The following is a 144,179-nucleotide window of genomic DNA, read 5'->3' on the forward strand; positions in this document are numbered from 1 at the left end:
GTAAGTCAATCTGGCTTCCCCATTGACTTTGATTGTCAGAAGGTTGCAAAAGACAACGACATGACTCTGGGACACTTCAAACGTCATAAATATGAATCAGCTGCCAAGCACCTGAATTTTGATCACATGACCATGGGAGTGCTGCAATGGTTGTAAGTATGAAATATGGTCGTAAGTCACTTTTTCCTGTGCTGTTGTTAACATTGAATGGTCACTAAATGGACTGTTGTAAGTCGAGGTCTACCTGTTAGCAGTTTTCACTTGGTTACTCAAATGTATTTGTGGAGGGCACTGCCACAGCTAGATAACTGCTGGAACAAGGCAAATCACTCTTGTTGAAGTCACCAAGTAGCTTGATGGTTTTAAAAGGGACAATCTCATCAGACAAATAAACACAACAGCCTTGTGGCACCTTAAAAGGCAAAGCAATGTGCTATTGCATAAGCTTTTATGGATCATAGTCCTCTTTGCATCTGATGTGAACTATGATTCACAAAGATTGGTCTAACAACAAAACATGTTTTGCCTTTAAGATATCACAAAATAATTGAGCATTTTGAAAGAGGTAAACATCATAAAAAGTACTAGTTTTCTATCTTAGAGTAAAGTTGGCAATAGCCTGTTCTACTTTCCAAATGCTCTACAGATACTCCTTGCTTACCACTGGTTAACGACCGTTCAGGGTTACAACTGACGGCCTCAGAAAAGTATTTTAGGGATTGTAAAACACTGTTGGCCATTGTAAAATGTCATGCTGCCCCCCACCCCATCCTATGATCCCATATATGTATTTCATGCACTTGGCAACTAGCTCACATTTACAACTGGTTGCAGTGACACACAACGGCAATTTGCAATTTTTTTTGCTAGTTTCTGGCAAAAACAACGCCCATTTGGGAGAATGATTCAGATTTAAAACTGTGGGATTCTGTGTGAGAATGGATTCTGACTTAACTGTGTGATTCGGTTAACAACTGCCATAAAAATGGTGGTAAAATCATATCTGGTCATGTGAGTGCCTTGATTTATGATTGTCATAACTTAGGGCTGAAGTTCCAGTCCCCATTGTGGTCCTAAGTCAAAGATTACCTGAATTGGGAACAATCCTATTGCCTAATACAAAACAAGAAATGCCTTGTCAAAGCCATAATTTTCTCAGTTTAACAGTTTAACTCTGACAGTGGGACCATCAGAAAAGCTGCAGAAAAGTTGATGCCTTTGAATTGTGAAGAAAATGACTGCAAATACCTTGAACTGCAAGAGCAAACAACTCAATATCAGATGAAGTGAAACCAGGGGTATGATTCTACCAATTCGGACCGTTTCCAGTGAACCGGATGTTAAATTTGCATCTGGTTTGCTGAACCGGTATTTGAACCGACTGGCAAGCCCTGCCCACCCCGCCCAGCCCCTCCCAGGAATCTCCATGTGGCCCTTATTTTTTTTCAGATAAATGCAGGGTCCGCATGGAGGCTCCGGGAGGGGGGAATATGGGCCTTCCGGAAGTACTGGAAGTCTGGAAACTAGCCTGTTTCCGGCTTCCAGAGGGCCTCCAGAGCCCGGGGGAGGCTGTTTTTGCCCTCCCAGAGGCCCAGGGGAAGCCTCCTGACCTTTGGGAAGGCAAAAAGCAGTCCTCCTGGAAGTTCTGGTAGGCCACACCCACCATGGCCACACCAACCCAGAAGCTGGGCAGCGAACCATTGCTGGGATTTTGGAAACCCACCCCTGAGTGAAACCATCCCTGCTTACTGAAAGTTCTAATGATGAAGCTATTTTGGACAACATACAATGGCAACAATGCACAATACACAACGGCAAGGATAAGACCCAATGCTGCAAAAATTAAATACAATTGAAAAAAGAGGCCGACACAAAACAAGGTAGCTAGATGCTATGAGTAATGGCACAAGCAGAAGCTTCAAAGAACCTCCAGAAGCACACACTGACAGACAATCCTCAAATAATGTCCACTTGGTCACATAAAAAATAAAAAAATAAATAACAACTGGACAACAGTTTCCATTTTAAAACCAGAAAGAAATATAGCTGGTCAAAGCAGTAGGAAGAAAAAGATTGAAGGGAAAAAGAATCCTTTGTTTAAATGCTAACTCACCCAGACTCCCCAAATTGTAGTCTTTCCTCACCACAACTGTACAAGAGTTCTGAAAAAAGGCCTGAGACTCCCTAGATCAGGGGTCCCCAAACTTGGCAACTTTAAGACTTGTGGACTTCAACTTCCAGAATTCTGAGAGTTGAAGTCCACAAGTCTTAAAGTTGCCAAGTTTGGAGACCTTCTGCCCTAGAATATGAGTTTGGTTTGGTGCCCATGCTAGAAACAAGAAGGGAGATGAAACTTAAAGAACTGACACATTTGGAAGGTCTCCATGTGCCTCTCAGCATCTCGCCAGAAGATCACCCCACCAGGAATGTGTCTCAGAAACCATTCTTGGCCAACAGGACAAATGCAGGACAATCTAAAGTACGCATTTTCAATACTGTTTCCATTTTATACTGTAGGGAAGAATATCCTTTTGCTCCTTGAGTTTTTTAAAATACATTCCAAATTAAAAAAACAACAACTAAACTCTTTTAAGGAAGACACACAACCTCTCTCTCTCTCTCTCTCTCTCCCTCTCTCTCTTTCTTTCTTTTTCTCTCTTTTGGAGCAGAGGTAGAGAAGACTTCTGTCTTCTGCTATTTCAGAGACATATGTTCTGCTATCCCACTAGTTATGAAGTGATTACCAGAGTGGCACAAACAGATTTTTTTGTTAACAACACAAAGGTGCTATTTTCTCAGGTTCTGTGAGAACACACACACTTATTTTTACCAATTCAATCTGTTATCTAGTAGCTCCATGTCCACAGGGTTTGTGAGGCCATCTTATGTGTTGAAATCCTAGCAACGTACAGAGTGCTACCTGATAGCAGTGTGGAGAAAAGAAGAGTTTTTTTAAGTTTGTGGGAAAATAACTGAAATAAATTCAAAGTTCTCTTTCTCCTCCTTCCCTAGGATTTGTGCCTTAATCAAGACAGAAGCCCTATAAAGTCTACAAATTTGAAGCAACTATTAAAAGGACAGCTCAATCATCTTTTCAATCCTGACTTGTTTCTAATATCTCCAATATTTATTTTATATCTTATTTTTCCTCTAAGGATCTCAGACTGGTGCACAAGATTCTGCCCACACATGGTTTAATAATAGTATCAAAATACATTTTGGTACAGGCAAGAATATATAAAAAAGTTTTGTCCTTTAGAGGGAGATGCATCTTTGGTTGCTTTCATATATCACAATTAAGCTGTTGCATTAACTATAGCTTGTTGAACAAGCCATGGTGGCATGATTTACATTATATACCAACTTGACTAAAACATTCCTGAATTCCCACTACTCACTAGCTTTGATTAGCATTAACTTTAGTTCTTTTTTGACCTATTGTTTAGTCCAAGCTCTAACCCAGAAAATAAGTTAATTCGGTAACCAAATGAGAAGTATTACAACAGATAATAAAGGAGATCATAACATTCAATTTATGGGCCACAATAGGTACATTGATATATTAAGTTAGGACAAAGCCATACAAATCACATAATGGCTTTGCACTATGCAGAGATCAATTTTCTCTTCTTTTCAGAAAAACATGTTCCCATGTTACAAAAAAGAAAGAAAAATTACATCCATCCTCTTTTCCTACATCATGATGCTTGTATAAATTTTGAGCATGTCACTACTTTTATTTTATAGACTAGAGAATAAAGAGACTCGAGGTTATACTCATCATTTAGTACTGCAATACTATGGATGACCATTTGTGCATCTTCACTTCAACTACCCAGATTCACTGCTGGGACTGACACCACACAGCAGCTGCGATCCACCAAACTCTACACCTTGAAGCAGCTTTGCACATCACCCCAAAATGATACTGCATCCCTGTGACTGGCACATCTCCTTTTAATTCCTCCCCAATATTTTGGGATTGTTCTGGAAAAAATCCACCACAGATTTCAGTGAGAATAAATTTGCAAATTGCCAGAAGTAACTGGCCTGCACAGCATTGGTAGCATCTATGAACAGAGTCTACCTACATTTTCTTTCTTAACCAACGATCTAACAGACTCCTCATGACTGATAAGTCTGGAAATGTGTATTTCTTGAAGCTGCACACAAAAGCAGACAGACTTTTTGGGTGGATCTGATTTTTCCTTCTCTGTGTCAGGGAAATCGAAGTAGCAATGAAATGTCATCTGAGAAATACAGAAATACTTGTTGATACAGAAGTGTCTAGTTTATACTATTATGTAAAAGTAAAAAGTTGAGGTCTGATGTTACTATCTTATTTTACTGCACCAAAGGGAGTCGGAGGTCAATGCCTTTCCTTTCTTTTCTAAACACTCCCTCCCCTTTTTTTCGTATTATTTGTTTTTGTATTTTTGCATTATATACTATAAACTAATAAAAAAGAAAAATCAGCATAAAAAAAAAACCTTCTGCACTGTATTTACATCAACAGCTGTGTACATTACTCCAAGTTCCATATGTTAAGGAAAATTCAGAATGAAAACGGAACCAGATTTTTTTTTATTTCAATTTTTTGAAAATCTGAAGAAGAAAAAGTGCAGCTAAGATAAAAAAAAATATTTATTTAGGTTATGTTATTGTGTTTGTATAACATGCAATTAACTAACCAACAACGCACTACCCTTGATTATTTTTAACTTTAGTACTTTGAAGCAGGACAGTGAAGTCGAACATATTTGTTTCAGCATCCCTACAACTAATCCCAATATATCTCTGTTCCAGAGAGATGCCACATCGATGGGACCACTCCAAGAGAATTGAAATGTTGAGTCCCTCCATCAGTTCTGTCCAACTAGATCAGGGGTGTCAAACTCAAGGCTTGGGGGCCAGATCCAGCCTACGGGATGCTTAGATCTGGCCTGTAGGGCTGCCCTGGAAATAGCAAAGGACTGGCCCACAGTGCTTCTGCCAGCAAAAACAGGCTTCCAATCTCCGTTTTCGGCTGGGATGGAGGAGGGCTCCGTTTTCACTGGCAGGAGGCTGTCCCAGCCGAAAACGGAGATTGGGAGTCTGTTTTCACTAGCAGAGCACTCAGGCCACCACCAAGCATCCCTGACACAAGTGATATCACGCTGGCCAAATTGAGTTTGACATCCCTGAACTAGATCAACCACACTGTGTTCATTTAAAGTAAGGCAGATGCAGACATAGCCACCACTAAGAAAGCTAGAAGGCTGTATCTCAGAGTGGGAGGTGATAGTCTGGCTGATCTTAGTCCTGAACTTGTCTTTCATTATTTGGATTTTTTAAAAATATATTAACCCTAAATCCATAGCTTTTCCAATTATCTCTGCAGACTAAATTTGTAAAGGGCATAATGAAACTGGTAGTTTAGTTTACATTCATTAATGGGTGCCTTATTTGTTAGTTGTGAGTTTTTCTCTTTATTTCTCCTCTCTGCTTCCTCAATTATAAGACAAGTAAGACTGTGTCATCTCATCTTATGACTGTTGGGAGCCACATTACACATTACATTAGTCACACGTTAGAAGAAAAGACTTTCTTAATTTTGGCACCTTAAATATGAAGAAGTGATGATCTATGGACTTCCTTTTGTCTGATTTTGAGCCTTACACTGGCTTTTTGCCCAGAGTTATTCCTATCTCTTACCTTTGGGGCAATCAATAGAATTCTGAAGAAACCACTGTCAGCAGTTGAGTAACAAGTATATTGCCATGAACTGCTTTAATTTTTGAAACATGGGAAACGTAAAAAGAAAAATGTTGGAGCACAAGCTGAAAAACCCGTATAATAAAATATTTAATAGCTCAGGTGAAAATATGCTAAGAACTATTTGGTACTGCATTTTGCAGCGATACATTTTAAAAATTATACTTTTTAATCTTGATATAAAGCAGAGATCAAACTAGTTTTTTTTAAAAAAAATAGGCTTCTTTCAGTTGAAGGTGCCCTCTAAGACCATCTGAGGTAGTACAGCATGGATTTACCTGATCTCAGTTACAAAAGCTGGCAGAGCGGCTGTTAGTCTTTTTTGTAATCCAGCTATTAGCATAGTCTACTCATCAGCCAAGTGAATTAAAGCATTCTTTATTAAGGGGCTATGGGAGGTTTAGCAGAGTATTGCTTTAGCTCTAAAATTCTGGCCATGTGGCCATAGCTGAAGCTTATTTGCAAAAATTAAATAGTATAAAATATGTTCCTTAATTTGCTGAGCAGGTTTTTGACCAAACCAAGTGCATGCATTTCCTTAATTGCTAAATTATTATCAACTTTTTCCTGGCATGTTCACTGTTTCCATAACTTTAACCTCAATCTGACAAACAGAAAACTAGCAGGTTGTATTTCTTATCAGATAGGTCTGGCAGGCGCCAAGACAAATTTCACTTGCTTAATTTATTTCACAGATCATTTGAAAGATATAGAAGCAAGTCCAATTAAGACCTTGCAACACTGAATTAAAATGCGTATTTGAGGCAGTTGCAAAGGCTTGTGGTGGGCAAAGGTAATGTAATCACCAAAAACTCCCAAGTAAAGGTTAATAAGCCAATTCCATGGCTTGATTCTTTCAATGTTCAAAAGAATGAGCAATTATTTTTAATAAAGGACAGGAAAATATAAGCCTAATTTAAAAAACAAGATCAATTTCTGTGATAAAACTGAGAACATCTTCAGAATGAAATATTTTAGCTGCCAAAGGAAAAAAGTATTAAACCAACATTTCCAGAAATAGGTTTACACTGAGACAAATATACTTACCACTTCCTAATAAAGAATGTGCAAGAAGCCATTTTTCTCTTCTGTCGAAACACCTCCGCAGATCTTCTTAGAAAATTTAACCACAGCTGCTATCAGCTTCTTAAACTGGGCTTTTTTTTTCTTTTAAACTGTCAACTCAGGAGAACAGTTCTGCAATTTGCCAATCTAATCTAGCAAGCCACTTGAACATTTATTTATATACGTGCTTGAAGGCAGAGGACCCAGTGAGAGCTTATTCTGTACAATTTTAGTATTCTTTAGCCACCAAGATTTGCACAGATGAGCTTCAAGCATACTTATTGGGGAACATGACCCCACAAAGTTGTAAGTTACCATCATGGAGCCATAAGAGGTGCAAGAACAGTGGAGTCCTTACTAAATTGATTTTGCACACAAGAGAGTATATTGCAGGCTCAAATCAGCGCTGTAGCACCCATTCAGGCTAATATGTTTTATTAAAAGGCATAAGCTTTCATGAACTGTGGGCTCACAAAATCCTACATCAGTTTAATGATGCCATTCATCTGATGAAGTGAAAACTTATGCCTTTTTAATAAAATATGTCAGCCTGAAACAGAGTTACTACCCTTCAAGCTTTATATGGCTGAGTTTTTAAAAATTTATGTGCTGGCCTATGTTAATACATTGCATGCACCTTTTCCTTTCTGTTGGCTGCCTTCTTTATTTTGAGCAAGGCACCCTTAAAATGGAGTTCAGACCCCAAAGGCCATATATCTCCTCCCAAGCACTCTGCATTCACAACACTGCATTGCAGAAGCATATCCAAGACCTCCTGTGACCACTAGAATAGCTAGTTAAACTGTTGTTTTTAGAGCTTTCCAAATCTATTCCAGGTATGAATATATCCATAGGACGGCATTTAGTATGAATTTGTGTAATACAATTAGCTCTTGGAACAGGGACAGGGTAAGTGCTATGATGTGTGAGATATGAGGGGTAATACAGGGATAAGGGATGTTTTATCCTCCTCCCCCTCCCCCATCTTGCTCTCAAGGAAAAGTTGGCTGGGATCACCAAGGCAGGATTAGAGGTGGACAAGATAAATATCCCCTTTTGCTCCCCCTCCATATATATACATATATATACAAAATGTATATATGTATAGTGACATAACAATTGATTTCCCTATCATAAACACACACACACACACACACATTTCCCCTGCTCATCCACACAGCCATCCCTTCGCAAGTTTTATCCATTTTCCTATCCAGGTGCTGTTCTCTTCTTAAAAGTGCTATTAAGTTTAATCATGAATGTCATAATTAAGAGAAAAAGTAGCATGCCTTATTTTAAATTGTGGGAGAAGGAGAAGAGTAATTTTACTTCTGGAATTTCTCTCGCCAGACAGTTAACAACATAGAGCAAAATCACTAAATTTCCAACAATGAAATCCTAGACAGGTCTATTCAGAAGCAAGATTCCCACCAGAAGGGGTGTCCCTCTTTGTGCTAGGGCTTTGTAGCTTGATGCTCCGAATCACAGATATTTTAGATCTTCATCACATACCTGCCAAAGTATAAAACTCTAATTGGATAACTATGTGACTACAAGACCATCTTCATCCAGGGCAAAGCCAAAATCGTGGGAGCAATCATCAGCTTTAAAGATGAGACAATGGCAAGGCATAGCTACTGCTACAGTTAGGTTCCTTTCCATGTTGTTCAGTGAATGGCAGAAACCTCAAGACACCTGATGCTCCCCATGCTTGCAATTCCTCTCCCAAGCTGGAGCATGTGGCCTAGTCTTCCTCAGCTTGGCTGCCTACAAATAAATTAGGAAGGCAGATCAGACGTATGTGAAGGATGGGAGGGTCATCATATGGCTGCTCACATTATTAGATAGTAAAAAAAATGAGTAGCATTGTAGCTGTTCCCATATCAGTAACACAATAGGCAATATCCATCTGTAGGGTCCTTGGTGCTCTCTGAGTTTGGTTGTTTTCTTGCAGATGTTTCATTATCCAACTAGGTAACATCTTCAGTGTTAGATAGTAATACTGATACTAGATACTCTAGCACTGAAGATGTAACCTAGTTGGATAATGAAACATCTGCAAGAAAACAACCAAGCTAGAACAGAACCAAGGACTCAAAATTTAACCCTGGGCTACAAATAGTCTCTTCTATTGAATTATCCATCATCAGATAAACTATGGAGATCTACTTGGGATCCAGGAAAAAAAAAAAAAAACCTTGTGGCTGCTATTCAAATTCCCACAATATGGGTCACAATATGAATCTCAATGTGCTGCTAACGGTACATCAATATTTCTCATCCTGTCACCCAGTATTGAAAATAAAAGCCATAGTTCTATATGACATGTTATGTTTTGAAAAACTATTTAAAATCTTACATAGGGTTTAAAACGTCCTATGTTTATGATGCATTTCACAAAGCTAGGCGGTCACTTTTTTCCTAAATCAACAGGATTATGCCCCCCTCCAGATCTATAAAAAGCAGGAATGGGAGGGGGGTGGACTACATTTGTATTTGACTTGAGACCATCTGAGCTGCAAGACCTCTAGTTCTTTACTCTCAAGTGACATTCTGGAACTGATCTGCAAAGCCAAGCTTGCAATTGTTTTTCATAGCCTCAAATGTTATGACAGCTAGCACGTATTTATGCTCAAGGGGAAATTATCATCTATTCTAGATATTGAGAAGGCAGTGGACCAGGCCACAAAACAGGGCAAAATCTTTTACAAGTGACTTGATTATGCAGTGTAATATTAGCCTTGATAACATCAAGGAAATTCAACAGTCCCAATTTGCTAAAATAAATTCCAGGCCATTCCTACTTCACATAAATGATTACTCTGTACAGTCCTTAAAAAGAGCAAGGATTTTTCTTGTGGTCCACAGACAGAATCCAAGAACATATAGCTTGGATTCAGTTGTGGAGTAAATTCAGACTTTGAGGCAAAGGTGGAAAGACAAAGAAGAATTATGCTGTGCACTATTAAAATAATTTGTGGGATGGGAAATCAAATATGAATTTGCAGCCTTAATTTATTTCCCACCATGTTTCCCCTGTGACTTTAGAAATACTGCCACCAAACATTTCTAGCACAAATTAAATCTTAGTGAAATGTGTGCAATAATAATATGGATGCACCTTAAGCAAAGGTAGCAACCTAAGAAATCAAGCTTGCTGTCTCTGAAATCTGTAATAAAGCATCCATTCTCAGGCTCATCATGCTTTGAAACCTGAGAACAGATACACACACTGAACAAGAGCTTGTTAGTAGGAGTCCATCATTCAAATGGGTTCCATCAACAAAATAAAAAAAGACCACTGCTCCATTTGTGCTGACTTAAAAGGAAAAACATATCCCTTTTTCCTTCAACTTGGGCTTTTTCAGTCCTAAATTTGGAAAGAAAAGAAAGAAAATTGCACCATATCCAATATAAAAAAAGTGTGGCAAGAAGCTAAAGTAGAATTCCAATTTTATCTTAGTTCAATAGAGTTGCCTTGTAATACGTGCTACATTGAATCAAAATTATGGGTCATTTTTATTGAATCTTCTGTCTCCGTAGCAGGTTAGCACAGAGAATTCCGTATCATTTCATAATCTTTGCTACTGAAGAAATACATTTCCTTGAGCCATAACACATGCAATGGCTCTTTCCCCTCCCTTTTTTAGGGTTGAGGGCTGTTTGCCACTTTTGTATCCATGGGAGCCACACAAAAGAGGTATATTGGCATTTCAAGGTGATGCGCATGAACAGCAGCAAGAAAATTTCCTCTTCCTGGGCAAAACCCATTTTGTCATCTCTTGTGATATCTCTTCTAAATTTCCAAGGCAGAAACCAGATAAGATCAGATAGCCTTTTGGTTTACTCTGTTGGCACTTGCAACAAGGTGTCAAACTTAAAAGCATGTAACCCTGGTGGAAATGTGAGACATCTGTACATTTTATACAGTAGGGAGAATGGGAGAAAGTTACAGAATTCCCTTCTTGCTTTGGGTCATCGTTGTTCCGATCCACTAAAAGCCAAAATAATTTTTTACCCTGAAATAACGCTGCATTCCAATATAGAGGAGGAGGAGTTGTGGTTTTTTTTTTTTAAATTAAAAATCAACACTTGCTGATCAAAGTTTGGCCTTATGATTTATAAGGTAGGTAAACATCCTTTTTTCTTATAATCCAGGGTAGGTGCAGATGATCATTTATCAAGCCTTTAACCTACCAAATGCCACACTGTGAACCCTAATTAATCATATTTACATTTGTAGGCTTTGGATATAAACAGGATGGTAAAATTATTATAACCTATATAACCTCCAGAAATTGGGGGGGAGAGGAACATTGGAAGGGGCATTTCAGCTGAGGCACACAGAAGAGAAAAGAAAAAAACAATGCAGAAGAAGAAACTGAATTTAAAGCCTGTAAATTTCTTTTTTTCTTTACACCATCTGTGCTGTATAGCTCTTAGGTCTATTACATTGGTCATCCTGGGAACAAAAACTGAAAGCAGATTCCAGCAGTTTTTCCATTCACTATTCATTCAAAGGTTCATCAGCTCCATATGGATTCAGCCAACTGCTGTGTTAAATCAGAGGCCTTTCCCAGAATTGACATGGTAATGAAGGAATGGTTCTGCTCACAGAAAAGGCCTCCATAGGTATTCCACTCATTAATACGCCAGTCCCATCCCCCCACCCCATTCCTCTGAAATGATTTCTAACCTTTGTGGATTAGGTTTTCGCCTCTGGATGAAGACGATTCTTTGCACTGGTTAATAGGACTCCTACGTAAGCAATACTTTTTTTTTTTCTAACACACTTTGTACAAATCAAGTGCACACCGATAATTGCCCTGTTTTCCGGTGATTGGCTTGTGGAAGAATCTATTGCCAGTTGGATTAGTAACTGCCTATGCAAAAGCCATTCATATGAAACAACAACCTGTTTCTATACACAAAAGCAGAAGAAGGCACCCGATGGATGAGAACCAAAATAATTTATTTGGTGAAGGTGGGATTTTGCTTAGAAATCCTTTACAAATTTGAATCACAATTCAGTACAGGACCAGCTCGATGCAGCTGCTTGATGGCATGAAAAGAAGAATCTATGCTGTAATTTCACCGTTACATTATTTCAATGCAAACCCATCAAAAATCAGGCAAATTTTGCCACTGCTCTTTCTCCTTGTCCCAACAAATTTCACCCGATGAGACAGGAACTTCATTCTACCCAATGATGAAACCAGCTTTGCAATGATGGGATTCAAATTTTTTTACTACCGGTTCTGTGGGCGTGGCTTGGTGGGCATGGTGTGGCTTGATGGGTGTGTCGTGGCTTGGTGGGCGTGGCAGGGGAAGGATACTGTAAAATCCCTATTCCCACCCCACTCCAGGGGAAGGTTACTGCAAAATCTCCATTTCCTCCCCACCCCAATAACCTGCTTTCCAGCTCCATTCTCCTGCGCAGGTCAACAAAAGAAGACCCAGCTGATCAGCTGGGACTCGGGAGGCAGAGAATAGAGGGGGTGGGGCCAGTCAGAGGTGGTATCTGCCGGTTCTCCAAGCTACTCAAAATTTCCACTACTGATTCTCCAGAACCTGTCAGAACTGGCTGAATATCTGTAGCTTTGGTTTGTGAAAGTGATATACGTATAAATTGACAAACTACATTCTATTAACCGCAGGTTTTGTTGCATTATTTCCCATTCCACACACAAACATTGCTAATGATGTTAAAAAGAACACTGAAAATGTGCAAAGGATATCTAGAAAACTCAGTTGATTGTAGTGGGATCCAGAGCAATTACTTGGACAAGATGTGGAGACTGATGGTTATCTGTTAATCTCAGTTCTATTTGAAAACTGGAGACAGGAGCAATTAAAAATCATTGTTAAAAAGTGTCTGTGTGAAATTACCCAAGGCTTTTTCTTCCATACATAGGGATCTTATAGAAGAAAGAAAAAAAGAAGAAAGAAAGAAAGAAAGAAAGAAAGAAAGAAAGAAAGAAAGAAAGAAAGAAAGAAAGAAAATATCTATTGTATCTATTGATCTTAATTTGGTTATCTAGCTCATCCTGTAGGAAACATCAAAAAGAAAAATCCAACTAATTGCAAATCATCACGTAAAACCATAACAATCTACATATAACAAATAACAAATATGTAAAGAATGTAAATGTTATGCAAATGTGTTAATTAGCATAGAAAATTCCTTTACCACAATTTATGGAATTGTTGGCTTGAGTTGCTGCGGCACACTCCTTTCTGTACTACAGTAAATTATATTTCTTGAGAAGACTGAAAGTTTTCTATTCAGTATCTTTTAATTCTGAAATGTATACTTGGTATTTCAATGCCAAATTAACATTCCTAAGGCAAATGACTAAGGTATAAATATACAAATACTACAAAACATCTAAAACAACAAAATAATGTGCAAGATACAACTTCAATCTATTAATCAATCAAGCCCCATGAAGGATCATGAAATATTAATCCAAGGAGGGAGGAGCAAATGACAAAGCAAGCAAAAAATGTGACCAATGCATTTAATTCAGAAGTTGAAATATAAGGATGGCATTTAAGTCATAATGTTCCTCCATACTATTATTATGTCCATCCTGTTTGCTGAGGATGGCTATTTATCAGCAAGGTCATTTCACAGGAAGAGTGTCCTTACCAGTGGTAGGATTCAATTTTTTTTACTACCGGTTCTGTGAGAATGTCTTGGGGGCATGGCAGGGGAAGGATACTGTAAAATCTCCAGTCAGAAGTGGTATTTGTCGGTTCTCCAAACTACTCAAAATTTCTGCTACTGGTTCTCCAGAACTGGTCAGAACCTGCTGAATACCACCTCTGGTCCTTACCAAAAAGGTGTTTCTTTGGTCCACCACAAGATCGACATAGATCGATTTTCTCCAGGAAGCGCTGTCCCTAACCTAGTATTTTAAGCCTTCCAATGGTGCAGGCCTTAAGTATTATTTTGCCAGTGTGTGAAATTAAATATATACATGTACATATCCTTAACACTTAGCACTCAGTCAAAGCTATGGTGGACCTCCCCCCCAATAGATACTTATATTCCAAAGTTCCAACAGCCATCACCACCCACCCTCTACAGTCACATAATCGCATTTTGGGTGACCAGCAACCAGCTCACGTTTGTGACCATTTGCAGTAAATGCTGGTTTTCTTCAAAAACATTGCAAATCATGGTCATGTGACTGCATTCAATCAACCGCCATCTGGTTTACTTCACAACCCTGTATTTCACTTAACAACCGTGGTGATTTGTTTCGCAACCATTGTAAAAATGGTCACAAAATCAAGTCAATCCCAACAAAATGCAGTGCAGCAGTGAGAAGAGGAAGGTTTTAGACTTAGGCAAGAAAAAAAAATGCACATGTACAGAATAGGTGATACCTGACACAACAGTCATAACTGTGAGAGGGAACTAGGAGTCCTAGTGAACAACCATTTTAAGTACTGCATGAGTAGCAATGTGTTGCTACTCATGTGCTGCCAAAAAAGCCAATTCAGCCCTAGGCTGCATCAACAGAAAGATAATATCAAGATCACGTGAAACATTGGCACCATTTTATACTGCACTGATAAGGCCACACTTGGAATACTGCATCCAGTTTTGGTCACCACAATACAAAAAAAGATGTTGAGACTCCAGAAAGAGTGCAGAGAAGAGCAACCAAGAGGATTAGGGGACTGGGGGATAAAACATACAATGAACCATTGCAGGAACTGGGCTTGTCTCCAGTCTAATGAAAACAAGGACTAGGAATTAGTTGATAGCAGGCTTCCAATATTTGAAGGGCTGTCACAGAGAGGAGGGAGGTCAGGCTATTCCCCAAATCACCTGAGAGCTAGACAAGAAGTAATGTTTGGAAACTCATCAAGGAGAGATCCAACCTAGAACTAAGGAGAAATTTCCTGACAGAACAACGAATCGGTGGAAAGGCTTGCCCCCAGAAGTTGCGAGTGCTCCATTACTGGAGGTTTTAAATAAAACATTGGACAGCCATTTACTTAGAATGATATTTGGTCTCTTACTTGAGCAGTTGAGTCAGACTAGAAGTCCTCCAAGGTCCATTCTAACTGTTTTATTATTGTTGTTGTTGTTGTTAGCTGACCCATCTAATGACTATAACAACCTATGATAAACATTATGGGCTTCACAATGGTCATGAAGTAGACCTTCTTCTGTTTCTTGATCTTTGGCAGTGTCATCCTTAACAATATCATGCCATTCTAGTTCTAATTCTCTATCAACCAGGTCCAGGACCTCAAAATGATTGCTGATCTTGTCCTTGAAATGGGTGGATATACAGTTTATGCCTAAGATCCTATTGTGGAGAGATGGGTGCTTTCTTCTTCAGCTTTAAGCTGACATGGAACTTATACATGGGTATTCATGATCTGTTCCACAATCAACTCCTAGCTACCTTTTTTTCCTATCATAATTAGAGTTCTTCTTTTTCCTTATACCAATAACACTTGGGAAAGATTGAAGGCAAAAGGAAAAGGAGATGGCAGAGGATGAGATGGTTAGATAGTGTCATTGATACAATGAACATGAATTTGGGTAGACTCCGGGAGACAGTGGAGGGGCTGACATTCATTCTATGGTCCATGGGGTCAGATACAAAAAGTCAGATACAACTTAGTGACTAACAACAACAGCCAATACAGTCAAAATCTGATTTTTATGTGCTCATCTGGTGATATCCATGTATATAGATATTGGTTTAGTTATTGGAAGACTGTGTCAGCAATGAAGAAATCGCTGGACTGGCAGAAACTGGTAAGTCATTCTATTTAATTTTGGTTTCCTAGGCCAAGCAGTCCAACTACATTTTCCTTTTTAATATTTCCAACTTTGGCATTCTGTTCTGCAACATAGACAGGATATCTTACTTACATGTTTTGTTGATTTCAAAGAGGACTTGCCCATAAATTTTATCAAATTCCTTTTCTTCTGCACCAGTGGTTGGAGCATAAACTTGGACAGATGTGGTATTAGCTTTTATACAACAACCTAATGAAATCCAATTGTATTGGTAATCAGGTGATTTGTTCAACTTTCTTATATAGCCCACAGCCCAAGTATTCTGTGGAGGTCTCCCATTCTGGAATGGGGAGAGGGGATAATTAAAGGTGCATGATAATTTCACAGAAACATGAAGACCTATGTCTTCATGTTATCAGACACAATGAGGATGCAAATAAGTACTACTGGTATTTGCATAATACTGCTACACTCACGTATTAACCACTGAACACTATGGTACTCAATTTCCAAGTAATATCAGCTGCCTGAGAAAAAAATTAAACTGGCACAACTTTCCAATCACAAATATATTTTGCAAGAATATTTAAATAATTTCACTAATTTCCCAATATGCCCACCTGTCCCAAAATGTTAAGGATCCCTAGTATAAATTCAGTAACTAAAACCAACATACTGAGTTTGTTGCTGTGTAGTTGTTTTTAAAAAAATTCTAACATTCTGATGTTTCCTAACTTGTATTGCCTTTACAAAGCTCTATTCATGCTTATATAAAACAATAATTTTAATTTTATAATATAATTATTTTAATAGCTTATTCTGCATATATTATCAACTTTTGCAACATGGCTGGATCCAGTCAGCTGAAAAAAGTCACAATGTGCAAAGTTCAGCATATCATGAGGACTTAACTGAAATTGGACTTAAAACATTTGTCATCTATTTCATTTTTAGGATTTATTCTCAACTGAAAATCAGCCTTAGCGTTAAGTAGATTCATCTAAAGCAATATGTTTTTCACAATTAACTAATTAAAATGTATTCTATATCTTTCCTAAATAGTTTTAAATGGCTTATAAGATTTAACAGTGGAAAACCAACATCAAAATATCATGTGTTGCTGTAGTGTAGTGTGTTATTGAAGCTTAACATTTAATAACTCATGTATTATATTTGAAGCAAAGGAACATTACTGTATTTATTTTCTTATTTGTCTATCTGTCATAATCCTTTTTTTTTCTGCTTTCCATTAGAATCGTATTATTATCTAGTCAGAAAAACTAAAGCCATTTAAAATAATGTTGGCTAAATTGACTGATTGCCTGAGATATATTTACTTGGGTGGCAATTGTAGTTAAAGTGTTTTAAGAAACTCAGTGGTTGCTATAGAGTAAAATTCTATAAATATATTGTTTTGATCTTTGATCAAAAGGTGTTGCAGAATTTTGACACAATCCACTTCCCCTCCAAGAAACCCAAAAGTGAACCATGTTAACCAGAAATGACAACAGGATGACACTAAAAGCACAACTCAATCTTTTAACCCACTTTGTTTATGGAAAATAATTTCTTCCCACTAAAGTATTCATTAAATAGCTGACAATGGCTGTGTATTTGTTGCAATAAGTCCACATGCAGTTTAGAAGAAAATTTAAAATTTTGTGCGTGTCAGGATTCTACATACTGAATTTATTTCAGCTTCAGTTGACCTTGTCTGTAAAGTCCAAACACCAAATAAATACATACTGAAAACTGCATTGTTCTATTTCTGTGAATAAGTCACATTTCCAAACCATTAATTATTTCAAATTTGTACTCTTAATTTTAATATTGTTTGACAAATATTTTCCTATCAGCTTATTCCTGAATTGTGCAAATCCATCTGTCATGAGGAGGTCTGAAGAAATTTATAATTATATGGATCACTGTGGGCCCCGATTCATAGTGCATTTTAAATTTACTACATAATAAAAACACCACAGATATTCCCTTAATGCTGGTAATAGCAGTAGTCATTCTGCTTGAAAGCATCTGTTTTATGTTACTCACCATTCCTGACCTGGTGAGTCAAAAGGGAAAGTAAGGCAATACCAGTACAATGAGCTTCCAAAGTCTCTATCCGTTAACTCAGACATAATCTGGACTCTTAAACTGTCCCTAAACCTTTAAATTGTTATGCTACACAACACAAATTGTGTGGCAGTATATCCAATTCTACTGTACATCAATCACCTACCCCCAAGACTCAGTAATAAAGGTCAACTCCCTCTCCATCTCAACAAAGGCACCTGGAAAACATTTTCAGGATATTCCTGCTAATCTGATTTCCTCATTCACCTCCCCAAATCCCTTCAACGCATTTAACATTGCATTCAAATCCTTATTCATTGGAGTCTTCAAAATTCAACATAAGGCTGTGTGTAAGTAGATCAGAAGGGGCCTTTTAAAAGAAACACATTCTTTTCAAGAAAGGTATCCCCCAAAATGTACCATCTTAAAACTCAGTTTAGTTTGTTTGAAATATACATATTGGATTTAGGGCATTTTACAAACCTAAATAAATACACAGAATGATGAAGCTCTCCAGCAGACAGACAGTACAGTACACATACATATCAGTACTTCACTTTTCAAAGATAAGTTTCAGAGATGCCAAGTTCAATGTCCTTGAAATGAAATGACTAAATGATTGTTGATAAGTGACCAACTATTATGCTAAATTTAAGATGGTCAACTTTTATTAATAGGTTCCTGCTCTCCATCACTTCTGAGAGAAATTTGCAGCATTCTGCAACTCCTTTCTCATTCCAACCCTGATAGTGACTTTTTGTGTTATGAACATAAAGAAATCTCCAATCAGATCTATGTGCATAGAATTAGCCATCAGGATCACATAATTAACAAGTTTTGATACTGCCATAATATAAAAATATGATTCTTAAACACAATCCTTTTGATTTTGCATCATTTTATGATAGATCCACACAAAATAAATGTTGACCTGCATATGCTGAAGCAGTTTATTGCCATTTTCTGGCATCACCATTCTATAAAAATGCGGATCCAAGATATGAGCTTTCTGGCTTCACATGATTTTACAATCAAGTCTACATGAAACCATCATCAAACCACAGAGTACAGCTATCTGCATGCAGTGACCAATTACAATCATAGACACAACACTTTTTGATGCTGTTGTGATACAAAAACTTGCTTGATGATATGGATAACATGCTTTTTGCATGGAAGGAAACTACCATAATGATGGAATCATTTTTCACACAACCAAAACACAAAATGAAGAACATGGTTCTTACATAAGGTGACTTTTACATGAGATAATCATAAAACCACCATCAGATGGAATTACCGCTGAGGTTCTATCTGCTTATTATTTAGCTTGCCTGCAACCTCATGTTGTCCATTGTATGCTTCTATAAGAAATGTAGATCTTCATATATGAAAGAAAGTTAGTACAAACAAGGAAGTACTAGGTGAAATATGGGAATGCTGAGGAAATATGTTCCGATCACTCCAGTAAATCAAAGTAGAGTCCACTCGATAATGATGACATTTTTAAAGGAACATCATCACTGCTGTCACTCATTCTAGGCTACTTGTAGTGACCTTTATATTGACAATAATTTTGTCTCACATAAAAAAATACTAGAATCGAATGTATGTTGTGGGGGGGTTTTCCATCACAGGAATGCAGAAAATGACTATGATGGCTCGTTGCTTCCAAATGGATATAAACTATAATACGATAGTTTCCTGTAGATCCCATGAAATAACAATATGGTTTCCTTAGGATCTATGCATCAGATCCCTATTTTTGAACCCAAACAATACAAAAATAGATGAATCTGCAATTGTAATGTCTCATAAATGTACAGTACGTATCATATCTAAAACTTAAGAGAGAATCCTTGGTTTTAAAGAAGGTAGTACTATAATTGTTTGGGCTCAGTGCACATAAACCAATAAATCTGCTGCCTGATGTGAGATTCATGGAGGTATACCACGTTGATGTCCCAAACCTTCATATTCATGACTGTGTCAGCTTACTACATGCTGACAGAAATGATCTCCGATGCTGTGGTGTTCCATTGTAAAAATCATGCAAAACCAAAAGGGTACTTTTGCACTATAAGCACGGATAAAAAAGATGCTAGGGCTCGGTTAATAATGGCTCACTGCTTTGGATCTGATTATTAAAGAAAAAGACTTCAAAATAGGCAGGAACAGCTGTTTTCAGGATGATATAGCTGATGCAGCTGCTTTAATAAATTGATTGATGTTACATATGCACTCCCACATACTCCACAGCACCTTTTTGATCTCATGTCTGGTGCACTCCTTCACTCTAATGCATATGGATATAATGCATACTTTAATGGTGTTTCTGTATTGATCCCAACTGTGGATTTATGACAATCCATGATTTAGATTATTTCTGCTAATAGCAGCTTTAAAACTTGTTAGATTTGTTATTATGATTGCTATTTGCAGGAGGACTGATATGATCTACTTTGTGATGGTTTCGCGCAAATGTTATATAAAATCACGTAAAATTATGAGAGCTAGAAACCAAAACATTGAGTTTTAATCTCACCTTAGGCATGAAAAACTGGCTGGGTAACTTCAGGCCAGTCATTCTATTTTATCAAAATCCAACTGACAGGGTTAGTGTTATGAGGGAAATAGGAGAAAGGAATATTAAATGTTTGTCACCTTGAATTATTTATTTATAAAAATAAAGGTGGGATTAAAAACATCTTAAAAATTATTTTTTTGCAATGTGGCAATACCAAACTGTTCAGATTTATGCTCTTTAGACCAACAGGATTTATTATTTGATGATGACTTCATGTGTGACATCAAGAGAATCTGTGATTGAGAGCCATGCTTTTGCTGTATTGGGGCTATATGTGTCAGTTGCAATTTCAAAATGGATTTGACAGTGCTTCCATGTGGCTCCCATGTAAAAATAACATAAATCAAGAAATCCCATGACTTACATCAATGTTCTTGCAGCATGGCAGTGTCAAAAATGATGGTATCTGTGATGTTTAGATGTGTTCCATACTGACAGACACAGCCTTAGCCTATTATATGAGGTGCTGGTGCTTTCAGATGAGATATGTCCCATATAAATCATATGAAATCAATAGAATTCATGTTTTGATTTCATTGATCCAAGTTTTTTGCCTTTCATCCTTTTTCCTAATGAAAAGAACTGAAATGGACCTGGTCCTGGAAATATATGGGTATCTTAATTTTGATTCAGATACTTGGATGGGGAAGGCACTAACATGGAAAGACTATGACCTGGAACACTTTGAGTTTGAATTTTGACCTAGTGTTCCTTGATAAAGACATATCTGCTGCTATCTATATGGACTTCTGTGTCTTACCACCTATATATGCATCAAAACCGCATGTAATATTCAAAAGGAACGATGTTGTGATCCTTTTTATACCACAAGTCTCTCAAAATTTATGAGAACTTTTATTGGTTTGGTGGTGAGAAATGTGATCTGTCAATTGATGGTAGTTTTGACCCAACCCGGTGAGAAAACTTGTGAGCAATCTATTAAGACCCATGTATTAGGATGTAAACAATTGCTGGCTCCATGATTGCCCTGCATGTGTTAAGAAGTGAATTCCACAATTTTGTAAGTTTCCACAACTTATGACTGTTTTTCATACCATGGCAGCATCTCCAGGATCATGTGATCAAAATTCAGATGCTTGTCAACTGACTCATATTTATGATGGTTGCCGTGTCCTGTGATGATCCTCTTTTTGCCATCTTCTGACGAGTAAAATCAACTGGGAAGCCAGATTCTCTTAACAACTGTGTTACTAATTTAACAATTGCACTGATTCACTTAAGAAACTGTAGCAAAGAAGGTTGTAAAATGGGGCAAAACTCACTTAATAAACGTCTCACTTGGCAACATAAAGTCTGGGCTCAGTCGGGGTCGTAAGCCAAGGACTACCTGTAGCAACTCTAAGGGCCTTGACAAAAAGGTTGCTGCTACGGGCTTTGTTCCCCTCACCTCTCTCTCTCTCTCTCTCTCTGCCTCAGCCTGTCAGGCCTGAGTTCGTCCTTCGGCCGCGTCCCAGTGTCCCCGCGCGGCCTTCGCAGTCCGCGAGAGGCTCTCCCGGCCGGCCGCCTGGCGGGAACTGGACGGGTGGGCCGCTTCTCGGGAAAGCTCCGCCTGCGCTGCTGCCTCCCCCACGCCGTCCCCGTCCTGCAACTGGAAGCCACCGGCAATGTTTACGCACGGCAGCACGCGACAGGCGTGTGGCCGATAGTTTACAACAGCGGCGCCTGGCGTTCTGCAGAAACGGGCGCAGGGGCGGGCACGGAGGGGAATGCAACTGGGGCGGCGGGCTTGTAAGTCGTAGCTGGGCAAGAGTCGAGCAGGAGCGAGGGGGCTTCGGGAGGCGGTTTCTCTGCGCGGTCTGGCTTTTCCTTCTCCCCCCCCCCCGCCCCATTCCTCCCCATAGGTGCACCGTGAGGTGAGGAGTGCACCGTCCAAAAAAAAAAGAAAGGAAATGCGTTTGAAGCATTGCCAAGGTGAACTTCGGGGGGGGTCACGCAGGCAAATTTGCAACTGACAAACCTATATCCTCTTATCAAAGGAGAAATGCCACTTCTTCAGGCTCTGCAGCAGACGTCCTAGAATCACCCCCACACACACATCGCTGCCTGCCTTTAAAACAGCATGTTGACAGGGAAGTTTTGAAAGCCAGCTACCCCCGCTTTTCACTCCATGGCACCCTACCCGCTTTCTATTTTTTTCCCCCTCCCAAGAGAAAGAGCGCACACAATATGTTTCTTGTTATGGGGTCGGACTTTTTTTTCCCCTTTCCTTTTTTTTTTTTTCTGTATGGGTTACATCGAAACATTAAGCTGTGAATTTACTTCTGGACAAACAATCTCTTGTTGCATGTCTGGGATGGGGGGGAGGGGGGGTTAAGTGAATTCCCACAGATGATGTTGCCGAAACAGTGATCGGCTTGTGACTTGATTTCCAGCATCATGGTGTGGTGTGTGGAAAAGGGGGACGGAGGGGGGAGGAGGTCAGTACAGACAAGCGCTTTGAAGGGGAAAGGCTGCCTACAGCAGGATTGTTTCTACAAGCTAATTGTACGGAGTGCAGCTGCACAAAGCTGGATCAACAGTAATAGAAGGCGGCGCAGACTTTCTGACGCCAGCCCTGTAGAGCTCCCACCAACACTGGCAATTCCAGATTGTTTTGCAGACCTTATCTCTCCCTAGTTAATTTCTCTCGCTCGCTGGCTTGCTCTAATTTTGTGACCGGAACAAAAGTAACAGGAAAACCATTTGGGAAAGCAAAAAAGAAAAAAAACCCTGTTTGAGATCAGTGCACTTCACAGATTTCTGTAACACTGTTTCCATATATTGTTTTAACTCCCCCTCCCAAGCTTTCTATAACTTTTTCGGGGGAGCGGGGGAGTGGAAAATCATTCAGTGAACTAGAGAAACGTTCCCACGGCTTTATTGCAAGCCGATTTGTTGGTAGCACCGAAGTATGTTATATTGCAATGAAGTTTACGAAGAAGCCCCATTGAATCCAATTCTGAATTGACCTACGCAGGATTTTGCTATTTAATGACTCGACATAGATCAGAGGACAAATTTACGGCCGTCAATAATCCCACGTTTGAATTCGTGCCTGGGGAAAGCATTCCACAAGGCGTTCGATATATCGAATAAACAAAATTGTCGCGATCTGTTATTTAAACCGAGACAAAATTATAACGTGGGGAAGACTTTGATATCTTTTCAAACAAATGGTTGGTCGCTCTCGTTTTGTTCTCTCGTTACGTCTATCGGTAAACCATGTAGAAATCAGCGGTACTGCTCACCAGATGAAGGGGACAGCAATCTCCAACGTTTATTTTGAAGTGTCTTCAACATCCATCAATCCAAACAGCACTCTTGGAATTGTTGACAAACTTAACTTCATGTATAAAAAACATTAAAGGCCACCGATTAGATAGGATTTATAGGGGGCTGCAAATCGATCTTTTAGCACACCCACACCCCAAGAAATTTCCCACAAGTTTCCCTCCCAACAAAGTAGGCGCAGGATGCCCCCTACCCTTATCTCTCAGGCATTTGCGCAAGTATGGGTTGCACCGGGGAATGTAATCTATTTATCTAGTATGTGTCATCCTGTCGTTTTTCGACTCGACCACAGATACAAATGAAATTCATCAACCCAACCAAATCCTGAGTTGCAGAATCTGGACAGTCAAGGGATAATAGGAAGAAAGACACAGAACGCGGTTTTTGCTGCCACCTCATGGTAGTCCGGATGTTTGCAGCCCAAATCTCCTGCATTTTTTTTCAATTTCATTGTACACATGTTATGCGTTGACAATAAACGTTTGGTTTCATGGTCGGATTCTTCGATGGGAATGGTCTGGTTTGCCAGAATTACATGGAGTAGCGTCAGGACAGTTAATAACAGGCGTCGGTCCATCGCTCTTTCAGTTGGTGCGCTCTTAAAAGTAGTCACCGAAGACAGGCCAGGAGAATCCGGGCTTCGCTCGCCCGCGAACGCCCCCGGCTCCCCGGTTGCCAGAGCTGCCGGGTTCCAGTGCAGGTGCGGCCCGGGAGAAAGGCCCGCCGCCGCCGCCGCTCCCGCCGCCAAGAGGAGCCCTGCAGCAGCCTCCCACAACTCAGGGCCGAGCCCCGGTCTCCATGGCAGCCGCCTGAGAGGCGCCGCCGGCCCGAACCGGGAGGGAAGCGAGGCAGCGGGGGGTGACGTCACGGCACTGGCGCCGAGGAGTCGGGCCCGGCCTCTGGAAAGGGAGGGAAGGAGGGAAGGAGATGGGCGGGGGCGGCCTTGAGCTGGAAAGGGAAGAGGCGCTGGTGCCCTCGCGCTGACTCCGGGAAAGCTTCTCAGGCCTCGGTTCGGGCCAACCAGGTGCAGGAGCCCGGCGCGCGGGAGGCAGGCGTGGGGGAGTGTGCGCGAGCCCGCCGCGGGGCGTGGGACTTCGCTTCCTTTCCCTTCCTGAGCCGGGAAGCCTGCGCGTCCTTGGACGGAGCGAGCGGACGCATCTTTCAGGCGCGAAAGCAAATATACACCTCCCCCCCCCCAGACACACACACACACACAGAGTGGCGGGAGTTGGGAGCATACCTGAAAAGTTATTGCTTCTTCCCAGGTACGGCATCCCTGGACAACCTTCTTCCAGCCACCTTCCTGTAGTAAACAAACGCCTAGGCGTTCCTGTTTAAAAAGGTTAGCCCAGATATTGCCCTCTGCCTGCATCTTTATCCCCCTCTCGAAAAGTTGACAGGATTTGGTATCGGTTGTTGTGTTCCTTAAGGCCGCGTTAGGAAGATTTCCCAAGTCCGCAGTGCACACACGCAGGAGGAAAAAGTGGACGGCATTGCTTTGGGCAAGGGGTGTGAGGGAGACGTTGAGTAAGTTCTCTCCCCCCCCACAACATTTGCAACACGTTTCACCGTGGTTGACTCAGCCCAGTTTTCCGACTTGGTGTATGATCTGCTTGGATCTTACATTAACCATATGGATTGAGTTTTGCACACAATGCGATAAAATGAATGCCATGCCCGCCTTTGCGTCTCTTTAAATACTTGGTTTGGGGCATTAAACTAACGAGTTCTACTTGTCCTTGAAAACTGGAGCCACAAAGACTGTCCCGCCCTATATTGCAGTACTATATAAACTTAATTTGTATTGTAATTTCATCCACCTTATTAGGGTTAGAATAATTGTAACTGCAAAACTAACATTGCTTAGTACTAGTAGAAATGTTAACAAAAGTGTAAAGTTGAAAATGTTCCTACTGCTTTAATTCTGTCCATTATGACTGACTATACATCAAAATAACTCTGTATTCTGGAAGATAGCATGTTATCTATGAACATGTCCAATTCTGATTTAAGATTCACTCACATAGCCTCTGGACATAATTATCACTGCAATTTGTTATTGTATTAGGGTACGCCAAATTAAAAACAATGAAATTACAAGTCTGATTGGAGAGGGTACTAATTCAGAGTCTTAAAAGAACTGCTAGCAGTTGGGCAGTCTTTACGTAATTAAGTAATAGAACAAATAAGGTAAATGTTCAACTCTATGGGAATGAATTTAGGTGTTTATAATCTTATTGTAATGTCATAGTGAAAAATTATTTTGGCAGTAAATGCTTAGCTGCGGTTCTGATCAAGCATCTAAAAAATATTACACAGAAAAGCTCAGTGAACTTCTAAATAAACTCATCTAGGACCATACTATCAGTCTTCAGTTGGATCTTAGCCTTATATTGTACTTTCTTAAACTGCATGCTCTATTATTTGGATATTCCTTGTAATATATGTAAGATTAACAGCTCTAGTGATTACTTTATAAAATACAAGTAAATGGATGAATAAAACATTGTAAATACAAGAACTCTATGTATTTTTTCAAATATTGGTTCTCTTAACTTCCTTTCCCAATGAGATGAACTAGAGAATTTTCATCACAGCCGTTTTTGTATTACTGGGTGAGAATGAAAGTAATATGCATTACCAGCTCCCTAGAACTTCAAAGAGAACAGTGTTTTGTGGCATCCACTAAAAGTTTTACTGTATGTGAACTCTGGGTCTTATTGCACATGGAGTATACTCTCTCACAATATTCCAAACTCTATTTAACTAAGTCATGATTTAACTTGTTCAATCAGTGCTAATGGGTATGTTCTCAAGCCTACATTCAATCCATCTTCACTGAAACAAAGACATACTAGTGGGAAAAAGAATAGTTTTCAGGTTCCATAAACAGAAGCCAACACACTCCCAATTAGTCCCAATCTCTTCAAATCCTCACCTGGGTGATTTTTTTTTTCATTTACACAGTGGAAGAGAAAGCGAATAGCTTCCATTTGCTTAGGTATGTTTATTCAGTAAACTTTAAATTGGTTAAGTTTGCCTACACATTCAACTTCATATTGTAGAAACCATAACATCTGAATTTGCACAACATACAGCAACCAAGCAAATTGATTATCCCCCCCTCCAGTATCTTCATTGGATGAGTATCACTCACTAATGCCTGCCTACTGAAGAAGAAAAAGGTAAGATTTTTATTGGCAGCAGGTGGGTATAAGTCAAAACAATAAAAAGTATATTTTAATGTACGTTGCAATCATTGGGGAGGAAATGACTCAATTGCTGTGCCTGGCCAGATCTCGAATCCAGAGATAGCAAAACGATGAGTACCTTTCTTTTGGTAGAACAGGGAAGGCAACAGGCAAGGAAGGATTGGTAGCATATAAACTGTTGCCAAATACAAGACAGTTCTCAAAGCTAGCAATGTGGTGGAATGCGATTTGCAGGTATTGCAAATAAGCAACTTAATGTTAGAATTTAGTAGGGGACTATTAATGAACTGTCACCTTGTAATTAAATGTCATGAATACATTGGAATGTTCTAATGATCTGTTTAGGGATTGAGTACCTTGAAAAATAAACTTGCATTCTTGTTTGAAATGTTTCTGGCTGTGGTGATTGTAGCATGTTTGCACTGTATGCCTAACTAATGGCTCTACACCTGAAAGAAGCAAGGCGCTGATACCACCATATACATATATGGCGCGCTTTCCCAATTAACCGCACTGCTTCTTTAATATACTTGTGAAATTCAATGACTGCCTGGTCCTGGGAACGGACGGGTCCTTTATTCTGGAGCAGTTCCCAGTTGTCACTCTGCCTGCCTCCGAAGGTGCTAGCTGGCGTTGCAGAATCCGGAGCGCCCATCATTTCATACATGGCAGTGAACAAGATTGACAGTATTGTAAGCAGCCACTGTTCTTTCCTGTCCTGACAATACTTGGTCTGTTGTCGCCTTTCCCTTTTGGCTCACACAGTGCATCGGAAAAGCCATGCCTGCAGATCGAGTCTTTTTAAAAGCAAGATTATTTCAATCCACTCTTTACCCCGGTTATGGTTGGGAAGGATGCCAGCCAGTTGTGCAGAATGCCCAGACCTGGATTTCCCGCGTGGAATTGATTGAATAAATTTGTAAACAAATGACCGCTTCACTCCCTTTCGTTCCTACAGTCCTTTCGAGATTGCCTCGGGTTGAACGGAGGCTCAGCAGAACTCACTCTCTCTCACCCACCCACCCCCCACCGCCGCCGCTGCTTTTCCCGGCGCCAGCGTACTGTATATTTACTCGCCACAGCTGTGCTTTGGCCACGCCTTCTTGGCCAAGGATTGGTTCCAAACGCGGAAGGTCCGGACCGCCTCTTGGGTGATACTTGTACCAATGAGAAGCGCCTCGGCTCTTGACAGACGTGTATCGTTCCCTCCAATAGCAGCGAACGGAACCCGGATTTGTCAGCTGGGAGACGAGGGCTATAAAAGCCGGAGCAGGGGGGCTTAACTTCATTCTGACTGTAGAGTGGGAAGCCACAGGGAGGGAAGAAGGAAAAAGAGAGCGGGGCAGGCAGGCAGGGAGGGCTGAAGGCGACACAATTCTTCTCCGTTCCGGAGTGCGCTGTGGGCTTCAAAGCAAGGCAAAGCCGGCCGGCTCTTCCAGTCTTCTGCAGCATGAAAGCCTTTAGTCCGGTGCGATCCGTCCGGAAAAACAGCCTTTCGGAACACAGCCTGGGGATTTCCCGGAGTAAAACCCCGGTGGATGACCCGATGAGTTTGCTGTACAACATGAACGACTGCTACTCGAAGCTGAAAGAGCTGGTGCCCAGCATTCCTCAGAACAAGAAAGTCAGCAAGATGGAAATCCTGCAGCACGTTATTGACTACATCCTGGACCTGCAGATCGCTCTCGACACGCACCCCAGCATCGTCACCCTCCATCACCAGAGACCGGGACAGAACCCTTCCTCCAGAACTCCTCTGACCACCTTGAACACAGACATCAGCATCTTGTCACTACAGGTGAGCTTCTCTCTACCTCCCCCGCCCGTGCTCGACTCCTTTGCTTATTCCGCCTTTAAACGGGATTAGATTATAACGGCATTGCTCTAAATCTGTTTGCCGGGTTTGATCAGGGGTGCCCTTTCAGGGTCGTGATAGGCCTAAACAAATAATTGGGAATTATGAGGTACCTGGGGCTCCTTGGCAGTGTCATCTTATTTATTAGCAATAATCGCTGTTTGTTGGTCACGTTCGAAATAACCCCGAGTAGTTTGCAAGCTTCCTTGAAATGCTTAGGGTTTTTAACCCCTTCTCTTTCTCTCCCCACCCCTCTTTGCAGGCAGCTGAATTTCCCTCAGAGTTAATGTCAAATGAGAGCAAAGCACTTTGTGGCTAAGTATGTTTGGTAAGTGCTAAAATTCCTGTATTGTTTTTTAAATACTTTGTACATGGCAGCTGAGGCGTTTTGTTGTCTTCTGAGGACTCGACCTAAATCCAGGCGCAGTTCTCTAATATTTTAATCTAAATGAAACTAGTTGTATAGCCCAGGATCACTCATGGGATCAATTGGACAGCTTCCTAATGAAAATTGTTGCTTTTAACTGTTCTGCCGCCTCTCGGGTCCCTCTTAAGTGGAGAGTTTAAGCAAGAGGAGCCACTTTCAGATCGTGTCTCCTCTTGAATAGGCTCATTTCATTGGGGGTGTGTGAAAGGGAGCACGCATTTGCATGCACATGCTGCATCTGGACGCCAGGGTTTGCCCAATCTTTGAGTGTTTGGCTAAATGCTCAAACTGTGGTTTCCTCTCTGGCGCCAGTCTGTCCGGATCTCTGCCCTGTTAGCATTCTTCTAAATATGCTTCTCTTCAATGTTTTGCAGGTGTTTGCTGAATTTTTGCACAAGAAGATACATCCCCCCACGGCAATGCTGTCTGTTTCCCAGCTATATCTGGAGGGGGGGAATCCATATTCAGTTAAATGAACCTTTTAAAGAAAAATTAATGGATATCATCTTCTACTGTTCTTCATCTTGGACTAATCTTAATTATTTATGAAGAGACTTTTAAAAAGCCCTTTCCCTAGCTGGAAAGGCTTCATTTATATGCTACTCCCACAGTAGGGAGCAAAATGCAACTTTTTTTAAAAAAAGCCCTCCTTAAGGAATTTTCCCTTTTAAAGCAGACTTTGCCTTTTTTTCCTCCAAAAGGTGGAGCGTGAGTATTAGAAGATTTGAGTGTTCAGTATTCTGTGAAGTCTTGGTCAAAAATTAGCTTTTTTTTGACATGCGTATAGGACTGAATGCTGTGTACATATTTATATATAAATATGGGAACGAAACTTTGAACTCTTTAATTAGAGTTTTCTTGTATAGTAGCAGAAATGTATATTTCTGCAAAAAAAAAAGTTATGATGTACCTCTAATCATGCTGAACTTTTTATAAAAGTTTAGTTGTAAACTTAACCTTTTTATACAGAATCAAAATAAATTGTGTGTTCATTGAATAGCTTGTTTGCCTTCTTTGTAAGTGCCAGCTGTTTTGTGGCAGAACAGCTGAATTGGCAATATACCAGTTACATTCTATGTAGATTGTCCTGGAAGTTCTTTATTTTCTCTGAGAAATTGAAAGTTGTTAAAAAAAAAATCCAAAGCTTTTTGTGAAGAGACTTTCAAGTTGGTCACTGCCTTGAGAAGTTTGAATTTTAGAAGCAAAAACTTGTTGTGCACAAATAATTCCTTTGCCTGTTTTCACCCTCTGTTGATTGGCTATGTGAACTTCTAAAAGCAACTTCTCCACCTCTGATGAACTTGCTTTTGATTATGCAGAAATTAAGGACAGGGCTGCTAATTTTCCCAACTGTTAACTTCTTGTAAAAACAAAATTTTCATGTAAAAAATATAAAAGCTAATGTTTTAATGTAAGCTAATGATGTATGAATACTGGAAAGTTTATATGGATGTGCAATATTTCATGAAAAGGGTATTAGTTAATAAGTTGCAGCTTTTCTATATGACTAAGCTGCTGAGAAATGAAAGTCATTCTCATGTTATTGATTAAACTCTGGCTGCTTCTAAGCATTCAACCTCTTCTAAAAATTAAATGTCATTTTCTAGTATTGTCTTAAGGTTGCAATGCCAACTATAAGAATAAGATGGACTTCAGGATTTAAATTATAAACATATGCAGAATTGCTGCTCTTCTGTCAATTCTCATCACTACACAACTCCTTTTTTCAATCTTGTCCTACTATAACCCTAATGTCCTAATTATACTGTGTAGCAGTCATCCTGAACTTGCCCTACTGTAAGATAATGGAGATGTGCTCCGTTTCTTTTGCAGCTGGGAATGATATTTTAATTTCCCACTTAAGCCAACCTGCAGGCATACTCAGCAAAAGCAGTTTGAAGCAAGCTAGCAAAATCCATTGCAAATAGAGACTTTGCCAAGCAGTGTGAAACTGGGCACCTGGGTGTGCTTTGGAGACTCTTCTGGGAAAAGGCAGAAGCTCCACCTGAGGCCTGTGTAACATTTGCACCAAAATGAACAGGTGTGTGGGTGGTGCTGTGCAGTTTGGTGCAGCTGTCTTTTTTTTTTTTTGCCCTCAATATCAGGTCTATGCACAGATACTGGAAAAGGGGTGGGAGAGGACGATTGGCCCTATTCTGAACAGAAAAGCTGCTACAAACAATCTGCTATGCAGGTTTTTTTGGAAGGTGTAACCCCGTGCCAACTTGGATGCTTTCCCATTCTTTCGGTTAAATGGAGGTGGATTGGAAAGCTTAAAGTGTGCAGTGAATACAGGTAGTCTTCAACTTCTGACCACAATTAAAATTTATGTTGCTAAGTGAGAAGTGAGTTTTGCCCCAATTTATGACTCGTCTCACCATATTTAAGTGAATCACTTGCAGTTCTTTGTAAAACAGTTAAATGAATCTGGTTTCCCCATTGACTGCTTGTCAAAAGGTCACAAAAGAGAATCATGACTAGGGACACTGCAACCATCATAAATGTGTCAGTTGTCAAGCATCTGAATGTAAATCACATGACCATGGGGATGCTGAAATGGTCATAAGTGAAAAATGGTCATAAGTTACTAGAGTGCTATTGTAACTTTGAACGGTCACTAAATGAATTGTTGTAAATCAAGGACTACCTGTAAATACTCTTTCAAGAGTCTGCTATGCAGCATACTACTTTCAAAAGCAAAATCTTCAAGGCTAAATGAGATGAGTGATCTTTTCTCCATTCTATATACAGTACTTCACCACAGCAACTTCAACAATTTGAGTCACTTGTTTTTTTCAAAGGAAGTTGCATTTCATGTTGCATTTGAATGCATGCTCATTGACAAAGGCAGAATAAACTTTTAGATGATCAAATTTTCACTAATTTTGGATTAGTCATGCCAGTCTAAAACATAATTGCTATTTCAGGTAATAAATTACATTGATTTTTCAGGCTCTTATTAATGGTTGCACTATTAGTTGGGAGAGAGAATGGGAAATTATTTTATACTCTGCCTGGCTAAAATAATTGATAACTTATTTTTACATTCTTGATTTTATTATATCACAATCTAAACACATCAGGATCTCTAGTTGTATTCCATATTAGCAATATTTGAGATTCTCATACAACATTTGGTTATACAATGTATTTTATAATGTGATAAAAGTAATGGACATTGATTTATAAGCATTGGCTTCTAAGAACCTGGATGGGGAAGGAGAAGATAAGATTAACCTCACAATTTTGGTCAGAATTTAGATAATAGTAACTTCATGGAACTGTGTTATATTCAATTTTTTAAATAATTTTTTGAATATCTGATCTGCGAGTACACTCTTAATTTATACAGACAACTCTTAATTGTATGCGGTAATTTAAAAGTACTGTATACTTTTGCATTTAAAAGAAGCAGAGGAATTGTGGAAACCTTCCTTATAAGACACATTGCAACTGCCATGATAAAAAAATATCAAGTATTTTTATGTATCTATTTGTATGCTACCTTAATTACCAAGACAATTAGAAGTACATATTAATACAGTATTTTTAACCTACACTTCGTATATTAGTCTATATTACTACATAATTAAAAGAAGTGATTGCCACTAATTTAGCTTATAAAAGGAATTAAATTCAAAAAGACTTTAGACTCGGCCTCTATTGAAACTCAAGGTATCTATAATTTCTATAGTTGTATGGGAACAACAGCATGAGGAAAACAGAATGTTGTCCTGATCAATCTTTTTGTATATCAAAAAGATTTATCTAAAACACTAAATCAAGCAAATTTATTTAACTTAAAAGTATTAAAAGTGAGCACACCCTACCTAATAATTTATAGTAATCCCTATTCTGAGTATAAAAGTGTGATAAGAATTCATTTAAAGTTTTATTAAGCAATTGTAAGAGCCAACACATATTTGAAAGAACAGTATGCCAATTTTTGGATTCTAGCCTAAGGTAGCCAAATACCAGTAACAATTACATTTTACAGATTCAACAGCAAGCAGAAAGTAGATCTGGATAAAACTGGGAAATGGGTGTTAGCTAAGGTTTGCTGAAAACAATTCCAATCTCATAAATTTTATCTGTATGTTTGAGTGTGAGTTCTAAATTATAAACTCCAACAAAAATTGATGGAACTAGCCAATCATAAAATTTTAGTTATTAAGAATTTGTGAATGCCTTTCAGAAGGGATAACATGAAATCATCTTTATCATTAGGATTCCTACACATAAAATTGAAGAAATAAAATAGTTGCATCTTTGATGTGTATCTGAGAAAATACATGCAAATATTTAGTATTTATATTTTTGAGCAACATTCCATTCATGCCAACCTCTTAAGATCCTGTTAACATCTGTGGAAGATGAGTGCCACCTTCTGGCCTATGCATAGAAAACATTTACTACAAAAAACTATTCATTAAAAATAAGTACGTTTGCATTTTAAAATAATTTTTTGTCATCTTCAAAGTTTAAAAAGGCAAAATTAGTCATTAAAATATACCAATATTTAAAAAATAATTTTGTTTGGTCCTACCCAGACTGTCAATAAACAAAAATTTGAATGCCACTTTGTTTTACTGTCAAATGTCTTTAAATACATTTTAAAATAAATATTTATATTTAAATATTAGTATTAATATTTAAATATTAATGTTTAATATTAATACCGTTTTCAAATGAAAAGGGGGAATTCCTGCATTTAAATAGAATTATGAAATAAAAGTTCTCAGAACTAGAATATATAGGACTACAGAAGATTTGTTGCCTTCTCCCAGGCAAGGCACAGCTAAGTTTCTAATTTAAATTTTTCACTAAACCACTATATAAACAGGCTTGGCTTATGTGTTTCTATCCAACTGTATATCCAGGAAAGATGTGACAATATGTTCGGTTCTTCTCCAAAGTCCGTAAACCATCATTTCAGTAGAATTCTAGAACTATAAAATTTCTACATTTTTTATTTGGTACCCAAGTTTGCTTACTTTCTTTTTATTCATTCTCAGTAAGGTAATGATTTTGATGACAGGTTGAATTATTCCAAATTACTGGAAAGTGCTTAGAACGTGTTCATTAAAACGAAGGGGGAAAATCCAATGCTTTTTCACCTACAAATGGCTTTAGGAGCCCTGACAAAAATTGCATTAAAAGAACAGACTTCTCCAGTTTTTACATAGTTCCAGTCAGCCATGCTTCCAGCCACTTTAGCACTGGCAAAGTGAAAAACTGTGAGGTAAATATTTTTCATTGGCTTTTTAAAAAGTTATTCCTAATTTTTGTAACATTTTTGTCTCAGGCCTAGCCCATGAACGATAATACAGTCCAGCCAAAGTTCAGTTCTTTATTTGCTTAAATCATATAAACAGAACCTTGACAGATTAAACCGATAAGGCTCTTACCCTGATGGATGTACCCTGGAAGATTCTGGGGAGTGGACATCCTAAATTTCTTCCGCCGACTCCAGCTCTGGACTGCTGCCTTTTGTCTTGTGCATTTCTTCCTGGGAACCTGCTCCATTACTGTAGTGTAGTCCATCACATCACCTCTCCTCTCTCCCCATCACAATTTGGGGACTATTTTTTGTTGTTCTATTTCTCACTTGAAAATAAGATTGTGGCATTTGTGCTGCATAAGGATTCATGTTTGGAAAATAGGTTCCATGTTTACATAATAGCAGGGAGAGCAACCTGTCACTCTTAAAGCTGAATCCTTTGACATGCACTTGAAGCGTGCTTCTTCATGAAAAGCTGGGATTTACAGTCTCAGACATTGAAAATGACACACACCTTTCTAGAGAAATGTTGATAATTGTGTTTTTGGCGACTAGCTTTTGGTTAACAAAGTATAAGAAATATATCCTACCCAAACACAGATACATGCAGAAAAGTGGAGCAGACTGCTCTGCTTCACTAACATAATGTCTGGAATGCTCTGGAGACTTTTAAAAGTTAAGTGCATGATGTGAGGGCAGGGTGGAGAGGAGGGTCCAGGATCCAGAATGAGTGGGAATGCTGCAGTGGCCATAACTTCAAAAATTGATCATAAATAGCTTTTCTGCAGTAACTTCAAATATTCGCTAAGTGACTGGTCATAAGTTGAGGGATATCTGTCTTGTGCTCTTCTCAGTTGTGCTTGAAGGACAATATAGGAAGACTCCCTTCTGGAGAAAGAATGCCCATCACTGGACATTTGTACCAACCTCAATTCCCCCATTATTGCATAAATACCCAGGGTGCACAGGATGATTCTATGTTCCTGCTGCTTTCAGATACTAACCCAGATAAATATGCATTTCCAGGTCCAGCAGATGACAGCCTATGCTATAAACACACATCGAAATACTTCATGAGCATCTAGTTTGACATACTGAAATGCTCTGTACCATGACAGCCTGCCACACACTAACTTTTATGGCCCCTACACCCATCTAATATGATCTTTAGATTCCTTTGATTTTTTATTTATACTGTTTCATCTCTTTTAGCTTTTTATAATAGTATTTTTAGATGTAGTCTCTATGTTTATAATTAACAGTACGCTACCTTACTTATGCTTATATTTGACTGTGATAAAGACTTGTCTGACAGCTTTACTGCAAAACAGAACTCTGGAATTTCTCCTATGCTACTTCATTTGGAAATTGCATTTGGACCCTCTCTCAGACTTTTAAGAAATAGATGCATTTCTTTTTCCCTATCTTTTAATTGTTGATTTTGGCACTTTTTCTGCTTAATTTCTTATATTCTATTTTTAAATTAAAATTTTAATTTAGTAGCCAGTAGGGCAGAAATATAATCAATATAAATCAAGTCAATGAATAAATGCAGGATGTTTCCACAAGGAGTGATCTGACAGGAAGAGATCCTCATCCAACCATCCACAGAATGCATTGAATGGACATATAGTAGTGAGGGATGGCATGGTAACTCCATCTCACAACAGAAAACCTGACTTCTAAAATCATTATCATAAAACTAATAGTTAACTATGCATATCTTTGTTGCTCTAAAACCATTGTTAGGATAAGATTAAAACATTCAGGAGGATGGTCAACTAGAATTTTTAACAATAAGGTATCAAAACAGATTTAAAATATTGAGTTCAGAAAAGATTTTATTCAATTCAGTGTAGCATCATTGAAGAAATTTAAGAATCTTGGAAGCCAACGATGACCACCACCACCATTTTTCTTATTAATACTTTGCTTTTTGCTTCTCTGGGAAGATTTCTGTATACCAGTAAGTTCTGAGTGCTTGATCAGACTTTCAGTAGCTCTACCTTTACTTGCTGTTTTATTCTGATTGACCTCAATTTACAGTTAATGCTGGTGTTTCGGTGTTATTAGCTGCCTTAAAGACTCAGAATGAAAACCCAGAATAAGAACATACATACTGTAATGAACAATTCACATGTCACTCTTAAAGGAAAATGTAATTTCAGCAAGTACTCTTACTGCTTTTACTGCTTCTTTCAACTGGAGATAAACAATGCAAGCGGGAGGAAAAGCACCTCATCTATTTGTGTTATTTAGCTCAGTGGTATACATTTGTTTTGTTTGAAAACTAAAAGTCAAATGTCAGCCACTACATTTGTTCATGTAGAATTTGTAATTTGGCTCACATCAGTGAATTTATCCCATCACTACTTAACCTCTGCACCATTGGTGTGTGCTACATCATGTATGTTAAAACCTTCTGAATCTAATAAATGCTTCTGTTGTATCAATTCATGTTTATTAACTCTTAAAACCAATACCATTAGTCCAATGTCATTATTGTATTTGACCAGTTCATATAATCTTGCTAGAGTTTAAATGGCACTGTTTTATTCCAGAGATCTCAATGGAGATCACAGGAGAGTTGAGGGACAAAGAAGGGATCCCTAAAGAAGGCCATGCTTTCTCAGATGCACCCAGCTAGAATAAAGACAGCGTTTCTGTCATCAATTTTCTTCTGGTTCTAAAGTCTTTCCTTTGTTCCACTTCCATATGGAGCCTGTTGTTTTTAATTACCGATAGCAATTTAAGCAAGGGAAGAGCGTTTTTTTTTTTTTCTTACCTCTGAATAAGTGTAGGAATTAGTAGGGTTACAGTGGAAATTTACCTTGAGACACTTATATCCTCAGCAATACCATTCTCAATACCAGAGGCTTACCAAGACAAAAATTTCAGAGTAAATGTGAAAAAGCCAAAAGTCGGAGTAGCTACTCTTCTGCTGAATCAGATTCAGATCAATAGCAACAAAAAACATGCACATATCTATGTAATTTAACAACATTTTTATTGTAAACTTCCTGACACCAAAAAGAGCAGAACCTGAGCAGAGGCTTTTAAATATGTCAGATGCAAGTCTAAGTATAGGTCTGTGAAAGTCTATTATCAAAGCAGAGTTTCTAGAAACTCTATTCAGATAATGGGGTGGTGGTGTATATACAACACAATAAAAGTCTAATCCTTTTTAAAGAAGTAACTAATACAAAAAAGAAAAAAAAACTTGAATTGCTACCAACTATCATCAAGTCCATTTATTTGGCTGTTGGCCTGTGCCTCTACATAGACACAACAGATGCCTATGAATTCGATGCAGAGGAACTAGATTATTCAACCTGAATTTTCTCTTCAGATGAATAGGAGGGGGCTGGTCACAGCTGTTTTATAGAAGAAAACCATTTTCTATCATTCTGTGCTCAACTTGGGCAGATGGGTGCTTTCAGAGCTGGTAAAAATGGAAATATCTATTGCCTCTCTAGTTCAGACTTTTCAGCCCAAGCCAAATTGGGGGAGGGTCTCATTGAAGCAAAATAATGAATCATGCCATCCATAAATGTATGTAAAGCTGAAAATAGAAAGGAACACTAATACCAAAAGAATTTTTGTTCCTCTTTAGCATGAATAACTGCAAAGAGGAAAATCCCAAGACCATGTTTCCTGATAGAGACGGAAGGGAAAGCAATTCAAACCTGGAGAGATTTAATAAAAACCAAAAATTGCTATCCAATAATGCTCTGGGAGCAATGGAACACCTGCCTTATTGGCAAATATGTCACTTAGTCCTCTTAATATTCCAAGAAAGTTTAGATTAACTAATTGTTGTCATAGTGTAATTTCATATATTTCTTTGTTCAAGACTGAAGCTTAGTATACTGTATAGTCAATAAAATGCAGGTTCTATACATGGCTTCAAGAAGTTTCATACATATGCTTTAACAAGCTAATCTTGTTCTAGCTATACAATTTATGGACTGTCTCAACTCATCCTGGAGATCTATCTGCTTTCTAAAACAGCAACTTGATAGCATGTAAATAAATCAAAAAGTTTCAGCAATTATACAGACGTAACACAAAGAACTTAAAGGTACTCATAATTAAAATATTGGAGCTTTTCCAGTTTAGGTCACTGCCCTTGGTGTTCTGAAATCTAATATTTGCAAATTGTAAGCAATTTGCATATGGGAGCCTCCATTAAGTATATGGTAGAAAAGAAAAATAAAAGTATTTGCTCCTCTTTACTACTGTTCTGCTATATTTGATTTAGGGGAAAAGGTGATTAATTTGAGTTCTTATATGGGAACAAGCCAATATCAATTAAAACAAATAGTTTACAAGACCTAACTGGGAATTACAGTTGTTTAAGAGGAAGTAATTGTTCTAGTCTTGTTACCTAATGACACCTAATTGTTCTAGTCTTGTCACAATCTAAAGAGAAGAGGAAAGTACATGGCTTACTGCAGCTTTTTTGGAAGCAGGAAATAAAAAAAGTTATGAGGGTGTTTGTCAACATCTCACTGTTTGAGCTTAGATTTTGAATCCAAATACTGCTATGAATGGAAGCTTACTTCTTAAAACTTAATATATGGACCTAAGGTAAGTAATACTTAGCAGAGATGTGCAAAAACCTGTCCAGGTTAACTTGAGTTTTAAACACCCTTAAACTTAGCATTAAAATTTAATTCCTCTGCTTTATAGTACAAAATTACACAATCAAGTATGAAAATAACCAATTTGTACTCTGTAGCATTTTATATTAGCAATTGGGGATGTGCAAAATCTCACATTCTTTTCCCAAGCATGAAATGAATCATACCAGAAGTGTATCATGTTCTAAATACTTCCCACATCATGATAACATTTCTGATAAGATGGGAATAGCTATTCAAATTCAAAATGTTTTTACACATCACTAGTCCAGATCTATTACTTAGTTTTGGCTTAGCATGTTACATAAATCCAGCTGACTGCAATTTATTTAACAAATCATGATTTAGGATAATGAAGTCCTTTCATGTATGATAAGATTAGATGGTACAATTTTCTTAATAAAACCAAAGTAATTACATTTTCTTATTCATTTTCATTCTTTTTCTACCCAAGCTTTTCTTCTATATGTTTCATGAATTGCACTTGAAGAACAATTCAAATTTGGTTTAGTTTTTTAGCTAGTATCTAAAACTTTTAATAAACAATTTGGAATTAGTTCAGTTTTTTTAGTTTCTATCTGAGGACTCATCCTAGTTTCAAAAGTTAACATGATGAGCTTAAGGACATAATCCTTAATTTAATTAGATATACTGAAATAAATGAGACGTTCCTGAGAATTGCAACATTAAAAATCCCTTCTGCAACTTCCACAGAACTTTCTTAACTTCTGCGTAGCCCTCGACAATTCTCATGGTATTATGAAAAAGTTCCATCACTAGGAAATGTAACAGCCTTTTCAGAATAATATTTTATATATTATATTCATTATCATTTAATACTTTTAAAGGGGAGGGGAAGAAAAAGAAAGGTAAAATATCCATTGTGAGCTATGTCAGACCTGATATCTTTTCTCTTGTGTATTTGGTAGCTCTTTCTCTCTTCAGCCACTGTCTTCTATACTTTCCCCCATTCTCATTATGAGGATATCCTTCCCCTCTCTATTTTTGTATGTATTCTGCCTGTAAATATCAATGAAGACTTTCAATAAAAATATATGTTCTTTTAAAAATATATTGAAACTATAGCAGCAACTATTTGGCATTAAAATATCTCCCACAATACAGAATGTGTAATACAAACTATATATTGAAATGAAAAGCCCCCAGACATGGTAAAGCTTTGTTGGAATTTTGAGCTTTTACATGAAAACAAGTTTAATGCTAAGGGTTTTGATTCAAGAGTCTACCTAATTCAGGACTTGAAGAATTCTGTTATGTACATAGAACTACACAAGCACTCTATTTAAAAAAGGAAATGCTCTAGACAGACTCCATCTAATTTCTTTCCTTTAGCAAACTGGATGGGTTCTATTGTTATTTTCAGCTATTTTCCATATACTTCCAAACAGAAAATAGCTGAATTTCATACTCTGGGAAAACCATATTGCATGTACTGATCTCACATCAACATTCAAGCAGCAGGATAAGATTCTTTAAGCAGTTAGGAAAATAGTAAGTAAGAATAAATGATCTAGCTTCTCACTAAAAAAGTATTTACGCAGCAGAGATGATGAAGAGATCAACAGATGATTTTAGCTCAGAAATACAAAAAAAGATGGTGAATTCAAGCTCTTTACAGAGCCCTTAACAGCTCCCACCAAAGTTAATGGAGACACAGGGATATGATAGGACCATAAGTGCTGAATTCATAATTAGATTAATTCTATCATAATACCTCTTTTTAAGAAGTCGACTGTTTAACCCTATCAAACAACGGAAGAGATGTTCATTAAAATTAAAGAAAACATCCAATACAAAGAAGCATGCCTGTGATTTTATTATTACCTCCATTGTAGTGGAATGTATACAATAGACAAATCCTATTTAAAATCATGCATTTTCATTTGCATATAAAGTACTGATACTTTATTCACAATGCTAAAAACAAAATGGACATAATTAATGCTACATTGCTACATAAGGCAAACATTACATTTTTGCTAAATACTAAGGCCATGAAAGCCACCAATTCTGTTTGCTCTCCACAATCAAGTAAAACACATTAATCAAAGGCCACTATTGTTTAAAATTAGAAATACTTTCAAAAGATTACATCAAAGCATTCCCTCGAAAATAATACTATAGAACACCACAATCACAGGTCACAATTACTTTAGAACTATTCTTATTCTTAAACAAAAAAATCAGGCAATTTATTCTTAAATCTTGAGTACAATTATCATTTCAAACATGCAGTATTCATTCCTCAAATTTGCAATCACAAATATAACATTCCCAAAGACAAAATCATTTAAACCAGCAAAAAATGAGTTTTAATATTTCAATTCCAGCAATTTAAACATCAATACTTTTTAAAGTGTCAGAGGATTGAAAACTGTAAAATCATAGGTATCAAATTTGTAGACCTCTAGACAGTCCCTTTGATAATTAAAAATGTTAAATCAAATTGATACACTGATTCTTACGCAGATGTACGATATTCATTTTTATCTCAGCACCACTTTTCAACATGCAGACCAAAACAGATATCCTCGTCCTAGAAAAATTGAACACCATCTCTACCTGATCAATGGCTGCTCATTTATGCTGGCCATTGTTCAACTATTTTTCAATATATTGTGAATTTTTTCTATTCTAAGCTATAAGATTTCGACTGGATTACAACCCTACGTTTTATGAGAAGAGCAAACATGAGCAGAGGACAGAGAAACAAGCTGTAGATTGGAATGATAAAGAAATGTGTAAATCTGATGAGGAACTAAGAAAAGGAGGTTGTATAAAAAATAAAAATAAATAAGTCAGGTAGATGGAGTCAATATGGTAATAACTTGGATTACTTTCAAAGAATACTCTCTCTCTCTTCTCCAAAGCCTGCAGCATCAGAACCAATAACGGTCAGAAGCTCAGAAGAATCTTTTGAAAGCCTTGAATAACTTGAACGCTGACTACGCTTATGGGTCACGCCTTTAATATTATCATTCTGAACTGCGACTGAATTAGAACTTGATCCAGGACACAAAATGATTTGAGGAGGTTCTACTACGATGCCATCAGACTCCTCAAAATTCTGATTGGGTCTATTGGTTGGCGCGCTGTTATTATTCAGGGTGACTGTGCTAGGTGTTCGATTTAAATTGTAGACTTTTTGACATGCTGGCCAATTCTCTTCCGGACTGCTTGCTATTAAGCTGCTGTCCGAAGGACTTTTCTTATCTTCTGAACAAATTGACATACGTGCGATTGTCGGATCTTGAAGGCCACTCAAGCTATGGGGAATTCCCCTTTTCCCACTGCGGCCATCATCTTCCAGCTCAATGAGATTTGCTTTTTCAAGCTGTGAGTCATCTCCATCATTATGGAGAGAATGATTTGGAGAGCTTTCGTTGGATCTTACTCCAGAGTCAGAGGAATCCTTTTTGTCTAGAAGAGCATCTGTCAAATATTCTTTTGCTTTAATCAAGGTTCTGATGGGCTCAGAGCCATGTTCTGGAGATTTGGACTGTTTCTCTACTTTTCCTTCTATTTTCCGATCTTTACCTTCCTTGAGTAGAGGTGTATTATCAGATTCTTCTGTTCCAGACTCATCTTCATCACTTGGAAGTTTCTGATAACGTAGAGCTACTCCTTTCAACTTCAGATCTGCAGCTTGAAAAATGCTAGTTCTTTCTGAAGATTTCTTCCCAGAAAGAAGCTTGGATCCAGACTGATCTGATTTTTCATCTTCTTCAGTAATGGGATCCAATGGAGAGGCATCATTAGTAGATACCGAACTACTATAATCTACAACATCATTCCGCTTCATCAAGAAGGATTTCCTTCCATCATCTTGTTTCTGTTCAGCATCCTTTCCCTTATCTTGTTCCATATTGGAATGAAGAGAACCTGTGGATGTGCTCTGGCCCATATAAAATGCTGCTGAACTATGTGGTGAAGATCTACCACTCACTGTACTAGAACTTGCACCTCCTTCTAACTGTGACATTTGAGCAATATATTCTCTATATGCATCTCTATATTCTGCTTGTACCTTATCAGTAAGCTTTGAAATTTCAATACTAGAATCTTGAGAATTGAGGCTTGAAAGACTTGGAGTCCGGCGGGCTTGTGACTGTTTAAAGACAAAGAAAACATAATAAAATATTGTCTGGATTTATATCTATAATACATCTAAACAGGCACAAATGAATAAAATTAAACCTGAAAAAGAAGTTACGAATAAAAACTTCTTGATATTTCAGAAAAGGGCACTACATTAATGGTACAATATATAACTAGCATGTGTTGAGATTGGTCCTGTGAGGGTAGGGTTCTGTGAGAATTCAATACAGCAAATTCATTTATCATATAAATGGTTTCATGAAGAGCTGGAAATTTTACATCATTTAGTTTAATTTTCTAACTAACGGCATTTAGACTGAAAGGAACAATTGTATCAATTTTCTGTTAAAACCAAAAGCCTTTCCCAATACAATACGTTTTGTATTAAGAAACGGTAAATTTGTTCAGAAATGTCTATATATAACCTGTGTAAATGAAATGGAACATACAACTGTATAATGAGAATGGTACTTACAAAACTTGAACTAGTAATGTAGTAACTTTTAGTTTTATTGTTATTTCTGATGTGCAACATATGCTCTTTTTAAAACTCTTTTAAGGAGCTTTACTCTTGTATGTGAATAATAGTTATGATTAAAACAGAAGACACTGATAAATTATATCTAATCTGAAGTGAAATTACCTGCCAGCTTAGATTGCTATGACGTGGAGGGGCTTCCTCTAGGCCAATATTGTTCAATTCTTCAAAGCTAAAATTGAGAGCATAAGGAGCTTGACCTGGAAGACCAGTAAGTTCTGTATGGGGTAATTCGTTGTTTAGAGTTGGACGCCGAGTGAGTTCATTATGAGGAACGGTGTTGGCATGCTCAGCCACTGTTCGAGAATCTTCATGGACAGCTTGACTTTCTGCATTTCTCATATCAAGTACCTAACATAAGAAAGATATTAGACTGCAAGTTGAACATAACAGCATAACTAAAACATAGTCTTATTTTAGCAAAGAACTATGAAGCATACTTTCTATGACAACCTCGAGCTTTACATGATTCACTCAGTCTAAAGCAGCATTTCACAACCTTGGAAACTCAGCTCCAGCAATCGCTACACTGATTGGGGAATAATTTAGGCAATTAACTACATATCTAGTTGGCAGTTGTGAAACACTGTTTTAAAGCACATTCAAATGCACTTACAAGGAGTTCTTTGGATCTCATCTTGTATTTGTATACATATTTCACAATGAGGCAAGCTAAAACATGTATTATTTATGCAAGGCTTAACCTTGAATACTTAAATATACCCAAATGGTTTAAATGCATATTTTAATTAATCACATAAACTCCATAATTATTTAATAAATATAAAGTACCCCTTCCTTATCCCCTTCCTCCTATAGAAACCTAATTTTATATTTCTATTGACACTGAAGTAAACAACTGTACAAGGATGCAAGGACTCCAGCCTGATGGACAGCAATGTTTCCAGGCACAGTTCCTGCCACTTTAAATATGAAACTACAAATTGTGTAGAAATTATTAACAAAAATCAGGTAAGGTAAAGTAAACCATTCCTAGAATGAAATCTTATGCAAATATAACATTGAATTTCACTGAAACTAAGTAAAATATGCTTCAAAGTAAATATATGCAGAAAGGTAAATATAAGTTCCATCATCCAGCAGTCTTAATTAATACTAATATTTATGTAATAATAATAGTCTTACTGCACTCCTGAAGAGATGCCAGTCCCCAAAATTCATGTTCATCTCACGTTTTAGTTCATCAATGTTACACTGTGCTAAAACACGACCATTTATATTAGCCTAAACAAATTATAGAAACACAACATAGGTATTACTTATAAACGGTAGTATAAAAGTAAACTTTAATCATTTCAAAAATAATTCATGTATAAGTGCATCCATAATGCATTCAAGGACAGTGAGTGTTATATTTCAAAGGAAAATATTAACATTTAGGATACATTATATAATGTATTTTTATAATAACTTTAGGAAGATTCTGTATTATATATTTATATTATGAGTAATGCCTAGTCTTCATGTGAATCTCTCCAAAACTAGCTTATAAATTGACAGCATAGATACTACAGGTTACCCCACACATATCCCAAAATGTGTCAGATTAAATAAAGGCCAAACTGAATTAAAGTCTTTTCTAGGAGGAACTTGACAGAAGTTTCAGATACAGTATTCAAAATTGCAAATTTCAACCATTTGGGAACTGGGAGAAGGTCTACAGGAGGAAGTACTTATTCCTCTTGCAGTATCCATTTTGTTGGGAAATTGAAACAATTGTGTGATGTATAAATGAGATTGCAGGCTAATTATTGAAAGCTGTATTATGTATTAAGTATTATGCTATCAGTGTTTTTAATCAAGGTTTTATCCACAATCATGGATATTTGATCCAGGATGAATCAGAGTTAACTGTTGGGATGACTTGGGATAGATAAGAAGCCATGGTAAATTTGCTACAAGTTGAAAACTAGAATAGAATAGGATCGGATAGGAATGGGATTCTTTATTGGCCAAATGTGATTGGACACACACAAGGAATTTATCTTTGGTGCATATGCTCTCAGTGTATATAAAAGGGGAAAATACATTCATCAAGAATAAGATACAACAGTGATAGTCATACGTTACTAAATAAGCAATCAAATCATACTAGGAAAGGAATAAAACAATATAAATAATAGAGATACAAGCAACAAGGTTATAGCCATCAGTGGGAGGAGACAGGTAATAGGAAGGATGAGAAGAAGAATAGTAACACAGACTTAGTAAATAGTTTGACAGTGTTGTGGGAATTGTTTAGCAGAGTGATGGCATTCGGGGAAAAACTGTCCTTGTGTCTAGTTGTTCTGGTGTGCAATGCTCGATAATATCATTTTAAGGGTAGAAGTTGAAACAATTTATGTCCAGGATGTGAGGGGTCTGTAGATATTTTCACAGCCCTCTTTTTGACTCGTGCAATATACAGGTCCTCAATGGAAGGCAGGTAATTGTTTTTTCTGTAGTTCTAATTATCTGCTGAATTCTGTGTCTGTCTTGTTTGGTTGCAGAGCCAAACCAGACAGTTATAGATAATATATAATACTGTCATTTGTTAATAGAGGGTTTTGATTTTTTTAGTTTTGTTTTTTGTTTGTTTGCTCTTCTACCTGTTAACTATTTGTCCACTAATATAGGAAACAAATGACAGGTTAATATTTTGTAAGCAGAATTAGAATTTTTTTTGGGGGTGGGGGAAATTGGGGTCTGTTTCGCAAGATGTGGGAAACTAATATGTTGTAATGTATTTATCAGTATTCAACAGGAGGAGGATAATATGTTAATATATCTTTGTGTATTTTTAATACCCTTTTTAATGTTTTGCTCATTTCTTACTGGTGGTTGTTTATTTGCTTCTGTGATTTTTTTTGGAGTTTTTTTTTAATCCTTTTTTGGAGTTTTATATTTTAACATTTGAATAAAATAAAAATCATTTGGGAAAAAACCATTAAATTTAATAATTAAAGTTGCTCATTTCTCATTTAGGAGAACAACACATTTACTGCCCAAACTTGCTTATTTTCAAATACCACAAAGGAAAAAGAAAGCCTTCCCAAAGGGACTGTTATATTAATAACCCGCATCTTTAAAACAAAAAAAAATCTCAGGCCCACTTAACACATGTTTAGTATTTTATTTTAAATATAATTTACCTTTGATCTATCCTTAATTCATTAATGTTATTTTGGCAGTAAAACAAACTTAATATATTCTCTGCATATCCAAGCTACTGAAAGATAATTATTCTCTTTTTTGATTCTCCAACAGTAAATTTTTACAGGCTAAGGACGAGATGCACAATTTATGCACGCAGAAACATACCTTCTTTATGGTTGCAGAATATTGAGCCAGCATAGTCTGATCTAATCCTTCTATTTGTTTCAGCTTCTCACACACAGCATCTACGCTCATTGAGCTCAAAGGAACATGGGATGCTCCTGATCCAGGGACTGTCCCCTATGCAAAGGAGAAGTGCAATAGGCAATATATTTAAAAGTTTATTGTGATTCCTTTGTGAATACAAACAACAGCTAACATGTTTTGCGTCACCATTAAAGTATCAGGAATTGGGAATACTCACATACCATTAGAGGACTCACTGATTGAAGTATACACCATGATATAGTGTCAGAGGCAAGAATTTTCCCTGAAGGGTTTTGTAAGATGGAAAATAATTTTTTAAAGAAATTACTCCTAGCACAAAAATAAGGAAAATCTTGATGGACCTCTCCATTGTTTTCTACTCTTTCAGTACCAAGTTCATTCACAGTAGAACCTAGTGGATGGAGCATACTGCTCAAATGAAAAATAATCATGGCTAGGTTTAAAATATGTAAATTTGTCTCAAAGGCACGTGCCAGTTTTAGAGTATAACAAAAGATGAAGCAGTCCTGGAACCAGACATTTAAGTCAGTTAAAAAGAGGAAGGAGTATCACTTCTGTGTAGACATGCAATATTAGTGATAATGCTGTATAAGAGCTTCTCATATTTTTATTGTGCATGTAATGTCTTTCATGGTGTATGTACAATCATAGCACTAAAGCCTAGCAGGCTGCACTCATTTTCTATATTCCAAATAAAGTTTTTTTTTAAAGAAGAGTAGAAAGTACCTCACTCAATTTGAACAATAATCTCTGACTTAAAAACCAACTTGCTGTTTTCATGAACTCATAAATCCTAATAAAAGCTAATATAGTTAATAAAAAGCTGTAACTGAGAAAGTTGTATTCTCAGTTGCCTCATATTTTCTCTGAATGCATTCCTGTGACTAATATGCAGTTGATTTTCAAGATCAGTTGGAAGATTTGACTAAAAAGAAAAAGTAATTTAAACTAATGTTATGTTACCAAAAACAAGTACCAGAAAAAGTGTGAAGAATGGTGGACAATTCTGCCTGAGTCAAGTCAGAAATAAAGCGGGGTGGGGGGTGGGGGGACACTACTAGAAATGCTTGCTCACTCATATAATTAAATTCAAGATCTCAGAAGCCGAAAGGTATCTTTCTAGTGACAATTAGAAAAAAATGTTGGCTAATATGGCCCACTTTTACATACTCTAGGTTCAAGAATACTGTTCTAAAATAAATTTCTACAAGATGTTGCATTCATCCCCTCAAATTCCAAAGACAGATTAGGATCGTGTATCAATTACTTACAACTGTCTATATAAGTATTTAAAATATCAAATTGATAATTTCATGCATGTTAACATCAATGCAACATTAGCAAAAGGGTTTTTTAATTGTCAAACACCATACATTTTTCACAATCTACTTGTGTTGATAATCTGATCAGATGTAGAAAAAAGATTGAACATGCTACTACATTTTGGAATTAAAACTGAGATTGTTTTAAATGAACAGGCAGCTTTACATTTTAAAAAGTTCAATGGAATAAAAGAAACCATTCTACATACTGTATGTATTAAATAGGGACAGACTGAAGGATTTCTACATGTATTGATCAATATGTAGGAACAGAAATCAAACAGGCCTGTATAATCAATCTACATAGTTCACAATTTCAGGAAGGAGTTTTTGGGGGGTGTTGTTACAAAAGTCAGTATTTGTATAAGATTTTCATAAAGCTAGCTGTATTACCACAAGCACATTAAATTATATCTCTGCTAAGGAATGTATCCAATTTGAACTGTTTCAAATTCAAATTAATCTGCTTCTCATCTAAAAGTGTTGTTTTGAGTTGAAACCAGGCTGTTTCCATCATTTTGGACGTCTGTAAGAGGCAAGCAGCTGTTTCAAACCCATGTTAACTTCAAAATTGTCAAAACATTCAATTTTAAACTTGAAACACTTAAATTTCAAACATTTTGCATACATCTACTGTGTTTTTCAAGCACACTGTATCGAGAATTCTGGTTTTGTGATTTTAACTGCATTCCAACTACACTAATATTTATATCATACACGAAAAAAGAAAAAAAACTCAGTCTAAAAGATAGTACTGATGATAATAATTATTGACAAAAAATAGTTTTTTTCATGCAGTGTAAAATAATCCTGGAAAATTTATATTTAATTCATTCTCCGTGCGAGTGTATTCACACTATGATAAGAGATTCCCTGGAATCCAGCAGTGGAAGTGGATCTTAGAGGTAATATATGAAGATTATAATCATACATTCTTTTCTCAGTTACAGTATTTTTCAAATGTGTTGAAAGAACAAAATTCTGCTACGTTTTTGTCATGCAAAACCTAAGAAGCTGGACATCAAAAGCAAGGCCCAAAAAGTGCATTAGTGTACAGCAAGCATGGCATTCCATCATGATAACAGAAAAACATATGACCATTATTTAGGAAGTTGCTGTACCTGTCTTTGTCTTTTTAACCCAGTTTTACATAGCTTTAAAACAAAAACAAAAGAGAGCACAACTTCACATAATGAGTAAGGCAGCATCTATAAAAAAATAAGCTAGGACAGTTATTTAAATTTCCTCTTTGAAGTGGTAAAAAGCACCTGCTAAAAATAAATGTATTCTAATTAAAATGCCCTGATCCAAGAACTACATATATAACTAGATCCTTATAGACTATGTCCAAGATAATTTGGGGTCCCATACTCTAAGAAAATTGTTGGGTTTTCAAAAAGAGTTTCTCCTGTCTCACTTGATGTTCTGTAGTTCAAAGTAAGGTAAAATCCAACTACAGGGCCATAAGCCCTTTTATGCAGATAAGAACTCAACTACAAATTAATATCTTGCTATCCTAAGTTAATATCCTATTATTTTTCTATAGTATAGTGACTAGCTCAAGTAAAAAGTCTAATGTAATTGGAGGCTATATATAAGTTTACTAAAATATTTCAAAATCTTACTACAGCAGATCCATTTTCTCTACTGATAAGAACAGAAGGAACAATTGAAATCAAAACAATGGGCAGGTTTTAATAATTTAATCACACATGCAAACATGGCTTTAAAAATTTAGGGCTTCCAGCTTGAGCTTCTTCAGCGACAGACCAAAACCTTGTCTCTGCGAGGCTTCAATCCGTACTCGCCACTGGAGCGCTCCAAGCTGGCTACTTTCGGGGCTAAGCCACCCCATAAAGGTGGTGAACAAGCGGGAGACTGCCTGCAGGGTTGAGGAGAGCTGCATCTCTCCTTTCCAGCTGGCCATTACTCCCTTTCCCAAAGGCGGTTGCAGCGGTGGTCAGAAATTGACACCACAAAGAAGAACTCAACCGGAAAAGAATGTGCAGGAGGAAGATAAGAAGAGAAAGTTTTGGTTGACTGGGTCAAACAGCAAAAGCAACAAATAAGATACCCTGGAATTGAAACTATTAAAAAAAAAAACATTGTTCCCTAAGAAGATTTTTAAGGTGTGAAGGAGAGAGAAAAGGGGAAAGATTTGGGTTTTTTTTTCTCCTTTTCCTATACTGACAGCTAAGAGACTTAAGCAAGAAATTGGAAAAAAAATCCACGTTGACATTAATAAGCATTTAATGCTGAAAATAAAAAGTCAAAGGGATAATAAAGATTTCTGGATAATCAAAAGCTTTTGAAAACAGGAAAGGAGAGAAAAAGAATAAAAGGGCAGGATCTGGAAGGGAGGAGACTGCCTGGAATTAAAAAGAACTTACAGCAAAATCTCAATAAGACTTCCAAAAGATACATTCTAACTGAATTATCACAACAAAAACCCCAGGAAGAGAAAGTGGAAAAAGAAATAAGAAGAAATAACTTGGGACTATTTGGATTACTTGATGATTTCTGGATTTTTGGTTATTATATTTGAATGACTAAAATCAATCAGGTGGTTGTTTAAAACTGTTTAAAATGGCTCCACTTTTAGAAGAACTGAAAATGGAACTTAAAAAGTACAAAGAAGATGCACAAGAAGGGAGAGGTTCTTTTGGCTTCGTATTTCAGTTTTTAGAAATGGAGATTTGGAATTATGAGAAACAACAAGAAATGCCTGCAGAACAAGAAGATTGTGACAAAGAAGAAGCCATCTTTAATGAACAAGTAATCTTAGATGGGGGAAGAAAGGAAAGGGGGAAAAGAGAACAGAAAGTTTAAGATTGGGAAGAACAACTCCAAAAAAAAAATAGAGTGAAAAATAAGTATAAAATCAGAAAGCAACAGAAGAGGGAAATGCAAAAGAGAGAATTAGAAGTAGAGAGACAAGGGGGTAAAAAGGGGAGGGAGAAGATGAGAGGGAAGAAAGAAAGGAAAAGAAGTTATAAAGGACAGAAGCAAAATATAGAGAAACAGGGCCTATTTAGAGATAATGGGTGAAAACTTAATGGAAAAAGGGATTCTGCAAAAGTACATAAGATTGTATGGTTGTATTAGAAACAAATAATTTTAGAAAATATTAAACAATGTATGATTAAAATGTTTGATAAAATAGCTATCGTAATTCAGTGGAATGCTTGTCAATAAATAAATGTAACAAAATGAATATCTAATGATTTACAAAACATATGTGAAGAGAAATAAGGGAAAAATTAATTATGGAGATTATATGTGTCTTTAAGGAAGTATGATATTTGATTGAAAAGAAGTGTTAAAGATGTTAAGATTTTAATGATTATTAATGATAGAACTGAATTGGATTGGGATGAGGGTTTATAATTACATATATTTATAATCTTTTTTTTTTAAGAATATAGTGTGTATTATAAGAATGTACCAAGCAGAATTTGATTGGAAGTTATGTATTATGTATTATATTGAAGGTCATAACCTTAAGGTATATATTGAAATTTAAATAAGAGTTGAATGGATGTAATTAAAAGATATAAAGGTGTCATACTCCAATAAGTAACTACAGGAGAAAATTTGTTTAATGAGAAAAGATAATATGAAATTGAAACAAAACAGACAAAAGTATAAATATAATGGTTTGAATTGAGATGAGATAATCAAAATAAAATTGAAAAAATTAAAAGAGGGGAAAAACTATATAGAAAATGTAGAACAGTATAAGATATGGAATAGAACACAAAAACGAGCATGAAATTGAGTTTTGTGTCTGTATAAAGAAGTTCAACCTTATTTTCAAAAAAGATGTTTTATTTGTATTTTGTATGTGTCAAAACCCAAATAAAATTTTATTAAAAAAAAAATTAGGGCTAGTCACTGGTTTGAGAGCAGTCTTTTTAAAGTAATTATCACCCTTTTGTAATGCCAGGTAATGAAATGTGAGAATGACTTGGAAGACAGGGCAAAGAGAGACAACTAAGGGAATAGTCAATAGGCAACTTATCCTGCAGTAATGTGGGAAGTGAGGGGGCAAGTGGCTCACAGAGAGAGGGGACCCTCTTTATAACCCAAGAAAAGGGACTCAGAAAGAGGGAGGAATACATCTATTTTCAGATGTACAAGACTGATGTCAGCCTTGTGAGATAGATCAGGTAGGAAATACGGCCAGATGAGCTAACCTACTTTATTGTAAACATGAACAGAATCTTGCAAGTCTGAAAGTACATCCCCCCCCTCCCTTCCAGCCCAAAAAACTAGACAGGGTTCCTTCTGAGCAGCTTGCCTCACCCATATTCCTGCCGCAGGCTAAGTTGCCTTTTATCTTTCTATTCTCTTGACTGCAGTCTCTTCATCCTGTCTCCCAAATTCATTCCCACATACTACAGGTAGTCTTCAACTTACAACAGTTCACTCAGTGACTGTTCCAAGTTACAATGGCACATGACCATTTTTCATACAAGTGACCGTTGCAGCATCCCCATGGTCATGTGATTTATATTTGGATGCTTGACAACTGACTCATATTTATGACGGTTGCAGTGTCCCGGGGTCACAGGACCTCCTTTCGTGGCTTTCTGACAAGCAAAGTCAATGGGGAATCCAGACTCACTTAACCAACCATGTTACTAACTTAACAACTGCAGTGGTTCACTTAACAAATGTGGAAAGAAAGTTGTAAAATTTCTCACTTAGTAACAGAAATTTTGGGTAAGTGAACGTAAGTGGATTACCAGTAATATCTCTATAAAATAGGTTCCCTCTTCTCATTGCACATTGGCATCCCCTGTGGTACTTTCTCTTACATTACTTTCCCTTCCCTTCCCTTCCCTATGCTAACAAAGGAGAGATAATGCATGTTCCCCTGCCCCTTGGTTTAAGAATGATTGAAATATGAAAAATGAAGAACCAAGTAATTTTATAAATGGGATTATTTTCTTTTACAGGCAACGTGTTTAATGGACAGGTTATTGACTGTAATAAAGAACCTATCTAAAATATATTTAGCAGGCAATTAATTGTAATTTGTAGTTATAGATTCAATTTCATTTTTGCCCTGATCCTGCCCTTTCTTAGAATATGGCTTCTGGGTGATACATACACTCACAGGTACATATGCTTATGCTTAGGCAAACATCTGGGAGATAGGAGACAATTTCTAGGATTGGTTTCTGTTGAAACTCATGTTGAGAAGTTAGGAAGACGGGCAATGTACACAATTTTTACATCTCTTTTGCCTTTTATGAAGGAGGTCATTTTTAAATTTAGTAACTTTCACGTAAATATAAATTCATGGTTCCAAAGTGTTAAACTTTTTATGTTACATATACAGTATATCACAGGAGTACACCCCCTCACATTTTGTAAATACTTAAGTATATCTTTTCATGTGACAACACTGAAGAAATGACACTTTGCTACAATGTAAAGTAGTGTGTATACAGCTTGTATAACAGTGTAAATGTGCTGTCCCCTCAAAATAACGCAACACACAGCCATTAATGGCTAAACTGCTGGCAACAAAAGTGAGTACGCCCCTAAGTGATAATGTCCAAACGGGGCATTTTGAAAAGTTCATGCACAAACTGCATCTTAGGCAAATGAAGACAATAGTGTTCCTAGCAATAGAGCCACAGTGGCACAGTGGTTAGAATGCAGCATTGCAGGCTACTTCTGCTAACTGCAGACTGCCAGCAATTTGGCAGTTCAAATCTCACCAGGCTCAAGGTTGACTCAGCATTCCATCCTTCCAAGGTGAAGGCCTAAATTGATGGGGCCAATATGCTGAATCTGTAAACCACTTAGAGAGGGCTGTAAAGCACTGTAAAGCAGTATACAGGTCTAAGTGCTATTGCTATTGCTAGTGATTCAGCTGCTTATTCCAAACAATTTCTCCAGGACTTATTGTAAAAAAATGTTTTGTGTGTGCTACATGCACAATGAAAATAAGCCAAAAAGATAACACTGTGGCTATTTTTATTGTGCTTCTACTTGAGAAAAATTTACTTTCTAATACAGAATAAATGCTTACTTTCACACAGTGCTAATCTTTTCAGACACTCCTGCCTTCATTTTTGTTTTTCCTCCAGCTATTTTGATAATAAAATTAGATATCAACATCCTTTTTCTAAAGATAAACTATAGGAGAAACATATCTAATAAACCTGATTTATTCCAGTTTACTTTACCAACATTGATAAGCTATTGTCATGCCCCTGTCAGAATCTGATTCAGAGGGGGAAGGCCGATCAGCTGACAGGGAGTGTGGCTCTGTTGGCTGTGGAAGAAATTGGAGAAGGGCAAAGTCCAGCTGGGCAGAGCAGGAGAGAGGTAGAGCAAGGGAAGGGGGGTTTGGAGGAAGACCCAGGCCCACCCTCTTCATCCTAGGGCACGCAGGGAGCAATAGAGAAGGGAGCAACCTGAGTTGCATGGCTTATGGGGGAGGAAAGGGCCGATTCCCTTCATTAGCTGCAGCTGGGAACAGTGTTTAAAAAGGGAAGCTGCGCACAGCAAGTTGTTGGGAGCAAATCATGAATTATCTGGTTTCATCGAGGCTTATCTGTGTTCCTGGCATCTTCCCAACTGTGTGTGTTTTGCTGTGCTTTCAAGTCTGCAATTTCTTCTCCTGCCCTGTCAAGTTAATTACTGCAGCTTGGTTTGTTTGGATTTTTAGTTACAGTTTGTATGTACTTTGTTTTCAGACTGAATTTCCATCACTTAAAAGACTGTTCCTGGGACAGTTTTTCTCCAGCCAAAGGTAACCTGGACATTAGGGGCAAAGCTGGAGATAATAAAAGGACTCTTCTTGCTTATTTGACTATGTTGCCTTTGTGCCATGCTCCAGGTCATCACATCTATATGGTTTTGCAATAACAAAGAAAATTAGCAATAAAGGAGAATATTTGTAGCTCAGGGTTGAAATGAGGAGTCTTTGATGTTCCCTGACCTTGGTGGTTTTCTTGCAGATGTTTCATTATCCAAACTAAGTAATATCATCAGTGCTAGAGTAGCATTGAAGATGTTATATAGTTTGGGTAATGAACATCTGCAAGAAAACAACCAAGGCCAGGGAGCCAGGAGTAGGATTCAATCGGTTTTACTATCAGTTTGGTGACTATGTTTTGCGTGTGCTTGCGTGCTTTGCGCACACATGCACCTGACGCACGCTATGCACACATATAAAAATCCTTAAGTGCTGCTCAGACAGTTGAAAAGCCACTTTTTCCCTGCTTTTTCAACCTCAGCTGTGCCACGCAAAGGAGCTGAGATTGAAAAAGCAGGAAATAAAGAACAGGTAAGAGCCCAGGCGGGTGGGCCAAACAGCAGCAAACACAGAACCAGTTTGGTGTTTGCTGCTCTTCAGAGCTACCAGTTCTATAGAGCCAGGCAGAACTGGTAGCATCCCACCCTTGCAGAAAGCACCAAGGATCCCTCAAAGGAACCTAGGATTTGTTGCCATTAGAAATTGCAAGCACATATTTCAGGTTATTTAAAATTATTTCCTGTACACATTCAAAGCCCATTAATAATACCTTACAAATTTAAAAAAATTCCATGCCTCCTTCAAAGCAGACAAATGAATTTACTCACATTTTGTCAAATTATCACTTGGAACAAAATGCTTACATCAAATGTGTTGATCACTTGGCTTAAAAGAATACAATTAAAGAATACAATTCATAGTACATTTCTTTCAGCATTATGAGTTCATCTAAGAGGTGGGCCTCTTCTCAGCAGAAATGAACTGCCTTACATTAATTACTTAAAGCAATAAGGCTGTATGTCACTGCAGTATACACAGAAATGTGTGTGGTGTCCATCTGTTTAATGCTTGATTATGCAGTAGCATGACCTTCTGTACAGATACAAATCTATTAAACTGAAGTATTATGGTGGATTTCCCCACCTTAAAGCATAATAATCCTATTTTTTTTGTGTGCAGCAGTCTATGAATGATACCAAGCATGTTCCAAGAGGTTAAATCTGCTGTCAAATGAACAGTAGGCGAACCAGGGGATGGTACAGACTGGGATATGTCTTTGAAATATATCGGCATACAATCTAACAGAGACTCATAATCTACATTGCAGTGAGCATAGTAGAGGGGATTATAGCAGGATATAATCATTTTCTCTGAAGTGTTTGCAAAGTTGTAAAAGACTTTCTTTTTATAACAGGAATATTTAACATAGGACTATAAAATCAAAATCATTTTTTTAAAAAACAGACTAAAATCAATAAAAGGATGGTCAATCATTTTTGCAGGTAATGTCAAGCATGTATTTACACACAGCTACAAAGAGCAGATTTCAAATTAATGTTTTTTTAGAAAAGATGGATATATGGGAAGTAAGATTCATGTTTAATATAACCTATGGAAACACTTGTAAACCACAGTGTGACAATAATATAAATATGTGAAGCCAGCCTTCTGTGCAAGCTCAGCAGGAGTATATTCCAACATCACTACTGCCTAAAATCAGCTTTATGGTTTGTCAACTGCAATAACTCCATGGGTGTAACTGAGAAAGCACAGGTTTTATTTGACCAAATTATTTAGAGAAAGCATCAGCTAATCACTTCTACAGAACTGAATAGCCAATACAATGTTACTTTAAAGTATGATGGTGTGTCATGGTAAGTGTAAACTTCCTTGTGTTAGAAGCTCAGCAGTACACAAATTGTTTGACAACGTAAATCTGAATATATCAAATGTGTTTCATGAACAGAAAAAAAAACCCTACTAATGAAGATGTAACACGCTTTATATTACTAAAAATAACTGTTTTTGATAGACTACTGAAAGGAAGCATGGAAAATGTAAATAATATATTCTATAAGCAGGGTATTAGCCAATTCATTCACAAACTATGCTTATTAGTCTTCATCTATACTATTTGTCCATCAAGCCACTGATGCAGAATTAGTGAACGGCAGTTATAATTAAAGCAAATTCATTATTGTTGAGGAAGCAATGAGATGCTACAGTTCCACACCACATGACTACATTTTTACCATTGAGGGCTCTGTGGATATCGGAAGCCACTCATCAATATCCTCCTTGATAATATCCTAACAACAACAACAAATCATTATGACTTGGACAAAATGTTGACACACAAACACACACACAAAAATAAAAATAAACAATGAATGAAGATGTATCAAGGAATGTATCATTCCGTACACAGAATATTTTAAGCCAGGGTTAAAAATGGAACAGCTATATTGATCATTTTATTTGTTTGCATTTTTTCCTCTCTCTTTCCTATATTCATGCCAATTCTCCATTTAACATTTTAGTTTAACAATAAACCACAACTTTCTATTATATCTGAACTGGAGAAAAAATGTTTTGTGCAAATTACTACGTGTCTATAAGTGAAGAAGAAGGGACACATATGATCAAAATGTCACTTCCTTGTTAGGAAGAAAGTATCTTCCCAAACAAATATGTCTGTCACCTGTGGCCATCATGCCTAGAGGTGATTACATCTGATTTTGATTTATTTTAAAACGAAGTATAAAAGTCTCTGTATAATTTCATTCTAAATCCACCATTTTTCCTAATATTTCTTATTTCTTTCTGGAACGTCAATTGCTTCAACATAAATTCCTATGAAGATAATAAAAAATCTCTTCTGAGTCTTACTTGACCTCATGTCTTCCTTGAATTGCAGCTTGTCAATAATATGGGGGGTAACTTGGTACTGTCTTCTTCTGGAAGTTTTTAATCTCTAATGTAGTCTACATTTCTGGGATGCCCTGGGTTTTTTTAATTCAAGTTGTACTATTCAGGCCTGATCTTGCTTAATAATTTCAGAGACTAGCTAGGGACAAGCTGATAAGTTACTGTTAAAAGATTTTAAATGTACCAAAGTACGGTGCAATTATGAAAATGTATGTAAGGCTCAATTTTTAACCTGACATAAAATAAGAATTCTGCTTCAACGAAACTAGAAGTAAACTTCCCTATCTATTTTAAATATAATATACTTTACTCAACTGTTTGTCTTTACAATTACTAATTTACTTACACTAACTTAAAGGTATTTCTTTTCTTATGTTAGAAATGCATCAATTTGAATATAGCAAGTGAAACCTAACATACAAATGTTTTAAAAGTGGAACAAGATACATTGTACTGTCTTAACTAACTTTTATTTTAAGTGTTCCAATAATATTTCTAAAGAAAATATAGTTTAGGTATACATGTGCCACAATTAAACATATTTATTCTTGTATTACTTACTAATCTTATGTAAATTAATATGTTCATTTACTTTACAAGATACTTACTAGACCATTGCTTTGTTCCCTGGACAAATTCGGTTTTAGTGATGGACGGGAGGTGAGATGAGAACTGCCAGGGTAATACCTTGGCATGTAAACATATGGGGCAAAGAATGGCTATGGAAAGAAACATGTAACAAAAAGGGACCATTACAAAAATCAAAAGAACTTAATTCAACAAATGCTAATTTAAAAATGTAAAACATAATGGTTTAGTTCCTTGGGTAATTAGGCAGTCATATCTGGAAATGATCAAAATGTGAAATAACTAAATAGTTACCTACCCCATTTGAAATCAACAGGAAAGTTTCATATAGGTTCGATGACAGACAAACATTAAAATTAAACATTTTTATAATGAATGATAACATGTACATAGCTTCAATAAAAACTTTTAATACGGTTTAGAATTGCTAAAAGGCAGTCTAGCAATGTAAATCACTTCTGTTCCTTTCCAATGGTAGTATTATCCCTAGAAGCAAATCGGACTGAAACCATGGTTAAGAATTTTGGAATCATTTCAGAAGGTCTCTTATAAAAGTGAGAATCCATGCAGTAATTTGCATTTAATTTTTATACCAATTACAGAACTGTATCTCATTCCCTATTGGATAAAAATTCAAGAAACACTGTATACCCCTTTAAAAATTAATCTGTTTTGAAAATTATTATTTGAATCTGGACTGACATAGTAAAATACCTGAATTTAAAAGATATTATTGATATCATCTCTCAGTAGGTCCTACTTGGTCCTGCAAGACTGCAGCTTCAATTTTAGAGTGCATTAGAAGTTGAATTAGATTCCTTTAGAATACAAGCTGATACAAAATGAATTTGCATACATTCACTGCATCTCAGTGTTGAAATGCAAATAAGCATTTTGTCCGTGTATACAACTTTTCAGAGAATAAGCAATCAATCCAGGAAGTCCTTCAATTAATCAAAATGAAATTAAAAACCAGTATTGCATTACTGAAAAAGAAATATATCATCTCATAATTTGAAACTTAATATATGATATGCCCACAAGAGTATTACTGTTAGATAAAACAAAAGTTATAAGACTTCTTAGTCTGACTGTTTACACTTTGAAAAGAGTGAATGGGAAGTTATATGTTTATTAACATTTAGTTCATTTTAATTGAGCAACTGAATTATTCAAAATAATAACTTTGTTCAATCCATTTTTCAAAAATGTTTAATGTATTACACAGACAACACGCTGAACTTTTGAGAAAGCCCATGTCACTTAAACAAGTAAACACGAGTCTATAATTATATACATGGGCAATTTAATAATCATTTTAATCTATGCTTGACTTTAAGATAAAGAGGACTTCTTTTCTGCAGGGCTAATTAAATCTGCAAATCTTAAAACTTTGTTCATTTAACTGCCTATTGATAATATAAAAATATTAATTTCTACACACACTTGCACTATAACACTATTTACAAATACAATCAGCAGATAGCTATCGTTACTGCCTTTCTTCTGCTAAGATATAGGATTTCTAACCAGGTATGACACCCAAACTAAATAAAAGAGTGCAGATGTTAAACTGCTATTGTTTCTTACTCTGTTATAAAATGGATGCTGTGGTCCTGTCATTCCACTGTAGTAGCTGCTATGGGGCTGTGGTGATACAACTCCTCCATTGAAAGGTCCATTAAAAGAATGGGTTGAAGAGCAGGCTGATGATGGCTGACTAAATACTGATGATGCTCTGGGAGCCGCATCTTGTATAGGCATTGCAGGATATGGAATTGCTGCAATATTAATTTGGTCTCTTGCAGCCCGGACATCTGAAATATTCAATGCACCAGTGTAATTGTTAGAGAAGTTATAACTAATCAACTGATAAACACAAAGTGAAAGAATGGATTAATCTGAAATCAAATTTCTTGCATTCTATTTTTAAAATATAAAACTAAAATAAAATGATGGAATACCTGAAAAATTACAGTTAAGTTTGTAGATACATGGTATTTTTTGTTTTATTGCTTAATACCATGCAGATTCTTAAAGAGGAATTTTTTACTTGAGAAAACCCAGAGTCAATTTCTTTACAAAAAAAATTTTCTACATCAATATAGTAACTACTAGGGCTACATAAACTACATGCAAGTATGAGCTCTCAATTGCTTAACTGACGCATCTCTCCAAAGCTAACAGTAATAGAAGCTAAGAGGACAACCAAAATGTAAGATACTTACATCATTAATTATTGAAAGGATAATTGCAAATAATGATTGCATAAAGATTTGCTCTGATATATTTCAGTAAGTTTTGGGGAACTTAGAAAAAGGGTGGTTTTTTTGGTAATAGTAAAATTTATTGTATAATTAATTGGTGATATATTACCTGCAATAATTTCTCGCAGTTTGGGATCAAGATTCACTGTACATGGTAAAAACGTTTTTACATCTCGTGCTATAAGGACTGGAGTTCGTGATGACAAAAAAACTTCAAAATTTCGAATATCACCATCAATTTCTAGTAAAGGTTCAACATCTTTAGTTGTTGGAATATTCTTTGAAATTCTAAAGAAGGCAAAGAAAGTTCCAGATTAGAAAGCCTTGTCTAATACTATTTACACATATATGGTGTGTTTTCAATCTGGCTAGAGAAGTTCATTTTAGAATTCTTGTTTTTCTGTCTTAATTTTTTTAAAATTGTATTTGAAATTATAAACAACTATACACAAGAAACCAAGTTATCTATAAATTGAACCTATAAACAAGAGTTTTTAAAAATCTACATCATCTATGCAATCATGCCTAAAATTAGTACAAATATAATTATATCAGAGAACAAAGAGTTAAATGTGTCAACCATCTGATTTTTGTCAAACAAGACTCCAAAAAGAAAAGGAGCTAAAGACTTTAAATGAAAAACCACAGCTGAGAAGTCACATGAAGCAAATTAGCTGAATTTTAATGCCAGCTCTGCTTAAAACTGAATGTGAATAGTGTTCTGCGTATGTTAAACAATGCTTCTGTTCAGAAGCCAATAGCCTACGGATAGTTTATACATCAAAATCTCTATTCTAACCTTTTGAGCTTAATACATTAAGCTATTCTGCTAAAAGATATTAATGTAATTTATGAACTTTTGTAAAAAGAAAAAAAGAAAATAAAGGCCACTTCTGAAAAAAAAGAGTATTATAATCAACCAAGAGAATACTTATAAAGGAATTTAGAGCTGACCTTGGAAGATATGAGTAAGCTGTTAAGAAAGAAAGGAAATAACTATTAAGGAGGACTTGGAGAGGAGATTACACAGACCAGGCTTGAAGAAAACATGAGAAAGAAACTCAACATAACTCTACTTCAATACAGAGCACAATGAAATCTGAATAAGATTTCAAGAGTCTATTAATATACCTTACAACCTACTTCAACATATCCAACTGGATATGTTGGATCTACCTGAGGAAGAGACTCTGATGAACAAAAAAAAGAAGCTAATTAAAAAGTATACATCCAAATATCACTATCTCAATTTTCAGACAAAGAGTAGAATTTCAACATAACAAATGGGACAGCAAATCAGAGTTTTAAATAAAAGCAGCAAGAGGCCTTCTATTTTTATACATCAGGAGAAAGTAGAACAATGTGACTGATGGCAACAAGCAACAAAGTTGAGGCTTAAACCCCTCAGAAATGCTGCAGCAAGAACTGAAATAAGCAGCTCATGCTAAAAACCTTTACCTATCACTGATTTGATGCAGTTCACCATGGAGGAAGGAATCAAATTTGTGAGAGACTGATCACCAACTGTAAGTATGATTATAGGAGTCAGGAAGTACTTGGCTGCAGTTACTGCAGCTAAAGGTGGTATAAACAGTTAATGAAACTGAGGGATGATTATTTTTCCACACTGGCACGCTGTATGATTGGATTACTTTTTTTGAGATTAAATGAAGCAAGCATCTAACTCAGATCTAACTATTGCAAGAATTCAAAGAAAGCCCTGAAACATTCAATGGCAAAGATATGAAAAATTCAGAAAATGCAAAAGATGAATAGTCTTTCACTGAACTGTACATATAGTTGGAATTATACTATTTTATAAGCTGTAAAGTAACTTGAAGCCAAGAAGCAAAAAAAGAAATAAGATTAAGAAAAAATTTCCCTTGGGATTTATATCCGGTTACACTATATGACACATATGAATAAACTTCATTAAATCTCCCCCCTCCTCAAATAATTGTCCCTGAGATTGAAGGATTTTTCCCAATAGAAAATAAGCAAATAATCAGAAATTCCAACCAGTTTAAGGTTGTGGCCACATTGTTTAAATCATATCAAAATTATTTTAATAAAATTCATGCACTTTCCCATCAATAGTTAAATAGAAAACCAATTAAGTTACCTAAAAAATAAAAAAACCACTACTACCATCTACTGGAAAGCAACTCATGATATACAGTATCTTGCCCACGTTCTCTTTTTTAAAAACAATTTATATAGAATGCATAATTATTACATTTCTAAATACAACACTGCAAAAATAGAGAAACATACTTAAATTTTAATTTCAGCTTTTTCTGTTATGTATACATTAACAACAACAGCAAAAAAAGATCTGGGACAAAAGCTTTTAACTAAACACATAATTGCAGCAAAATTACAATAATTGTCCCAATTAAAGTAACCCTAGATGAACAGTTTGTCATCTTAATGTTCCAATAGTTTATATAAGGATCTACTTAATTAGATTAAATTGCTTTCTAATGTTAGTATCCAGTGTCATTTGCTAAAAGTTGAACAATTTAGAAAATTATTTAACAAAAGCAACTTCACTAAACACCAAGAATTGACATTCTTTCTTACAGATGAATAAGGCACATATATGTAACCTCAAATTACTGTAAAAATAAATGAGGCTTTTTATGGAAAAAGGAACTTTAAATATGGTGGTAAAAATTGTTCTGATTTTGTACTGATTCATATTTAATGAAAATTATATGTTTAAACTATTCTTTATTAGTGCAATCCCTTTTCAAATTATAATAAACCAACAGGATTGATCTGAATTAGAAATATTACAATTTAAAACCTTATTCAATAGCTAACAGCATAAGGAACATATATAAAAACAGCAAATAACTTTTTTTGGTACACATACACAAACTCATACATATTTATCCTGTCTTTCAGGATCAAGCTTTCAGAAGGTCAGTTAAAAATAAAGGAGCAAACCACAAATTAAAACATTTTATATAATCATTTTGTAATGGAAACATTGATAAATATATCAACATGTGCCTGTGAAGTCATTGCATTTTCTTGGTAAATTACATGGCAAACATCATAAGGTTGCACCAAATTTTTTTAATGAATATATTATTATTGTAAAAGCAATGTTTTCAAGAAATCAACAACTCAGAAATCCAATTGTTGCTCACAATGTTCAATCCTGGATTACTTCGAATGGGTGGTTGTTTCAACATCAAGAATAGTGATGTCCTCTAAGGTTTAATTATGTGATATTACTTAAGAAGTCAAGGACAACTTTATGCTCCATATTAAACACAAGTGCAACTCTATCACTGGAGTTGGACAGAACATTTTCAGAGAGCTTCAAGCTTCTTACAAAAAAAAAACACATAGAAATATTCATTTTATAAGGGTCAAAAGGCAGAATCATAAACAGCTACTTCTTCAATTTTTGGCTTAGTCCTAAATTCCTCAAGATGGACTTTTATTATTTCACTGGTACTGATAAAGAGAAAAATAAACAGAAGGTTCCAGTACCAAATTCAGATTGTTACAAATAGAAATAATGCAAATACAAACCTTTAGTTAGCCAGTAACCTGATACTTTCCTGAAGCTCTAGATCCCAAAATATTTTTGTACTTTTTTGTTTTCCAAATATGGTGCTATTGCTACAATATTAGAATAGATCTGTGGAGCTACAATCAAATTCTTAGTCAGCCATGATGCTTATTGGGTGACACTGAGCCAAACTTTTATCTCTCAGCCTAACCACTAACATGTGAATACATTCTACCACAGTTTCTTGGATAAAAGGCAGAACAAAAATAAATAAAATAAAAACCTGTGAAATGAAAACATGAAAACACCAACTGCTTTCAATGCTCAGAATCTCAAAACCTTAAATGTCATGCAGATAAATGTAGATGACATTTAAATGTTTGGTAAATGAAATAGTGTCTCATATATTCCTAGCTGTTCATGAAATATGATGGGTAACAAAAGCCATAGTAATCCAGCAACATAAAATTAATGCATTAGCCATCTGTTAACTAAATCACATGCCTCAAAAGTTATTTCAAAACTGTCAGTTCTTCTAATGTAACCATTGGACATCAGGTAAGCACTCAGTTGGAGTGAGTGCCACAGCCAGCCTGCTGTTCGAATCTAACACAGACAAAGAAAACAGTCCAGAATGCTCCACAAATTATAAATGAACTTAGTTCACCTTTGGCTTAAGATTTTCAATTTGTGGTTTCCTTGAGTTATGATATTGCATCTGCATAAGACATGTCTGACAGCATCAATATTTTTAATCATTCATAAATACTAAACCATAAAGTTAACCCCTACAACAGGGGTTTCAAACTCAATCCCATTGCAGGCCATATCAGGATTTTGTTTGCCCTTGGGGGGGCCTTGTGTCCTGGTCATTGTGGCCAACTGGGTGGGTGTGGCTAAGGTGAGCTGGTGTAGGACAGCATGGGCTGATCCGTCTCCATCTCCAAGACTGGATTCGACCCACGGGCTGCTTGTTTGACACATCTGCTCTACCACAGGGGTGTCAAATTCAATTTCATTGAGGGCCACATTGGGGTTGTGTTTGACCTTGGGGTGGGACGGGGTGTATGGCCGGGGTCATCAGGGCCAGCTCGACGACACTTGTGTTGGAGGCAACTGTGGTGGCCAAGTACTAAGAGAGGACTTCCCTCAGATCTTCCCTCACTCTCATTAAAATCTTCCTTCCTTCCTTCCTTCCTTCCTTCCTTCCTTCCTTCCTTCCTTCCCTCCCTCCCTCTTCATTTTCCTTTCTTCTTCTTTCCCCCTTTCCTTATTTTTAATTCCTTGTTCTCTTCCATTTTTCTTTGTCTTTCCCTTTCTCCTTCCCTGTCCCTTCTTGCATGCTCATTTCCAGGAAGCCCCCACTGGCCAGATCTAAGCACCCCACGGGCCGGATCCAGCCCACAGACCCTGAGTTTGTCACCCCTGCTCTACAACGTCCTTTTGAGAAAATTTATTTGAGGAGGTATCATACCTAAAATCTCTTTCTAAAATTCATTCGTCTATGACAGATAAGAATTTTGATCTTCCAGATTTTCAGAAATATTGCTAGCTTACACTTTAAATTCAACATTTTATTGTAATGATTGTTATATGGGGAGGAAAAGAAATTGCCATTCTTGTATTTAGTTATTTAAATATTTTAAGTTTTAAGTAATGGACTACTGTTTCCAACTTTGCTAGAGGTAACACATATTTGGGCTGTGTTAGGTGATAGGTTTAATTTTCATTCAGAATCTTATTAAGAAATCAGTTTTTATTTAATGATTTTTTTTGAGCTTCTGCAAATATAATTTTCTTTACCATCAATTCATCAATGGAAATAAACCCATGTTTTGATGGGTCAATATGGACCTGATGCTTTAACAGCTTTTAAAATATCTGATACATTATGAATACTGAAGAATTCAATTCAAACCGCTTTTTTCTTCTGTCAAAAAGAGAAATGGTAAAGGAACGGTTTAAAATATCTGTAACAAATATACAAGAAGCTTATAATCAAGAATTGGAAACACCAGTCTTTTCAAGCCAATGGAGTCAAGTTTTGAAGAATATTAAGTTTATGATCTGTAATTTAAAGTTGAAATTAATCCATCTAATTATATTGTTTTTCATATCTACTTGACACCTTCTAGACTGCTTTTGTAAAGAATGGACTGATCATTATTTGTGTTGGTGTTGCAAAAAATGTAAAGGGATTCTAACACATATGTTATGATATGTTCTCCTTTGTACCTCTTGAAAAAATAGTATACAATATGTTCACAGAATTGCTGAGTAAGCTGTTTTTAAAGGTACACATATTGAACTGAATTATACATTAACTTCTGGAGATGGGAAATATTACAATTCCATATGTAAAGGATTGTATTTCAGAGAAGTGATTTAGCAATTTTGAAAAAAATGTATGCTTTCTGTTAATCAGAAAATGTCACATTATTGCTCTCTTTGGGGAAAAAATACACAGGCTTGGGGAACATTGGAAGTTTATTTTTCTATTTTAAAGACTTACAAATCAGGTGAACTTGGGATAGATGTGCAGTTCCAGACTCTACTTTTTATGTTTATGTATTATGCATTTTTCCTTCCTCTTCAGTGACTGTTCATTTCTATTTTATACATTTCTGTTTGAAATGGATTAATAAAACTATTCAAATATTTAAAATAACAAAATTATTTTTTTTAAGTTGGAGATCTGAGATTAACCATACATTTTCTATCAAATTTGTAACAGTATTACATCAGTCTCCTTAATAAAAATATAGCAGTGCCATCTACTGGAAGAAGGAAACTAATTACAGTATTTAAAAGATACATGGGATACTTATTATTCATACTTATTTTAAAGTACAGGTGTAACTCGAAAAATTAGAATATTGTGCAAAAGTTCATTTATTTAGTAATGCCACTTAAAAGATGAAACCAATATAGGAGATAGATTCATTACATGCAAAGCAAGATAGTTCAAGCCGTGATGTGTCATAATTGTGATGATTATGGCTTACAGCTCATGAAACCCCAAATCCACAATCTCAAAAAATTAGAATATTGTGAAAAGATTCAATATTCTAGGCTCAAAGTGTCCCACTCTAATCAGCTAATTAAGCCATAACACCTGCAAAGGGTTCCTGAGCCTTTAAATGGTCTCTCAGTTTCAGTAGGAAGCACAATCATGGGAAAGACTGCTGACCTGACAGTTGTGCAGAAAACCATCAGTGACACCCTCCATGAGAGGGAAAGCCTCAAAAGGTAATTGCAAAAGAAGTTGGATGTTCCCAAAGTGCTGTATCAAAGCACATTAATAGAAAGTTATGTGGAAGGGAAAAGTATGGAAGAAAAAGGTGCACAAGCAGCAGGGTTGACCGCAACCTGGAGAGGATTGTCAGGAAAAGGCCATTCAAAAGTGTTGGGGACTTTCACAGGGAGTGGACTGAGGCTGGAGTCAGTGCATCAAGAGCCACCACACACAGACGGATCCTGGACATGGGCTTCAAATGTCGTATTCCTCTTGTCAAGCCGCTCCTGAACAACAAACGTCAGAAGCGTCTTACCTGGGCTAAAGAACTGGTCTGTTGCTCAGTGGTCCAAAGTCCTCTTTTCTGATGAGAGCAACTTTTGCATCTCATTTGGAAACCAAGGACCCAGAGTCCAGAGGAAGAATGGAGAGGCACACACTGCAAGATGCTTGAAGTCCAGTGTGAAGTTTCCACAGTCTGTGTTGATTTGGGGAGCCATGTCATCTGCTGTGCTTCACTAAGTCTAGGGTCAACGCAGCTGCCTACCAGGAGATTTTGGAGCACTTCATGCTTTCTTCCACAGACAAGCTTTATAGGGATGCTGACTTCATTTTCCAGCAGGACTTGGCACCTGCCCACACTGCCAAAAGCACCAAAACCTGATTCAATGACCATGGGATTACTGTGCTTGATTGGCCAGCAAACTCACCTGACCTGAACCCCATAGAGAATCTATGGGGGATTGCCAAGAGAAAGATGAGAGACATGAGACCGAACAATGCAGAAGAGCTGAAGGCCACCACTGAAGCATCCTGGTCTTCCATAATACCTCAGCAGTGCCACAGGCTGATAGCTTCCATGCCACGCCGCATTGAGGCAGTAATTGCTGCAAAAGGGGCCCAAACCAAGTACTGAGTACATATGCATGCTTCTACTTTTCAGAGGTCCGATATTGTTCTATGTACAATCCTTGTTTTATTGATTTATTGATTGCATGTAATATTCTAATTTTCTGATATTGTGGATTTGAGGTTTTCATGAGCTGTAAGCCATCATCATCACAATTATGACAAATCACAGCTTGAACTATCTTGCTTTGCATGTAATAAGTCTATCTCATATATTAGTTTCACCTTTTAAGTTGCATTACTGAAATAAATGGACTTTTGCACGATATTCTAATTTTTCGAGTTTCACCTGTAAGTTTCTTTCAACTCAATGGAATCTTCCAAACAGATATGAATAGAACTGTATGTATCTGTATTACAAAAAGCCCTAAAGAATGACAGCAATGAAACCAATGTCGGGGATTCATACTGCAAAACAGCAAATACTATTAGTTATATTTTGGAAACCCTGTTTTAATAGCTCTGTAACTGCCACATCTACAACATTATTATTTTCTTAACCTGTCAACAAGTTTTTACCTCTGCTAGAGAAAAGAAACAAGCTCCATCCAAAGATATCGACTTTTGCAGAAAAAGAACTGTTAGCCACCAAAATATACATGATACAGAGAAAGTGAATACATTCTTTCCTATTACATCAGAATCTAGTCAATCGATGAAATAGACTATTGATAACAAAGAAAGAGCTGCAAAAAGCAATAATTAAAAGATTCAATAAGAGCTGCCAATCTGGGCAACATTTTATTGGGTCCAGATATCAGTGACTATCAGCATGATTTTATACATTAATTTCAGTAGCAATATGCTTTTTAATGCCACTTCCTAGCTAATAGAGCCTGGAAGGTTCTCTTGTACCAATGTGAGTTTCTTCTGATAAAATGGACTAAATAAATCTAAGTTTTAACCAGAATGGCTACTTTTTATATTTTTAACACATAACACAAATCAGTCAATCCTAAAGCAAATCAACCCTGACTGTTCTTTGGAAGGAAAGATACTGAAGTTGAAGCTCAAATTCTTTGGCCACTAAATGAGAAGAGACAATTCATTGGACAAGACTCTGAGGCTGGGAAAAATTGAGGGCAAAAGGAGAAGAGGACGGCAGAGGATGGCATTGTTAAATAGTGTCATCAGCACAATGAATATGAATCTGGGAAAACTCTGGGAGACAGTGGAAGACAAGGGGTCTTGGCATGCTATGGTCCATGGCGTCACAAAGAATAGTGTATGACTTAGCGACTGAATAACAACACATAACAAATTTTAAAAGAAATTAAAAATAATTCTGGATCTGAATTATTGGACATTTGTTAAGCAAATTCTAAGACCTGGAAAATTAGTAGGCTAAGGAGCACATTTTGACATGAAACAACTATGTAATACTTTTTTCAGCATGTTTCTGGCCCACTGTCAAGGAGAAAGACCTCTTTCCAAGAGCATTTAAAAAAATAAAATGCGGCTGTTTCATCTTGACAAATTATACATTTGGATTAAATATTAGCTTCAGTTCATTTTTTTAAATATTATTTTAATTCCTTATTTATTACATTATACCATGTTTACCCCCAAAATAAGATCCAATTGGGAAATAAGCCCTAGCATGATTTTTCAAGATGCTTGTAATATAAGCCCTACCTCCCAAAATAAGCCCCAGTTAAGTTTGTCAGCCAGATGGATGTATTTAATACCATATTATCCCAAAAATAAGACCTAACCAGGAAAAAACCCTAATGTGTCTTTTGGAGCAAAAGTTAATATAAGACCTAAGTCTTATTTTTGAGTAAACATGGGTAAGTAACTCAAGTCAGCGAACATTGTTAATACTATTTCCTCCTCCTCATTTTCCCTACAATAACACTGCAAGGTAAGCTTGGCTAAGAGTGAGTGACTGGCCAAAAGTCACCCAGCCAGCATCTGTGCCTAAGAAGGAGCTAGAACTCATAGTCTCTTGGTTACTAGGCCAGTACCTTAACCCTTACACCAAGGTGGATCTCCATATTTGGATTAGCCAGTAGAGACGTCATTAGAAATAGATAGGAAGCCAACATTTAATAACGGATTATACTGTTAAAACAACACTTACCTCTCATAGATTGTTTTTAAAGTTAGTTGATCTGGAACACCTTCTGTTTCTTCCAAATATAATATAAGCCAGGATGTTCTGTATGGCCATTGCTCTGTCAAGTTGATCCAGCTTGCCAGCCTATCCCAATTGAAAGTGATCTGATTAGCTCTCAATAAACGCCCTATAAAATCAAGAGTTATATGCTTAGCAATATAGTTCACATTCCTACAAAATAATATCAGATAGTACAAAATTTCCTAAGAATCACATCTCAGTTTACAAGTCATTATATGCTCTTCTGAATTAACTCTGTATTTTAACATACCAAAGCCACAGTATTTTAATACAAATATGATTGATTGCGTGAGTATCAATAAAGAATTTTATTTTACATTACGCATAACAACTAACAATCTAATTATTGAAATTTCATAATAGAGATTTGTCATCCCAGTTATATCTTTGAACTATAAATCAAATGGATTTGTTTAACAATCCAAACATTTTAAAAATATGGGAATAAATATTTCTGTGTATTGTTTCCAAAGTTTAATGCAATCTCCAAATGTTGCATTTTGTATCTGATACTTTTTAATTCATATCCATACTTCCACTAATGGAATAGTTTCATTGGAAAAGGAAAAGCTGTTTCTTTCTGAACACAAAGCCCCAATTTTCTACTGCAGGCAGATATCTTTTTGAAAGGACAGACGTGCAAGGAGTCCAGAAGAAAGTGACAACTATCTTGCTCTCTCTTTAAATGGAGTTTTTATTTATTCCATAAATAAATTTTCATTTGCAGAAAGGAGAATTTATTATCTAGGTTATTTTCACAATAATTTGAGAGGCTGTTTGTCCAACAAAAAATCCACAACAACTCTGTGTTGTTTTCAGCTGACTTCAGTTTGATAAGAGAAAGCCTGATATTCTTAGCTAAGGAACAATAATACCAATTATACAGTACTCTTTAAACAAAAGTATATTCCGCCACCACAATGCTACCATACTTTAGAACGTTTTTAAGACAGAAGTATTGTTTGCACATTTCTAATTTTAAATTGACACATGAATAGTTCCTAATTCAGTAGTTTTTAATATTGCTTAATTTCATTACAGAATGCAAAAGATTAGAAACAAACTATATGCTTATTACACTGGCAAACTGCTTTCAACATGAAGATCAATATTATAAATGTTTGGCACTGATAAATAAACATTACCTGTTACAGAAACAATATTAAGCAATCGCCTCATTGTCTGTGGGCTAATATCACTGAACCAGTCTTCTGTAACCAGTAGTTTGGTCAGATCAAAAGACATCTGACGTGTAATGGTACGCTGCATTTGCCTTCTTCTGTAGGTATCCTAATTTAAAGAAAAAGTACTTATACTATTTTCATTTACAGTGTGCCAGGCATATGGATATTTTTTTCAAATCTCAGAAGCCCTTTGAAGCTTTTCATTACTTCTCAAATGTTATCAGACTTATTACTGGAGCTCTATATAATTACACCCTGCTTTATTCTGAATGTTTTGACTGAAATTTGCCTTATCAGAAGTTCACCTACAATGCACCATAAAAATGTATTAAATAATATCGCATCAAGTCAGATTAACATCCCAAGGATCACTTTCAAGTAGTAATTTGCATCGGTACAGAAGCCTTTCTTTTTTCTTTTTCTACCCAGCAGGAAGTAAAAATAGTCAATAAAGTTGTAAGAGAGACCATTTCCTCGCTTTCATGCCAAATCTGTAGAAACACTCAGCTTGGAGGGTTTTCATCACATTTAAATTAGATCCAACAAATCCCACATAAATCTATTGGACAACTGTTTGATAGAACATATTCAATGATTTTTCTTCCATGACTGCCAATTTCTTACCCTTCTATTGAGAGCTGTTTTACTTCCAAGCTTAGTCACATCTCCCAGGCTATTCTGTGAAATCCTTCGATCAATGTCTTCATGAAATCCTAAAAATATTTTCTGATTAAAATGCAATTCTAATAAACTATAGGTTATTTGCACCTTTTTTATTCTGCCTTTTTATTCATAAAATACTGAAAGCAATATAAAAATACAGAAAAAATAAAAACTACCTGTGAAAATAAATCTACTGTATATGCACACACATTCTCTTTCTCCCTTTCCCTCCCTCCCTCTCTCCCTCTCTCTGTCTCTCTCTCCAGCTAATACTAATAATCTTATTTCTTATTTATAATTTTGCTACCATACCTGAACTATCTGTATATGGAACATCTCCATTTGTGGTCGCAGCTACCATCATCTTTTTAGCACTACTGAGTCCACGACTATTAAGAAATACAGGTAAATGAACTATATTCCTCATGTAATCATGTCCGTTTATATTTGAGTCTCTTAGTACACTGTTCAGATTCTGATTAATTGCCTTGATAATGATGTGGGGATCACTAGCAAAAATGGCAATAAATGGACCTTTAGAAAAAAGGACTCGGACCTGTGAAAAGGAAAGAAAATTAATTAAACTGAGAGAGGGAGGGAGGGAGGATCACAACTAGTTCAGGGCACAATTATTATGTAGTATTCGGGATGGAAGATGTCCCATTGCTGTTTTCTTCTGATTACATATATTACAGGTAGTATATATCACAACCCATCTATTTTGCCTAGCACTGTAAACATTTAAATATTTCTTAAGATATAAAACATCTGGCAGGCAATATATGTGAAATATAGTTTTCATTATACCCGAGGGATTGCTTGGAGAATGAAACTTTCCTTGAACTAAATGAAATCTCCATACTGTTCCTGAGATGGCTTAAGAAATGGCTCGAAGCACTGTGGCATGGAATGACAAACAGAAGTGCCTCCACTAATCCATGATCACTACATTAATTGAATATCATTTTAAAATTAGCATGTATTTGTGTTTATAATCAATGCTATAAATTTCTACATAGGAATAAGTCCACTGAATCTATTGAGGGGTTTCCAACATACACAGAATTGAGCTGCAAATCTCAGTGAAAGCAGTAAAACAAGTAGCTATAATTTGTTCCACTTATTTCAGAATTTAATTAGCTATATGAATTAAAGCAAATTATTAGAACATTTCCAATGTCTTTCCTCATAGTCACATTTGAAAGGCAAATCAATTAAACACTTACTGTATCAAGCATCTGTAAAACTTTATCCTGTTCACAGGCATCCAATCCATCAATAATTACTACAAGCCTGGTTTGATTCTGAGTAAAGCTATCTATAGTTTTTGCCATTTTTGCCATCAGCTCCACTTCACATTTAAGAACCTACAAAAATAAAAATACAGTCATCTTAACGTCAATCCTATAAACATATTAAAAGAGACAAACTTCGCCGCTGGAGCACCCCAAGCCGGCTGGTTTCGAGGCTAAGCCACCCCGTAGAGGTGGTGAAGAGGGGAGAGACTGCCTGCAGGGTTGAGGAGAGCCACATCTCTCCTCCCCAGCTGGCCATTACTCCCTTTCCCAAAGGCAGTTGCAGCGGTGGTCAGAAATGGCCACCACAAAGAAGAATTCAACCGGAAAAGAATGTGCAGGAGGAAGATAAGAAGAGAAAGTTTTGGTTGACCGGGTCAAACAGCAAAAGCAACAAATAAGGTACCCTGGAATTGAAACTGTTAAAAAACAATAACATTGTTCCCTAAGAAGATTTTTAAGCTGCGAAGGAGAGAGAAAGGGGAAAAAGATTTGGTTTTCTCCTTTTCCTATACTGACAGCTAAGAGACTTAAGCAAGAAATTGGAAAAAAATCCACTCTGACATCGATAGGCATTTAATGCTGAAAATAAAAAGTCAAAGGGATAATAAAGATTTCTGGATAATTAAAAGCTTTCGAAAACAGGAAAGGAAAGAAAAAGAATAAAAGGTCAGGATCTGGAAGAGAGGAGACTGCCTAGAATTAAAAAAGAACCTACAGCAAAATCTCAACAAGACTTCCAAAAGATACATTCTAACTGAAATATCGCAACAAAAACCCCAGGAAGAGAAAGTCGAAAAAGAAATAAGAAGATATAACTTGGGACTATCTGGATTACTTGATGATTTCTGGATTCTTGGTTATTGTTTTGAATGACTAAAATCAATCAGGTGGTTGTTTAAAACTGTTTAAAATGGCTCCACTTTTAGAAGAACTGAAAATGGAACTTAAAAAGTACAAAGAAGATGCACAAGAAGGGAGAGGTTCTTTTGGCTTCGTATTTAAGTTTTTAGAAATGGAGATTTGGAATTATGAGAAACAACAAGAAATGCCTGCAGAACAAGAAGACTGCGACAAAGAAGAAGCCATCTTTAATGAACAAGTAATCTTAGATGGGGGGGGGGAAAGGAAAGTGGGGGAAAGAGAATGGAAAGTTTAAGATTGGGAAGAACAACTCCCAAGAAAATAGAGTGAAAAATAAGTATAAAATCAGAAAGCAACAGAAGAGGGAAATGCAGAAGAGAGAATTAGAAGTAGAGAGACAAGGGGGTAAAAAGGGGAGGGAGATGATGAGAGGGAAGAAAGAAAGGAAAAGAAGTTATAAAGGACAGAAGCAAAATATAGAGAAACAGGGCCAATTTAGAGATAATGGGTGAAAACTTAATGGAAAAAGGGATTCTGCAAAGGTACATAAGATAGTATGGTTATATTAGAAGCAGAAATAATTTTAGAAAATATGAAACAATGTATGATTAAAATGTCTGATAAAATAGCTATCGTAATTCGGTGGAATGTTTATCAATAAATAAATGTAACAAAAGGTATATTTAATAATTTATAAAACATATGTGAAGAGAAATAAGGGAAAAATTAATTATGAAGATTATATGTGTTTTTAAGGAAGTATGATATTTAATTGAAAAGAAGTGTTAAAGATGTTAAGATTTTAATGATTATTAATGATAGAACTGAACTGGAATGGAATGAGGGTTTATAATTACATATACTTACAATCTTTTCTTTTTTTTTAAAGAATATAGTGTGTATTATAAGAATGTACCAAGCAGAATTCGATTGGAAGTTATGTATTATGTATTATATTGAAGGTCGTAAACTTAAGGTATATATTGAAGTTTAAGAGTTGAATGGATGTAATTAAAAGATATAAAGGTGTCATACTCCAATAAGTAACTACAGGAGAAAATTTGTTTAATGAGAAAAGATAATATGAAATTGAAACAGAACAGACAAAAGTATAAATATAATGATTTGAACTGAGATGAGATAATCAAAATAAAATTGAGAAAATTAAAAGAGGGGAAAAACTATATAGAAAATGTAAAATAGTATAAGATATGGAATAGAATACAAAAAGGAGCATGAAATTGAGTTTTGTGTCTGTATAAAGAAGTTCAACCCGGGACCATGCTATTTTCAAAAAAGATGTTTTACTTGTATTTTGTGTGTGAAAACCCAAATAAAACTTTATTAAAAATAAAAAATAAGAGACAAACTTCTAATTTAAATGCCATAAATGTAGCTTTTCCCCCAGTATTTAAAGTAATTTTACTCATAATGTTTAGTTATCTACTTCAGCAGTCCCCAAGTTTTTTGGCGCCAGGGACCAGTTTCATGGAAAACAATTTTTCCACGGACCAGGTGTTGGAGTGGGGCGGGGTAAAGGGAAGGGTTCAGTTTTGCTCAGTCACCTGCTGCTCACCACCAGCCTGATTCCTAACAGGCCAGTAACATGGGCCAGTACTCATCTGTGGCCCGGGGTTGGGTATCTTTGATCTTATTGATAAACTGCTTCATTTTTATGAGGCTTTTTTTTTTACTGCTTCATCTTCATGATCAATTACAAGTTAAACTAAACTCAGAAAGTGCAAAAGTGATTCAGGAACATTCCAAAGAGCCTTAAAATATTCTGTTTTCCTTCCACTGCAGGAAAGCTTGTCAGTTTCCAGAACTGAATCCTCCAAACCAGAAGTGTTCAAAGCATACTGAGAATAGTCTGCCTCTGAAATGGGCCTGTTTCCTTTAGAAAAATATATGCCGAATGCTATAAACCCAGTTTGGGGAATTTACTTCTGGAAAACTCACCTTACTGTCCTCATAACAGCATGATCTAGAGGTAAACCAAATGCCACTCTCTGGAACATTTCATTCCTAAACTGTGTTCTGGAGGTCTTTAAACAAAACTCACATAATTCAAAACTGCTATATTATATAATACGTACTTTCATAAATCCCTCACTCTTCAGTTTGTGTAGTTTTGAAGCAGCACTGTGAAGCCGTTTTCTCTGTGAATTTAAGATGGAGTCCATCACTTGCCACCACGTGCGACAGTTCAAGATAAAGCTCAAACCCACAATGCATAAAAATGAAATCAGAATAGCATTCACTGTCGTGTTTTCAGGATTCACTTTGAAATAAGCTGTAAGAGTGATCCCAGCAACAATGCAGCTCAGAATAAAGAGGAAGATAACAAAAGATGGGAGACAACAAGTTTTCTTCCATTTCTTTTTTCCTAGGAGACAAAGCAGCAATTGATAAATACAATTTATAACTTCAAATACATACATTTTACATCATTTATATTCTGCCTTTTTGCTTACTAGGCACCCAAGTCAACTAACTATTAAAAAAAATAAAAACTCACAAAACAATTGATTATTGTTAATCAAATTAAAAACCATGGCTAAATAGAAAGGTTTAAACCCTTTCCTGAAAACTGAAAGAACAGGGGTTGAATTTTATTCCTGTATTCTGTAAGTTGGACAGAAGAGAAGACCTACTTCTGGTTGCCTAATAAGTGAAGCTCATTAAACTTAGGATAATTTGAAGTGAAACTCTCCTGTTGCCCTTGTAAAAGCCCAAGAAAAGCTATGCATAAATACTCTGAAGTAAACTTCACTGTAATTCTTACTGTCAGATTCTTACTTGAAAGTTTTCTAGAGTCCTGATCTGCATAGAGAGTATCTACACAACAACTTTCTTTTGCTTAAGGGATGTAATGTCTTGTCCCCTTTAAACCATGGAAATTTTCAACTCTGTTTCCCACTTGGCTCTAAGGCGTTTAGGATTTTGAGCAGAATGACCATTATTTATATGTCCTAGTTTTGCATTTTAACGTGAAACAACACTGCGTATCAATATTGTTTCTTAGATTTACGTTCTGCATTTGCTTACAAGAACTCAAGACAATTCACAAAAGAGTTTAGCAGCAGTCCTATGAATCCGGTGACATTGAATGGACCAAAGCCACCAAGTACGTTTCCGTAACCAAGGTTGGCCTTGATCATGGAATTTCCCAATCCTAATCCAATACCTTCATCACTTCACATTGACTGAATCATAAAGAAAAATGTATTGGGGAGGGGAATGTGCCGCTGAAAAACAAAAGAAAAGGTCAATTCAACAACTTCACACATACCTTGAGTTTCTTCAGTTTTGAATACACGAAAAAGACGTGTTGCTAAAAACCCAAATTCTCTCTCACAGGCATCTGAAAGGGTGGCAATCATTTCAGCCATTGAGGTTTCTCCACCTACGCTGGACAATCTATTGTAATCTGTAAAGAGAAACCTTAAACAACAAATAATTGTAGATTGTTACTGATTGGTACAGATTGAGTTTTTCCTTTTATTAGGACATTTTTAAATTGCTGAGCTTTCATTACTAATCTCATGGTTTTAATTTTAATGTATTATTTTATTATTAAATAAATGATAAATTAATTCATTAATTTAATAATTCCCATTATTTATACAACTATTGACAGTATTCTTCATAACTATGAAGACTATATTTAAAACAAAATATAGAAGTATTTTTGGTTACATATTTAATCCAAATGCCTCTTTGTAGAGCTTGAGCAAATAGAGCAAATTCAGTAGTTATTGGTAGTTTTTAAATAACTTGGTAAAAGTTATTTAGAATACATTTCTGCATTAGTTACCAGTAGACTACAATGATAATTTTATTACAAGCAAGACTGACACTGTGATACCAAACAATTTTCTGCATAATTTATTGTGGGCTAATGCCCTTAATGCATTTGTATTTCTCCTTCCTGCAAAGCAGTGTTCAAGGCACCTACCAATAAAATTCAAATAAAGTATTAAGTTTTGATATTGTCTCACAAATAAAATGTGGATTAGACATTTCATCATGTTCCATTATTTTATTATATTTCATTATGTTTCACTGATTTTTAGTGATAATAAAACTCAGGAGCATTTTTCTGCTAGAAATCAGAAGTTAATGCTGACTTCCAGCAAAAACATTTAAAATCATGGTCACATGACTGTGGGACACTGCAAATGGGAGTAAATGCAGACCAGCTGCTGAGTCCCCAATCATTGGTATCAGATACTCTTAATTTTTTGAAAGTATTAAAATGTGCATATTCATATTCAAGAAAGTCTTAGAAACAGACCCATAATGAAAGGTAAGGCTTCCTTTATAAGTTTTTCTTGTGTGTGACATATAATATTCTGAAGATGTTGGGGATTTTATTTTTTGTGAATTGCTGATTGTATTTTACTCTTTTACTGTAGAGAATAAAGTAAGCCAATCAGTCTCTTCAGACTCGAGAGGGATACAAACCTTAATACATAAATGAAATAAATTTAGAACTCAATCCACTTTCTTAGATTTAAAGGGAAAGAGTGAGAAAGATCCTATCAGTGGCACTGAACACCAGGGCAAGCTGCCTCAATATATGTATGCATTAAATGTATGGAAATAAAATAGAATCTTTTTTTATTTTATTTTATTTTATTTTAACAACAAAACATAGACATACCACATAAAACATAAAAATATCATCCTTCTTCATAAATTTACAAGCAGTGCATCGGTTGGTTTACCTTTTTTTTTGTGCATCCATTTCCTAGTCACTAATATAATTATATTACATAATAGCTCATATTATCAATCAATAACTGTATAACCTAATATCATCACTAAAAAAATCATTATCTTTATAAAACATTATCAAGATAGATTTGGTATGATCTTATGATTTATTGCAAAATAAACTAATTTAAACTATAGTTATCTCGTTAAAATATGAATTAACAAAATTATGGAAATAAAATAGAATCTTGAGGGACAAAATAGAACAGGGGTCGCCAACCTTTTGGACCTCAGGGACCACCAAACTCATAATTTTAGATCCCGGTTAGAACCACTAACTGGTTCTGTGGGCGTGGCCTAATTTGTGGGTGTGGTTGGGTCATGTGACTGGCTGGGCATGGCTTGTATGTGAATATTATAAATATTTATATAAATATTGATTTTTTTATTAAAAAAGAGCAACTTTTACCCAAAATCAGGCAAAGCAGGCAGATTGAGTTGCTCACAGAATCACGGATTCATTCAGAGATCTATCTATCTGCCATTGGCTACTCAGTCTGTCACATAAAATTTGCTAGCAAGCAAACTCATAAAATTAACTCACAACACACCATGCATGTAAATATTGATTTTTTTATTTTAAAAAAGAGTAACTTTACCTAAAATCAGGCAAAGCAGATTGAGTTGCTCACAGAATCATTCAGTTATCTATCTATCTATCTGCCATCGGCTAGCTCAGTCTCTCAAATTTGCTTGCTGTGAGTCTGCACTGAATTTGCTTACAAGCAAACCTTCAGTCCTAAGGGAGGTTTGGCTGTCCTTAGCTAGAAAGCAAGAAATCCAACCATTTCCTGCTTCCTAGCTAATCTAAATCTCCTGGCACAGCAGAACAGATGATGGTCGGAAAAAGGAAAAATAGCAATTTAGCAGGCAGGTTTTCTGAGTAAGGAGTGAGTGGGCAGGGAAGGTTCCCACAGCCTTGTGTTTCTGCGCAGCCTGGATTAATTGCTTTGGGGGAGGGTGCTCTGGGGGTGAGATTTCTCTGCAGCCCACCAAAATTTTCTCACGGCCCACCAGTGGGCCGCGGCCCACCAGTTGGCAACCACTGCAATAGATGAATGAAACTATTGAAGTGACCGGTACTTTTGTAAAACAATGCCTCCCAAGAAATCAGTCCAATGTTGATGGACTATTAAATAATATTACTTATTAAAATTTACTTCAGAATGAATAGACCTAACATGGAAAATGACAAATTTTATACATAATGCAGCCATTTATGAATTTTTAAGTAAAGCATCAGAATCCATAGTTAATTCAATATAATCCTTTAACAGAGTATCAGATAATATTCTTTTAAAGATTACAGCTCAGTAATTCTAGCAAATTTGGGCCACAATAAAGGTCTTACAATATTAAACCTTTTAAAAACCATTATCTGTAACAAAACAGTATGATAAATTGTTCTAACCTGACGGGTAAGGCTTTAGTAGTTTGCTCTGGCAACTCAGGTGGGTTCACAAACATGAGTTTAAGAAGTAATTCCATGTAGCCAATATGTCTTGCCAATCTTGTACTAAGCACCCATGCCCAATTCCAATTTTCTCCTTCTCTTCGGCTCCCAAAATATATTACAGCTAAAACAAGATGGTTTAGATATTTTAAATATTAATATCATTTATAGAAAGTATTACAAGATGTTCTATAGTACACTTTAGTACACTGCTATACAAGAAAATCATATATTTTCATTCAGTCCCACAATAATTTTAGGGGGAAAAACAGAAGGAATTTGGTTTATTAAATGTTTTCTTATGATACACATAAATCAACAAATATAGTTTTTAACATATTATAGTTAATTAATAAGACACTTGCAATCTATCCTACATCTAACTTGGTCATCTACACCAACCTGCCTTCCCGTCCTTCCTTTCCGCTTTATTCCTGTTTAAATAGCAGATCAGTCTAGTCACTATATGCATCTGATGAAGTGAATTCCAATTCACCAAAGTTTATGCTTTTTAATACAACGTGTTAATTAGAGTTCCTGCTGGATGATACATCTATCATCCGATGTATTATACAAATGGTTTTGATTGGGGGGGGGGGGAGGTGATACAGATATAATTTCTATGCATACTCTTTTCTAGAAAGGAGTTCCACAAAATTACAGATCTTTCAACTCGCGACATTGGTATAGTTTTCAATGTGATTTGACTTTTGCTTCATTTATGCATTAAAGTATCAGCTTAATTTTAAACATGCAATAAGTTAAAAATTAATTTCACTTAAAAGAAAACTTACTGAAAAATACATATAGCAGTGCCAATAAGCTCAATGCCACTGCTATTCCAAGTTTTTCATCTACGGTAAATGCAAGTAATAAGCCAAGGCTGCCACACAATGAAAGTGAAAGGAACACAATAAGCCAGGAAAATTGGAACAAAGGTTCAATCTGCTGTCCTGCAAATGTTTTCATTTCATCTAAAAAGAGAGAAATAATTTTTAGTGAACATAAAATTACCAAGATAGATACTATTTTCATGAAAAATAAAGGTGATTTCCTTGATACTGTTGTAATCTTTAGCAAATTGAAGTGAATTTTCCATAGAACTATATGGGTAGAAGTGACTTCGGTGTAGAACAACCTTCCATCCTGTACAGGATTCTTCATACCATCCCAGACAAATGGCTGTCCAATCATGTCTTGAAAACCTCCAGTGATTGAATACCCAGACTTCAGGAGACAAGCTGGACTGTTTAATACTTTCACTCAGCCAAAGAGATTTTATGGATAAAAAAATTAAAGTACTAAAAAAAAAAGATACAAATAAATGGTTGGTTTTCACAGTGGAACTGCAGAAGTGTTTGTATTTGGACTCATGCTTTCGTATTTGTTCATCAGTTATCTAGAAATTACCACAGACCACAAGGTGACAAAATTTACTGATGATAATATTTTAAACAAAAGGGAAGTATCTAAAATAATCCCTCTAGATCAGCAAACAGACCATTTAACACAAAATATCAAAACAAATGCACAGCGAAGCAAAAGAATCCCAACCACACATGTACCATTTCACTTGAATTGGGAAATCTATGAGTTGATAAAGTATCATGTACCTCTGATGAATAAAGTAGTAAGAATGTGCAATATACGGCTGTTTTAAAAATCAGATTAAAAGATAAGGAAAAACACAATTGCCAGTTACATTGTACTATAAAAATGTACAATATAACCATACATAATTCTATTTAACACATCTACTAAAAACAAAAAAAAGGAAAAATCATTGTAAGACATAAACAATTCTCTCTGAGGAAAATTTAAAGCTCGTGAATAAGTCAAACATAAAAAGCAAGTTTCTTTAAAAAAAATATTAGTACAAAAGATAGGTTTATCCAATGATTGTGAACAGTTAGAGGAAAAGGGTTTTTTTTCACATAGCAGTTCTGAATTTATGTTAGATATAAAGATTACTCTACAATTTTCATGTTGTTTACTTTGAATCAAATGAACAAGACAGACTCTAGAAAGATATGATTGTAATTTCCTAGTTACTTATTAATGTTTTGGATTCCTATTGAAACTGTTTTATTCTTTGAAATAATTATTTGAAAGTGTTTCTTTTTAATTCATTGTTTGCCACCCACAGTTGCAACATCTGAAATGGATGGCTGTACACATTCTTTAAATAAATACATTTTTAAATAAATAAAAAACAACTTACCTCAAATAGTGAGATAGCCAGCAAATAAACTTAATAGTAATAGTAATAATAATAACCAAGCTATTGTTTAGCATTCAGTAAGTATTCAAATCAAATATTTACCTTCAAGTTTCTTGAGCAAGAAAGATTTGCCACTTCCCCACTGGGCATACAGCCCAACACAAATTGGTGGCTGCATTGTTGGTTCACTAAGAATGTCAGCTAATGCACTGCTGTAGAGATCATAACCCAGCATATCCCCATCTGATTCAGTAGGAGACAAGTGCCCTGCAACACAAATAAACTTGTAAAAATCATCTGTTTTTTTGCCCTGTTCTTCAATTACTAATACCAGATCATAGCCAGCCAGCCAGCATAATTATTCTATAAAGACAAATGCAATAGTTGCATGTTTATTTTCCATTCCCATACCAAGAATAAGAAAACAGATCAAACAGGGGTATCAAACTTGCATTGTCACAGCAGCATCATGTGATGTATCAGGACTTTTTTCCCCTTTGCTAAACTGGGCGGGGGCGGGGCCAGCACGTGACGCATCCATCCCACGAGTTTGACACACCTGATCTAAAAGGCAATTCCTATTGACTTTCATCCTCAATTACTCTACACTGGAAATGGCAAACTGATTGTGCAAAAAATCCCATCAATCCCCACAGCTAGTATGGCTAATAGCAAAGAAATTTGAGAGATATATCCTAAAATATTTAGAGGTCATCAGGCAATCCACCTCTATCTATTCAACCTTTTGGTAATGAATCCTATCTTAGTAGTCAGATTTTTACCTGGTGCTAAAAGGCAGAAAATATTGATTTCAATATTTCAAATTGGTTTAGCTTGATAGGAACAATTTTAGCTTCCTCCATCCAAAAAGCCTGGAAGAGTTTGTAGACTTTTGGATTTACAAACTATTGTTTGGATCTACAAACTATGGATCAAAATTAGAAAGCAGATTAAATTAAAACCTGTTTAAAATTCTCCCACACATATAGGAAGAAAGATATGCACAAGTTTAGGAAGAAGCTAGACTATTCTAACATATTTCTAAAACAGCATTTATCATTATATTTAAAAATAGCTCCCGCTGGGCTGACATTTTTCACTATTTAATCATTAAATGTTTTCTTGGGACCCCAGAAATATATTTTCCAAAGTATCAGAAATATTTATATTTTAAAAAATCCTAAATACTTACTAGCACCAAAGACTTGAGTTAAAATACTTTTCTGATGGCTGCAATCAATGTTGTAAGGGGTTTCACCAGCTTTATTAGGCCTATAAAGTAGCCTGCCATCTTTAGGATTTCGTAAAAGCAGTTCTGCAAGCCTACGGCTCCTGCCACGAATAGCAATATGTAGTGGAGTGTCTCCTTTCTGAAAGAGTTGTTGTAAGTTAATAGATGCATAAGCATATAAGAACTATACAGAGATATAATGGACAAAATGCAATTTGGAGCACAGTGGACATGATGTACACCTGTCAAGAGTATCTTACAGCAATTCTATCTTCTCTACAGCTATTATAGTCTTCATTTTGTTTAAAGTGTTCTTGACAAGTGTCCATGCATGTGCCAATCATAATTTTCTCTTGAATCTGGATTTCTTTCTATAGTTTTAGTTGCATTTCTCAAAAAGTCAAAAACTCAAGTTAAGTCTTCCCCATTCCTTTATTTCTTACAAAAATAATTTAACTTATATTCTTTAAATCATTTGTTTTCTCACATTGTTATATTCTTACCAAATGAGAAAAGTTTAGAAAGTCATTTTTTAAAGCAGATCCATTTTTTGCCTTCATCAAAAGTATTGGGGGTGAGCTCTCCACCAATATTTTACTTTTAACTGTGCTTTTCTCATTGCTCAACAATTAGATTTTACCTTATCTATAGCAGAAACTTTTGCTCCTTTGTCCAGCAGAAGCTCAACTATTTCAATATTTCTCATTTTGGTTGCCTTTATAAGAGGTGTTTCACCGTCCTAAAAGAAAAAAGAAAAAGATATAGCAGACACTTGAGGAACAGATAAAGAACATTTAACTTTTTCTTAAGCCAAATTATATTTCATGACAAAACCCTTTTCTAATAGAATGGTTTGAGATGCATTATAATTTTAGCCACATTATTTTTACTAGCTTTTAATTATATCAACAGCTGTTTAACTATATGTTTTAATCACTGAAAATATGCAAACCAGCTGAAATTAATTATTTGATTATAAGCCATCAACTTAATGTCATCTCTTAGTAAACACTTAGAATTTCTCCAGGATGATGTGTCCTCAAACCAGCCCTTCAAATTTTCTGACAGTGTGCCACTGTAATTGAGTCCATCTACTTAGCTGCTGATCATTCTCTTTTTTAATACCTTTCAAGAATTATGAACTTCTTTAGAGAATTAGTCTTCACATAATATATACAAACTAAGATAATTTGAACCTAGTCATTTTTTGTACCATTAATGGCATTCCTAGATCTGTTCAATGATCCATTTGTTTTCTGAAATTTTTTCCAATACCAAAGTTTAAAAATATTAGAATTCTTTAAACCCTACTCCTTAAAATCCCAACTTTTGCTTCCACAAAGTATTACAAAAAAAATCATTGTCTGTACAATTCTGTTCTCAATAATAAAACTATTTTCTATTTTCATTATCTATAAGCTCTGCCTATACTGTTTTCTTTAAAATTCAACTTCACTATATTTTCATATCTTTCTGTTCTGTATCACCAATATAGTTCTGGTCATATCTTTGCTGTTATAACTGAATGCCATATTCAAATCTAACTGGTATTATTTGATTGCTGACTGTATTATATCCAAATACTATCATTGCTATATCCTTCCTAATTATTTAAGTATAGGCTGACACTGGGAAGCCTAAAAATTACAGAAGACAAAAAAGAAATCATATCAACTCCAAAAAAAACCCGTATGTTGTTAGTAGACCTGACTAACAGCTCTCAAGGTCACACTGAACAGACTTAGTTTTAGTAGTTAAGTCTAAATGCATGCATTCATAAGAAAAATGCATTTTATTTTACTGTCTAGTACTATTCTAAAAAGTAATAAGCAGCAATTGGGAGATATATAATAAAGTTACTGGTATATATAAATTTAATAAATACATATCACACCTAAGAAAATCAGTACAGGTTATTGCTGTGTAAACAGAAATATTATTAAACTTCAAGTTTATTATTAAATAAAGCTTATTAATAAAGCTCAAGGACTATGGTTTTTAAAAATAAAAAACAATAATAATATGCACCAAAATCACATAAAGCTTATTCACGATTAGAAACAATTATATACTTACCTTTGTACATATTTCAGTGTCTGGGTTACACTGCAAAATATCTCTTACCATGGTAGCATTTCCTTTTTCAACAGCCCAATATAAAGCTGTTTTATTATCCTATAAATGAATAACACACATGATAAACATTTTAAAAGCCAGTTGGATTAATTTCATAAACCAAATATACCTTATATGTGCATTATTTAAATATGAATAACTCAGTGGTTTTTTATTCAGGATGGAAATATATACGTAAGTAGTCTGCCTAAAAATGATAATATTGTTATTATTATGCATATACTTATTTTGAACCCAAACTTGCATTCCTGATGTAAGTACAGCATTGTCCTCAACTTACATCCATAATTTAGCCCAAAAGTTTTGTTCCTAAGCAAGACAAGTTAATTTTGCCCCATTTTACAATCTTTCTTGCCACAACTGTTAAGTGAATCACTCCAGTTGTTAAGTTAGTAACACTGTTGTTAAGTAAATCTGATTTTCCCATTGATTTTGCTGTCAGAAGGTCACAAAAGGTGATAACATAACCCCAGGATACTTCAACCATCATAAATATGAGCCAGTTGCCCAGTGTCTAAATTTTGGTCAGGTCACGAAGGTGGATGCTGCAATGGTTGTAAGAGTGAAAAATGATAATGTCACTTTTTTCAGTGCCGTTGTAACTTTGAACAATCACTAAATGAACTGTTTTAAGTCAAGGACTACCTGTAGCTCATAACAGCTAAGTGTCAAAACAATTACAGGTAGTCCTCAACTTATGACCACAATTGTGACCATGATTTCTGTTGCTAAGCAAGATAGTTAAGTTAATGGGACCAATTTTATGACTTTTTTTTTACCACAATTGTTAGGTAAATCTTTGCCACTGTTAATCATATGATCAAGAAGCAAATCTGGTTTACCCAGTTGACTTTGCTTGTCAGAAACAAGCTGGGAACGAAGCAAAAGGTAATCATATAACCCTGGGACGCTACAACCATTATAAATATGAGCCAATTGCCAGACTATTTTGATCACATGATAATGAGGGTGCTGTGACCGCCGTAGCATGCGCACTAGTTGCAAGTCATTTTTTTCAGTGCCACTGTAGCTTCAGTCTCTAAATGAGTGGTTGTAAGTTGACTACTATCTGTATGCTATATATAAAAATGAAACTTTCTGTTCTACATTCTAATGAAGAAACAATGTGCAGTAAAGTTTGAGAAATATATTTGCAAGAGTCAAACGCTAGCATTTAGCATGAGTATTTTTTCCAGAATATAAATATTATCTGATAATATGTCTCCTATCTACAAGGGATGCTTCTACATTCTCTAAATGGCACATTCAGAAGCATACTCTTAAACAGATAATTACTTACCTGACCTCTAATGTCTATATCAGCATATTTTTGAAGCAATGCTCTCACAATTTCAACATGACCACCTCTGACAGCCCCAATCAGCACAGTATCTCCACTCTGAAATTAGCATACAACAGAGTCAATATCTACTTCAAATACTCCCAAATTAGTTTCCCAAACTATTGTGGCACACGCAATTAAGGCAACATTTCTATGCCACGCAAACACATACTCACTCGATCAGGAATATTCACATAGGTTCCTGCATCTAGGAGATCTTGCACAATTTCTATGTGTCCCTCCTTTGAAGCAATCATCAAAGCTGTATTTCCATCTTTATCTGTTAAGTTCACATTTGGATTTCTTTTCAGGATTTCTTTCACTGAATCTGTAAAGCCTCCTTTTACTGCTACAATAAGTGCAGTCATAGAATTCTATAAGAGAATAAAATAAACTTACTAAAATGTATTCATTTCTTCAATACCAAATGTTAATTGCATATTTTTCTGTTGCTTTCATTTTTTTTTTACAAATGCTTTACTTTGACAAGATAACAACAACAAGAAGCTTGTGTTTGACATAAAACCTTCACTATTCAGTTCTTGGCATTTACTTCCCTGGTGTGTTGCATGATGTCTACATTCACTTGGATAACCGAGGGAACTTATAAACTGATACAATTAATAAATATGTTACTTTTGATTAGAAATATATTTTAACTAGTATTTTTTTTAAAAATAAAAGTTATACTCACAGCTCCTTCCTGATCTACATCTGCTCCCATCTGCAACAGATACTTTACACAATCCAGATGTCCTTTTCTTGCTGCCCAGATCAATGGTGTAGTACCATACTGGTAGAAAAACATATCTATTTATTATACCTCTGATAAACTATAGTTTGATTGCTAAAAGCTGCTTCAAATACAGATGGCAAATATTTAAAATTTATATAACTGTTGAGTGGGCATAGATGAGACATTGCTATTAAGAGCAGGATTTTAGAAGGAAGATTAAAATCTTTACATGATGCAAAAATGCAGCATACAATCTCATTACCACCACCATTTTTATAGGAAGCTACAAATCTGACTCTCCTCCAGCATATAGTATATACCTATATTATATATAATCTACATATATAGATAATACATAGAAAATAGATATAGATAGATAGATAGATAGATAGATAGATAGATAGATAGATAGATAGATAGATAGATAGATTCTCCAACAATACAGCCTCCCCCAATAGGAAGTCCCAGCATGTTTTATAGGCATGAAATGAAATTAAGCCCCTCCCCCCAAATTAAGGCCTATATTAAAACATGCGAAATGGGGGGAATGGTGGGAGGGCCTGCTGTTAGGAAGTACTTTTGCTGCACACCCGGATATGGTGCTGCCTGCGTTGACCCCGATACGAAGTGCCCCACCAACGCCAAGGTCAACATACAAGCTGTCACCGCCCACCCAAAGATGCAAGGGGGGGAATTAAGTCACCCCCGAAAAGACGGCCTAGGCATTTTTTCAGGCTCAAAAAAAAAACATAAGACCCGGCCTTATTATATGAGAAACACGATACATAGATAGATAGATAGATAGATAGATAGATAGATAGATAGATAGATAGATAGATAGACGGATGGATGATAGAGTTCCAGTCTTAAGCAAATGCTTTCCATTTTACCTTGTCAGAGCAGTTGACTTTAGCTCCATGTTGCAGCAACAGTTGCACAATACGAGAATGGCCTCGACCTGCTGCCCAAATTATCGGATACACACTATATTGCTAAAAGAAAAACAGTTGAAAACAGTAAGAATAAAATGTTATTGTCTCACCTGTTTTCAGGCTCACTTCAGTTATCAGATATGAGTCTGATTCAATCCAGTATGTTAGAAATAAAATAAAATAAAAAATAAAGTGATTTCTTTTTAATAAAAGTTCAATTAATCTTCATAGTTGATATTAGGAAAACAGTACAGAAATTAATTTCATCAATAATAGCAATTAAAGAGCAATATTCTGTCTCTATTGACAGAACCAAATTAATATAAGTTTTTCAAGCACAGCTACAAAATACAGTTAATCTACATGGAACAAGAACTTTTGAGCATGGAAGCAAGTTCTCTTCTGCTTAACCAACATTTCCTTTAACGTTGAAAGCAGCAAAACATGGCTGAGTGTGCCTTTTTCTATAGTGGAGAATTTCTATTATGAGGGGTCTTCAGTTCTCTATGAGCTTGATTGTTTTCTTGAAGACATTTCTAGACTAGTTAGCACCATCATTTATAAATATTCATTTTATCAGTATTCATTTCTATTATCTTGAATTAATTCTGCAGGTAATTAGTTGCATAATGTTAAATTAAAATTATTGTTTTAAAGTGCAACCAGACATTTTTAAAAGCATTACAGGTAGTCCTTGTTTGGCAATCATTCATATTTACAATGGTGAGAAAAAGGAACTTTATGACCTATCCTTGCATTTTCAACCTTCACAGGCCTGTATATCAAAGGAAAGCTGAAGCAAGATCATAAGCACAGTTGCATTTCACTTAGCCATCACTTTGCTTAATGACTGAGTTGCCAGTCCCAATTGTAGTAATTAAAAAGGACTACCTATATAGTCTTTTATAAGGAAATATTTATTTTACACAAACTAAAAATGGCTAGTGCTAGAGTAATAGCCAACAGAAGAATTTCTACCTCACATTCTGTAATTATCTGAATATTATTATTCAAGATAAACAATTCCAAATGCAAATTAAATAAAGTTAATGTTTGACTGCAAAAAGGGAAAAAATGAACTTACTATACCAGTGATGTTTGGGTTTGCTCCTCTTTCAAGAAGCAGTTCAGCTACTTCAGTAGAGCCTTTGTAACATGCCCACATAAGGGCTGTCCACCCACCCTAAAACCATAAAACAGAAAAGCATAGCATTCCTACAATTAAACAAAAGATTAATCTACATAATTGGTTAATTATCTTCAAGACACCAATATATATTCATTTCCAAAGTGTTATGTTGCAAAAAACCAAAGTCCTAAGGACCTTAAAAATAATAAATGTCTCATTGTGTAAGATTTGGGATCCATTTAATCTGAAGCACAGAGCATTACCCTCACTTATGGTATCTATATAAATACAGCTGCACATATAGACATGAAAATGTGTACAACACTTCCACTCAATCAACCTCAGTCTTGATCTTTCTACACACTATGTGACTTTTTTTTACATATACTGTAGTAAACAAGACAGAAAGGAAATACATGTAACAATGAGGCAAAGGAAAGTGAAATGCAAAAAGTATAGATTTTATTCATATAAAACCTGCTCACCTCATAACAGAATTCTCGGTGGCTTATAACACTAAGTAGTAGATATCACCTTACTGATGGGATTATTTTCTGAATTGTTACACTTACACACACACACACACACACACACACACACACACACACACACATTCTATTATGTAAAGCATCTATATGAACTTCTGGCATTACACTCCAAGAAACAATCACCCAACCCTGTTTATAACACACCCAAATTCAGTTCTAACAACATAATTAAAAGGAGCTAAATAGTATATAGATAGTTCTCAAGTGATGACAACAATTGGGATTGGGACTGCCATTATTAATAGTGCAGTTGGAAAGTGCAATGTCCTGAGTACATCACTTGGCGATAACAATCCCAGCAGTCCTGGCTGTCATAGTAACTTTAAGGGTATTCAGAGGAATGCAGCAGGAATCCCACTAAGAATCATACAAGCGGGGTTGAAGAGGCCAGGGCATGCACTAAGGAGGCTAGTGCATGAGTTCAGGGAAGGGTTGGAAGGAGGCCTGGTGCAGATTTGCACAAGTAACAAATAAAGATACTGGAGAAGTAACCGTTTGATGTTATTATAAAAGTAAAAAATATACCATGTCCCGATGTTCTATATTCACATTGCATGCTAAGAGTTCTGATACAATAGCAATATGCCCCTCTTTAGATGCAGAGATAAGAGCTGTCCAGTTATCCTAAAATAAGGCAATCAAAGAAGGAAAATGTCAGAGTTTTATAAGTATTTAAGAACAGGTTTTTATATTTATTTAATTTATTAAACATTAAACAAATTTATATAGCTGCTCATGTACTAGAAAGAACTTTCAGCTAGTTGTAAACAAAATAAAAATACAACACACCTTTTTTTTTAAAGTAAGGTTGAGGCCTTAATAATAATAAATTATTAAATTTGTATACAACCTGACTGTCAATGGTTCTGGACAGTTCACAACAGGGGTGTCAAACTCATGTTGTCGTCACGTGACTTATCAGGACTTTTTTCCCCTTAGCTAAACCAGGGGTAGGCGTGGCCAGCACGTGACGCATTCAGCCCCTGGGCCATAAGTTTGACACTCCTGGCTCACAACAATCAAAGAAATTACAATAAAATCATATTTTTTTAAAAAAAGTAAAACTCGCATTCATCTATCTGCCTGCCATCTCCATTAATAACTTAGTCACAATGCCTGAGGAAAAAGCCAAGTCCTCATGACTTTTGTCAAGGGCAACAGGGTTGCAATAATCCATATCTCCAAGACAAGGATATTCCTTAAGGCCGGTGCCATGACAGAGAAGGCACACTTCCAAGGACCCATCAAATGACATTATCTCACTGAGGGAACCCAAAGCATTGCTGAATCTATTAGGACAGGCAGAAACCACCAATCAAAAGATTGTTCTATCTGAATTAACTCCCTTAAACTATTAAGCTTTAACAAAGAACGATTTGCTTTATTACTGTAACAACAAACAATAGGATGGAATGGCACAGTTTTATCTGTTGTAGATTTTGTGTTCATGGGTCTGATTTCAAGATACATACAGGCTGATGGCAAATTAAATGTGCTGGAGGAGAGATAAAGTATGAAGCAGAATACGCGTCTTAGTACTTACTGAATCTTCCAAGTTACAGTTGGCGCCTTTTTTTATCAGTTCTTGGACAATTTCTAAATTGCCTTGCTCTGCAGCTAGCATTAAAGGAGTCTGACCATTCTGCAATCATTAAAAAAACATACATACAGGAAAAAGCTAATTAAGAGAATATCTAACAATTCTTATAGCAGAAAGCCATGTAAGTATTCAAGGTTTACTTAGACACTGAAGCATACCTCCTAAAACAGTATTTTAAAAAAACCACACACAACAGGTAGTCCTCATTTAATAACCCTAATTGGGACCAGCAACTTTGCCACTAAGCAAAACATCAAATGGCCCCATTGGCTTACAATGGCTGTTCCAACAGACCTGGTTTTGGCTATTAAGTAAGAGATCAGGTGATTTGTTATTTACAGCCTCCTGCTGGGTTCATCACAACTTTGCTTGTTGGAAGCCGGCAGGTCACAAATGGTGATCATGTGACCACACAATGTTGCACAAAAGTGGTTGAGTGCCTAAATTGTGATTATATGACTGCAAGGATGTCACAACTGTTACTAAGTATGAAGACTGGCCATAAATCACTTTCTTCAGTGCCACTGTGACTTCAAACACTTGCCAAATAAATTATTAAGTGAGAACTGTCTGTTGTCCGGATTCAATAAAACATTAACAAACAATTTTAGGTAATACAATATCTTGTAACAAGGTCATATTTGTGAATCCTAGGATTTGGTTTTGAAATTCAATTTCATCTTATAGAACAGGGCAGCAACTATTTATTGATTGTAAAAATTCTTGTTAAAATGTTTCATAATTTAAACATTAAACAGTTTCAATCCCTTTATATTAAAGCCTTAAAAACAAATACACAATTTCTACCCCATCAAATCAAGAGATTCTGAACAGCTTACAGTAATGTACAAGCAAACAAAAATAAACAAATAATTTATTAAATTAAAATTAAAACATGAATTAAAATAATAAAACTAGAAGAAAGCCAACAGAAGCGTTCAAACCCAAGGAAATAAGGAAGCATTGTGGTCTCTTTTTTAAAGCATAGAGGTGAGGGAACCAGCCACACTTGTTCCATAATACAAGGGTGTCTTCTTCCTCACTTCCATCCCATCCCCTTCATATTTTGGGAGGCAGATGTGATTTCCCCTTTCTTGGCCATTTGCACAGGGCAGACACTGTACATGGATCAGGTAATCAAAAGTAAGTTTGACCCAGACCATTGGGTTTTATAGGTCATACCTAACACTCTGAATTGGACCTTATAATTCTAAGATAGCTCTTGTCCATCAGCAATCACATTAGCAAAGTCAAATTCACTTAATGAATGCATGACTCCCTTATTGACTGTGGTGATTCATTAACCACGCAAAAAGGTTATAAAGTTGGGTGTCTCATTTAATGACTGCCTTGCTTAATAACAGAAGTTCTGGTCAGAATTGTGGTTGTGAGTCAAAGACTATCAGTGTTCATAGTATCGAGAATCCTGCATACATTCTTAGAGCATGCAAGCTGAACCATAAACCTGATTTTCACTGCAGAAAGTTATCCCAACTGTCTTACGTGAATCTTCCCAAATGAAATCCAAAAGTAACTGTAAGTCGCTAGCACTCTAAGTCCCTGTTCATTGTTCATCTATTGAATCCTCAGTAAACCAAGCAACAGACCAGGATTAACTAACATAGAAGGGCTGCCTGGAGATTCCCAGCTAGTCTCGTGGCAGAATTATCTTTCATAAAGCATCAAAGGTTCTCTGCCTCTGCAGAGACTGGCAAAGGGGCTAAACTACAGACTAGCAAAAAGGTAATCTGACCATATCAATGTCCCACATTTAATTAATCACAAATTAATTGCTCTGAAATGGCAAACAGAATGGACATATGCCATGGTCCCACAGGCTCTGAAGACTTCTGGATAGTTTTCAAAGTGTTCACTTCACATTTTACCATACCTCGTCCCTCTCATCCACATCTTTGCACTTCTCAAGAAATGCTTTCAAAGCAGGAACATTTTCTTCTTCCACATAAGTCACCAAACTCTGAGACATCAGATTAGCCATCCTTAGCAGTCAGGTTCCACAATGCCAGTTATCTACATAAACAAAAGGAACCATTTTAATATGTCAATAACATACTGGAAGAGGCAGGTGACAAAATAACTTCATGCCGATCACTACCGGTAGAAAAAAATCATTTCAGTTATATCTGTATACAAATAATGTTCAAGGACTCAGCTTTTTAGTGTCATAATAATAAAGAAATAATTAAAATAAATGAATTGCAAACAAAATGTTGTGTACATTCTAAACTTTTATTTGGTTAATTTAGTTTGATAGAGCAATAGCAATTTCTCTTTAAAATGTCTTACTTTATTTTATACCACAGCTTTATTTTACATCTGATAATAATAAAGAAATTGATGCCAAGTATATAAATACTTCCTTTAACCATATATTTAGCAGCACTGCTGTATTTTGGATTGTCATAGTTCAAAAATATACACTAAAAGAAACCACTTAGAAAGAAGAAATATGTATTTCAAAAAAAGTTCAACTAAGGCCTTGCTCAAAATATGACAATACAACAGAGGTCATCTGTTACTATTTGAAATAACAAATAAACCTATGCATACCACAACTGATGTGCAATGCCCTCATGCTTTTAAGAGTTTGCTTCTAGTCTCTCTGGAAGAATTACAGGCTTTTTACTTCCAGCAATAGGACAGATACGGCTAAGAGATCAAATTTTCATCTTTCCTTTATCTACCCAATTTTGCACAAATGATACGAAGACCATGACCATCACGTAAGCAAAAATTCATATGTATACTTTTGTAATTTGTCATAACTATCTTAGTTTCTTTAGAAAATCAATTTCAGATACTTTAATTGTCTGAAAGAATACATGTTAAAAAGCACATGGGAAAAAGTGATAAAGATGCATAGAGTAATGTAGAAAGAATTAAGTACAGAAAGTTCAGCTGTTGAGGCTGTATTTCATGCAAAGTGGTATATGTAAATATTATAATTACCACCTAATGCAAGTAAACCTCACTGCTTAGTTGAATTAATTTAAGCCTTTATGGGATTTTCATCATGAAGCCTTTATACTCCAACTTTCTCACTGGCATACAAAATTGTTGAGGTAACATATTATATTTATCCTATTTAATTTACAGCTTGCAATTAAACAAGTGATCATTAGTAATCATTTGCTGATGAAAGATTGTGCAAATGTATTACCATGTGCTTATTTAAATAAGGAAACTAGTAGTTTAGTTACAGATAAAACAGAAACTGGAATTCTCTCCTATATTCCAGTTCAGTATACCTTAATATTATTCATCTTGAAGGTAGGAGGTAAAATTTCCATTGCATAAAGATATGCTAATAGATTTTGTAAAAACCAAGGGAAAAGACACATGTGGAAAAGCAATATTCCCTTCATGTTACCTTTCATAACTTGTCATTCCTTCTCAAATAAAATGCATTTCACACTTTACAATGTTGTTTTAACATAAGTGTACTCTGTTGTCACATTTTTTAATAAAAAATCAATATAGAAATTATCCTGATTTGCATACTCTGAGGAAGCAAGTGAATTCTGGGTCTGTTATTATAGAGATTACTTGCAGCAAGACCACCTCACAGAATGTAGACTGAAGTGAGTGGTTTGATCTCCTAGCATTAATAATGAATGCTAATAATAAACTCTTCGAAAAATCAGTGCTGGGTAGAAGTTCAAAATAATAAAAAAGAAGGAACTGAATAAAATATTTCCTGCAGGTCACCAGACAGTACTTCCTAAAAACATGGATGACTACTAAATTTGCAGATACAGCAAATTAATGAAGCTGGAAAAAATACATTCCAATATGTTACTCATATTAATTCAAATAATTCCTATAAGAACTTCCTCAATGATGCTACACAGATGTGTTCATGAAGTCCACAGCAAATTGACTCAATTGAAATGACTATTTTTTTAAAAAAAAATAATGTGTCAGTGTAAAGTAGTGGTTCGGGTCTTGGGAATGACACTAAGGAGATTCAGGTTCCAAAGTGCACCCTTAATAGAGGAAGTTCATTGAGTATCTTTAGACCAGAAATAGTTTCAGTCTAATCCATCTCACAGAGTTGTTGCACAAGAGGGAATACTATATAGTATACACTTTCTTGAGCTCCTGAATGAAAAGGATAATTCTTTATTAAAAAGTCAGTACAGAAACAAAAACTAATTTCCAACCTTTTCTAGAGAAGCCATATTGCAACAAACACAAAAAGCTGAATCCAGAACTCTGATAATTTCACTGTCACTTAAATTGAAACGGGTTGATAGCCATTTTCTAGTTTCACTAAAAAAAAGCTTATTTTATCAGATTTTGAAATATTTTTACATTCTAAAAGTTAAAAAATGGAGTAATATTCAGTGTTTCTGTATGACTTTTAGTGATAAACTTTAAATGGAAATGAAATGCATTCCTGCGTAGACAAAGATTGTTTTTTATTATTTTCCTTGCTTGTCTTTATTTTAATCACTATGCGTGTCATTTTAAACCACAAAATCATGATTATATTTCACCAATATATTCTCAAAAAATTAAAATGTCCACTTCAGATTCTTCCTTTCTTTAAAGGTTGGGAAACCAGAGAAGTACTGTATGGAAAATAGTCTGGATCACTGGCAACAATGCATATCCACCAGTAGGTACCATAAAGATTTACAAAAAGTTACAAAACCTAAACCTACTAGAAAATCAAAGTAAAATTATAAGCAAACAGTAAGGCACATTTGACATCTGTTATAATTATAAACCTCATTTTTTACTCAAGAACTTTTAACATACTGCAAATAACAGATCATAGCTTGTTATTTTGCAAGAAGGTTCTTGTGATCCAACCTATAATTAAGAAAAATGCATAAATCCATTTTTATAGTTTGGTAGCAAGCTGTATCAAGTAATCATATCGCTCTGTAATACTCTATGGATGCCACATCCTGAAGTTTTACAGTCAAAAACAAAAGCTATATATGCTGTAGCATTATTTTACTGATTGATTACCTGTCAGGTGGGACAAAAATACCTGAGGATACACAAGGAAAACCAACTTTTAAACTCCCTGGAAGTGTTAATGAACTGTCTTAGGACAAATATTGAACTGTAGTTTTCATTCTATATTCAAAAGCTAACAACGTATGTTCAGTTCAAGTTTCTAGTAAGACACGTCTTCCCATTCCTGGAAAAAAAGTTAGGAAAATGGCAGGCAAAAAAAGGGAGGGTTTCCACCAATATTCAGTTCTGTTGTTGATCAGTACAGTCTGCCAAGTATTTGAAAGCATGTGGCCTTCACACACACACAAAAATACAGTCCATCTCTACTTTAACCTCAGTGAAAATCTACAATAGGATTAAACATACTTATTTAGCAGGACTCATGGTGAATTCTATACTTCTTAGGATACCTTGGCAAACCTTTTCAGCACTGAGTGCCAAAACAGGAGCGCGCACACGCTTGCAGGGGAGCACCGGAAACCAAAATAGCAGCTCCGTGACACATGCATGTCAGCACCGGAAACCGGAAGAGCAGCTCCCCAGTGCATGCATGCACGCCAGCCACCTATTCTTCCAGTTTTTGGCACACATGTGTGAGTGAAGACTAGCTGGCCAGCACGCATGTGCGCACTGGAAACAGGAAGCTTAGCTTCTGGGTGAGCGCATGTGCACCAGGGGAGCTGCTCTTCCGGTTTCTGGCATTCCTGCAAGTGCAAAAACCAGCTGGCCAGCGTGCATGCACGCACCTGGAAGAACCACAGGCTATGGCTGGCATGCCCAGAGAGATAGCTCTGCATGCCACTTCCGGTACGAGTCATAGATTTGCCATCACGGTCTTAGGATTTACTCAATGTGCACACTTAAAGTGCTATTCTTAGAAATTCAACTTCTGGCTGTAGGAAGTTAGCACCCGTCCCTCTCCTAGAAAATTGAAATATCCTAGGAAATATTAAAAAGGCAGAATATTTCCTCTAAAAAGAGTAGAAACTCAGAAGCAGAAACTCACCTCAGAAGCAGAAACTCACCCCCACCTTTGTTAATGGGTGGGCCATTAAGGCAATACTTTACATAACAAAGATCTCCAGGTAAAGCTATAGCAATTGCCAAAAGCCCTTTTCACTGCATCATCATCCAGCAAGGCTCAACCAAGCCTAGAACTCAGGACAGCCTACAGAGTTGCCCCTGCATAGTCTCATGGGAGACTGACAACCAATCAGAATACAAGCTCCAATTCAAATCCCAATAAAGATTATAAAACCCAGGCACTGTCAGTGCCTCAGACCCTTTTTTGGTCTCTTCCTTCACCTCGAAGCATGTGATCATCCTTCCTTTTCACTCTGGAGCTCCAGGCCATGTGGTCTTGTCCACCATTAAACCTTCCAAACAGCCTCCATGTTTCCAGTGTCTTTTTCCCCCCTTGGAACTGAACCCAGAAGGATAATTCTTCCAACATGGCCAAGACAAAGCTCATGATTTTCCTTATCATTGCTTGATAACATAAAGTCTGAATATCATTTGATGGCTACTGTCATACACTATTTTCTTCTCAATTTGGGTTTTTCCATACTTGAAGCTCAGCTCCACCACACATGCGTGTGCACCTCTCACCGGCCAACTGGTCTTCAGGTCCCTGCTGCACATGTGTGCATGTGCGGGGGTCATGCACGCATGCACAGGGTTGCTCATGTTGCATTTGAGGGGTTCACGCACGCGCTTTGGGCACTTGAGAGCCGAAAAAGGTTAGCCATCTCTGACTTATAGACTCAAGAGGTAAAGGTGCTTTTATATGACAAAATTTACTGCCTAGTGAGACTTTAAGCCTACAGAATGTTAAATAAGAAAAAATCCATAGAGTAGACTACATATATTGGCTGTACTTTAGTACAGTGCACCAAAAACTCACTCCTGAGTTTATTTTAATAATTGTCACTTTTCAAGGTGTTCGTTATTGTTTTTTCTACAGTGTATAAGCATTACCTACCTTCAGGAAATGGGGGATAAAGCTCCCAAAGAGAAATGGAATGTATTCCTATGTAGACAATTTTAGTAACACAGCAGTTTTAAATAAGAATGCTTAAGATTAGAGCAACTCTATCCATATATCCCAAGAAAAGCAATGGCTCTGACAACATATACAGTACTGTCCCACAGCTGCTATCCAGAACTCTTTCATCTGAAACAATGGCTTAAAAAGCAATTTGCACTCTTTTGCCATAGTAAAGATTTTATCCTTTCTAATTTATTTTTTAATATTCAGAATTAATTTTGTTTAAGTCTGTTAGATCAGGTTTTGAGCTCAACATGTTTTTTTAATATTCTCACAAAATAATTTATATAAGAGAATCATTTGTCTTTTGTATTCATTTTAATTTTTTACAGATAAAATGCTGTGAAGCCAATGTTATCCAGTAATACAGCTACAATTACAAAAAAATCTGTATTACCAACCTTTGACTTTTCTGCAAACAAGTGGAAAGACTCTTATCAAAAATATAGAATTTTACTATATTTAAACAACACTTCGTTTACCACTTAGACAAGTTCAATAATTAACATTTGTTTATCACACAGAACCACTAAGTAGGCTAGAAAAATATCTACTCAGAGTCTGATTATTTACACAACATACTCATTCATGGGTTCCTTAATTTTTGTTTGATTACAAGACACAATGACCCATAAGCATCACTGAGTTCACAAACAACATATAGTTGTGGTTCTAATGTGTTCTGTAAAAATAAAGACATCACTAAATCCAGGTAAATTGACTCTAAAATTGCCCACATCTGGAGGCCCCCAGATTGGTTAAATACTGAACTACTTTATCTGGAAAGCAGCTCTAAGGGTATCTCTCTCTTTCTCTAGCTGCAAATACTAACTCTTCCAAACAATTTTTTAAATATCAAAAATAATTTTAACAAAATATCTTTGGATAGCGAGTGCGCCAATGTTAAGTAGCCAAACTCTTCAATTTCCTCATTGTTTCAACTTCTTTGCTTCATTTGAACTCAAATTTCAAATCCTTTCAAATATCCCTCAGCCACCTTGCAAAATAAAGGGAGCCACATATATTCTTGCCAGGTTTCATCTACAGTATGTCATTCTTAATATGGGTAGTGTGCATTTATCACTTAAGTGCTTTGCAAGACTAGAAATTACACTGGCCTATATAGCTATTTCAGATTTTAATTAAAATACTGACAGCTTTATTGGTTATTATATTGCAAAAGAGATGCCAAAATTTAATGACAAACTTTACAAACTGCAAAATCCATAGAAATGAAGAAGCCTAGGCCAAATGATGGAATACCTACACTAAGTACAATTCCACCTAAATCCCTGCTTCAGAAGGTTGGATCAAACCTCAAAAAAGTCTGGGCAAACCCAAATATGCTGCATTTTATTTTTATATATAAGTCAAGACAGGAAACACACCCAAGGCTCATTCCTCATCCTACTGCCCCTCCACCAACAATCACCCTGTGATTGGATTGAGCTGAGAGCAAGCGGTTGGCCCAAGGTCACCTTAATCAGTTTGCATGCCTAAGGAGGGACTTGAACTCAGGATTTTCCAGGTTATAACCTTATTTCTTAATAAACCCTAGACTCCGAGAGTCTTAAGTTAAACTGGCTCTCTCTTGTATGCTCGTTTTCAACTACCAAAATGCTAAACTGATGAACATTAAGCATTCCGCTCTCGTCCCTTTGGGTATCAAACAAACCGAGCCATTTCCCCAGGTCTTTCGGTGTTCTTGCCTTAAAGCCAAAACTCATTGAGCGCCTTTCTCCGGCAACCAGCTCGCGGAAGGACCGGCGGAATCCAAGATAACGGCCAGGGACAGGCATTTTCTTTCTTTTTCTTTTTTTTTTCCTATTCGCCTCTACGCCATTAGCTAAATGAGCAGGTTCCTCAGCTCCCCCCCGGATCCGCCTAATCCAAAGCGTCTACCCATTTCAAACGTACGGGAATGCAGGGTGGGGGGGAAGGTTCGGCAGAGAGGCGACCCACCTGTTCCTAGGTCGCTCGGGCAGCGGCTTCAACCCTTCTTCACCCACCCAGCCCAATTCTCTAGCACGCCAAATCCCCACCCAGTTCACAACCGCCTGCGTTAGGCTAAAACAGCCCCCGCGAAAGCTCGGGAATGAAGCCCGGGAAACGAAGGCGGCTGGGAAGCGCCGCTCCCTTTGTCTGACAGCCCGCGACCACCGCCCTCCCCAACCCGCAACTCGCCGTTTACTTCGCTTTGCACGCCCTTTACCAGCGAAAGGGAGCGGCCGAGGACGAGCGTTTGGAGGAAGACGGCGCTGCTACTGCTGTTGTCGTGGTGGCGGTACGGTAGAAGTAGCGGCGGTGGTTGGGAAGGCGGTTGAGGAGCGCCCCGTATCCTTCAACCCGAAGACACGGTGGCCATCTTCGCTAGCTGCCGGCCAGGTCACGTGAGGCACGGGCGCGCGTGCCCGCCCGAGTTGCTCCCCCGCCCTCGAAGGAGGCCAAGGTTTTGGAGCACGCGCCGAGCTGGATTCCGCCCGGCACCCCCACGACCTCCTATTCGCTCTTATAGGCCGCGCTCACGACCGCGGCGAGAGCCGAACGCTTTAAAAAAAAGGTGGGGGGGGAAACAGGGTTCGAACGGCTCCGCGCGACCCAATTGGCTAATGAGCTCCTGCCGTTAATTGACCTGCCACGGCCCAACGGCGGTATGGAAAGCCGTTGAGAAGTCCCGCAGCAACGGGAAGGCGACTGAGGGGGAAGGAGACGGAGATGTTTACTGTTGCCTAAAATCCTGCTCAGCTCCGTCGGGCGTTTCCCCTTGCGGATGTTATTTATAGGTGTGCACGGATACACAAACACGGAGGGCATTGTAGACAGTGGAGCCGAAACAAAGGTGGAAAGCAATAAAATCTGTTTCAAAATCTGTTTCAAATAGGTGCCAAAAGGTGCTTTTTCCAAAAGGCAAGTGGTCTTTCTTGGAAAACTTAAAAAAAAAAGTAAAGTCCTACACTTAGGCAAGAAAAACCAAAAGGACACGTACAGACTGGGTGCATGGCCCTCAGGAAATGATAGGATTACCCATCTGGGAAGATTGCATTAGCCAGCACTCAGGTGAAGCCATGTGGTCCAGACAAAGTCTACAAAGTTAGCTAAGACCCCCGCCCCTGGGAGTCTGACAGCCATTTCTTACACAGGAACAGGAAACACTAAGGTGGGGCCCAACAGAGGGTGTAAAACCAAGGGATTCTCGGCATCTCTGCCCTTTTCACCCAGGAGCTCCAAGCCATGTGGTCCACTATTAAACCATCTTCCCAAACAGCCTCCATGTTTCCAGTGTCTTTTTCCCCACTTGGAATGGAACCCAGAAGGATATTGCTTCCAACAGTAGCATCTAATTCATCTTTTATATGTTAATTTTCAGAAGAATATGTACACTCAGTTCAAACTTTGAAGAGGGAGGATCAATTACCTTGCTAACTTGCCTGTCCTGATGGGTACGGTTCCTAACGCAACTTTAGATAAGTTTTCATGCTGCTTTTCCACACAATGGCCTTACTTTATCAAATGTCATTGGCTCCAAATGACATTCATATCCATTTTGTCTCCTCTTCTGGAATAACTGCTGATATAGTCCAGTTGCTGAGATCAATATTCTGGTAATTGTCCAATATACCATAGTCAGGTGTGTCCAACTCATTAACTACTGTATAGTATATATTTTATCCACTCATGGCCCAGACAAGCCAAAAGACTGGACAATCATGGTCTACAACAACGGTCGCCAACCAGTGGGCCATGAGAAAATTTTAGTGGGCCGCAGAGAAATCTCACCCCAGATCACTCCCCCCAAAGCAATTAATCCAGGCTGCGCAGAAACACAAGGCTGCGCAGCCGACATGGCCCGTGGGAACCCTTCCCGCCCACTCACTCCTTACCCAGCAAACTTGCCTGCTAAATTGCTATTTTTCCTTTTTCCAACCATCATCTGTTCTTCTGTGCCGGGAGGTTTAGATTAGCTAGGAAGCAGGAAATGGTTGGATTTCTTGCTTTCTAGTTAGTCTTTAGATATTCAGCTCTGCTTTTAAGCACAGCCGAATCTCCCTTAGGACTGAAGGTTCTATTGTTCAGTGCAGACTCACGGCAAGCAAATTTTATGTGACAGACTGAGCTAGCTGATGGCAGATAGATCTCTGAATGAATCTGTGATTCTGTGAGCAACTCAATCTACCTGCCTGCTTTGCCTCATTTGGGGTAAATGTTGCTCTTTTTTAAATTAAAAAATCAATATTTATATAAATATTTATAATATTTACATACAAGCCATGCCCAGCCAGTCACATTATCACCAAGCCACACCCACAAATTAGGCCATGCCCACAGAAACGGTTAGTGATCCCTGGGATTTAAAATTATGAGTTTGGTGGTCCCTGAGGTCTAAAAAGTTGGCAACCCCTGGTCTACAGTAGGCCTGTCAAACTGGTGGCCCAAGGGGTGAATATGGCCAGTGGAGGCCACACCCACCCCAGCTTCGCAAAAGCAAAAAGCATCGCAATACATCATGATCCAGCCCGCTATGGGATCAAGTTTGACACCCCTGTTCTACAGTATGTCACTTGCCTCAACATGAGCATCAATAAAATTAACAAGCATATCGTAAGAATTTATTTCTTAAATTTTTTTCTTCAAAACACTAATCATCGTTTTGCCCAACAGTATCAGAACTCACATGAGATTCAACATCCAGATCCAGGAAAGGTGTATGTGTATGCCTTTGAGTCAGTTTTTGACTCCAGTTGACTGCCTGGATTAGTCCCTGCAGCCTTTTGTCAAAATTTTTCAGAAGTGGTCTGTCCTTGCCTGCTTCCTAGGCCTGAGAGGAATTTACTAGCCCAAGATCACCTACCTACCTTTGTGCCTAGGTGGGGACTAGAACTCAGTGTCTCCCAATTTCTACCCTTAACCACCAGACCAAATTGGATCCATCTAGGAAAGAATTATTATTTTGAAAAGCCTATCTGGCCTTTAGATAAAGGAGCTGAGTTCATAACTTTAAGCACTAAATGCAGGTTAACACAAGACATTAGCATGCTTTGCCCAAACATCATAGTATGATTGAACGTGATGGTTCTCCTAGCATGGCTGAATTCCCACAACAGGCTGAGATACAAGATATTTAATTCATTGAACTGCACTGTATTTGAGCCTAATCTGAGAGCAGCCAGTGAAGTTGCATTTATTGAATACTGATACTGTTTCCTGCAGTTGATGGATTTAGCCAAGGATTCTGGATTTCTGGTTTTGTACAGTGTACAAAGATGTTGATGTTGATGATGTTATCCATTCAGCCATGTCTGACTCTTGGCGATTCTATGCGCCAGGTCTCTCCCCATCAATGTACACAGAACACTACAGCAATTGGGTTATAGGGCACACTGAGGCAAGCTAGTTTGTAGCTTGTTGTGGAAGAATAGAATGATTATAAAAGAGATCACTGCTGCTAAATCTTCCTTTTTTTCTGGTTGTTCTATATCCTGTGGGCACATAAAGTATGAACAAAAAATCATTGCAAGATTTTAAATTGTATAAACATTACAATAAAGGATCATAAAAATTGAGAGCCAACTATAGCCATTACCCCTTAGGAAATCTGAAATGGCACTTGGTTTGCAGGATCACTTAACCCAGGCAACTAAATATTTAACATGGTTTTTATCAGATGTGATTAAGCATGTCCTATAAATATTTTATCTGATAACTTCCTGAAATACTTCTGTTGTATAAAGGACTACACATCCAGATGGAGATGGAACAAAGCATTTTTTTAAGCCGGAACTCTATTATCCATAAAATTTTACTTACCTGATTTCAAAAAGCTAAGCAGAGTCAAACTTGGTTAGTAGTTCAGTGGATGATTACAAAGAAATCGCAAGACTGTAGCTTAGTCTGCAAAGTTGAAACAGGTCCCCCAAATAGGCAGGTTGAATTATTTCTATATTTCCTATGCTGTTGCCAAGAAGCTTACATGGGTGTGTTCGTTAAGTTCCCAGGAGGTGAACTCACCTTGAAGGAGACTTGACTTTATAAACAAGTTTTTAAAAGGGTACGGTTAACTGCTACCATCTCAAGCTGACTGCAGGACTAAGAGTATATGTCACTTACATAGTCCCAGTGAGTCATCTGAAATGCTAACTATAAAACCATGACTTAGTATTACTTCATTTTTATATACAGTCAAATATACAAACATCTAATTTAAACTCTAGGAGTGAAAAAAAATCTTTTGAGGCTAGATTCAAATCCTATAAAAAACAGTCAGTTTGGTCTAAGACTTAAGACTAGAAAACAAAAAACTTTGAAGTCCTGTATTTGCCATGAAAGTCAGTTGGGTAACTTTGGGCCAGTCCCTCTCTCTCAGCCCAACACTCCTCACAGGGTTGTTGGAAAGTAGGAGAAGCCTTGTAAAAACAATAAAGGTGGGATATAAATAAATCATACAACAGACTATTACTAGCAAACAATACCATTAGGCAGGGGTGTCACTCACAGCCCATGGACCAGAAGTGTCACACACTGGCCAAGCCCACCCACCTTTTAGCGAAGGGGGAAAAGTGATATGCCACATGATGACAACGTGATGACGCAAGTTTGACACCCCTGCCATTAGGTATTTTGACTCAGCATTATTTAAACCATGGTTCAATAAACTCTAAACAAGCCTGTTATATGAGTACACCACAAGCTTCTCTCATTCTTCCTCTAGAGAAAGTAGATTTTTGTTCTTAAATGGCATCCGAATTTTATATACATCTGAATGAATCCGACTTCTAAATCAAATCAGTGATGCTAAATTACACAAGTCAAACTCCTCTAACACTAATTTTATTAGCTATTTTATGGTAATAGGAAAATACTTAAGACAGGTTAATTAGCTCCCTTGCTTTTCTTATATTGGTATTAGTGAAGATGACAGAAAGTTTGACTAGTTGATATTAATCTCCTTCTCAAGGGTTTTGCAAAATCTCCATAAACATGCGTTTTAGAGGAATTGATGCTGATTGACACAAACTATTTGCCAAATAGCTAGCAATCATTTGCCATAGCTAACTAAGAATTCAAACTACCTGCATAGCTAAAGTTTCAGGCAAGCAAACACAATAAAGCAGGGGTGTCCAACCTTTCACCTTCCCTGGGCCACATTAGAAGATGAAAATTTGGTTTGGGCCGCACATAAAATAAAATAACAGTAACGATACCTGATCATCCAAAAAAACCATAGAAAACATAGTTAACATATTAAATTTATTTGGAAATGAAGTTAGTGAGATGTTTGACATTGTTTCTCAGCTACCAATGCAGAATTCCACAGCCAATTTTGTGTCAAAATCCGTTGTGTGAACCCAGCCTTAGTCTCCTGACTACCAGAAAATGGCACAGGCTGCAAGATGGCGGAGCTAATATAAGATGGCGGAGCTAATACAATGGATGGAACGCAGGGTTGCCAGATCGCAGTTTGGCTCTGCGGCCAAACTCAAGCCAAAATACGGCCAAATTATTTTTATTATTTATTATTAATTATTAAAATTTATTTATTTTTTATTAAGGGTTTTTTATCACAGTTTATTTTCCAGCCAAATTTTGTGGGGAGTGGGGGGAAGAAAGCTCACCTGCCTTGTGCCTACCTCTCCTCCTGCAAATGGCCCGGCTGGATGAGGCAGGACTGGAAGGCAGAAGCAGCAGCAGCGGCGGCGGCGGGGGCAGAAGCAGTGGCGGCGGCGGCAACGGCAACAGCAGGAGGTGGCGCTCTGAGGGTGCCTGCCTTTTCTGTTGCTGCTTGGCGTGGTGCTCGCCTCGCCCCGCCTCGCGCCTGCCTCTCCTCCTCCTCCTTGCTGGCTCTGGCATGAAGGTTGGGGTGGACACTGGGCCGCATTACGAGGCGACCTGGGCCGCATGCGGCCCGTGGGCCGCGGGTTGGACAAGCCTGCAATAAAGTATTACAGGATTTTTTGAGCCATGTTTGTTGAGGTTTTAAAATAGATGAATATACCACAGTTCAGGAGGTTTCAATAGAGATGGGGCACCTTTAAAACAAAAGGGCAGCCAAAACAAAAATTTGAGACAATTTTGAAAGTGACTAAAGTATCTGCCTTTTAATCATACAGAATATGTACATGCAACACAACTAACAAGAACTTTAAATTACATTGCACTGCATGAGACCTTTATTTAGAGATAAGGATATATGTAAATAAACAAGGAAAGTATGCAGGAATGCAAGGAAGTGAAAAGTATAGCTTGCATGTGACAATTTGGACCCTGTTTATGGCCCCAATGGCATCTCCTGAGTGGACAAAAAAATGCTGTTTTGTTTGGAAGAGGATTGTGAAGAAGGTTAAGTAAGTAGAGAAGCTTAACGTGTTCATTTCAGTCCTTAACCTAGAATCACCAAGTAATCTGAATCTACAGTAGGCTCTGCATATTGTATAAAATCCTTAAAACAACTTCAGCATCCTTGCTGTAATATGATTTAATTCCCAATTGTCATACACAATGTTTTTAAGGACTACTGAAATAGAAATTTCCAAATTACTGTCTGTAAAACATTAGCATATTCTAAGAAAATGTTCTCAACTCAGAGGGTGAACTCTCCAGCAAACGTAGTTATGGCCAGTCAATCAAACCCTTAGATCCATTTCTCTCAATGACTTATTAAAGAGTAAGCAAGAGCACGGTAAGAGGAAAGAGGAAATAGCAAGCCAATCCCTTCCCAGTAATGCTTAGGATGATTATGGGAAGGCAAATTTCTCCTTCACTGAAATTCAATTTGCCAATCTTTTAGAATCTAGATGATGTCTGACAAGGTTGGTTGGAGGATTAAGAAAGCTGGTTAACTTCTTTTTCACTGTAACCAATTTGCTTACCAGGGCTGATTAATTAATCTGTGCTTACAACTTTCTATTTTTAAGAACTTCTTTTGCAAAACAAAACTTTTCAACTGTCTCTAAAATCTAATTTTTCCACAGAATCTGCAAATATGCTTCCAGAGTCATCAAATTCTGCCCCCCAAAATCATTATGGGCATTTTTCATTAAACAATCACAGTTTAAAGGATGCTAGTTCCAAACTTGTATTTCTAAAATATGAAACTTGTGATCCCTTCAAAACTGTCTTATTCTAAACATTGAATCTCATTTTATTGAGAAAAGAAATGTTACATCTTTGTTGTTCCTGTATTATGCAATAGTACAACTCTAATCTCAAATTGAGCTCTGAACCAAAGCAGGTTTTTTAAAAAGAAATGAGTTGAAGTGAGCTATTTTCAAAGTAACAAAATGATCCCTAAACTAAATCTTATGGCCAGTATGTACACCAGTTGTAGGAATGGTGAAGGAGAGCCATGCTTAGCATCTAAAATGCCTTTTATAGTCCCATCAGGCAGAGAGAGGCATGGCAGAATTATGAGACATTCATTGCTGCCCCAAAGGAAAGAAAAATTGCAGGTGTATATCCTATTTTTAGAGTACAAATGCAAAATCTTCTTATTTTCAAGCTCACAAGTTTCAAATTAATGAAAGCTTCTTCCCTTACAAGTTTAAGATTAAGCTAAGATGTATTATATACAGGTAGTCTTTGACTTACAGCTACAACTGAGTCCAAAATTTCTGTTGCTGAGTGTAACATTCGTTGAGTTTTGACCCATTTTATGACTTTTCTTGCCAAAGTTATGTGAATCTAGATTTCCCATTGACTTTGCTTGTCAGAAGATTGCAACAGGTAATCACATGACCCTGGGATGTTGCAACCATCGTAAATATGAGTCAGTTACCAAGCGGCTGAATTTTGACCACAGGGATGCTGCAAAGATCATCTGAAAAAATAGTCATAAGAATCTTTTTTTCAGTTGCTGTTAACTTCGTATGGTCACTAAATGAACTGTTTTAAATCAAGGACTAACCTGTACTGTAACCAGCCATGTGAATTTCCCTACTTTTTTACTGCTTTGGGGGGAATCAAGATTGAGAAGAAAACTGTTTGTAGTATGTATTTTAGAAGATTGTCCATCCCTAGACTAGCCATACAGTTTTGGGTCAACATCTGATACACATATATCACCTTTCTGCCTCCCCTTTTTTCCTGTCTCTCCCTTTCAACAAAGGTCATGAACATTTCCATAGGCCAGAGTGTGTGGAAAATGCTTGCAATCTCATAATGCTCAGTACCCCCCACAATCCTGCTTGCTGACCAATGGGGAGTACAGAAAACTGCATCCAACCATCGCTTTCGCTGATCCTCGTCCTTGCCTCCCTATTTGCACAAGAAAAAGGTTAATAACAAAATAAGAGTTGGAAAAGATTGTGGAGTTCTTCTACTCCAAGCTGCTTGGTCAAACAGGAAACCCTGTACCATTCCAGGCAAATGGTTGTCCAATCTCTTCTTTAAAATCTCTAGTGATGGAGCACCCACAAATTCTGGAGGAAAGCCATTCCACTGGTTAATTGTTCTTTCAGGAAATTTCTCCTTATTTCTAAGCTGGATCTCTCCTTGATAGGTTTCCATCTTCTTATCCTGCCCTCAGGTGTTTTGGAGAAGTCCAGTGAACAGATAATAAGGCACAATGATGTGTTCATTTCAGCAACTTAATAATCCAGATGAAACATTAGCAAGATGCCCCAAATCTTTCTCCATTTTGCAATTTAGTTGTACAACTAAATGCAAGCTAAGCGGAGAGTTGCAAACCGTCTAAAATCAACCCATGGTGTCATAGCTAAGAATGGGAATACTGGGTTATCACAGCTTCCCTAATTTTAACATAGGTGTAGAAGAACATCCCAAGGAGCACCCCCCTCCCCCCGTTATCTGGGTCTCCTTCAGAAATTGCAGCTGGGGCTTTTATCTCTACCACTTATTTTGTGGAAAGAGTACGTGCCAACAGCATTAAAATGGGATCTACACATCATAAATATCAAGGTTGTAGGTTCAACCATCAAGTGCATACCCAATGATGCTGACCTCATAAAAACAAATCACCATGCATTACTTTGTAATCTTTATCCAGAGAAATATGTGTATATTTCTTTGCATTAAAAGTGTTTGAGCCAAGTTTTCAGTTTTCCACCCTATTTTTTAAATGATTTCACCGAAACATCTTGAATATCTGTTGTGCAGCTTTGTTATTTGCTATAATCAAGCATAAGATTACCACCCCTTCCCATTTGGATTATTTTGGAAAGAGACCATTAAATGTGAAAGGATAATTTGTATGGAAACACCATCAGGCTTAAATGCTAATCTTTTTCACAATATATTCTTTTTCATCCACAGATCAGGATATAATACTTAGAACTATAAATCTGGTGTCTCAGTTGGAACCAGACCAATGTATTATTTATTAAATCCCAAATGTAAATTATCAATTTGTATTTCACAACTATTTTTATGGAAATCACATCTCAAAATTTTTATTTGGGGGGCACCATTCACTACATACAGGTAATCCTTGATCTATGACCGCAATTGAGCCCAAACTTTCTGTTAAGTGACACAATTGTTAAGTCCTTTTTTTACCTTTCTTGCCTCAGTTGTTAAGTGAATCACTGCAGTTGATACGTTAGTCCAATTTTAAGTGAATCTGGCTGTCAGGATTGACACTGGCTTTCCCATCACAAAAAGTGATAACATGACCCTAGGACACAGCAACAATCATAAATATGAACCAGTTGCTAAGCATCTGAATTTTGATCACATGATCTCTGGGGATGCTGCAAAGGTCACCTGTATTTCTGCAATATAGAAATTAAGAGATTTCTTTCTATTTTCTAGTGACTTATCAGTTAGACATTGTAGCTTATTTGTAAGGCGTTATATTTAAATTAACATAACAATTAACAATTATGATAGAAAAAACAAGACCTTTTTTGCTATTGTTTAATCAGATTTGAAATTTGAAAATTAGAAAAACATTTATAGGTAAGTTAAAAACATAGCAGTATGCCACATAATTGTAGCATTTCCAAGACAAAACTAGAAATAAGTAATTATTAAAATATCACATCACAGTGTAAACTAACACAGTGGTATCTTAAATTATCATACATCAAGACCTAATTGTATGGATCTGTTGAAAAATAACATTTTTTAAAAAATATAGAGAGATTGGAATAATAAAAATGAAATCCATGGATAAGATCGATATATTTTGAATTGGAGAAGGCAATTTGAGGAAATACTGCAACTATCCACTTCTGAAGCATGTTTTCCTCTTAAAAAGCAAATACTGGAGGGGAAAATACATAACTGTTTCATTCAACTAAGAAAAGTCCCTTTAATGTGTATCCAAATGTGAACTGAATTTCACAATCATATTTTTACACTGATTTAACATTTATTACAACTTTAGTGATTGTGTTATGTCCATGGTGTTACTAGTTTCCATTCAGTACCTGTAGAATATTTTTGCAGAGCTAGCAAACCTATTTGAGGCTTGGTTTTAATAGTATTTTTATATACTATTGAATCTTTTTGCCATTGTTAAGATCATAGGTAGCAGAAAACTAGACAGAATCAACAATCATGAAAAGCAAAAGGACATTAAATAATATATAACAGGACAAACCGAAAAGAAAAACAAATGTAGTGAAATGGTTCTCTTACAAAACCTGATGAGTTTGAATGCAATTATGATATGCACTGTTCTAAACAATGTTTGAGACTTCTGCCATAGAGGGACAGATTTTACAAGTATGTGCAATGGAAACAGAAAAGCCAACATGAATGAAGCTGCCCATCAAATTGATACAGTGAACTAGACAATGAGTCCCAGGGACTTAACTTGAATCAATGCCCAAGAAAAAAATATTTTAAAAAAGAAGAAAACTGGTGTAACAATAAGATTGAAACCTGTTAAAAACGAAGGGCAATACAAGTTTCTAGTATTTTCAAGTTGGCCCAGAATGGAAATTACATACTATAGAAAAATAATTATTACATTACAAATATCCAGGTTTATGAAAATTTGCACACCCAGGACTTCCTTGCTTGCTACTCTACATCCCAGGCCCTTTAGATTGGTTTCTTAGCAGAGGTTTTCAGGAACACATAGGAATTACTATAGGAGGATACAAACATATTTTATAATTGAACTTTGGCTAAAATAAAATGTTTTGCCTTGCAAAATTCTCATTTTTTCCTTTCACACAGCAGGTTGTTCTGATATGTGTGTTGAACACTAGGTGAACCAGTATCCATAATGATTTTTTTCTAAAGTCAAGGGTTAGATATTTTTCTGCATTGGAGTCTTCTAACTGGAAGATCAAAGCGAAAATGTTATTTCCATTTAATATTCACTAACAAAATCATGTTGTTAATTTTTAATTGCAAACTGCACTGCTGAATATCAGCCATTATGCCACAGAATTTGGTGGTAGAACCTCAAGGAACTAAGAGAGGATTTTCATAGGCTGGCCTCCAGTTCATGTAAAACACTTTATGCTATAGTTAAGGTTGAGCATTTAAACTACTGACTTCAAAGCATGACTTCAAAGGCTACTAAAGCAGCCACATAGCTTCCTTGGGAGTCCCAGTGGATGTGTCTTGTCTCTGTCCGTCTGTTTCTCTGTCTGTCTGTGTCCACCCCTCCCCATGGAAACAACTGGGGACAGCTTTCAAAGCAGCTGTGTGAACTTTGTAAAGGACACAGCTCCTCTTATGCACCATCAAAAGGTGTTCCATTCCATCATAATATGTTCGGTAGTGCATAGCTCTAATAATAAGTTTCCAAAACATGAGTCTGGAAAAAAAGGAATTTCCCTTGTGGCCAAGAATAAAAACTCAAATATATGTAGTCCTTGACTTACAACCACAATTGAGCCTAAAATTTATGTTGCTATGTGAGACATTTGAGTTTTGCTCCATTTTATGACTTTTCTTGTCACAACTGTTATATGAATCATTGTAGTTGGTAATTTAGTAACCCAGTTAAGTGAATCTGGTTTTCCCATCGAGTTGGCTTGTCAGAAAGTTGAAAAGGTAATGACATGACTCACGGACACTGCAACCGTCATAAATATGAACCAGTTGCCAAACATTCAAATTTTGATCATGTGATCACGGGATGCTACAACCCTCATAAGTGTGAAAAACAGTCATAAGTCACTTTTTTCAATGCTGTTGTAACTTTGATAAGTCACTAAGTAAACTGTTGTATGTTGAGGATTACTGTACTTAAGTTCTCAAATAATAAATATTGAAAGATAAATATCTTTTGGGAAAATAACCAGTACCTTTCAAGAAACTTCGAAGTATCAGATTTCTAAAATGTGTCAAAACTTACAAAAATTAATTTTATCAGTTTCTTTGGGAGCTGAGAGCTTACTGTGAAGTTTATCAAGTTCATTTTATTTACAAAGAACTCTCTATTTGGAATTAACTTAAAAACTAAAAAAAACCCATGTTTTTTGTCCTCTACTCCCTGGTTTCAAGCCTACAAAAATAAGTTTGTGTCATTTCATCCCATAGTTTTGCTTGTTACAACTTTAGTTGGATTAAGATCCTCGGTACTGATTGGATATATTCTAACTATATTTCCAGGAAATTTGGTCTAACTATGTTTTGCTGGTCTATGACAGTAAGAAAGATTTAACTACCAGTACGTTCATCTTCTATCACAGAGGAAAAAATAAGTCTATTTTGACTATTTAGTCTGAAGTAAATCAGATTATATTCAGTTACCTGCTTCCATGTAACTATGCACAAAGTTACAAATAATTAAGTTAATAAGTGAGTTTAATTGTTTGTGCCAGAGGAAAGAATTTGGCAAAATATTTAGACTGTACTCTGATAAGGGAATGTTAAATAGAGCATAGGTTGCAAATTCTATTAATGTAAACATTATACAAGTATGAAGCGCATACGTTGCATTAATCTAAATACTAATATTATAGTCAATTGATAGGCGGGAGAAACTGCAGGGCTTGAGTTTAGATGGCTGCTTTGCAAGAGCAGGCTAGGACTTGCTTTTGTTTATTAACAGATAAGCCAGAAAATGAAAAGAACTCTTGACCCTTCATCTTCACTATCCCTGTGGAACTTATTTATTCCCAAAAGATTAAATGTAACTAGACATATAAGGGCAGGTAAAAAGTGGTCAAAGCAGGTTTTTCAAGTTTTCAGTGGTTTACACTGATTTCCAGGAGTAAAATCAATAGCTGCTTCTTCATACACCAAAAATGAGTTTCCTTGTAAATTCTGAAACTGAATATGTATGTGAGAGACAAGGAGGGAGGGAGGAAGATGCTATTCATCTGGTACCTAAGAAATAGCTTTTCTTGAAACAGCATTGAGCAAGGCTGTAGATAGGGAAAACTAATCTTCAGTAAATAGGAGCTACCTCTACTAATGTTGACATTTTTTGTACAGATAACAGATATAACATTGCAGAGAATGCACCAAAATATATTTATATCTTCCTCTTTACCATGAATAGCCATAGATATCATTAATATAATGTTAACTGAAAAACTGGGCAGCCAGGTTCAGCCATTATAGAAAGTATTATAGCAAGGCTATATTATCCAGCTTCATTGTATGTACCCAACATAGTTTCTTCCTGATGCTCATACGGTGCAGTTTTCTGCATAAAGAAGACTTCATATATTCAGCTTGAGTTTCCATTATATATCTGAATTTGAGGGGGAGGGAGAAGTAATTTGGCACAAATAAAACCACGATAAACCTATTTGCATGTTGCTCCACCATGTTCTGCGATAAACTAAAGGAGTGTTTATGTTTACATCAGGAGATTCAGTAAGCCTATTTCTCCTAATGATAATGTTTATTTTCATGAAAGCCCTTTTTAATATTCAATTGCCTGCTCTCCATTTGCTAGGGAAATTATTTGTTTCCTCCCACAAAATACATCTGTTTGTAGTTCTCTCTAGAATGAAGAGTTAAACTGAATGAACACCCCAAACAAGAAATATAGCCTACTCTTATTTGTCATTGAAAGACAAGATTGGGAAAAAGATTGTACACCAATACTTGAGAATTTGTATAAAAGAGAAGAGGCAGATGAAGAACAGATAAGGAAATACTTGAGAGAGGTATTGATAGCAGAAGATTTGAAGGAAAATTTAACTAAAGATATAATGATAGTAGAATTAAATTAGGCAATTAGAAATCAGAAAAATAATAAAACATGTGGGCCAGACGGGTCTCCCAGGGGAGTTCTATAAAATGGAAGACTTATTAGAACCACTGATGCTCGAGGTTTTGATAGAAACCAAGATACTGGATATATGGAGGGATGCACTTATCTCGCTAATCCCGAAGGAGGGCAGGATACAAGACTAATCCAAAATTATAGACCAATATCATTATTAAATGCCGATTATAAAATATTTACAATCATTATAGCAAATAGATTGAATGAATATATTCACTCAGACCAAAATGGATTTCTGCCAGGCAGACAAATTAGGAATAATTTGAGGATAGTAATAGATATTTTAGAATATTATGATGTCCACCCGGAGAAACAAGTATCACTTGTCTTTTTGGATGTACATAAATCATTTGATAACCTGAATTGGCAATTCATGATACAACAAATTTATAATATGAATTTAGGAACCAAATTTGAGCACATAATAACAATATATTCCAATCAGAAGGCAAATATTATAGCGAATGGTGAAATTACCCAGAGTTTTGAAATAAGCAGTTAGACAAGGTTGTCCACTTTCTCCTCTGCTTTTTATATTATCACTCGAGACCTTACTTAGATGAATTAGGCAAAATCCGGAAATAAAAGGACCAAAAGTTAGGAAAGAAGAATACAAATTGCAAAGCTTTCGCGGATGATATGGTCCTTTTTATTGAAGATCCAATAGAAACAGGAAAGGAGGTAATTAGTTAATTAGAAAGATATGGGGAAATGGTAGGTCTTAAAATTAATAGACAGAAAATGAAACTCATCTAAAAATTTAACAGAATTACAAAAAATAGAATTATAAAGGGCAATGGGATTACAAACAATAAAGAAAAATAAATATTTAGGTATATGGCTGACCACGCAATGTAAAACAATAAAGGAGAATAATTATGATAAATTATTACAACAAACCAAAAAAGATTTGGAACTATGGGCTAAATTGCAATTATCTTTACTGGGAAGAGTAGCAACTATAAAAATGTCAATTTTACCCAAACTTTTATATTTATTTCAAATGATCCCTATCAGACTAAAGAAATCCTTTTTTAATGAACTCAATAAAATTACGCTGAAATTTATCTGGTTAGGTAAAAAACCCAGAATAAAGATAAAATCTTTACAGGATATAAATAGCAGAGGAGGATTTGGACTACCAAGTTGGGAGCTATATTATAGCGCAGCAGCACTAATCTGGATGAAAGATTGAATCAATTTAACCAATAAAAGAATATTAAGTCTGGAAGGCCATGACCTGCAAAGAGGATGGCACACCTTTTTGTGGGAAACAGGAACTAGGAAACAACAGTATTTTCATAGACATTTAATTAGGGACTCCTTTTTACAAAATTGGGCTAAAATTTAAAAAAAAGGTCATTATCAGATACCAATTTTTACAACTGAGGCCATTATTCACCCAAACAATCTAGATTTAGCTAAGATGATAAAATATAAAGATGTACTAGATGCAGAAGGAAATTTGAAATTGATGCAAGACTTCCAAAAGCAAGGGATACATATTGACTGGTGGGCATTTCTTCAGCTACAAAGTAGGTACAGAAACGATATTAAGGATTTTGAAATATATTTGAATCCACAACACTTAGATAAAATTTTATTAGGCCCAGACCAAAAAAAATTACATAAAATTATAAGTACTTGTTGGAGGTGGAATTAGAGGAAGAGATTGTGAAGGGATGCATGATAGCTTGGGCTCAAAACATTGGGCATAACATCAACTTGACAGAATGGCAAAGCATGTGGAATCGAAACTATAAGTTAACAAAATCCGCTGCATATAAAGAGAATGCTTACAAGATGTTTTATAGATGGTATTTGCCTCCTTCGAGATTGACAAAGATGTATCCTAATATGAATCCGACATGTTGGAAGTGCAAGAAGAAAAAAGGTACATTCTATCATACGTGGTGGTCATGCCCGGAAACTCAAAAATATTGGCTAAAAATTAAAAAATGGTTGCAAGAGATTACTAAAGTACAAATAGAATTAGAACTGGAATTATTTTTATATTTAAGATACTTTTACTTTTTGCTTGTTGTTTTTTAAAGTTTAATAAAGATTAATAAAGTTTAAAAAAAAGAAAGACAAGATTGGAAGATCAAATTTGTAATAGCTTGACATTTCTACTGAAATGTCTGTATCATTTCTTTCCTAGGTTCCTGACAATAGCCAGATGCCATTTCTCTCATTCTGGGTTCATTAAATATTTGGACATAACATTGATGTTTCAAAACAAAACAGGAATGAAAAGTCAGCTTATTTTAATAATAACCAAATGCCATTTTTCATTTCTTACCATGGGTCCCTTTCTGTGTATTTTAAAGATAACATCTTTTCCATTCAGTAAAAAAATCTAACAGATGCATAAGCAAGCAAATGAAAGTTATAGCCCTTTAGCACATCATTTCTTTACCAATTGTTAACTTCTCATCGGCAAGTAATTAATAATTTATCAATTCCCTTGATATATTTCCAAGGTAAAATTATGAAACAAAAGAATTGGTTGGGAAAGTTTTATCAAATATTACATTATGATCCCCTTATGTTACATCCCGTTTTAATCTTTTTCTAAACCACAGGTACTCTGGTGTTGCAGAGTTTACGGTGTTCAACTAGACAGTACCAATTTAACAATTTCACTCTTTGTTTAATATAAACTGAATTATTAACCATAAGATAAAGTGGCCATCTTCCGCCAACGCGGAGGCCGAGCTGGAGAGGCAGCTGGTCCAGGTGGAGCAGGAGGATCAGGATTCTTTACCTGCTCAGCCAAATCCAGCAAAAGGAGGAAGCTGAAAAAGGGCTGGAAACCTCAACCTTCCGAACGGAAGCAGCAGCTTTTGGAACACCTCTGATTCCAGGACAAAGAGCTCCAAAAGCTGAAAGAGGCGCTGGAGAGGAATCAGGAACACTACAAAGAGCTGGAAGCCCTCAAGCAGGTCCTGGAAGACAAAATAGAGCCGAAGCCTTGGCAGCCCCCAGGGCAGCATCCCAGCTCATTCCCGCCCCCGGGACCCTCAGGGGGAGCCCGAGACATCCAGCCCACCCTGAAGAAACGTCAGAAGTGAAGTTTCTTCTCCAGCTGCACCCCAATCAAAGAGGACTTGATGGAAGGGAAGGGAAGCCCCACACACACACCTGTTTCCTTCTTTTTAAAAAAATATGTAAAAATACTTTTTGTATGTATTTAATAAAGGTTAATAAAGGTTATGTATAGATTCATAATTAAAGGTTTGTTTAATAATAAAAAAAAGATAAAGTGGCCATCTTAAGCACCTTTTCACATTAATTCTATATCTGATCCATCCTTACTAGTGCACTTCCCGGGTGAGTGAGTTCTATAGGAATAGAAGGAGAATTGTCATTGGAAAGTTGCAGCTTTAATGCATATTTTGTGAAGGTTGCTTGCAAAGATTACTCATCCAAAGAGCAAAATTAAATTCAAAATATCTGGCTCTAGAAAGGATGACTTTTCATATTTTAAAAAAAGTTTTCAGAGGGCTTTCCTTTAACCACTGTTTTTAATCAGAGAAACCAACTATGGTTTAGCATTAACAATGCTTTCCATTCTCTCCTGGACAAACCTGATATACTAAGAAAACTCTCCAGATAGTGAGGTGCTTATTGCTGTTCTTTCTTCTTTTCACTTCAGGTAGTGGGATTTTCTGTTTCCATTTCTCATTATGTCCCTCAGAATCCAAAGCTTACTTTTGAATTATACTTTAAATATATTATACTAAACATGAAAATACTATTTAGAAACATTACTTTTCAGTAGATAGAGGGTTTAAGGCAATGCAAGATTTTTTTCCTTCTGGCATTCCAGATTGACAACGGTTTCCCACCCCCATAGTGCCTCGGGATTTACAATGTACATTCAGCATAGGGGGCACGCCGATGACAAACGCTGTTGATCCTGAGTGCCCACTGAAATAATTGTAATATTTCCATATAAGGCGTGATCCATAGGAACATGGCACGGGAGTGGTTAATTAGCTTTGCTTTCATCTTACTAGTATATTCCCTAGAGATATAGCATTCTTTTCTTACTAACCATCTTTTCAGACAAATACAACCCCCTTTTAAAAGGTGCTATAAATGGTCTTGAAAATATAAAATATAGCATCTATAGCATCTGTAATCATTGTTTTGTTGCTGTATTTCTGGATGTGATGTCTCTTCTTTCATTGAAGCTATTTGCCACAGAATAACTATTATGTCCTGTAATTCTTTTTTCTTTTCCTTCTTCTTGCTGTTTGGACCATGAAGGCTGGATGCTTTCTTGCTCTGTATTTCCTTTTTGAGTTCTTTTCACTGGAAACATCAGCACTAAAATGCAGGCAATATGGAGGGAGAAATACCAGGAACTAAGCAAAGAGACAGAAATAGAGAGTTTTGATCATTACATGATATTTACTTGTCAGAAAACCAGCGGTACAATGCAGCGCCTCTGCATCTCTCTCTCTCTCTCTTTCTGTGTGTGTGTGTGTGTGTGTGTGTGTGTGTGTGTGTATGTAAAACTATATGAAATTATTTGGCTATCTCAGATTATAGAAAATAAATAGCTTATTATCCTTCTCCTCTGTCAATTTTCTCATTCTGAGAAAGCCTGGCCATTTTCTCATGCCAGAAACACCATCATGTGGTTAAAATATACAAATGGAACAGTTGGAAAATATGTGATTGAGAGGACTGAATCTGCCGACTGGAAACTCCTTATAGACTTTTGGAAAGTTCTTATTCCTCTAATGTTTTTTCTGTTTTTGCACAGTCCTCCGCTACCATGATGAACAAAACATTTTCTTTGTGCATTCGTTTTATTTAAAGGAAATCTATGATTCTGTGCTAATTTCCTAAATCTCAATCAGGCACCAAACATCACATAACATTTTCTAGAAACTGAAAAATGGATTACAGGATTGCTTTCTCAACTGTCAGCACATTAAATAACTTCCTTTCCATTTAAAGTCGCATTTTTTAAAAAGGATAAAGGATCAGCTTACCTATAAAATACGTAGGAGGGTTTTATAGAGAGAAGTACAAATGGCACAACTGTGTAACTTATTGCTATTTGAGTTGTGATCCATGTCATGATATCGTAACATAATTTAATGGCTGGAGAATCAAGAAAATAATTTCTAATATTCTTTCTAATCTAAATTTAAAGAGAGATACATTTAATTAGTAAGTAAACATCTTAATAGAACAAGTAATATCTATATAGATCTTAGAAAAAGGTTTATCTAAATTTGGTTGGGAAATTGTTTATTTATTATTACCATCATATTTGCAAACAGTCTCTTCTTTGTTGTTATGCCTGCCCTGTATATCCTTCTAAATCCAGATAGTCCCAATCTATGTGTAAGATATTAAAGATCTTTTTTTATCTCGAGGCATGAACTCATTATTAAGGAATTAATCAGATAGATGTGTAACGAGAGCTTTAGGCACAAAGTGTTGCTAGTTTGTTTGATATCTTTGTTTAACTTGATATTAACTGTCTAGACTCAAGTTACATCTGTGACATCCATATAAATTGAATCTGTAAATAATCAAATACAGGTAGTCTTCAACTCACAACAGTTCATTTAGGGACCATTCAAAGTTATAATGGTACTGAAAAAAGTGAACTGTTTTTCACACTTATGACTTCTGTAACATCCCTATGATCATGCGATCAAAATTCAGATGCTTGGCAATTGACTCATACTTATGACTCTCAAGATCATGTTGTGATTTTTTGCAATCTTTTGACAAGCAAAGCCATAGGGAAGCCAGATTCACTTAACAACTATATTACTAATTTATCAATTGTGATTGTGATTCAATTAACAATTGTAGCAAGAAAGGTCGTAAAATGGGGCAAAACTCACTTAATAAATATCTCAATAAAAACTTTGGGCTCAATTGTGGTCATAGGCCCAGGACTACCTGTAATGCCATAAAGCAATTCAATGATTAAAAAGGAAGTGATTATAAAGCAAGGCTTCTTACTGTTTTTATAAACAACTAATCTAAATTTTAAAAATAAACACTAAGTAAGTTTTGAATTCAAACATCCAATTCAAAAAAAAGAGCACAGCTACACTTTAACTGAAATATAAGGTATACTTACTGTTCGTGCTGCAAGTGTCATTAGTACCCCTGTTAAAAAAGTTAAATAATATCCAGGATATACCCCATGCCAAATGGCTGATAAGATAAAGGTTTGTATTGTTGGACTGAAAGAGGCTCGCTCATAGCATACTCTGAAAGTAAAAAAAAAAAAAAAAAAGCCAGATAAAGCATCGTGTAGAAAGGCAAGGAGTGCATTTTTGGAATACCAAGGCCTGCCAGAAATAACATTTACAAAAAAAAATCCTTGAAAGTTCCAAGCAGTATGCAAAGACAATCAATCCTATCAAATTTACAAATTATTTAAAAAAACAGACTGAGTTATTATTCTAATTATAAAATCACTTTTAAGAAGTTATTTTCCATAACAGAAAAATTATTGGAAATATTTGAAGTTAACTAGACAATCCATGCCCCAATGTGTCATCTTCCAAGAAATATTTGCGTATCTAAACAGAGAAACAGAATGACCGTGAGTGGGCAAAAAAGTAGTGGGAGTGGAAGCAGCCATTGCCTTCCTCCCAGCTTCCCCATTGAGTTTCCTTGTGAGAAGCTGACAAGGAGCATCAGAAATCTTCCTTCCTTCCTTCCTTCCTTCCTTTCCTTCCTTTCCTTCCTTCCTTCCTCCCTCCCTCCCTCCAATTCCTGCCCCCCTCTCCATTTACTGTGCTTGTGGGAAGCTTGCAGGGAGAAAGTCATCAGAAACGTGGAAGGCCAAAAGGGAATGGGGTGGAGCAGGGCGCAAAAGAGTGTGCAGGTGTGTGGGGGGGGAATGGTATAGAGTGTGCGCAAGAGGTACTTGGGATGTATGTGTGGGTGTATGTAGACATGCTGCTTGGGGGAGGGTCTTTGGTAATGGCATTGCTTAATAGGTGCTGCACAGTTTGGGGGGGTCACGGAGTAGGAACAGTGCATGGGAATGTTCAAGAGGTGCAGAGCAGCACTGAAGCAGCCATGACATCTCCAAATTTCACTCTCGGAACCACTGGTCCCAGATTTTATATATAGATAATTTATATCCCACCTTTACTATTTTTACAAAAACTCAGGGCAGCAAACATACCCAACACTCCTCCTCCTATTCTGAACACATCCTGTAAGATTCACCCTTGGTTCAGAAATTGGTGTCCTGTAATGCACTGTTTTGCCTAGTTAAAGCCCATAATTATAGTCGTATGTAGCTATAATACTAAGAGAATAATGATCGGCAGTAAACTGTATCACCATGACTAAACAATGTCCTAGATGATAAGGTAAGCAAAATTCAGAATTTATCCCCGTTTGTCTCTTGTGCACTCCCAAAATGCCACCCTAGAAACTCAAACGGTTTGATGATCAAGATAGAATGAGATGCTGAGACTGCTGGGAGGAGACTTGTCCCAATCAAACTCATGTATCTACCCAACATTGTTAGGAAGGTTCCTTAACCACTAATAGATTCTTGAGTACAAAAAACTGCAGAATGCTGGAAGGAAAATAAAATATTTCTACTACATTTAGGGTCTAAGACGATTATTCCAATGCAGAACTTTCAAAGCCAAGGAATCTGGAAAAATATGCTTCTTGAAAATGGTAGACTGTTACACCCATTATAGCAACTATGTCATTAGGGAACTGGCACCCAAGGGGAGTTAGATTCTGAGAGATTTCAACTCTGATTTATAACCATATAACAGCCTCTGAAATTAGTCTTCCTGAAGCAAAGGAAAAGGACAATGGATAAGCAAACAGAATAGATTCAGGCTAAGCCTTTATTATTAGCAACATGATAATCTCAAAATCTTTGGGACAGCTTTGTAATACTAAATGATCAACAAGAGAATAATATATAACCTTCTGAGAATAATTCTGATTACAATGGGATGTACATCAATCAATCAATCAATATACCTTTTGAGCCAAAGTGCTGTCTGTATATTCCAGTTATCAAGAAACATCTTGAAACTTGTTGAAAACTGTAACATGAATAGAACATTATATTATTTCAGAAAAGCAAATATAAACTCTATATTGCAGTGAAATGGGCAGCATAATAGTTTAATAAATAAATAAATAAATATTTCAGGGTCTTTGGCAGCTGCTTTAAATCAGTTTTTTAAAACAATATTCTTATGAAGTAAAAAGACTTGGTAACAAAAATTTCAACAACTGGACATTTCCCATTCTAAATCAAGTTATCCCCATTTATTATGGCAGAGAATTTTTTTTAGTTATTTCTTTCTAACAACTCTCCAGTGTTCCAGGGAGGATGCAGTAATAACAAAGGAGGTTATCTCTATAGCTATCTACATAGCATTTTATATCTTTATCAGGCTATGAAGCAAACATGTATTGCATTCTTTCCAATAAAAGAGGTCACGTTCAAATAGTATGTTGTATACTCTATGATATATCTATATAAATTATATAATATAGTTTGTCATTATAGGTAATATATTAGGTCTGAAATCTTGCCTAGTGTAGAACAGTGGAATATACAGTTGAGAAAACAAAAAAGGCTAGAGAAGTTGACTGGTGGTAGGGCACAAATGGACCATTAATAAGTGGATGTACTTATGTAGGTCAGGTTCGGTGGTTTCATACTAGAGTGAAAAATCAAATAAATATTTTCAAGAGGCTATAGGCGTTTTAGTTTTTAAATTTTTTATTTGTAAATAATCACAAGGCCTTTAAATGTTTCTTTTTTAAAAAAGAAAATAAACCACACATTATTTTGAAAAGTGTACTTCTGAAGTACTGAAGTACATAGCCTGATTTCTATATGAGATTTTGCTTTTATGAGGTTCTGTTATTGGAGGGAGCAAATTTGCTTTTTCAAGTCATATAATTCTGGCGAAAACACTGATTATACAGGTCTTTTGTAGCATAAATTCTTCTGAGGAGTCTACATTAATCATAAAATCCGTCTCCAACAGATTAGAAGCAGCTTGTCATAGGGAAGGGGGTTTCTTGTCTTCTACAAAAACAATAACAGTGTGCACATATAGTAAAGGGAGAGTTTTCTTTTCTCCATTAATTTCAGTGCTTAATATGGTGCTTGCTGTATTCTTGTTGAGCAAGTGAAATTTAAAACCACATTGAATTGGCCATACATTTTTTTTTAAAAAAAAGAAAACAAAGCAAAATGTAGTCAGTTTTAATTTGCCAGAAAACTGCAATTTTGTTGGAACAGATTAATGCAACTGTGCCTTTATATAGAGATATTCTGTATATAAATGTTACTCATTCTATTCATAAGACAAAGGAAAAGTAAGAAAAGTCAACTTCCTCTACTGGAGAAAAATAAGAAGTATTATTTGTATTATTTATTTCTATATGTATACAACCCACAGTCCCTCTGTAAAGAGAATGGATAGTATCTAAATCAAGGGAGGGTGGGAGGGAGGGAGGGAGGGAAGGAAGGAAGGAAGGAAGGAGGGAAGGAAGGAAGGAAGGAAAGGAAAGGAAAGGAAAGGAAAGGAAAGGAAAGGAAAGGAAAGGAAAGGAAGGAGGGAGTTGATGACAAGGAGATATAATGACTTTCTGGTCTTTTTTTTAATATGGATAATCCTTGAATTAGGATCACAATTGAGCTTAAAATGTAAAAGAGCTGAACTGGCTCAAACCAAAGGCCTATCTAAGTTTATTTTTATTTTAATAGTGTCCAGATGCTTATGAGAAACCAGTAACACAACTTTAATATAATAAGATCCTTCTGCTTATATTTTCTAGCATCCGTGTTAAGAGGCATATTGAGACTCTATCAGAGTATATTGATGAACTGGAATAGAGCTGAGTAACAAGGTTAGCCAAGAGAAGCTGAATTGAGGGCTGAAACTAAAAGAGAGAACCTGGGCATAGTTTATCTCTGTTCTGCGCTCAGCTCTAAAGTGAAAGAGAAACTTGCTTGCTTGCTTGTCTGCTGAAGTCAAGTTGCTGCTCTGCTCTGAACCTGTAACATGTCTGCTTCTGTTTGAGTTTGCTCCATGTTGGAGAAATCTACAACTGGTATTGTAAAATTCACTTTATCTGTTTATAAAGAAGTTAAATGAAGCCTCAGTCATCGGTGTTTTCTTTTCTGGCACTGAATTTACGCTGCAATACTCTGAACAGACTCCCATTTGGGAGTGGAAATAACACAGGTAGTCATTGATTTAAGACCATAATTGAAAAATTTTAATGAAACAGTTACGTGAATTTTGCCCCATTTTATTACCTCTCCTGCCACCATTGGTAAGTGAATCATTGCAGTTAAGCTAATAACATGCTTGCTAAGTGAATTCGACTTCCCCATTGACTTTGCTTGTCAGAAGGTCGCAAAAGGGGATCACATGACCCCGGGACGTTGCAACCATCATAAATATGAGTTTTGTTCACGTGAGCATGGGGATGCTACAATAGTTATAACTGTGAAAAATGGTCACACCTCTTTTTTCAGTGCTGCTGTCATTTGAATCATCACTAAACGAACTGTTGTAAGTCAAGGACTATCTACAGTCTACATTATTGCAATAACGATAATGAAATTCTTACTCATATTAAGTTCATTTCATCACTGTAACACATTGCAACAAAGTAGTACTATACACATTATGTAAATAATATCCCCATTTGGAAAGTCTTGAACTAACCTCTATGTGTAGAATTCGTAGATTTGAAATCAAATCCCAGTGTGGGACTCCATTTTTATCATAACCTCTAAAGCCAAATCCAGCTGCATTATTAATTGCTTCTGCTGCAGGGAAAAATAAGGAATTGTAGAAAGCTATAAAAATATTATAAATGGTAGCACTGCTTTACACAAAGAACTTTAAAGAAGTATATTTTGCAACTACTGCTGAAGCTATCACTAAACACCAAATATTAGCATAACTACATTTCTCCCTATTTCTATAATATGTAACACAAATTATGAAAAAATACATTTCAAATTGAATGTTTTAAAAACAATGTAACTGTTTCTTTTCCTAAATCTGAAGCCAGATTAGTATTCACACTTACATATTTTATAGGCTTCTCAGTACATTCTGGATGTTGGCAATATTTCATATTAAAAATAAATTGTGAAACTATTAAAGGAATTCTTTTCCTAGAAGTTACGATAAATGAAAGTGTTAAATCACATGATTCATATGACCACTGGATTTTTAAAAAGAAAAAAAGACCCTTTAATTTTTTGAATAATCATCAATGTTTACCCAATAGTAGAGTAGAGTAGCTTTTTTGTTTCTTTCTGTTTTCTATGTTTCCATGTTTCGGTATCAAATTAAGGTACAGATAACTGAGAAAAACAGCAGGATTATTACTATTACCAGTGCTGAAATTAACTATAATCCATTATAGCCTTTGATTCATTTGCCATTCCACAAATTGGATTTAAATTTAATTAAAAATGGATTTTAAAGTCAGATATGAAGAATTTCCTGCAATCTATTTAAAGGGCATATAAATTAAGATGATCAAAACAATCTGGGATAAATTTAAACAAAACAAATACAACTTTTAATATTTCATTAACAATTAATAATTGGCTTACACCTTGATTAAGATGGAAATCATCATTCCATCTAAGGCTCCCATGCAATTCAAATAAAGAATGAATGAAATTGCATATTATGAGCAATCTTTCCTAAGACATTCTTAGCTACCACACTCGCTTATCATACTTTTATGTTTAAATCTGAGCTAAAAACACCTAATAAAACACTTTATAATTAGCCATTAAAAAAAAACAGTGCTTCTAAAAGAATTCCTTTGAACATAGTTCTTCCTTTGCCCACAAGAGGGCACTCTATTAAACATATTCTTTCAGCATTCTGTTATAAAACTTGTAAAATGAACACTCTTCCCCTTCCTTCCCTCCAAACTTCTTACCCAAAGTCCATGCAAAATAATACTTCGGCCTGGCAGCCATTAGTGACAGGTATAGGTAGATAATCTTTGTAGGAAATGATGCTGTTGCTCTGAATTGGTCATCAATGTTGTATTCTACAGGGAAAGTTTTGCTAACAGTCATATGAAATAATAAGGATAGTCCACACACTACAAGTTTCTGCGCCACAGCTATCTGAAACATGCAAGATATAAGACATTGTAAGCATCTTTTATGCAGAAACCTTTTAAACAGAATTGTTTATGACTGATTTAATATATCAAGCATATTGCTCTTGCATGATTAAAATAAAATAGACTTTCAGGGATGGGGAACGATGGCCCTTTTATGACTTGTGGACTTCAACTCCCAGAATTCCTGAGTCAGCAACAGTCCACAAATCTTAAAGGGGCCTTCATTTCCCACCTCTGCTTTAAACCCTACCTTTCCAATACCAAATTAAGACAGGGAGGGTGGACTAATTGGCTAAAAAGGAAAGAACATCTTTTGCCTAGCAAGAATGTCAAAGGAAAGAGACCAGAAGAAACGAAGGCCTGATCCTTCTGAAGACATGGCACTCAAGTGTGTGTGCCAATAGAAATAATACAGCTTTCTTAGCTCTCTTCTAAATAAGCTCATATATAAAAACCCAGCTACCAAACAAAATGGAAATAAATATAATCTTTAGGATCCTAACTGCCATGAAGGGTTGTTTGAGGATTTTTTATTATTACTACCAGTATTATTTCTAATCTTAATATAGGAGTCTCTGTTTTAAAAGGCCATTTGGGATTTCTTGTACATATTAGGGATACATAGCACTCACCTATTAGGGAATGGGGCATTTTGTTATTGAATTGATTAGTTTTGCATATTCCTTAATCATATCACAAAACATACAGCTATGTAACATGCAACCAGAGATTATACTCTTCAACCTTTTAACACTATTTCATACCTTTAAAAAAAGTTCTGAGCTACACATGCGATATGAAAATATTTTATAGCCCACTATTTCTCAGCAATAGATAATCATTTTAACACATTTAATTTGGAATTGTGTGGCCATAAATTAGCATTCAGTCAGTATAACCATGGAATAAAATTTAAAAAACAAGAATGGCCTATAGATGCAGTACATCAATCTACATGATATGCAACTTGGTAAATGTAATAGTGATTTTAAAAAATATTTCTTACAACTAAATGTAAGTATGCTAAAACTATAACTTTTACTCCAATATGCAGGTGATGTGTTTCTGGAATTTTATTAGCATCCTGACCCTGGTTCTTTATTGTTATTATTTTTTCTCTTGCTACACTAATTCATTTTACTATTGTTGATATTTCTGCATACCCATGTAGGTTGTGATTTGGTTAATTACTGTGTATGATTTTATCTCCTTGTCTTGTGCAAACATCAGGATGTAAGTTTATGCATGTCTTGTCAAAAATGAATCTCAATTGCTTGGTCTGGTTTCATGCTAAACATGTACACATGAAATTGCAATCTTAATATGGTTTAATTAGCAGCTTGCAATATGCTGTCAGACTCTATGTATTTGAAATATATTAAAAGAAGTTTATGTGGCTTGGCTATATAACTGCAAAGAAAGCAATTTAAGGAAGAAACAAAACAACAAATCCCAAGGGGGGGAATCAAAACCTGAAAATGGTATTTATTGAAATAATGAGAATCCTTAGTCTAAGAAGCCAAATAAACTTCAGTAGAGAATCTTTTTCAGAGGCAGTATATAATAAAACATAGTTTGGAAAGAAAACCTCACTTCTCTGTCTCTGAAAAAATGTTTTCATCAAAATGCATTAGACTTCTTTTTAAAGAAATAGCTTTATGACAAGATAAAGCTTTGCTTTTCTCACTCTTAAAAATTAACCCACAGATGTCATTTCTCATTTCCTACATTTGCTTCTTTCAAACTTTCACACAATAACACCTAATACAAAGTATAGGAAGACAATAACAACAACAGAAAGGGCATCCATTAAGATATCATACCTAAAATTACTAGTCACAGAGGGCAATGAAATAGTATTTTAGAGTTTTAATACATTTAAGCTAAATAGGATGTCAAATAGTACTATATACATCAGCATTTAAATTCTATGCTATTAAATCATTGTTTACCCTCTCACCCCCATTTAAACTGTAAGGGATATTAATAAAAAAAAAACCTTTATTTTGTTATTAAGGATTTTTATATCTAGGTCTAAAGCATAAAGAATTGCAGTGTTTAAACAGAAACAATTTTTAAATATGCTATTCCATATTCACTGGTAAATCCAGCAAAGAAAATAAAAGTTCCAACTGCAAATATACAAATGAATATGTAACTGAAAGGATTTATAAATAGGTAATCAAATTTAATAGCTTCCATAGAAAGAAAATTTTAAGAAGAAAAATTTATTTGGAGGAGTTAACAATATATTTTGAACAAAAGTTGTTTTAATAATTAATTAATAATTGATCCCAGAAGATACTTTATGAGTTAATTTATTAGAAGTTGGGATTGTGTGCCTTAGGTTATGACACAGTAACTCATGGCAACAAAAATGCAAGAAGCATTTAAGGTAATTCCACAATGGGATACAATTTTAAAATGAAGCAAGGTTCATGTAGAAGATAAGTTTCATTAGCAGGCTGTATAGAATTTATATTTTGATATGTTTAATGAAGTAAAGCCATTCTGTAATTCCTCCACTGTAATTTTTGATGGCAATAACATCACACAGACCTCAAATTCTAAATACCCTGTTTCTCCAACAATATGCCCCCCCAATAGGAAGACCCTATGTTTTCTAGGCATAAAATGAAATTAAGCCCCTCCCCCCAAATTTAGGCCTATTTTAAAACATGTGAAATTGGGGGGCGGAAGACGGGGGGAACTTGCCATTAGGAGCGCCCTGCAGGTAGCTACACCTCGCCATCAGCCACTCCTAACAGCCGATCATGGCGGAGCACAGAGGGCTCCCTACCCCAACCAAGCGCCTTTGCTGCAGACCCTGGTCAGCAGACAGGTGGCATCAGCATGGATGTCCGCCAGCAGCGTTTCAGCCGCTTCTCAGGCCTCCATAGCTTCCATGGTTCCTGCCAGTGCTGGCACCTCTGTCACCAGCACTGTCTCCAACAACAGCATCTGAGTCGCTCCCGCTTTTCCCCCATTCCCCGTAACAACAGGAAAAACACATTTTGAGGTACCTGGGAGCACTGCGCGCTGCGTTTTGGTTTAATCCCGAGCGGCTGGGTGGGCGTGAGAAGAGCCGAGTGAGAGTCTCTGCTGCTGCTACCCTTGGTGCTCCAGCCTCAAGCTCTGCAAGTTTCCAAAAGTCCTGGTGCACAGCCCTTTCCTACATTCCAAGCGCTCCCAGGCTGAGCTGCAGCTCTCCCTCCCTCGCCAGAGCTGTCTCCAATAGTGGCAGCAGCAGTGGGAACTGTGGAAGCATTTCAGCTGCTTCTCGGGTGGGGGAGCCACCTCCGTAACTTCCACGGTTCCCGCCACTGCTGCCGCTGTTGTTGGAGATGGCACTGGTGAGAGAGGGACAGCTGCAGCTCAGCCTGGGCACACTTGGAATGCAGGAATGGGCTGTGTGCTGGGACTTTTGGAAACTTGCAGAACTCGAGGCTGGAGCACCAAGGGTAGCAGTAGCAGAGACACTCGCTTGGCTCTTCTCACGCCCACCCAGCCACTCAGGATTAAACCAAAATGCAGTGCACGGCGCTCCCAGGTACCTCAAAATGTTTTTTTTTCCTGTTACAGGGATGGGGGAAAAGTGGGAGCGACTCAGATGCTGTTGTTGGAGACGGCGCTGGCGAGAGAGGAGTCAGCCCCGGCAGGAACTGTGGAAGCTATGGAAGCCTGAGAAGCAGCTGAAACACTGCCGGCAGACATCCCCGCCGCTCGCCCGCTGACTCAGGTCTGCAGCAAAGGCGCTTGGTGGGAGTAGGGAGCCCTCCATGCTCCGCCATGATTGGCCATTAGGAGTGGCTGGTGGTGAGGCATAGCTGCCCGCAGGGCGCCCTAGGCGAGGATGCGCAGGGGAGAGAAAGAAATTAATTAATTCATCCCCGAGAAGACATCCTGGCCATTTTTGGGGGGCTCAAAAAAAAAAAAAAGACCCAGCCTTATTATATGAGAAACACGGTATATATTCCTCTTCAAGAAGTTCCTGTCGCTATACAAAGTTAATAGATCCAATATCTTTTGCTCAACTAAAATATTAGAACAGCAAACAGCTACAAATAATAACTATACCAGTACAGTATGTGCCCATGTATATAATCCTCATACCCATATACAATAAATAATTTTGGCAGATTACATTGTTGAATCACTATGCCAAACAATTTGTTAGAAATTTTAAATTATTATAGAAAATGTATCATATTGAGTACGCTGTATCATATCATATATAAAATATACACTTGTCTGCTCCTAAAGGACATTTGCTTCCTGGTGGAGATAAATTAGAAGAGTAGCGTCATAAAATGATAAAAGGTTGTCTACAATGGTTCAATTTAAGAACAATTGTTCACAGAAAAACTCCTTACTGAAGGGAAAATAGCTTACTTTTCTTAACTCTGCTCTGCTTAACTCAGAGCTGATATCCATTAATCTTTTCATTCATTGAATTTACATTCTGTTCCAGAAAAGAGAGCTCTAGATAGACTTTCCATATTACCCTTTTAAAATATGGAAGTAGTTCACCTTCTGGTAGAATTAATATGTCCAATTTGCTCATTTTAGTTAGGATGCTGAGAGTTCCCAACCAAGAAATGTGTTTTTCTGTGGGGGTCCTCATATTGTGAAATAAGCTCCTTTGGGGGGGGGGGGGACTTGGATCACCAGTAAAAGTTACAGCTAGCACAAAATATACAATCATACTTCTAACACGATACTCCTGACATGTGAGAATAATCCATATCTTTAAAATGCTGCGTTGGCTGCTAGATTTCCAGACCCAACTAAAAGGGTCCTTTAAGCCACCGCTTTGGGTTGTATTTATCAGACTTAAATCTGCCTGTCCTTAAACCTGGTCTTTTATACAGGGGGTCTTGTTGCAAATCTCTTCTGTGAGGCACCTGAGATATGGACTGGTACACACTTTTCTCTGTAGTGGCTCCCATTCTGTGGAATACTCTTCCCTAAGAGAGATGGATGTTCCCAACACTACCACCATTTCCCAAACAAGCCCAAAGAGTTTGTTCCAGCATCCATTTGGCTCTGCAGCAGATTTATTTATGGGCAACTGTGATCAGGTTTCTGTGCTGATGCCATTATTTTAATTGATTGTGATGTGTCTTATATTTTCATTTTGTCATTATATTTTCATTTTGACTTTCTTGTACCCTACCAAGAACTTAGTGGAGCGGACCATTAAATAGTGTAAAATAAATAAATATTGTATATTTGCAGTTGGCTTGTTTTTATTTTTAATTCAATGTAAGAGGTCTATTTTTCTTTTCTGTGTCAAGTACTATTACCTTAAGATAAGAAAAATGAAGGGTATATACAGTATATTTGACAACAGGATACAAGAAACCTGTTTTTAGTCTCTGCTGAACTTATCCAAAAGGTCCTGGGCAAGTAGTTATTTCATTTAATTTAGAAATAAGATGAATAATAGTGATGAACATGATAATAACTGTATCAAATACCTCTGATATACCATTATTTCAACTAGGTGTGTCAATATTTAGTAATAATCTATTTGTTTTTTTTCCTCTTGTTTAGTGTTGAAAGTAAATTCATGACTGAGTTCTTAAGTATTGCCTAATTCTAATTCATGAACTTCCACTTAAGTTGTTAGCTCCTATCATATAAGTGAAGCAATAACATTATTATTTATGGTAAAACCAGCCATTCCCAATGTAATGCACTCTCCACATATGTTGACTATAATCCTCATAATTCATTTTCCTAGTTTGGGATTGTAGGGGTTGCAAGTTCAATAGATCTGAAGGGCACCAAGTTGGGGAAGGCTATTGTACCATGTGGTATCGGCTTTACAATTTTCATCTTCTAGAAATTAGTGAAGTGCTTTACATGAGGTGCCTAAATTTTGTATCTCACTGAAATCAGCTGAAATACGGTAACTAACTCACAGCACACTGGACTTTAACTCGGGCTCTTAATGACTGAATTAATTAAATAATGTTTTAATTAAACCATTTCAATGATTGGTTGTCTCCTCAGAAAATGTCATTAGTTCAGTAAAATCTTCCAAGTGTAATAAAGTTTGTTGTGCTGGGGATTAATTAAATACTGATGATTAAACTGCAAGGATCAAGAGTCAAAAATATTTATATGAAGCCAGAAGCAGAAGGGATTTGTTCCAAAGGAACATGGGAATGTAAGAGTAGCTGAAAGCTGTAAAGAAGAAGAAACTTACGAAGATAGACAATAATTTCAGACAGTTGACACCAACTTTGAGCACCAACAAATGATAGCTTGTAAAAAGGTATAATAGGAGTGAGATATTAAATAACACTTTAAAATGTTGGCTAGTGTTCAGTTAACATGCAATTAGCAAATAGACAATGTTATTTTAAACTTTGTATCATGCACCTAACAAATGGAAAAGGGACATTCATTAATATTATGTTACAGAAATGAAATTCAAACAAAAACAAGGAAGCTTATTAGATTAGGCAGAACACCATTCTTTCAACTAGAGCTTCCCATTTGCTGATCCTCATGGTGCAGGAAATTTAAACTTAATCTAAAAATGTCTTCATGTATTCTTTGTTTTTTAAACAAGTATGAGAATTCAGCAAAAAAAAAAATTAAACAAGCATTTCAGCAACACAAACCAGTAGTGAAACTTTTATATAACCATATAAAACTGCAAGTTGCGAAGGGAAAATGCAGAAAGTCAAGAGCCGCACCATTCAAAGGGTTTCCCCAAAGGACAGCCAGGTTTCTCTTAACACCATTGGCAATAGGTGAAGTGTCAAGAGCACACACAGTTTTGGTTGATGTCAGAAAGCTAAAGTGGCATAAACCATAAAATATGTTAAGCAGATAAGCAATACAGTGGGGGGAAAAACTTACCTGTCCTGAGTAATTAAATCACATTTTGAAGTAGTGTTACATATAAATCCTCACAGATAGATGTGCTTATTTATACATCAGCATTTTCTAATAAGTCTTTATAGAGAGGAAGTAAACACCACCCACTTATCATTATTTGTTTATATTAGGAATCAAAATCTATTTTGTATCTGCAGTTGGAACTGGGAATGACATTCTAAAATTCCTACGTTTTTGGCTTCTGTGGTTGGAAACTGGTATTTCCAAATCAGTAAAACCAACATACCATCATCTTCACTTTTAATACAAGTAAGAAAGCAGCCAACCAATTTGTTTGAATATTGGCTGTAGGAAAGGTAGAAATAGAGTCTTAATGCCACTAGAAGATAGTGAACAATTATCTATGGATAGTCTGGTGCACAGCAGAGTATAGTGACATTTTGTGACTCAACATCCATGGGATGCATTAGTTACATCAGTTTGGAAAATTCTTGTTGTTGTTGTTTAAATCCTCTCTCTGTTGGGAAAGATGCAAATTTTCCCAAGGAATGAAGGGAAGAGGAGAGGATTTTTTTATTGCCCCAAATCAAAATCAACCAAATGGGAGAGGAATTTCAAGTAAAAAAAAAAGAAGCATTTAAAAATTTTCAATGTTTTATCAGAAAAAATCTTTGAATGTATGAAGAAAAATAGAACCCTATGAAATAAAAAATGAAAATCCTATCTAAACTTTAATAAAACAACATGCAGAAAAAATCCAAAACATTTTGGCTTTTGTTGTTTTATCTATCATTATTTTGCATCCATATCTTAAATTCTATCAGCCATTCTATTCTATAAGTGTTTAAGAAAAGGGTGGTTGTACCAATTAATTAAAATAAAATAGTGCTTCATTCTGCAACTGCAGAATATTGCAATTCTGTGCATCCTTTAATTGGAATAAGTGTACTGATCATTCAGTGTTGAGTTATTTAATTACAAGTAAATCTGATTGCATCAGAACATGAAAATTGCAACTTTGGGGTGGTGAGAATAAGTTTCCTTTATCATTCAAGTCAGGTACCAGAAGATTTGTGCAGTTACCCCCATTATGCTACAATAAACTGTTATCTGCTTCAAAATATAAATTAATTTTTATTGTAATACAGGTAGTCTTCGACTTGCAACAGTTCATTTAATGACCGTTCAATGGCACTGAAATAAGTGACTTACAACCATTGCATCATCCCCATGAACTCATGAGATAAAAATTCAGACACCTGGCAACTGACTCATATTTATGATGGATGCAGTGTCCCGGGTCAGGTGATCAACTTTTGCGATCTTCTGTCAAGCAAAAGTCAATAGAGAATCCAGATTCACTTAACAACTGTTACTAACTTAACTGTAATGATTCATTTAGCAACTGTGGTAAGAAAGATTGTAAAATGGGGCAAAACTCACTTAACAACTGTGTTGCTTAGAAACATAAATTTTGGGCTCAGTTATGGTTGTAAGTCAAGGACTGCCTGTACTTAAATACATCATAAATAAATCATCTTTTTCATTATCTTTTCTGACTCAAAATATAAAATATACCAGAACAGTATAATAAAGAGAAAACATACTTAATTTTACATTTATTAATGTAATACATGTATTAATGGCAACAAGAATTGTGTTTGCAAAATGAAGAGATTCCTACAGATGAAAGTGTTATAAAAAATACTAGAATGTGCTGAGATGGATAGATTAACACTTAAAAGAAAAAGAAGAAACTGAATCTATTTTAACATGGGACTTGTTTTACTAATGGTTAACTAACAGAACAGAGGTTAAAACCTAAAAAGACCAAAAAGAAAAAAAAAATATTGAAATTTTTACAAGATGGACAAACTAATTGTATTACTATTTTGTGATTAATATTGATATGGCTATTATGATTACTATTGTGATTAATGTTGTATAACTACTTAAAACTGATCAAACAACATGCTGTTCAGACAGATATGGGATTTTTTATTTGTATTAAAAATATATCAATAATATATATATATATATATATATATATATATATATATATACAACTAATATATATATATATATATATATATATATATATATATATATATATATATATATATATATATATATATATATATATTGCTTCACAAAGAGCATTCTGGCAAACCAACCATAGCTGCACGAATAATTTTTTCATTGAACACTTAAATGATAATATATATATATATATATATATGCTAAAATGAGATTACAATTTTTATGCCATAAGAATCTTAACATGGATTGTTTTATTTTAACTACAAATGTCTGTTTATTTTTCCATTGAAATCTAAACTAAGAATGCATTTTATGACAATTATTAGAGAGCATTATGAAAAATAATGATGCTTGCTTTCAAATACTATAAGTATATGATAGCTCTTGGGGAATGAGAATGCAAAGTAGAATTGCATCATTTTCCTTTCATTACAAAGTGCAGTGCCACATATTTCATTAAGTATTTTTTTTTAATTATAAGTAATTGTTAAAATAAAGCTTTCTTAAAATAGCAGAGACTGGGTTGGATTTAACATTATAAGGGCTTGCAACACGGTAAACTTAATGTCTCGGACATAAGTCCCGGAATTACAAGATTGTAGGTTTTAAGACATTACAAACAATATTTATTTCCCCACATTTATACTACATATCCACATGCATAAAACGTTTGTTTAAAATGAAATGCTGCTATATAAAACTACTTTTGATTAATTGCTGTTCCTTGAGAAAATACATTTTTGTTTAATGTACAGAGATATTCAGTGTCATGATTAGTGATTTGTTCTATAAAATGGTTGTATACTTCAGCTTAAAGCAACGATGCATAGGTGCCTGTAACTATTTCAAACCTTACAGCGTATGAGGCAGTGTTTACAATAACTAATAATAGATATATTGCAGAACGTTTATAGCTAATTGCAGAACGTTTAGCAGTTTATGGTTCTGAAAATTAATACAATTGGCATTTATACTTCTCTCAACGATTTCTAAACCAATATAAATGTGGGGAAATAAATATTGTTTGCACATCACTATAAAACAACTTCTCTTCATCCTTGACTAAAAAAATAACAGAAGGGAGAATCCCTTAATGTTGCTGATATAACTAACCGAAGTATGCAGCTAACAGAAAATAAATAGGCTGGACTCGTTTCAGAAATGGCCAATAGTGGGTAGAAAAGAATCTGAGAAAAAGAAAAAAGGGGGAATTCTAGAAAGGACACATGTGGACTTGAATGAAGTTGCACACCACTACGAGAACCTAGAAAGAGGAGGGGCAAAAAGAAGGGGATGAAAGGATGCTTGTTTTATTTTATTTTTTTTATACTATATCTAAAGAAGAAGTCATGCTCTCCTCTTGTAAGGAAGCATCCAAGGCTAAATTCAGAATCTTCGGCATGGTTCTTTCTTCTCAGAGAGAAATCCTAATTGAAGGTAGGCATTAAAGCAAAGCTGAGCAAAGGCTTCGGCTAAGAAAAACTAAGTCGAATTTATAAATACTAATTGGAGGAGGGGGGAGTTAGAGGAGACAAACTTTTGATTTAAATACAGATAGTCCTCGATTTACAATCATAACTGAGCCTGGAATTTACACAATTTATAAGTTGTGCTGATTGTTAACGGAGTCATCACGAGACTCACCCGATTTCATCATATTTCTTTGTGGTGGTTATTAAGTGAATCAGTGGTCATTCTGCAAATCCACAGTTGTTAAATGAGCCCACTGTCTGCAGTGGGCTTTTTGGGGGTGGGGGACAGAAACCGGAAGTAAACAGCAGTTTCAAGGAAGAACCATCATAAACTGTGGTCACGGGATCACAGGATGTTCTAAACGGCCTTAAATGCAGGTCAATGGCCAACTGCCCAAAATGTGATCACATGACCACAAGGGATTCCTTCCATCAGAACTTTGAATCCAGGATATTAGTACCTTTTGGAGGGTCCATCTATCACAACTTTAAATGGTCGCTAAGTGACTAGACATAGGTTGAGGTGTACCTGTATATATTTAATTAAACATCTGGTTAACTAGGGTTTCAGATTTCAAGAGAAAAGTGTGATTTGGAGTACATAGGATATTTCAAATGATGAAAACAATTCAAGATCTTGTCTTTTCTGGGTAGCTGAAGAAGGCGAGCCATCTGAGCCCAGAAAAAAAAAATTCAAGATCTTGAAGAAGCTCCTGGCAGATGCTACATAAGCATCCATGTGCAGTTCAAATTACATTTCTGCCTTTGAATCTGAAATGCTGTGCAGCCTGTTTAATTAATAATTAAATGAAGAACAAATAAGCAAGACACCTTTTATTTATATTTTATATCCGAGAATGATTTTTTTAAGTATCTTTTGGTTCTTGTTTGAAAATTTAGTTACAGTTCAGTGGGATATCCAAGATGTTTTAGAAAGTCTTGGAAAGACTACCAGGAAAGAAAAGTCTATGAAGTTAGTTAAAGCAGTGCTTATTGTATGGAAATCCAATACCAGCAAAAGTTAGAGTAATAAAAGCAATCTGCATTGCTTTTTTTACTGATGGTTTTGATAGCAGTACATGGGATGAATTAAACATATGTCCCAAGCTTTCCACAGCCCATAAGATCCAAAATTAACTATCTATGGAGAATATTGACCTTTAGATGAACTCAGTGCTTGATTATTGAAGAAAGAACTATGTCATTTATGAAAATGATCCAGATACAGTTTGAGTTATGTCTGTGAAAAATGCAGAATGCAAACTAGACTTCCCATGCAGCCACAACAGCACCATCGCAATAATAATAGATCTTACATTTGGGGAGGGATCTGTTTGTTCATATTTTATTTCTTCTTTCCCATTTGCTTCCGACTGTGTCAGCTGATATGATCTGCCTTCAATGAAAGTAATATAGTCTTTATAAGAGCATAATGGGCCTGCCAGGATACCCATGAAATTACAGTTGTAACTTAAATATTCCAGTAGACTTGGCATGCGTCTGTAATTCAAAGACAAGCAACTGGTGAAATTTTATTTCTATCTTAGTAACAAGAAATCTAGTACAAAATAATTAATATAATGTAATATAATATACCAATATTAATACCACACAGTGATTGGTTTTAGATTAACTGTCTAGCTGACAGTAAACTTCATAGATAAAAAAATTGGGATTCAAAACTAGTTGACTATTAAGGTCTACTAAGACTATATGGTCTATTAAGGATCCTGTACTAGTCAAAAGATCAAGCAGGAATGGGAAATTTGTGGCCCTAATAAAGATTGCTGAATTAATCTCGATCAATTAATCTCAATCAATTTTAGCCAATGGCACCCTGTTTCTCCAACAATACGGCCTCCCCCAATAGGAAGTCCCAGCATGTTTTCTTGGCATGAAATGAAATTAAGCCCCCCCCCCCCCCCCAAATTAAGGCTTATATTAAAACAGGCGAAATGGGGGGGAATGGCGGGGGGGCTTGCAGCGGTGTTTGGAGCAACGCTGCGGTATTTAGCGCAGCTACACGGCATTTGGCGCAGCCACGCGCAGCCAGCCAGGGCTCCTCCCTGCAACCGGAGCCTGGTGGAGACACTCGGCTTCAGGTGCTGCTTCCCTGGCTGGCAGGTCCAGCGGAAAGTGCCCTCACCCAGCCCGTCCCTGTCCCCACGCATCTCCAAACTCACCGGCAGCTCCAAACGCTGCAGCGGCATGGGCATTGGGCAGAGGCGCTCAGCTCGGAGGACGTGGCGCGGGCTGTCACCTTGCCTCCCTGTCCACGGATGGGTGAGCGCTATCACTGCCTCGGGCGGCCTCTCCCAGTGGCCCCTTCTGGGTCGGGCTGGAGGGACTTGGGAAGGAAGCCAAGCTCGAGTCAGCCCAGTTCTTTCGCTTGGCAGGTGAGTGCGCACCAGTGGCTTGCTTTCCTGGATCTGCCAACCCCGCCCGCCTCCGGAGTGGCCCTGGCAGGATGAGTGGATTGTCCGGTGGGGAGGCGCTCACTGCTTTGGCCAGAGCTCCACCACCGGGCAGGAGGGCCTGCCTGTCAGCTGCGCTGGGCACCCCAGGCGAAGTTCTTCGCGCTCTGCCTGGCACCAGGCAGGGATAGCAGCTGGGCGCTTCTCCTGGGATGGGCTGATCCTGCACTGTGGCCCCAGGAGATTCGCCTCCTCATGTGGGGTTGGGCTGCCCTCTTGGGCAGGGCAGGCTTTGTTATACCGGTAGTAGGGTGTCATTTTTAAAAGAATGGGCTTTTCCTTGGAACGATGCCCGGGAAGGCGGTGACAGGAGCGCCTGAAGTCGAGTGTCTCCGCTGGGTTCCATTTGCAGGAAGGACCCCTGGCGCCAAATGCTGCATGGCTGCGCCAAACACCACAGCGTTGCTCTAAATGTCGCGGCAGCACAGGGAGAAGGGAAAGCAACAGTCACGGAAGGTCTCCTGATACAAAGTGCCCCACCAACGCCGAGGTCAACATCCAAGCCGTCACTGCCCGCCTGCCCAAGGATACAAGGGGGGCAATTAAGTCACCCCCGAAAAGACGGCCTAGCCGGCTCAAAAAAAAAAAGCCAACCTTATTATATTAGAAACATGGTAGTTATGGGCCTACAGTCCTTCCTCCTTAACAGGCACAGCATGATATGTGATTCATTAGGCAGGGGTGTTAAACTCATGGCCCACACGCCTGATTTCCAGCCTGTGGGGTGCTTAAATCTGGCTCACGGGGCCGGCCTGGAAATAGCAAAGGACTGCCTCTGCGGTGCTTCTGGCAGCCAAAATGATGAGCTGCCTGCTCCCATTTTGGCTGGCAGGGTACTGCAGATCGTCCAGGCCGAAAACAGGGCCCCTGCACCCTGTTTTGGCCAGCAGGGTGCTGCAAGAGGCCTCTGTCCCGTCTCCCCCGCAACCGGCCCATGGAGAACTACTATGCTGATCAAAGAAATCCAGTCTGACACCCTTGCATTAAGCAATCTGATTTCTCCTTAATAGAGAAAATCCAGGAAGCCAGACTAAGTCAGTAGCATGCTACTAGAAATTTACTTCAATAAAACAAGGACATGGGAGTCACACTCCAACAATTAAATGCAAATTGATCTTTCTTCGGTGTTAATACAGGTAGTCCTCGACTTACAGCCATTGGTTTAGTGAGCTTTTGAAGTTACAGCAGCCTGAAGAAAGTGATTTACAATTGGTCCTTGCTCTTAGAACTGTCACATGATCAAAATGGCATGTATGTGCGATGCTTGCTGTCATTGAATTTTGCAACCTTCCCAGCCCTGCTCACAATAAGCAGAGTCTAGGGAAACCAGATTTGCTTAACAACCATGTGATTCACTTAACAAAGGCAGCAATCAGCTTAACAACTGCCTTGCTTAACAACGAAAATACTCAGTTGTGGATGTAAGTCGACAATTACTTGTAGCACCCCAGTTTATTTAGTTTGTCTTTATGCTGCTTTGTTTAGTTTGGCACAAAGCGCTTACAATGGCTTTCTTCATGTTATTGTAAAAAAGATGGAAAATACCCAAATGCACAGAATCCAAATGTATCTGTTCCCTGCAAAGCTGCTAAAAGGCTGACTTACATGGGATCTGAGGCAGCCGCTGACATTAAAACAGAGAAGCACTTACCTCACAGCTAAGCAACGCTGTGATGGCGACAGTTCCTCCTCCTTTCGGAACATTCCTGCACATGAGCAAGAAAGAAAATGGTAAACCATTGGGGCTGCTGAAAGAACCACAGACACATTTGTGCTGGAACAATTCGTATTCATTCTCTCTCTCTCTCTCTCTCTCTCTCTCTCTCTCTCTCTCTCTCTCTCGATAGTCATGAAGAGAAGTAATTGCAATCTGAGGCCATATAATAAGAGCAACTGATGCTAGGAGGGATTTGAGAGGACACTTTGCCAGCATTCTAATCCTCTCTGTGATTAAACTAGGATGGGCACAGATTGGAACAGAGTTATCAGTCCAGATTTCCTAATCAGTTTATTACATCCAGATGATTGAGATGGTTCAAAATTTTGGTCCACTTTATGAGGAAAAGGCCGTTCTGTGCATGGGCAGAAGCCACTGAATCATCAGGTTATTTTCTTCAAGGTCTAAATGCTATTTAATTAAAAGATTGCCATTATTCCTTGTTCTCATGTTCAGTTCAAGCAAGCTAATCAAAACATGCCACAACTACAATCATAGCGAAGACGCAGGCTTAACCATGATTGCTTCCATGATCTGTTTTCAGATGGCGAGCTAGGCCAAATCAAAACATTTTAGCATATCATGCAAAAGTGCTATTTCTTGTACCTTTGGATCAGAAAGACCATGATTTAATCTTAAATAATTAAATAAAACAAAACAAAGTCAAACTCCTAATGTACGTTTCTGTCCCACCTCAACTCATCATATGTAATTTTAAGCATGTTGTAATATAGCTTGACAGCCAGTTTGGTGTAGTGATTTAAGGCCTCAAGTTAGAAAGGGAGGCTGAGTCCTAGTCCCACTTTAAGCAAAGCCAGCTGGGTGGACTTGGGCCAGTCACTTTCTCTCTGCCCTAGAAAAGAGGCAGTGGCAAGCCACTTTAAAAAATCTTGCCAAGAAAAATACAGGGACTTGTCCAGGCAGTTTCCAAGAATAAGACACAATGGAACAGAAGGGGAAAGAAAGCAAAGAACTGAAAATGTAAACTGAAATTGATTTAAAACAGTGAGTAGAGCCAACGTACATGGCTCCATATAATCAGATGATTACTAACTGGGAGCAAAGAGTTATGAAAATCCTAATTCTCTGTTACTATCTAATGATTGTCCAGATTTTTGCAATAATGGACAGCTTTAAGTAGCAAGAGACTACATTATTATAGGGCTGTGGATAACTGAAAAATTATTTGAATGAAATGATTCAGATTTCATGAGAGCACAGCAACTTCCTGCTGTTCATTAAAGACTCCCAAATTCTTAATGCTTTTTCATGAGCTAAAAACACACTTATTATAAGAAATTATATACACCTATTATTAGGTATTATATTATATACACCTATTATAAGAAATTTGCTAAGTTAATGTTAATGCAACTTGGAAGAATGCCCACTGCTGCCTCTAATATTTCAGAGAGGGAGGGAGGGAGGATGTAAGCATGAGGCTTAC

The 144,179-nt window shown here is 36.4% G+C and overlaps 3 protein-coding genes across 5 annotated transcripts in view; 1 reads left to right on the plus strand and 2 right to left on the minus strand.

Moving 5' to 3' along the window:
• Positions 1–27,925: 27,925 nt before the first annotated feature.
• ID2 (inhibitor of DNA binding 2) lies at positions 27,926–30,031 on the plus strand. The gene is made up of 3 exons (XM_026695259.2): positions 27,926–28,550; positions 28,870–28,935; positions 29,409–30,031. The coding sequence occupies exons 1-2, from the start codon at positions 28,203–28,205 to the stop codon at positions 28,924–28,926; spliced, it is 405 nt and encodes a 134-aa protein (XP_026551044.1). The 5' UTR covers positions 27,926–28,202; the 3' UTR covers positions 28,927–28,935; positions 29,409–30,031.
• Positions 30,032–40,777: 10,746 nt separating this feature from the next.
• KIDINS220 (kinase D interacting substrate 220) lies at positions 40,778–102,596 on the minus strand. Of its 3 annotated transcripts, XM_087916896.1 has the most exons (30): positions 102,060–102,596; positions 94,700–94,839; positions 92,752–92,850; positions 91,734–91,832; positions 90,616–90,714; positions 89,490–89,591; positions 88,558–88,656; positions 88,040–88,237; positions 87,822–87,920; positions 86,462–86,560; positions 85,026–85,124; positions 84,347–84,524; positions 83,257–83,421; positions 81,728–81,907; positions 80,892–81,057; positions 77,994–78,145; positions 76,798–77,087; positions 73,769–73,909; positions 72,855–73,098; positions 72,504–72,592; positions 71,841–71,985; positions 70,639–70,801; positions 60,992–61,170; positions 60,206–60,432; positions 58,636–58,746; positions 57,352–57,408; positions 46,937–47,071; positions 44,762–44,860; positions 43,721–43,966; positions 40,778–43,087 (listed from the first exon to the last, which is right to left on the minus strand). In XM_087916896.1, the coding sequence occupies exons 2-30, from the start codon at positions 94,805–94,807 to the stop codon at positions 41,819–41,821; spliced, it is 5,337 nt and encodes a 1,778-aa protein (XP_087773022.1). In that variant the 5' UTR covers positions 94,808–94,839; positions 102,060–102,596; the 3' UTR covers positions 40,778–41,818. The 3 variants fall into 3 exon arrangements, with proteins under 3 accessions (XP_087773022.1, XP_026551045.2, XP_087773029.1); XM_026695260.2 differs by lacking the exon at positions 57,352–57,408; XM_087916903.1 differs by lacking the exons at positions 57,352–57,408; positions 58,636–58,746.
• A 16,777-nt stretch (positions 102,597–119,373) lies between these two features.
• MBOAT2 (membrane bound glycerophospholipid O-acyltransferase 2) overlaps positions 119,374–144,179 on the minus strand; it is a 94,700-nt gene continuing 69,894 nt past the window's right edge. The window contains exons 6-13 of the mRNA XM_026695264.2: positions 142,667–142,721; positions 139,858–140,041; positions 127,983–128,175; positions 126,740–126,843; positions 124,020–124,084; positions 122,131–122,263; positions 121,019–121,170; positions 119,374–120,382 (exon numbers count right to left, since the gene is read on the minus strand). Coding sequence (XP_026551049.1) covers positions 120,157–120,382; positions 121,019–121,170; positions 122,131–122,263; positions 124,020–124,084; positions 126,740–126,843; positions 127,983–128,175; positions 139,858–140,041; positions 142,667–142,721 — 1,112 coding nt within the window. The 3' untranslated portion in view covers positions 119,374–120,156. The remainder of the gene's footprint in view (positions 120,383–121,018; positions 121,171–122,130; positions 122,264–124,019; positions 124,085–126,739; positions 126,844–127,982; positions 128,176–139,857; positions 140,042–142,666; positions 142,722–144,179) is intronic.

The sequence above is a fragment of the Pseudonaja textilis genome, chromosome 1, assembly GCF_049901715.1.
Source record: "Pseudonaja textilis isolate UNSWEBS1 chromosome 1, rPseTex1.2, whole genome shotgun sequence".
NCBI lineage: Eukaryota > Metazoa > Chordata > Lepidosauria > Squamata > Elapidae > Pseudonaja > Pseudonaja textilis.

Bases quoted from the DNA above. Each gene is read 5' to 3' on its own strand.
- ID2 (XM_026695259.2), top strand. From the start codon at position 28,203: ATGAAAGCCTTTAGTCCGGTGCGATCCGTCCGGAAAAACAGCCTTTCG. The intron at 28,551-28,869 runs GTGAGCTTCTCT...CCCTCTTTGCAG, and splicing joins TCAGCATCTTGTCACTACAG to GCAGCTGAATTTCCCTCAGA.
- KIDINS220 (XM_087916896.1), bottom strand. From the start codon at position 94,807: ATGGCTAATCTGATGTCTCAGAGTTTGGTGACTTATGTGGAAGAAGAA. The intron at 92,851-94,699 runs GTATGGTAAAAT...TAATGATTGCAG, and splicing joins ATGTGGATGAGAGGGACGAG to AATGGTCAGACTCCTTTAAT. The intron at 78,146-80,891 runs GTTAGAACAATT...TTGTTGTTTAAG, and splicing joins ACTAAAGCCTTACCCGTCAG to GTTTCTCTTTACAGATTACA.